Genomic DNA, 144,179 nt, shown 5'->3' with positions numbered 1-144,179 from the left:
TATACTTCTTTTATTCAGAATTACTCTTTTTAGAAATGACCTAGGACCTGATAATAGAGCAGGTCAGTGGCAGGGAGATCAATTTCCCCATCACTGCCCTGCAACACAGCAATATATAGCTACCGTGTTTCCCCGATAGTAAGACACCCCCGATTGTAAGACGTATCGGGGGTTTCAGGGGGGTCAGCTAATATAAGCCGTACCCCGAAAGTAAGACATATGTCTTACTTTCGGGGAAACACGGGGGTATTGCCGCCTCCTGCCCACTTCCGCGCCGCCCCCCTCTCCATACGTCACCGCGCCGTCCTGTGATGGCGCGGGTACTGAGACTGTACCCACGCGATCAGCGGCAGGAGCACGGCTGTTATACACAGCCTGGCTCCTGCTGCAACTGCCGGAATCGAAGCGCGCGCCGATTCCGGCAGTTTAACCCATTAAATGCCGCTGTCAATAGTGACAGCGGCATTTAATGTGTTTGACAGAGGGGGGAGCTCCCTCTGTCACCCGATCGGCGCCCCCGCAAACAAATCGCGGGTCGCCGTCGGGTTTCCATGACAGCCGGGGGTCTAACAAAGACCCCCAGGTCTGCCTTCAGCATCTGCCTGTTAGGCGATGCCGGAGGCATGACCTAATAGGTTGCCTGTCAGTTTTACACTGACAGGCAATAATGCTTCGGTATACTAAGTATACCAAAGCATTATATATGCGATCGGCACATCGCATAGTGAAGTCCCCTGGTGGGACTAAAAAAAAAAATGTAAAACAGTTAAATAAAGTTTGTGAAAAAAAATAAAATAATAATTCGACAATTTTTTTCCAATATAAGACATACCCCGAAAGTAAGACATAGTGGGGCTTTTGGGGATAAAAAGAAAGTAAGACACTGTCTTACTTTCGGGGAAACACGGTAGCTGTTTATGGCATCCTGTATCCTGCTTATTGCACAGAACAAAGCTTTTGCTTTGGGGCCCAAGGGCTTCAAGTTAGGTCTCTAAGAATCATTATAACAGAATTATATTAGAGAACTGCAATTCCCTCATATACATGTAATTTTTCACTTTAAAATCAGAAAACTACTGCAGCAAAAAAAAAAAAAAAAATAACTGACCAAGGGAGATAGAATATTATATGAGAGTAATAAAAAATGCTCTTGAAAAGCTTGACAGTATAGCCCTAGTCATCATACGATTTTGCTTTATACATATTTCATGTTAGGCCTTATTCTGTTATTTTACTGTTTCTTTTATCTCGCTTTCCAATATTCTCCCTTTCACTGTCCAAGATCTGCTTTTAAGAATCCAACTAAAGCGAGTTGAAATAAAGAAATGTATCCAGATATTCATAGTATGGCTACTAAATCATTACAATGTGACTTATATAACCCTGTTTTCCTATACCTCATAGTTCTTTCATGTTCTGCTCGTGTCCTCACAATCAGGAAATCGATCTTCTGTTATATTATATAATGTACAATCCACATTGATCATGTACATTCAATCGGTAGACTAGGACTGTTTTGTCCAGATATCCGTCACACATATAGCATATCCACTAGAGTATACATTGTACATTCCTCAGTCTCACATTAACCCACATGGTGTACATAGTATTTAACTTACGATTCATCTCCACATCAATCTAGCAGGCGTCTTGTGAGTCTGGAGGTCACCGGACGTCTTGGGTTTTTTGTAGGTTTTTCTCCAATTTGCTTTAGGACTTCGCTTTCAGCCATAAATGGTAGATCACATTCTGGTTAATCCATAACCTGAAATATTGACCCAATGTCCTGTCGCTCTCTGTGCAAACAAAATGCTGAATTCCAAAATAGTGCAAGCCTGCGTAGGAGAGAATTAAGCCAGGCAATGTATGCTGTATTTATAAAAAACAAAAACAAAGCTTTAACATTACATGTATATAGCAAAATAGATGTAAAAGTGAGGCCGAGAGGGAAACCTGAAATATAAATCCCGCAAATTCGCTCTTTTTAATAGTTGTGCAAAATGATTCCTGACTTGTTGTTTGTCTGTATTACTTATTACATGTCATTTCTCTGTATTGTGCAGCACTGTATTTGCTACATTTAACCCCTTCCCGTCGCAGCCCTTTTTCAGATTTTCATTTTAGTTTTTTCCTCCCCACATTCCAGAAGCCATAACGTCTTTATTTTTCCGTCGATATAGTACTATGAGGGCTTGATTTTTTTTTGGAACGAGTTGTAGTTTTTCATAGCACCATTTATTTTGCCATATAATGTACTAGGAAACTAGCAAAAAATTATTTGTGGGGTAGAAAATGAAAAAAACAGCGATTCCTCCATGTTTTTTTGCGCGCCGTTTTTACGGCATTCACTGTGCAATTAAAACAACATGTTAACTTTATTCTGTGGGTCAATACGATTATGGCGATACCAAATATATATTGTTTTTTCTATATTTTACTACTTTTACAAGTAAAAACCTGTGCGGGTTAAATAATGATATTTTGTAATAGTTCAGACTTTTACGGATACGGTGATACCAATTATGTTTACTTATTTATTTTTTTACTATGCTCTAGGGGGAAAATGGGAAAAGGTTTTTTTTTTTACACAAATTAATTTTTTTTATTAGTCCCCCTAGGGGTCTTCAACCAGCGATCGTTAGATCGCTTGCACGATATACTGCAATACTAATGTATTGCAGTATATCGTGATTCTGACAGGCAACTATTAAGCCCAGGTAGTCATAGCAACCATCACACCCCCCCCCCCGCACGCGATTGCGTTGCGTGGTGTGCGATGAGCTGTTAGAGGGGGGTCATCCCCCTTCTTTCTTTTTCTAATGATTTAAATGCTGCGGTCGCTTTTGACCGCAGCATTTAACAAGTTAAAAGAGCGGGATCGCGCTAGAGCGCAATGCCGCTCGTTACTCTGAAGTGTCGGCTGCAACAAACAACCGACACCCGCATCGTATGGAGCGGGTTCACTCGTAAGCCCGCTCCATACTTCCCCTACCCGACTTTAGCGTATGGATACGTCAAATGTCGGGAAGGGGTCAAAGTTGATTAACCATACCTCCCAACTTTTGAATTTGGAAAAAAGAGGGCCATTTTAGGCCACGCCCCCTAACCACACCCAATATCCCGCATCAACACATCAACTCACGGCCAGATCCTTCTGCAAATAACACGCACAAATACTCACTGCGGATCTCTAGACTGTCTGGATATCACAGATATTATGGATCCGGTTATGTCGTCTTCATGTTACTTTTATTATCTTGGGTATAACATTTGCTCATCACGACGGCAGCAGCTGCAGGACAAACCAAAAGGCTGAGAACAATGAAAGTCAAGAGGGAGACCCTGTGGTTGATGACTTTTCAATTGACAGGTAGCAGAGTTACATGATGGGGATTTTTTTTTTTCAGTTGTGTAACTCTGCCACCGGTCAATGGAAAAATCATCCACCATAGCCCCCCTGTAGATTGCTCCACACACAGCCCCCCTATAGATAGCTCCAGATACAGCCCCCCTGTACATAGCGCCAGACACAGCCCCCTGTACATAGCTCCAGATACAGCCCCCCTGTAGATAGCTCCAGACACAGCCCCCCTGTAGATAGCTCCAGACACAGCCCCCCTATAGATAGCTCCACACACAACCCTCCTGTAGATAGCTCCAGATACAGCCCCCCTGTAGATAGCTCCAGATACAGCCCCCCTGTAGCTAGCGACAGATACAGCCCCCTGTAGATAGCTCCAGATACAGCCCCCTGTAGATAGCTCCACACACAACCCTCCTGTAGGTAGCTCCACACACAACCCCCCTGTAGATAGCTCCAGATACAGCCCCCTGTAGATAGCTCCAGATACAGCCCCCTGTAGATAGAGCCACACAGAGCCCCCTGTAGATAGCTCCAGACACAGCCCCCCTGTAGATAGCTCCAGACACAGCCCCTCTATACATAGCGCCAGATACAGCCCCCTGTAGATAGCTCCAGACACAGCCCCGCTGTAGATAGCTCCAGACACAGCCCCCCTGTAGATAGCTCCACACACAGGCCTCCCCCTGTAGATAGCTCCACACACAGCCCCCCTGTAGATAGCTCCACACACAGCCCCCCTGTAGATAGCTCCAGACACAGCCCCCTGTAGATAGCTCCACACACAGCCCCCCTGTAGATAGCGCCAGATACAGCCCCATTGTAAATAGCTCCACACACAGTCCCCCTGTATATAGCTCCACACACAGCCCCCCTGTAGGTGCCACATTGCCGCCAGAGCGGAGAGCGGTAGAGGTAGCCGGCCCTACTGCTGCCACTCTCCGCTCCGCTTTTGACGTCACTCACCGTTAGAAGTCAGGAGTCTTGCAGCGGTGTTCTCACTGGTGTCGATGCCGGCCCGGGAGTGGACCAGTCCAGTCACGTGACCGGTGAGGTCAGATGACAGGTCAGGTGACTGTACTGGTCCACTCCCGTGCCAGCATCGATCGCAGTGAGAACACCGCCGCAAGACTCCTGCCTTCTTCTGATCGCTGCTGCAGTCAGCAGCGATCAGCTGTTTGGATGCAGCGACCAGCGGGACATTTTGCAGACCGCCGGGACGGTGGGACAGCGGTGAGAAACCGGGACGATCCCGCCGGATCCGGGACGGTTGGGAGGTATAGATTAACCCCATAGTGACCAGCCTATTTTAGGCCTTAATGACAAAGCAATGGGACGAAGGCATCCGCCGAAACGCGCGTCGGGTCTAGCGTCTCCTGCATGTGGGATCACTTATGAATTTGGGTATGTACTTCATTACTCTACCCTGTTGGTACATAGTTTTGGAGGGTTGATAGCATTCTCCTCTTACAAGAACGAGGCCTCTATTACACTATTGTACTGGTTATCATTGCATGCCCTGCCTTGCATCCATTTATTTCTAAAAAGTGCTTTGCATTCATATATTTCCTAGAGCACAGTATAGCTTTAATAGCATACCATTACCTGCACACTGCACTTTATTACATATTTTCTTGCTTGCATATCAGGCATAACCAGTATATCTCATGCTGTCATCCTATTTTCTTGTACTTTGTCATTCATACCCTGTATGTATTACTCTGTGTCCTATATTCGGTTGACGCCATTTTTTAACATTGTATGACTCATAATTTTTAATCTTGTTTGTATCTGTCTGTTAATAAAACTAACTTCTATTCATTTGCTACATTTGTATCAGTTTTTTGACTATTCTCTCTATAGGTTCTCTGATCGCTGCTGCAGTCAGCAGCGATCAGCTGTTTGGATGCAGCGACCAGCGGGACATTTTGCAGACCGCCGGGACGGCGGGACAGCGGTGAGAAACCGGGACGATTCCGCCGGATCCGGGACGGTTGGGAGGTATGGATTAACCCCTTAATGACCAGCCTATTTTAGGCCTTAATGACAAAGCAATGTTTTTCGTTCTTCCATCGGCACATTCAGAGCTATAACTTTTTGTATTTTTCATAGCTGCAGAAGGACTTGTTTGGTTGCAGAATGAGTTGTATTTTTTCATGCCACCATTTTGTGGTACATAAAATTTTTCTTATTAACTTTTTTTGGGGGGGTTACAAAAAACCACAGCAATTCCGCCTATGTTCTACGCTGTTTATCGTGCATCGTAAATAACATGTTACCTTTATTCTATGGGTTGATACGATTACGGTGATACTACATATGTATAGGTTAAATGCCAGAATAGCTGTTTTTTTTGTCATATTCGCTCTAAAATTTTATTTAAAAAGTGATCAAAGACTCGTGTTGTACCAATAACAACTACAGTCTGTCCCGCAAAAAATAAGCCCTCACACCACTCAATCTACAAAAAAATAAAAAAGTTATGGCTTTCAGAATATGGCAGAACAATTTTTTTTTTTTAACAAATTGTTTTTTCATTGTAAAAGTGGTAAAACATAGAAAACAAGGATATTAATTTGGTATCACCGTAATTGTATCGACCAGCAGAATAAAGTAAGGTTGTAATTTTTACCGCAATGAGAAAGTCGTAAAAATGAAACCCAAAAAACTATAAAGGAATAGCAGTTTTTTTCCAATTCGCCCCACAAAATAATTATTTTGCAGTTGCCCAGTACATTATCTGGTACTTTAAATAGTGCCAATAGAAAAAAATAACTCCTCTCACAAAACAATAAGTCCCCACACCACTCCATTGATGGAAAAGTAGAAAAGTTATGACTCTTGGAAGGCAGGAGTGAAAAAAAAAAAAAATGGCTTGAACTTTAAGGGATTAAAAACTTTGCTGATTGGTGGGTTCTTTTAACCCCTTCCTGACATTTGTCGTAAGTATACGTCATGGAAAGCCAGTGCTTCCCGCAAAATGTCGTATACTTATGACAACTGCATGGCACCAGCTCAGAAGCGGAGTCGGTGCTAATCATCCCCAGATGTCAGCTGTATCTTACAGCTGACATCCTGCTGTAATGGCGGGGACCGAAGTTAGCTTCGATCCCCGCCATTAACCCCTTAAAAGCAGCGGTCAAAAGCAATCACTGCATTTAAGGTGTTTGCAGCTCATCGGAACCCCTGCAATGAAATTGCAGGGTTTCCGGTGGCTGCAATGGCAACCGGAGGCCTAATACTGGCCTACCGGTATGCCTAGCATGGAAGCCTTCCAGGACCCGCCCGGAGGCGAAGCCTAATTGTCTTGCTGTCAGTGAATGACTGACAGATCTAATACATTGCACTAAATAGGTAGTGCAATGTATTAGAAAAAAATCTGACAGTAGGACCTTCAAGTCCCCTGGTGGGACTAAAGTGAGACTAAAGAAAAGTGGGAAAAAAAGTGGAAAAAAAAGTTGTCAAAAAATATAATAAACGTTTCAAGTAATAAAATAACATATGAAAAAGAAAGACCCCAGCGGTTGGTAGGAATCAAATGACAATATATTTACAAAAAACTTCTACCAGCAGTATAATTCCTTTTATACTAACTGCCAATATTAGATAAATAGATAAATAAATAAATTTTATTGTGCTTCTTAGAGCAAAAGACTGACTATACCAATTATTTAAAATGAATAACATCACCTCCGTTTGGATTTGAATTGACTGTGCACATTGAACCACATGTGTATATACTGTGTACAGTGCTGCTCCTGGCTGCAGTCCAGCGAGTCAGACACTCAACATGTGTGGAAAACAACGGAGGTACGTATTTGAATTCAAATGTATGTATTAGAGCCCCCCCGACATGTTTCGCTGTGCTATACAGCGTCCTCAGGGGTTCAGGGGCTTAATGAGCCCCTGAACCCCTGAGGACGCTGTATAGCACAGAGAAACATGTCGGCTCTAATACATACATTTGAATTCAAATACGTACCTCCGTTGTTTTCCACACATGTTGAGTGTCTGACTCGCTGGACTGCAGCCAGGAGCAGCACTGTACACAGTATATACACATGTGGTTCAATGTGCACAGTCAATTCAAATCCAAACGGAGGTGATGTTATTCATTTTAAATAATTGGTATAGTCAGTCTTTTGCTCTAAGAAGCACAATAAAATTTATTTATTTATCTATTTATCTAATATTGGCAGTTGGTATAAAAGGAATTATACTGCTGGTAGCAGTTTTTTGTAAATATAAAGTAATAAAATAAAATACAAGTCCTTTATTATTTAAAATAAATAAATAAACCATACATATTTGGTATCGCCGCGACGTATCGGCCTAATCTATAAAAATATTAGGTTATTTATTCCACGCGGTGAACGGCGTAAAAAAAAAACGTAAAAACAATGCCAGAAGTTTTTTGGTCACTTTGTCCTACAAAAATTGAAATAAAAAGTGATAAAAAAGTCGCAAGTATCCAAAAATGGTACCTATAAAAACTATTACTCGTCTCGCAAAAAACAAGCCCTCATACAGCTCCGTCGATTAAAAAATTAAAAAGTAATTGTTCTCACAACATGGCGACAGAAAAAATACATTCTTTTTACAGAAGTAATTTTATTGTGCAAAAAGTTGTAAAACATAAAAAAGTGCTATAAATTAGGTATCACCGGAATAGTACTGGCGCGCAGAATAAAGTTAACATGTAATTTAGAACGCATGGTGAACGCTGTATAAAGAAGAAAAAAACTATGCCAGAATTTCTGTTTTTTGGTCACCTTGGCTCTCAAAAAATAGGATAAAAAGTGATCAAAAAGTCGCATGTACCCCAAAATGGTACGAATAAAAACTACAGCTCGTCCCGCAAAAAAACAGCCCTCATACCACTACATCTATCAAAAAAATAAAATTAGTTAAGGCTCCAATAAGTCAGCAAAAAAAAATAAAAAATGCTGTTGTGCAGATCAGAGGGGAACATTTCGTCTGTTTCAAGAGGCGATTTATCGGGGCCCTAAAATTAGGGAACCAGGAAGGGGAGGGCCCAAACATATATGCTGGAAGCGAGGGTGCCCGTATTATACCAGGACAACACTTCCCAGCAAAATTCCCCAAACTACAAAGGTGCAGAGTGTGGACAAGGGGGATAAGAAAGGACCATTTATCAGTGCGACACCGGCCTGTGCAGAAAGGATTGTGTCACAGCGTAACACACAGCTATGGATTATTTTAATGTTTATCCCATTATTATACCCCCTGACTATGCCCCTGATGTACTCTGCCCAGCTTACATGTACCCCCACATTATAAACTGAAGTACCAGTAAAACTCTAAACAAAACTACTACCAAGCAAAATCTACGCTTCAAAAGCCAAATGACACTCCCAATCATCTGAGACCTACAGCGTGCCCAAACAGCTGTTTACTTCCACATATTATTCAACTTATTTATTAATGATATAGAAGATGGGATTAACCCCTTAGTGACCACCAATACGCCTTTTCACGTGATTCACTAATGGGCTTTAGGCTAGGCTGACGCCTTTTCACGTCAGCCTAGTCTAAGTCCTGCACGGGTCTCCCGTGCAGGCAGGAGCCGGGGCTCTGCTGTCTGATGACAGCTGAGCTCCTGCTCCAACGCCCGCGATCGAAGTTTACTTCGATCGCGGCCGTTTAACCCGTTAAATGCCGCCGTCAATAGCGACCGCGGCATTTAACTTTGTTTACAGAGGGAGTGCGCTCCCTCTGTCACCTATGCGGCCCGCGAATGAAATCGCGGGTCTCCGATGGGGTGTCATGGCAGCCGGGGGCTTGATAAAAGCCCCCAGGTCTGCCCTGGACATATTCCTGTTAGGACGCACGTCCTAACAGATTGCCTGTCAGATTTACACTGACAGGCAATAATGCTCTGGTATACGAAGTATACCAGAGCATTATAGCAGCGATCGGAATATCGCACAGTAAAGTCCCCTAGTGGGACTAATAAAATCAGTCATCAAAGTGAAATAAATATTATTAATAAAAAGTACAGTAAAAAAATAAATAAAACCATTTTTTTCCATAAACCCCGTTCCAATGCCGGACTGGACAATCCCTGGTCTTTTTCTTGCGGGCCTCTCAGCGTCCGAATGGGGATAGACCACCGAACCTTCCCAGACAAGTGGATATGATTCATCTGGCAGAACGTGCATTGGAGGGGGCCCCCCAGGATGGGCACCCGATTACGCCTCCCACGGCCTGACCTTGTCCCCCCCCCCTGAGTTTGACGGGAATTTGTGAGTACTCTGTGGTCCCCTCCCTGGACTGTATTCTTGTTTTTTCTCCAATAGCGTTCTCTAAATGGTGGGAGGATGGGGATTTTGTGCTCAGGACATACCTGGATTTACACGTTTCTACATGCTCTGTTTATTTCAACTCGTTTACTGTGTGACATGTAGGGGTTTGTAGAATCTTATCTTACAGGGTTTCATTAGATATTTCTCTTGGCCACTTGGAGCCTCGTTGTTCAATATGACAGGGCTTGGGCTTATATACTAATGTGTATTCATGGCACTGGCTTTTCCACTGTACTGTGTCTGCCGCCTTGTCTACCGGGAGATTCCATCCTCTCTCCCCCTTATTCCCGCAATTTCCTTCCCCTCTCTGTCCCCTCCCCCATCCTTCCTTTCCATCCTTCGCCCCTCCTCCTCTTTCCCCTCCCATTTCCCTCTTTCCCGGACTGGTATTTGGGTCCCTAGATGGATCGTGTTTTCTCAGTCATTCCTGTGTCTCCCATTCCCCCCCCCCCCTTTTGGTATGCGCAATGTATATTCCTTGTTTATTATGTCTCTTTTATGCAGTATACTTCTTACGCCGCTGTGCCTTAGTCTCCTGCTGGAGCGCCTTGCTTTGCTTTTTCCTTCTACGTTCCCCTGCAATTGTGTTCGGACACTGCCCAGCCGCTTGATTGCTGCTGGACAGTCTCTGTCCTGACGGTTTTTCCATTAAGTCCTTATAGGACTACTTTAGGTTCTTTTTCTCTTTCTTTTTTCCCTTCGCTTTTTCTCTCCTCTTCGTTCTCTCCTCCCCCCCCCCCCTCTTGTAGGTACATGGATCTACACAACATAGTATCCCTGAATGTCCAGGGCCTTAATCTTCCTGAGAAGCGGTCCTCTCTGCGTCATCTTCTGTGGAAGAAGTGAGCTTCTGTAGTCTTCTTGCAAGAAACTCATTTTCGAAAAGACCAGATCCCAAGACTCTCGGACAGGAGGTTCCCGGATGTCTTTCACAGCTGCTCCCCAGACTCTAAAACTAAAGGAGTTTCCATTCTTATTGCACGTTCTGCACCTTGGACGTATGTGGATTGTCGCTGTGATGAAGCAGGACGATATCTGTTTGTCAAAGTTAAGATGGCAGAATCAACTTTTACGTTTGGTGCGGCGTATCTTCCCAACACTGGACAGTCTCGTTTTTTGGATAGCATGCTCAGGGATGTAGAGGATTTTCTGGAGGGGGTGGTTGTTGTCGGAGGGGACCTCAACATGGCATTAGACCCCATATTGGATACCTCGACTGGATCCTCTCATTTGCCCTATATCTCCCTTAGAAAAGCAAAAGCTTCCTTGCAACATTTTCAATTAATTGACACATGGCGCTTGCTCCATCCCTCCGACCGTGATTACTCCCATTTTTCTCACTTACATGACTCCTACTCACACATTGACTACTTGTTCCTATCTCATACTCACCTTTCCTTGATGCAGTCGGCGCATATTGATTCGATCTCTTTTTCGGATCACGCTCTCATATCCATATCTCTTTCCCTCCCGTCCTCTCAACCTCGTACTTGGAGATGGCGTCTGAATGACAGCTTTCTACTAGATCAAACCGTGGTCGAAGGTATTTGTTCAGATCTTCAAGAGTTCTTTACGAATAACGCAACGGGAGAGGTATTGTCTCCTGTGGTATGGGAAAATGTTTTATCCAAGGCACTTTCATTAAACATGGTGCCCGGCTCAAGCGCTCGAGGAATGCTCATTTCACAGACATACTATCCAAGATCGGCGCTCTGGAGAAAGCTCATAAAAGATCCCTTGCGCGGGGGGCGTGGCTGGACGAGCTGGAGAGCAGATGTGTGTGAGTGAGCTCTCCAGCAGCCTGAGCAAATAAGGGACAGACCGGGCAGAATAATGGGGAAAACTCGCTCCAAAAAGACCCCAAGGGGTACCCAGACGCAAGGGGGTAAAGATACCCCGATTTCTAACTTCTTCCAGCCGCTGGCAGCCGGAGACTCGAGCTCCAAAGGAGCTGAGACACCGCCCCTGAGAGATCCGCCGGCGGGAAGAGAGGTGAGCAACCCCACGCAGCTAGCTCGGAGTCTGAAGGCGCTGATTGCACAGGAGACGGAGAGGACAGAGGAAGGGGTCCCCGATCCCCTGACTGAGGGAGACGGACAGGAGAGAGGAGGAGTGCAGACGCCCTTGGCCGATGTGTCCCGGATCTCGAGGGGGCTCCAAGATGGCGACGCCCAGGACCGAGGTGAGCCACTGCCAGCGATGGCGGATGTCGGGGCCTCCCTGGGAAGAGGACAGGCCCAATATGTGGAGCAGCCGAGGCAGAGGAGGGAGGAGGAGACGGTGGAGTGGTGCACGGGAGAGAGCAGAGGCAGCCACTTACCTGTATCCGCCGACGCCTCGTGGTGGGCCCAAGATGGTGGCCGGCACCGGAGCGTAACAGCAGCACTCGAGACACACACTGAGGAGGGGTGAGGCAGTGTGTCGGCAGATAGCCTGATGCAGGTCACCGGGAGGGACCTGGCAGAAGTGACCCCAAAGACGAGCCAGGCGAGGAGGCAAGAGAAGGAGCCAGGTCAGGCTAAGGCAACGCCTGGGGAAGAGGAGGGGAAGGATTACTCCTCAGAAGAGTGGGGGAGAACCCCCGGAGACTTGCAAGAGACGGGGACATAGGGGAAGAGTGGGAGAGAATGACTCCCCACTCTCCTCTGGAGGAAGCAGTCTGTGGGGGGATTTACCGCCGCCGGACTGGGCAGCCCAGACACTCAGGGGTCACCCGGAATTACAAGCCCTCTTGGCACTTCTTCCCTCTAAGAGGGACATGGAGGAGATGGCAGCCGACCTGAAAGTAGCGTGGCGTAGGGATCTACATGTGGTTCAAACTGAAGTAACGACCTTACGTGCTCAGGTGGGGGCACTGGAAGCTTGGAAAGACTCGGTGTCGGACACTATTCAACAGATCACGGAGGTGCAGAGAGTCTCAGGCTCCCAACAGCGTCAGCTACAAGGGCAGCTAGATGATCTAGAAAATAGGAACTGGAGAAACAATATACGGCTGAGAGGCCTGCCAGAAGCAACTAAAATGGCTGACCTACTGCCGACGCTGACGGGGATCTTCAATACCCTACTGAATCGCCCAGTGGACACTTATATCGAGATAGACAGAGCTCACAGGGCCTTGCGACCACAGAGTGCGGATGCGACGAGACCACGCAATGTCATCTGCCGTATACACTACTATGGTCTAAAAGAAAAGATTCTGCAAAAGGCGAGATTGAAGGTGGAGATTGACTTCGACGGGGCCAAGATACTCCTGTTTACGGATCTGGCTAGACGCACCTTGAGGCAGCGTGGGATGATGCGTCCTTTGCTTTCTGTGTTGCAGCAGCGGGGGATTGCGTATAGATGGGGATTCCCCTTTGCCCTGCATGTGAGAGTGGAGGAAAGAACGGTCTCGTTGCATACACATGCGGAACTTCCGGGATTTCTGAAGGTCCTGAGATTGCCTGATATCCCCTTACCGGATTGGGAGACCTTCCAACTAGAGGCGGTACAAAGAACAGGGGCGCCGGGACCTGGACGGGCCACGCCCGGGAGGCGAGAGAGAGATGGATCGCCGTTGCCGCAGAGACCGCACAGGCGTCCGAGAGGGTCCCCGCCCAGATTTCGGGAGCGGTGATGTGAGGTCTCTGATGTGTCTTTAATCCCGTTGCTTTGCAGGTGTTCAATGAGGCGGGGAGGCCCGAACCCGTTAAGTTTGTTTGTTTGGGTACTGTAATGCTATGCTTTTCTGACGAGGGGGTATAGAACCCGGGTATAGACATCATTTGTGGAGTTAGGGTCAGGAGTGATTAGCCAATGCCCGGAGCGGGATTATGCTAGGCAGTTAGAGTTCCCATAGGTTTTTCATGTTAACAAACAAAGAGTCTGACCCTTTATGTAAATACTTCAGCAGGGGTGGATATTAAAGGCTGTGGAAGTGAGCGAGGTCTTTATATTTGCTGTTACCAAGTATTAGGGTACTGTTCTTCGGTAGTCCTCTGTAACCCCCACATAGTTTTATCGCTGTGACTGGACTAGTTCTAACCAGTGATATAAGTGCCGAGGGGCACAACTTAGTATAGTGCTGTGACAGGATGTTTTACTTGTCATTTGTTTACTGTTTTTTCTTTTCTCTTACCATCCATTTTCTATTTTTTAGGCAATGCTGTAGTAATGCAATGTATACATGGACGGAGTGCGATGTACTTGGTGTCTTGGACGGGGCGGTGGGCATGGCGGCAGTTTCTGGCGAATGCAGGTACTTTGTGATCAGATGCATCTGGAGATCCTTTGACTTCAGGGATAATGGCTGATTTCACCATCTCATCCCTGAACGTGAAGGGATTTAATGTTCCGGAGAAGAGGTTGTAGATCTTGTATGCTTCACACAAGCAGAGGACCCAAGTGCTTTGTGTGCAGGAAACCGACTTCCGGTCGGATCAGGTTCCAACCATCTGTAATAAGTATTACGCGGTGGGATACCACTGTAGTAATCCACAGGGCAAGACTAGGGGGGTTTCTATCTTTCTACATAAGTCATTCCAGGGAAAGGTGATAGACACATGTGTTGATGCAGAGGCACGTTTTCTTTTTCTGAAGTGTGAGGTAGGGGTCCGCACGGTCACGATAGCCAATGTTTACGCCCCCAACACTAACCAGGTTCCTTTCTTCCTAAAAATGTTGGCAGCACTGAGCGAGTTCTCGTCAGGAGCGCCTATCCTGTGTGGGGACTTTAATCTAGCTATTAATCCGTTACTGGACACGTCCTCTGGGCGGACTTCCCTGGCATACAATAAATTGAACCAACTGAGGAAGAGGCTTAGGGATATGCGGCTTTGCGATGTATGGAGGCTGACCCACCCGGACGACAGGGACTTCACTTTTTATTCGTTCGCCCATAACTCCTATAGTAGGATAGATTACGTAATGATTCACCATAGCCTACTGTCCTTTGTGACAGCGTCCTCTATCGGCAGTATACTTCTATCTGACCACGCTCCGGTGTCTTGTGCATTGCGCTTTCACGGCAGCGTCGCAGTGACTGTACTTGGCGGTTAAACGAGTCTTTGCTGCAGGACACAGTGTGTAAAGCAGAATTGAAGCAGACGATGGATAATTTTAGGGGAGATCACGCTGGGGATGGCACAGCTCCAGCGATGAAGTGGGAAGTTCTGAAATGCGTGCTTAGGGGTGTTCTCATCAAACATGGAGCTCGCCTTAAGAGGGAGAGGGGAACGAAGCTTCAGGCACTGTTAGTAAGAGTACAGTCCCTAGAATCCCAGCATAAGCAGACGCTACAGGAGAACACACTTAGGGAGTTGACCAAAACTCGGCATGAGGTCCAACTGTTGCTGGACAAACAATGTGCTCGGCTCCGTCAGGTGGGTTCCCGCTATTACTACGAGTGGGGCAATAAGGCGGGGAGAGCGTTGTCAAGGGCATTGTGCGAGAGGGGGGCGGCTTCCTTCATCCCATCGATTCGAAACCCAGCAGGGGATTTGGCATTTAAAACGGAGGATATAGCGTCGGCCTTCTGCGAGTACTATGCCTCGCTGCATAACCTGCCCTCCCCCACTCGGGGTACGGCCCCGCCCGACACACCGCCCTCGTTATCGGAATACCTATGGGACACAGCGTTGCCACAGTTGTCTACAGAAGAGGCGGTGGGCCTAGATTCGCCATTCACCAGAGAGGAGATACTACAGGTGATTAGAGCATTGCCGACAGGGAAGAGCCCGGGGCCTGATGGGTACACAGCGGGATTTTACAAATCCCTGGCAGAGGACCTGGTGTCGCCGCTGCAGGATTCGTTTAACTCTATCTCAGATCAAGTGCAGTTCCCCGAGTCCTTTTTACAGGTTCATATCACGGTCATACCGAAGGGGGGTAGAGATACGCAACATTGTGCGAACTATAGGCCAATCTCTCTCATTAACACGGCCGCTAAGATGTACGCTAAGTTGATAGCGAATAGACTAGCTGGACAATACGCTAAAGACCTTCTCTTTGCTGCATCATGTGACGAAGAATAGAGTGCCCTGCATGCTTCTGTCGCTGGACGCAGAGAAGGCCTTTGACCGGGTGGATTGGTGGTTTCTGGAGGCGGCTCTCAGATGGGAGTAGGTCGCCTAATGTTGACACGTATTATGGCCCTTTATAATCATCCCCAGGCGCGGGTTCGAGTTAACGGTTCGCTGTCTGCGCCGTTTAGGATAGGTAATGGGACTAGGGGCTGCCCACTCTCGCCCCTGCTGTTTGCAGTGGTGATGGAACATCTTTTGGTAGCAGTGTAACGTAACGCAGACATTCGAGGGGTGCAAGTTGGGAAGATGCATTTTAAGGTGTCAGCATTTGCTGACGATTTATTGTTTTATATTACAAGCCTGCACATCACATTGCCGTCCCCGATGAAAGCCATTCAAATGTATAGCTATTATAGTAACTATAAGATGAATATGTCTAAGAGCGAGGTTATGAATATATCTCTGACGGGGGAGGTCGTCCAGCAGGTGAGTAGCAATTATCCCTTTTCATGGCAGACGGGCTCGTTGAAATATCTTGGGGTAAGGATACCTGTGGTTCATGCGGACTCCTACCCTCTTCATTTTATGCCTATCCTCCAAACATTCAGAGCCGATTTAGACAAATGGGAGCCCAAGGAGTTTTCGTGGTTAGGCAGGATAAGCGTGATAAAGATGAACATCTTGCCACGCTTAATGTATATTTTCCAGACGGTCCCGTGTGTCTTGCTCAGGGTTTTTTTTCTGCAGTTAAACAAAGCACTGGCCAGGTTTGTGTGGCGGGGCAGACCACCGCGAATAGCGAGAACTACTCTGTTCAAGAGAAAGCAGAAAGGGGGGTTGGGATTGCCTGACTGTTTGGCCTACTACTTTGCGGCAGTAAGTGCTAGGATCCTGGATTGGTTCCACCATGCGGACTCTAAATTTTGGGTGGGGTTGGAGAACCTGCTGGCGCCGGTTCCTCTCACAGTCCTCCCATGGCTCCGGGGGCGGTACTTTAAGGGGAGGGAGATTGCTGGGCTCCCTCCGGTGGCGGGACAAGTGGTACTCGCGTATAAACGCTAACGTAATCTGGCCATAGGGATTCCTCCGGATGGCCCGTTAGTGGCGATATCCCATAATGCGGACTTCCCGCCGGGTAGGCTGCCTAACTTCCTGCCCTTCTCGTCCAGGCCTTCACCACTGACGTTTCATCATGTTCTGGCGGACTAGGGGTTGAAGTCCTTTGAGGCGCTTGTCCCGGAGCCAGAGAGATAATCGGTGGGGCGCTGGGACTTTCTGCGTCTCCAGCACTTTTACAACACTAACAGAGAGCGGCTATCTTTGCATAGAGATCTAACAGCGATAGAACAGCTATGTGTTGCTGATTCTCCCCCGCCACGGGCTATTTCCCTTCTATATAAATGTTTTCAGGAACTACATAATGAGGCTCCACTGTCCTTTGTGAAGGGGTGGGAGAGAGAACTTAAGTCGTCACCTTCGCCGGCGGACTGGGCCAAAGCCTTTAAGTTGTGCCATAGTTTCTTCATCTCATGCAAGGCCCAAGAAACGAACTATAAGATTTTGTCACGCTGGTATAGGGTCCCAGCAGTGCTTCATTCCTTCTATCCGGCGGTTCCGGATGAATGTTGGCGGTGTGGCAGAGTAGGGGGAACTATGCTGCACATCTGGTGGGAGTGTCCGGTAATTCAACCATTCTGGGTAGCGGTGGTGGACCTTATACAAAAAATCACGAGTCAAGTAATTCCTAACACCCCGGAGGTGTTGCTTCTTTCCATGTTCCCTGGAGCGATTAAAAAATACTCAAAAACTCTGATTAGCTTCCTGGTGATCGCAGCCCGCACAGTGATTCCACGGTTATGGAAAACTAGTAGTGCACCAACGATCACGGAGTGGTTTCAAGAGATTTTATTACTCCAGAGAATGGAGGAGACAACACAGGCCCATCGAGAAGCACCGAGAGCGGGACGATTGGTCTGGCTGGAGTGGCAAGAGTTTTGTGAGTCGAATGAGTATCTGCTGTACGCATAGGCCATATAGGACATTGCAGTGGGGAGTGTTGACCTGATCCGCCGTGGAGTTGATAGTGGGAGGTTGGGTCCGCTGGTTGTGTATGCTCTTTCTCCTCTATCCGATGTTGAGTTGATGATGCTTCGTCACAGACTAAAGTATCTTCCCGCCTGCCGTGATGCCCGCTGTCCTGGATGCATTTTCAAAGTCGAGGGTAATACAACCATGTGTTCTTGATGCCTAGGTACTGTGTCCAGTGTGCTAAGTTAATCTCTGCTGGTACAGAGGTCAATTTTATATCATTCTGAAGAGTTGTATGCATACTACGGCTTGTTTATTGTTACATACCTATTATGTATGTATGCATTTTGTAAGATGGATGTATATGTACGTGTGTTTATACATTTTTGTGTACTTTGTTTTCTTTGAATGGAAAAATACCCAAAAATAAAGAATGTTAAAAAAAAAAAGATCCCTTGCGCTTCAAACTAAAGTTGAACTTTGCACACTACGGGAACAACTTAAAAGCTTATCCCTTTCTCACGCGAATGCTTCCCTGGCCAGATGTTGCCGCCATCTCTTCGAGTTCGGAAACTAACAGGGGAAAACTTTGGCGCGGGCTCTGTGCGTACAGAGCACGCTCGTTTATTCCTCTCATCTCGGATGAACGGGGTCACAAACACGCCTTTTCCTCACGTATTGCAGAAACATTCCAGGCTTATTATGCTAAGCTTTATAAGATTACTCAGCCCCTTCAATCACAGGCCCTTGAAGAGCGCAAACTCTCCATAGATAATTATCTGCAACGGGCCGGCCTTCCCACCCTTCCCCAGGACGCGGTTTCAATTTTGGAAGATCCTATCACACTTCCCGAGCTCGAACTCGCCGTTAAAGATTCTCGAACGGGTAGCACCCCAGGCCCAGACGGACTCACATTAGCCTACTACAAAACATTTATGCCAGAAATTCAGACTCACTTTCTCTCTGCTTATAAGTCGCTTGCCTCACATGATACTCTACCTCCCGACACGCTCAGGGCCCACATTTCGGTTATCCCCAAAGAGGGTAAGGATCTCTCCCAGTGTTCGAAATATAGACCCATTTCTCTGTTGAACATCGACCTTAAATTGTTTGCAAAAATACTGTCAACCCGCCTTACTCCCTTATTGCAGCATATCATCCATCGTGACCAGGTTGGATTCATGCCCACCGGAGAAGCTAAAGATAACACCACCAGGACTATTAGTATCCTACACTATCTCTCCTCCACTTCTATCCCGGCTGTTCTTCTCTCGACTGATGCCGAGAAGGCCTTTGACCGAGTGGATTGGGGGTTCCTTACCCAGACCTTGAAACACATAGGACTTGAATCCAACATGCTCCGATGGATTGGTAGTTTGTACTCAAGGCCCTCTGCGGCAGTCAATATTACCGGAGTCCTCTCGGACTATTTCCCTATTCTCAATGGTACCAGTCAGGGCTGTCCCCTCTTATTTTCATTCTCACACTGGAACCTCTCCTTTGATTCATTCGTCAGAATGTGGATATTACAGGAGTTCAGGTCGGGGACAATACCCATAAAATTGCCGCCTATGCCAATGACCTCTCATTTTTTCTTTCATAACAGTTAATCTCACTTCCCAATCTTCTCGCCGAACTCTTCCGATACGCGACCCTATCAAATGACGAGATCAATTTGAAATCGGAAGCCCTCACTATTTCTTTGCCCCAGACAGCTCTTGCTTCCTTAGCAGCTTCCTTCCCGTTCAAGTGGTCCTCGTCTACCTTACCATATCTGGGAGTTCACCTCACCCCGCGTACGTCGGGACTCTATCAGGCCAACTTCCCTCGCCTACTGTCCTCTGTTAAAAAAGATCTGGATAGATGGTCTATGGGCACCTTTACATGGTTTGGTCGCTGCTCAAAACTAAAGATGAATGTTCTCCCTAGGATTCTTTACCTACTACAGGCCCTGCCCATTTATATCCCACGGTTCTTCTTCAGTGCGCTTGCCTCCCTCTCCAAATTTGTGTGGAATAATAAAACAGCCAGAATCTCAAAGTTGTTGCTCTATAGACCCAAACGACAGGGGGGAATTGGATTACCTGATATCTATGCATACTATAAGGCTACCCACCTCACTAGGCTAGTGGATTGGCATTGTAATGCTGATACCAAATTTTGGGTTCCATTGGAATCACACTTCTGCTCCTCGCCTCTTCACATATTGCCCTGGCTTCCCAATTCTTCTTTGCCCTCTCCGTCTCACCCTACTGTTTCCCCTACCTTGACAATAATCAGAAACTCTACTGTGTCCCAACTTCTACCCCGTCCATCCCCGTTACTCCCGATATTGGGCCATCCTTCCTTCACACCGAGCCTGTCGGACCCTGTTTTTCAGAGATGGGCGTCTTTTGGCCGATATCGGGCCATCCATTTTTTGATAGGGGAGTCTTGGCCGACCTTGGAATCTCTCGCTTCCACTCTAGATCCTTGTCCTTTGGGATTCTGGAAGGCAAACCAACTCCATCATTTCCTTGTCTCCCTCCCAACACCTGCCGCCCTTTCCTGCTCCGTCACCCCATTGGAAACCCTTTGCTCGGGAACGGGCCCGGTGCGACATGCCCTTTCCGCTATCTATGCCATGTTGGGCTCCCCTTTGACGCAGCCGCCGCCTCCTTTTGTGGACAAGTGGGAGCGGGATTTGAATTTATCTCTTTCGGACTCCCAATTGACCAGAATTTATGATTTAACACATGGATCGTCTAGTCGTATCCAAGAGGCAGGATATAAACTTTTATCTCGATGGTACTATGTTCAGTCTAGACTCCATGTTATGTTCCCCAATGTCTCTTCTCTATGCTGGCGCTGCGGGTCTACTGAAGGGACCCTTCTCCATACCTTCTGGGATTGTTCAGTGTTGTCTCATTTCTGTCAGGAAGTCTGGAGAATAACCTCCTCTTTCACTGACCACACCATACCTTTTACTCCGGCCTTTTTTCTGCTTCATCTCAGCGACATTCCTTTTCCAATATACAAAAAGTCGATTCTTCGACACTTGGTTAACAGTGCTCGAGCTTGTATACCTGTCCTGTGGAAGAGTATGGAAACTCCTTCTCTCAGACTCTGGTTTCATAAAATAGAGAAAATTAAGTGCATGGAAGACCTTACATCTCAGTTGACTAACAGACCTGGCAGCTTCTCCTAGACTTGGTTCCATTGGATTGTCTATCGGGACTCTCCAGAATATCGGACTATCATGGCTAGCTGAAATTTCAGACATTTTTGAATTGTATTCTGGATCATGTACCTATGTGTTCCCCCCTCCTCCATTCCCCCCTTTTCTTTTTCTCCCCTGTCCTTATCCCTCCTCTGTCCCTAATGTCGCATGTACGATTTTGTAAGCTGTTTGATGCAATATCTTGGGCCTGTGTGCCCTTGTCCCTTCCCTCCGTTTTTCTTTTTTGTTCCCTTGCCTGATATGTTCCTTGTTTGAAAAAGCAAATAAATAAAGAATTTACAAAAAAAACATATACATATATATATATTTTTTTATAATTATATATTTTTATTTTCATTTGCATCAACATAGAAAGAAAAAACAGTAGCAAATACAGACGTGCAGGCACAAAGTGGATGAACAAAAGAAAAATTTGTACAATACATTGATCGTCCATACATAGGTCAACACAATATTACCACAATGTAGTACAAGGACTCAATGGGCGGACTATCCAAGATCTATCTATACATTATGAAAACATTGATGAGGCTACTGTCCGCTCGGAATATACAGTAAGAAATACGAAGCTTAGCTTTATGCTATTTCACGTCAGCATCCACCGCCTACACAAGATAAGAAAAGATTCCAACAATAATAACATGACAATAGACAGATACACTAGGGTAGGAAGAAGGTAAGGTAAAGATGGATCCCAGGAGCTGTCATATTCTATCCATTAGGCCTAAGTGTACTTTGAGAGCAATGGTCCCTGTCATGGTGGTCTAGAGGAGTCATACATGTCCCAGAGCCTCAACACACTTGTAAAGCGATCTACGCAATTATTCAATGAGGCCGTCAGGGATTCCATTCTCTTGACTTCCCTAATTCTATTATGAAGGGTATTCAACGTAGGAGGAGTATTGCGTTTCCAATTGGCCGCAATAAGACACTTCGCAGCTGTAAGTATATGAAGAAGCAACCGGGACTGGACCTTCCCCCATCCCTTCGGTGGCACATTTAGAAGATAGGTCAAAACTTGCCTTGGGGGTCTAACCCCCAAAACCCCCTGAATAAGGTCTCCAACTTCCCTCCAGAAGGGCCTTATTAGTTGACAGTCCCAAAAGATATGAGGAAGTGACCCCACGTCGCTGTGACATCTCCAACACCTATCCGATACCAAAGGGAAAATGCGATGGAGGAATTCCGGAGTACGATACCAATGCATCAAAATTTTATATTGGTTTTCTTTATAAGCCGCACATAGAGATGATTTCGCTGCCTGGGACCAGATGATTTGCCACAGCGACATGGGGAGCTCTCTGCCCAGGTACCCCTCCCACCTGGCCATATAGCCATGTCTGGTAGTCTCCTGAAGAGGCGAATCAGCAAGAATAGCATATATCCCTGATATTAACCCCCTAGTTGAGACAGTCGTTTTAGAGGGCATTGCAAAGGCTGTGGGTTTAGAAAAACACGGTTCCGCTCGCATAGAGTTAGCAAAATGTGTGATTTGAATATAACTGAAGTAGGAGTTTTTTGGTAAGTTATATTTAGCTTACAACGTCGAGAACGGTAAAATCGTTCGTTGACAGGGGTCTACTATGTCAGCAAAGTCAAATAAACCGGCTCTCGACCATGGCTGGGACATTTTTGTAGTAAGGCTCACAGGTAAGGAAGGATTATATAGGAAGGGTGTCATTAGGGATTTTGAGGAAGACAGTGCATACTTCGCTTTAGATATCCTCCAAATATTCCTAGTGAACGTCATTGAGTGTAGGAGGGGGGTCGTCAGGGTGTCCGCCGTTCCAGACCACAACAAAGAATTCGGGTGTGTAGGTGCGATCCATAATTTCTCAATCTCAGTCCATTTATTATATGCCCTTAGTGAGGTCCAGCATGGGATCCTTCTCAAATGTACCGCCAGGTAGTACCGGTAAACGTCTGGGACAGCTAAGCCACCTGCCATAACAGACGAGAGCATGACTGAGCTTGGGATTCTATGTCGTCTACCCGCCCAAATGTATTTCAAAAGAGTCGTTTTAAATTTGCACAGGTCTTTTCGTGGTATAGGAACCGGAAGGGTTTCCAAAAGGTATAGATACTTTGGTAGGATAGTCATTTTAACCGCCGATACTCTGCCGAAAAAAGACAAGGGCAGGACAGACCATCTAGATATGAGTTTGTTTATGTCTTGAAAGAAGGGGGCATAATTATGTTTATACAGGGAGGCATATGAACTAGAAATCTGAGTGCCTAAGTATTTTATTGTGTCCGTCTTCCAAGTATATTTAAAGGAAGACTGCAGGGTCGCTATAAGTGACGGGGCCAGATTAATCGGTAAGGCTTCTGTCTTAGAGTTGTTGATCTTATAACCCGAATGTCGACTATATTCCTTTAGGACCGAATGTAGATTGGGCAAGGAGATTTGTGGATTACGCAGAGTCAGGAGGACATCATCGGCGAAGAGGGATATTTTAAATTCCCTATCTCTTACCATGATACCTTGAATATCCGGATTTCTCCTGATATAGGAAGCCAGTGGCTCTACGCAAAGCACAAAAGGAGGGGAGAGAGCGGGCGCCCTTGACGGTTACCATTGAACATAGAAAGGCTTTGAGATGTAGCATGTGGAGTAGAGGAGTATAGTGCACGTATCGCGTGAAGAAAAGGGCCAGAGATGCCAATCGTCGCTAGGGTGGCGAAGAGGAAGGACCAGCCTAATCGATCAAATGCTTTCTCAGCATCCAGACTCAAGAGTAGGCCCGATGTTTCTGATTTATTGATAACATCTATCAGATCTATAGTTCTTCTAGTGTTATCCCCCGCCTGTCTATGCATGACAAATCCCACTTGATCTTTTTGGATCAACCCGGGCAAAAGGGAGCCCAGCCTATTGGCCAAAATCTTGGTGAATATTTTAAAATCTGCATTCAGCAGCGATATCGGTCTATAGTTAGAACAATCAGAGTGGTCCTTCCCCGGTTTAGGAATAACCGTGATAAAAGAATGAAGCATTGAGGGGGGTATCTGCTCCCCCGACAGGAAGGAATTAAAGAGGTCTATCATGTGTGGAGTTAGAGAATCCTGAAAGACTTTGTAATAGAGATAAGAGAAGCCATCAGGACCCGGTGATTTACCATTAGGGAGTTCTTTGATCGTGTCCTGTAATTCATCTAATAAGATGGGTGCATTGAGCATATCAATGTCCGATGTTGTAAGAGTGGGGAGAGAGCAAGATTTTAGATATTCCGAGAGGCACTGGGTTCGGGGAGTGGGGTCGGTAGGGAGTTGAGACGGGAGGGAATATAGCTTTGTATAATATTGGTGGAATAGATCGGCCTGTTGCTTAGGGTCAAAGAGGAACTGACCTTGTGAGTCTTTAAGCGCCGATGGGGTCTAATGTAGTTGGTTGTTACGTAATTGCGCTGCCAGTAGTGAGTGTGCCTTATTTCCCCGCTCGTAGTACTTCTGTTTAGTATATAATAATAATCGTTCCACCTTGGCTATAGAGAGATCCTTCAATTTACTCCGCGCCTCAATGCGACGGAGAGTGGATGTAGAGGGAGACATGGCCATTCTACGTTCTAGGGCGGTAAGAGTCGCTGTCAAGTCTACCTGTTGTTGTTTCGTGTCTCGCTTGAGGCGAGAAGAAATGGAGATACAATGCCCCCGGAGAACTGCTTTATGGGCTTCCCATATTGTAGATAACGTAGGGACTGAGTTCTTGTTAAGGGTTATATAAATATATTAATGGCACATACAAAAAATATCAAAACAAAAAAGAAAGAGACAAGATCCGGAAACATTCAAGGCACTCCTTAGGTATAGAAAAAAAATATTTATATTTTATTTATTTTCATTTTCTGAATTCGTTTAATTTCTATGTGTATAAAAAAAGTAATTTTTTCATAAAAAACCCTAGTAATACTTTTACCAACAGTTTACAATAAGAAGCAATACAAGTTACCTGGCCAGGTTCTACAATAATTTCCATATAAATACATAAAGCGATACATCAATCAGAGTTATCGTGAATTATATATATAGAGGTATGCATTTATATATGAGTAAGGACAAAGGACTGGTACAAAACAATAAGATTAAATTTGTTAACTTCAGTGCCAAGAAATCATTGCACCCCTCACAAATTTTCAAGGTAAATTCTTTGGATCATAGGTCGAACAAAAAATCAGTCCCGACTCTATATAGAGTTATAGCATCAAGTGTTAGATTTCATTCACACTCATGATTGAATTTTGCATTTGCTAAGATCTCAGTATAGAATTAAGTATTGCACAGAAACAAAGGACCTTTTGGACCAAGCACAGGTATATGGTGCAGTGAGATTATGGAAAGTAACCAAGTGTACTCATCTGATCTTGGAGTTGCGAGGTACGTTTCCTCTGATACGTCCGAACAGTGCTTTTCTTTTTCAACTGTTGTCAGGACCGTAGATAATCCGGAGGTAAACGATTTTTCTCCTCCAATCTCTCTGGACCGGGCCCGGTCTAAGGTGTCTCTCCAAGAGGTTTTTCGATAAAAGTGTTCCAACGGAGAGGCCTCCAACTTAAAAGGTAAGCAGGGACCTGGATCAGAGTGAACTCAGGTTCTTTCCAAGTATCGTGTCTACCACATCGTGGTTGCTCAGGCAGAATTGACGTCACTACCTGCTCTGAGCCTCTAATTAGCAATTCATGTGACGCGTTTCTTCCCGGATAGGGATTTCTTCAGAGCTATTCCAATCTCTAGAAAGAAGTATGGCATCTTTATAATGCCTGACTTAAAGGGAAAGTATCCCCAATTATTTTATATATACAATAACATACATATATATATTTAAGCAATACATACATATATATAGCCAAATAGACTGCAATCAGTCCCTTAAATAGATAAGTCCTTACACACATATATATATATATATATATATATATGTTTCTTTTTATTCCACCTTAATTTTTCTCCCTCAAGTACCTTTTGAATAGAGGTCTTGAGCCATTTTAAAACAGATGTTCTTCCAAGAAACATATATTAAGTGGTAAAACTTTGAATATAGTTTGCATTGAATCAATAGTTCGAGATGTCCCTCGTCAGAACAAAAAAAACTTTCTATTAAATAAATATAAAAAGAAAAGAAAAAAAGGAAATAATATAATATAAAAAAACATTACAAAAAACTAAAAAAAGGTTGGAGGCTTGCCCAGGGATGGCAAGGAAAGTGTCCAGGGCCCGACTTGGACCGGGAACCGGGTCCCCACCCGCCCAGGGCAAATCCTAAAACCGCACAAAAAAACACCTTCATCTGAATGGATACTATATACTTGGAGTTGTCCATATATCCTTATGTGGAGTAAGAAAGTAGATATACTAACAGATGACAGTAGATACACAGAGATGACTCGAGACACTGGTAACCCTAGGTGGTTACGCAGACGCATCATAACCAGCCACACATCTAAAAAGCAGTCATTTTTTACAAAAATGGGATGATGAATGTTTGAAGCATTTGAAAAAATAAATTGATTTAATTATTGAAGAGGAGAAGGCTCTTTTGGAGTCTTTGACTATGGACATTGAAATTAGTGTCCAAAAATTAGATGATTTTAGTATCCATCCCGATTTTGAAAAATTAAATAGCAACCTTAAAAAGGAAGTAGAGCATGAGCTAAAAGAGATCTCTGTCAGGAAAAGAAATTCCAGAGGGATGTCTTTGATTTCGAACAAAACCAGGTTTTCTCTCTCTCATCTAGAAAGGAGGGATTGGTTAAACGAAAAAGAACAATAAGGCGAAATATGTATAATTCAACAGATGGGGAAACAACCAGTGATGTATCAAGTGATAATGAAACAGGAAACTACAGCCAATTTGAGAAAACACAAAATAAAGTCTCTTTTTTAGAGGAGAGAAACAGAGAAAAATACGGAGAGGAAAAAATAGTGGGGAAAAAAGGAGGACCAAATACAAGACTACGCAGGGGCAGATAGAGGATAATGTATAAACTGGGGAGGGAGACCTCCAGCTCACCTTAACACTCCAGTGTGATGTGGATTTGTATGTAGCGCTCGGGTCCTCGTGTCGGCACAACGATAGGATAAACAGGCAAGGAGAAGGTAGGATCCAGCGCTGAGTGTAGTTAAAAATGGATTGTCATTTCCAAGTTTAATGGAACAAATTAAAAAGAGAAGAAGTCCAGTTGTATTTAGGTCCTGGGCGTGTGGAAATGTGGAGGTGCGTGTCCTCAGGGGCCCCTGAGGACACGCACCTCCACATTTCCACACGCCCAGGACCTAAATACAACTGGACTTCTTCTCTTTTTAATTTGTTCCATTAAACTTGGAAATGACAATCCATTTTTAACTACACTCAGCGCTGGATCCTACCTTCTCCTTGCCAGAGGATAATGTAAATAATGTTAGCAACTTAACTGATTATATCTTATCCCCGGAGCATATCTCTCTATTGAATCGAGGTTTGGGATTTTCACCTGTTACCTCGGGGAATGAATTCGAGATCTATAAGGATTTACATCTGTTTTTGAGGAAAATTATTTTAAGATTATGGCATCAGGAAAAAAAAGGGGAAAAAAATAAAGATAAAGAGCTTGAAATCTTATGTACTAATGTTCAAATTGAATCAACTGATTTGAATGCCTTAGCAGACCTTTAATGAACTTTTGAATGAAAATTTTGCCCTAGATGGTAGGGATGGAGTAGAAGTAGCTCAGAGTAACATTATCCCAGAGTTTACAGAATTGCGTAAAAAAAAGCACCATAATGCCTAGTATTTATTCTAATAGATATACAGATGCCTTCATTGAAGCTATGCAAAGAGATATTGGCCTCATCGACAGGTCTTCCTTCCTGAGTGAGGACAACCTAACTAAAAAAGAAAGAAAAGCACTAATTGATTTGCAGAAATTAGATAAAATTGTGATTAAACCAAGTGATAAGGGTGGGAATGTTGTCCTACTCAGGGAGGAATACTATGTCGGTGAGATCAAAAAACAGTTGGATACAGAATTTTATATTCTTTTAAGTAGTAATCCTACTGCTGATATCACAAATACCTTAAATAGAAAACTCATGGTTGCACTTGATAAAGGCTTAATAAATAAACAGGAATTTCAATATCTAGAGGTTAAAGAACCCCGCATGCCCACTATATATATACTCCCTAAATTACACAAAAATAAAATTAACCCTCCGGGCAGACCAATCATTTCTGGCTGTGATGGTCCAACTGACCATTTAGGAAAATATATAGATGAAAAACTTAAACCATTCATCCGTATGCTTCCCTCTTTTGTTCTGGATACTGGAGACTTGTTGGGGAAAATTGAGAGATTAACGATTGAAGGAGACTTTTTATTAGCTGGTTTGGATGTGGAATCATTGTACACCTCAATCCCCCATAATGTTGGTCTTAGAGCAACCGCGCACTTTCTGGAGATAAGAGGAGGAAATTGGGCCCATCAAAACAAATTTATTGTAGAAATGCTTGAATTTTTATTAAATTATAATTGCTTCTCATTTGATGGAAAATACTATAGGCAAATACAAAGAACAGCCATGGGGTCATCTTGTGCACCATCATATGCATGCCTACATTTGGGGTGGTGGGAGGAGTTCAAGGTATATCCTCACCCTCTCTTCAGAGTTTGCGGCTTGTTGGTTTAGATACATGGATGATATCCTGTTATGCTGGAAGGGAACTGTTGAATCACTGCAGACTTTTATCCAGGACTTGAATGGAAATGATCTGAATATTTTTCTTACTCTTACCTATGATAAATCTGCTATTAGTTTCCTGGATCTGAACATAAATAGGGAAGCAGATGGACTAAAGACTACTACGTTTCGTAAACCCATGGCCGGTAACACTTTATTAGCAGCCAGTAGTCATCATCCCCCCTCTCAAATTAAGGGAATACCCACAAGTCAATTTCTTACACTCAAGCGAAATTGTTCAAATTTGAGGATTTCAAGAATGAGGCTCAGGATCTAACGATGCGATTTGCAAATAGAGGGTACTCTAAAAAGGTTATAGAAAAGGGTTATAATAGGGCCATGAAAAGTAATAGAAAGGATATCCTGGAAAGATCAAAAAAAGAGAGTGATGATAATAGGGTACGATTTATTTCTAGCTGAATTGCTAATTAGAGGCTCAGAGCAGGTAGTGACGTCAAGCCTGCCTGAGCAACCACGATGTGGTAGACACGATACTTGGAAAGAACCTGAGTTCGCTCTGATCCAGGTCCCTGCTTACCTTTTAAGTTGGAGGCCTCTCCGTTGGAACACTTTTATTGAAAAACCTCTTGGAGAGACATCTTAGACCGGACCCGGTCCAGAGATATTGGAGGAGAAAAATAGTTTACCTCCGGATTATCTACGGTCCTGACAACAGTTGAAAAAGAAAAGCACTGTTCGGACGTATCAGAGGAGACGTATCTCGCAAATCCAAGATCAGATGAGTACACCTGGTTACTTTCCATAATCTCACTGCACCATATACCTGTGCTTGGTCCAAAAGGTCCTTTGATTCTGTGGTTCTGTGCAATACTTAATTCTATACTGAGATCTTAGCAAATGCAAAATCCAATCACGAGTGTGAATGAAATCTAACACTTGATGCTATAACTCTATATAGAGTCGGGACTGATTTTTTGTTCGACCTATGATCCAAAGAATTTACCTTGAAAATTTGTGAGGGGTGCAATGATTTCTTGGCACTGAAGTTAACAAATTGTTTTGTACCAGTCCTTTGTCCTTACTCATATATAAATGCATACCTCTATATATATATAATTCACGATAACTCTGATTGATGTATTGCTTTATGTATTTATATGGAAATTATTGTAGAACCTGGCCAGGTAACTTGTATTGCTTCTTATTGTAAACTGTTGGTAAAAGTATTACTAGGGTTTTTTATGAAAAAATTCATTTTTTATACACATAGAAATTAAACTAATTCAGAGAAAATTAAAATAAATAAAATATAAATATTTTTTTCTATACCTAAGGAGTGCCTTGAATATTTCCGGATCTTGTCTCTTTATTTTTTGTTTTGTTATTTCTCTGGAAATGGCACCGTGCAATCTGTATTGCATTTTTTAGGAAATCTTATTGGATAAAATTCTTCTATATTCTTACATACAAAAAATATGGTGAAATCCTGTCCCATGTAAAACCCCCTCAAAAAACAAGGGGGCACTCCCTCCGACTGGAAAAAAAAAGGTTCAACCTGCATAGGCGACAAGCTTTCATTACTGTGAGAACTGTGAATCTATGGAATAGTCTACCGCAGGAGCTTGTCACAGTAGACGGCTTTAAAAAAAGGCTTAGATAATTTCCTAGAACCAAAAAATATAAGCTCCTATGTGTAAACATTTTTTACTTCCCTTTTCCCATCTCTTGGTTGAACTTGATGGACATGTGTCTTTTTTCAACCGTACGAACTATGTAACTATGTATGGCACCGCCAAACAGGGTAGAACCCTTTTAACAATTTTTGGGGTGTGAATTAGCATATCTGGGGAAAAATTTAAAATTTTTACTTTGCACCATCTGCAGCGCATTTAATTATGATTTTTTTTTTTAAAGTTAAACAGTTAGTATATACATGATTACACATTGTTCTAATTTTTTCACAAGTCAGGAAATATTATAAATTAGATTCTAATTTATAACATTTCCATGTGCTGGTCACTAAAGGGAGCAATTCCCAAAATTGCAGCATTGGCATGTGGTAAAGCAACCTCATTGCTTTATGCTGCAAAATTGGAGAAGACACACTCGCTCTAGTGAGCTCAAACAATCCCCCTCCTTTATCCTGGCTAGTGCCAGAAGAAAGGAGGGGGTTGAATGTTCAAACCTCCTACACTGTGTGCCGCCATTTTTTGAGCGAATGCACAGTGTAGGAGGATTAGATAAAGTGGTAATCACAAAATATAACACGAACATACACAAACATAACTTACCTGCTCCTGCCGCCGGCGCGGCCTCCGCTCCTAGTCCTTGCTTCTGAACACATGTCCGGAAGCCGCGACCGGAAGTAGTCATCTTACTGTCCGGCCGCGGCTTCCGGTCCACATGAAAATGGCGCCGGATGTCGCTCGGCCGAAGACCTTCCTTTTGGCCGTTCCCACACAGACGGCGTACGCTATAGTGAATGGAAAGGCTCCCGTTCGCATTCACTATGGGGATGTATGTGCCGTATTCCATCTCTGTATGTGTCGTTAATCGACACATACAGAGATGAAAAAAAAATGGCAGCCCCCATAGAGAAGTAAAAGTTAGAAAAAAGAAAAAAGTACAACACAAAAACACAAATAAATAAAATTTATTTTAATAACATACTAAAATCAAAAACATATAAAAAAATTTTTTTTCGTGACACCTTCCCTTTGATAAATGCTTTGAGGTGTGTAGTTTCCAAAATGGGGGTCACTTATCAGAGGTTTCTTTTATTACCTCACATCAGAGCCCTGCAATTGTGAACAAATACTTTGTAAATCGCCAAATTAGGCCTCAATTTCGCATGGTACTCTTTCACTCTTGAGCCCTGTCGAATGTCCAGGCAAAAGATTAGTGCCCCATGTAGGGTGATTCTAAAGCCGGGAAACACAGCATAATAATTAGAGAGCTGTCTTGTTAGGGTGGCACAAGCTGGGCACCACATATTTGCATATCTATAGAAAAAATCCCATTTTCACTCGGCAACATCGAGTGCACACCAATTTCTGCAAAACACCTGCGGTGTAAACATGCTCACTACACCCCTAAGTGAATACCTTGAGGGGTGTAGTTTCCAAAATGGGGTCACTTCTGGGGGCTTTCCACTGTTTTGGTCCCACATGGGTTTTGCAAATGCTACATAGCGACCAGAAACCAATCCAGCAAAATCTGCAATCCAAAAGCGAAATGGCGCTCCATCCCTTCTGAGCTCTGCCAGGTGCCCAAAAAGCAGTTTATGACAACATATGGGGTATTGCTGTACTCAATAGAAATTGCTGTACAAATGTTGGGGTTCTTTTTGTAAGAAAATGAAAAATTTTGTGCTAAAGCTACGTCTCATTGGAAAAAAACGTAATTTTTATTTTCACTGTCCAATTTAAATAAAATCTATGAAACACCTTTGGGGTCAAAATGCACACTAAACCCCCAAATTAATTCCTCAAGGGGTGCAGTATCCCAAATGGAGTCCCTTTTGGGTAGTTTCCACTGTACTGGTACCTTAGGGGATTTTCAAAAGTGACATGGTGTCAAGAAACCAATCTAGCAAAATCTGTGCTCCAAAAGCCAAATGGCGCTCCTTCTCTTCTGATCCTTGCCGTGTGCCCAAACAGCAGTTTATGACCACATATGGGGTATTTCCGTACTCGGTAGAAATTGCTTTACAAATGTTGTGGTTCTTTTTTTCCTTTATTTGTTGAGAAAATGAAAATTTTTTAGCTAAATCTACGTCTTATTGTTTTTATTTTCACTGCCCAATTCTAATAAATTCTATGAAACCCCTGTAGGGTCAAAATGCTCACTACACCCCTACATTAATTCCTCAAGGGGTGTAGTTTCCAAAATGGGTCCACTTGTGGGGGGTTACCACTGTTTTGGTCCCTCAGGGGCTTTGTAAATGTACATGGCCTCCGCAAACCATTCCTGCTAAATTTGAGCTCCAAAAGCCAAATGGCGCTCTTTCCCTTCTAAGCCCTGCCGTGTGTCCAATCAGCTGTTTATGATCACATGTGGGATATTGTTTTACTCGGGAGAAATTACTTTACAAATATGGTGGTGCTTTTTCTCCTTTAGTCCTTGTGGAAATGAGAAAAAATTAGCTAAGCCTACATTTTCTTTGAAAGAATCTAGATATTCATTTTCACGGCCTACTTCCAATAATTTCTGCAAATAAACTGCGGGGTCAAAATGCTCACTATACCCCTAGATAATTTCGTCAAGGGGTGTAGTTTCCAAAATGGTTCCACTTGTGGGGGGTTACCACTGTTTTGGTCCCTCAGGGGCTTTGCAAATGCGACATAGCCTCTGCAAAACATTCCTGCTAAATTTGAGCTCCATAAGCCTAATGCCGCTCTTTCCCTCTTGAGCCCTGCGAATAAACCTGTAGGGTCAAAATGCTAACTATACACCCAGATAATTTCCTTAAGGGGTGGTTTCCCAAATGGGGTCCTTTTTGGGGGATTTCCACTGTTTTGGCACCACAAGAGCCGTTCAAACCTAACATGGTGCCTAAAATAAATTCTAATAAAAAGGAGGCCCAAAATCCTCTAGGTGCTCCTTTGCTTCTGAGGCCTGTGCTTCAGTCCAGTAGCACACAAGGGGGACACATGTGGGACATTTCCTAAAACTGCAGAACCTGGGCAATAAATATTGAGTTGTGTTTCTCTGGTAAAACATTGTGTTACAAAAAAAATGGATTAAAAATGAATTTCTGCCCAAAAAAAAAAAAAAGACATTTGTAAATTTCCCCTCTACTTTGGTTTAATTCCTTTGAAAAGTCTAAAGGGTTAAGAAACTTTCTGAATGCTGTTTTGAATACAATGAGGGGTGCAGTTTTTAAAATGGAGTGACTTATTGGGGGTTTCTAATATATAAGGCCCTAAAAGCCACAACTGAACTGGTCCCTGAAAAAATAGCCTTTTGAAATTTTCTTGAAAATGTGAGAAATTGCTGCTAATGTTCGAAGCCTTGTAAAATTCTAGAAAAATAAAAGGATTTTCAAAAAACGATGTCAATCTAAAGTAGACATATGGGGGATGTTAATTAACAACAATTTTGTGTGGTATAACTGCCTAACTTACAAGCAGATACATTTAAATTTAGAAAAATGCACATTTTTGCAATTTTTCACAAACTTTTGGTGTTTTTCACAATAAAATACTAAATGTACCGAGCTAATCTTAACAGTAACATAAAGTCCAATGTGTGACAAGAAAACAATCTCAGAATCGCTTGGATAGGTAAAAGCATTCCGAAGTTATTACCACATAAAGTGAAACATGTCAGATTTGAAAAATGAGGCTCTGTCAGGAAGGTCAAAAGTTGCCAAAGCGGGAAGGGGTTAATATGAACACGATTGGCTGTGATATAATTGAAGTCAGTAATTTGTGCCATGTACCACAATAAAATGGTGGTTAGTATTTTTGGCAGTTAATGGCAGGCCAAGCATGCTAGTCTATATACATTTATAGATTTTATATAAGATGTTTAGATTAGGCGTTATGGCATTTGTATATCTTAAGCACTGATGTGATGAGATTGTCGTGAAAATACACAATGTCCTTGGCTTTTTGTTTTTATGGATGTTTTTAAATAATGTGAAAAACTGCTTTCTATATTATATGTATTTGATACATGGTGTTATATATTGACCATTTCTTGCTTTACCTTGTGGGATACAACATAGGTTTATTATATATAAATTCAAAAAAAGAGACGATGACCAAGGCAAATATCATTAAGAGATCTTTTACTGGTAGAACCAAGCAATTTTTACAATACTGCTATTTACATGCATTAACATCACTTTGGAAAAAAGCTAGGACTGCAATAAGGCACGGGACAATAAATACGCACGGGAGGGGACAGCCAGGCTTCGTCTGAGGGATCTAAAGCTTTCATTTGTCCCTCATAGTTTTAAGAAGCAAAAAACAGGGGACCTGCCCAGGTGTAAGAATTGTAAGGGGCTGAACAGAACGGCATGGATGTGGACCACTCAAATCACAACCCAGACGCATCATCAGCAAACAGTACTTCAATGTAATTCACACTGACGGAGCGGCTTCTTGTGCTCCCCGGGGGAAAACATATTACAGGGTAGAGGTTGCTTCCTGCTTTATAAATGTACCTATAGAAATGTAAACAATTGTTTGATCCTAGACCGTAGTGGGAAGTTGCAATGGTCTCACCTCGCAGCTGGATTATTACAAACAGTCCAATAAAACCACCAATTACAACAGGTCTATGCTACATCAAGTATACTTTATCCACAACTAACAATTTACATACTGAGCCTGAGAAAATAGCGTTCATATTAACACAAAGTACAAAACTCCACAGTCATCTGACATGTACAGGTAGAGGCCCAAATCAATTCCCACGGTCTTAAAGTCTTTAGGCAAAGGACAGATGAGCCTTGTTGAAGATATTTAGACTAGGGCTACAGGGCAACTTGTGGCCGCGCGACATACGATTGTAGTGGTGGGCTGCTACATTGCAACTAATTATAGTGAATGTGGTCGCGGTGCGACCTGCAACACAACAGTCAGCAGAAATCCAAACCTGCTGGATTTCAGCGTGACCCTATTCACTGTCAATGGTTGCAATTTTAGCAGCGTGCCATTGCGTAGCCCTAGCCCAAGTCGCCGTGCAGCCCTAGCCTAACTGCTCACAGTCTGGTAGCATAATGCCTGTCACAATCCACACGAGGTAGCACATCAATGAGAAGGACTGCTACAGTCACAATTGGCTTTTGCAGCATCTAGAAAAACATCAGGCTTTAAAAGTATCCAGTAAGAAGAAAATTAAAGCCCTTGGCTCATTCGAGACATGGATATATCTGGTCTCTGACTGGCAGCAGTAATTCCCAGGGCTCATTTATGATTGGCTGATTGCGATACATAACTGGTGGCAGGGATAACAATGGTCTATGGATCAAAGGTGGTCATGATGGTTAGAAGACTTCTGAGATCAGCTGCTGTTATAAAGCACTGTGCTGCAGTAACACTAGAGCTGGCCTGTGCTTTAAGGGAGCAAAATGTTCAAAAGTCATCCAGACTGGGCCACACAAGCAGTGAAGACAGATCCTAGTCCGCACTGACAGGAGGGGGGTTCAGCTCTCGGATGGCATGGAGGATTCTCTTCATGTGACCTACTTTTGTCACTCCCAACTCCTGAAGAAAAAAAATCGAAAAGGTATTAACTCAATATCACGATTACAATATTGGGAGATGTCCTAATGCAGAAAACCATAAAAAACGTAAGCATATAGAAACGCGTCTTTCAACTAGCTGCAAAGCATGGTAACCATTTTCTTACTTTTTTAGTTATGCGAGTGATAATTTAGTTATGAATTTGTCAATTGTATCCATTTCATTGGACTAAATCTTTCTATCAATTTAATAATATTTCACGTTTTAGATGTTTAGCATTCCATATAGTAAGGAGGAGTGCACAAACTATTATCATGCACTTGCGCCCCAAATATGCCTTATTTCACTGCATCTACAATTAATGCTACAGGCCGTATTAGCAATATGGCGTACACCGAACATATTAATAGTGTAAAATGTACTAACTAAAGCTAAAATAAGCAACGATGATAATCCAAGTGACAACTATAGTTTACATTAGATAACTACGGGGACATATAACATTGTGGCTTGTCTGCATCCTGCAGGGATCTGGTATTTTAACCTGCCCTTGTCTTAGTATGGCTATCTTCAATGACACAAAGTAATTTTTAACCCACTTACAGTGATCTCGTAAGGCCCTGTTCACACAGAGTTTTTTGGGCGCTGATTTTGAAGCACCAAAAAACGCCCGACAACGCCTCCTATTGATTTCAATGGGAGGCGGAGGCGTTTCTTCCTGTTCGCAGTTTTAGTCGCTCGTGGGGGAAAAAAAGCGACATGCTCTTTTTTTCCTGTGGTTCCGTCTCTGACCTCCCATTGAAATCAATGGGAGGCAGAGAAAGCATTTTTTGCGCCGTTTTTTTGGCCGCAGCACACAATGGCCGCGGCCGAAAAAACGCAGCGAAAACCATGGCAAGAAGGTGCAGGCAGGTCAAAATCTGCTCAAAATTCCTGAAGGAATTTTGAGGCACATTTTGTCTGCCTGCAAAATACTCTGTGTGAACAGGACCTAAGACGATGAGGACCCTTGATGCGGGTTGTGAGTTTGCATATTATGGCCATGATAACATCTTATACCATTTAATTCATGATTATGTAGGATGCAAACCAGCCTTGTTGTGAAGTTGGGGGAAATGGGGGATCAGTACTTTATGTTGTATACTTATAAGGTGCTGGGTAGACTGCGTGACCTCATAGTAACATGCGGTTTTACCGTTAATCAGTTCGTTTTTCAAATGCTTGATAATATCCTTGCAGTTTTTGCAGGTAACCCACCGCATGGACATTAAGAAGCATTTGTTGGGCCACAAAGTAGTTTGATGATACTCTACCTCCTGAACATGGCAGCCAAGACCATTGCAAACAGATCTAACTTAAACGTAATGCTTTTGCAACAAATTGAGGAAGACAAGAACATAGACATGTTGGCAGATAACAGGGCTCACTGGCATTAACACAGAGCACATCAACATTCAGGTGTATGGTAGAATAGCAATAACATGCTGTGATTGTATGCATGCAAGCAGAGCACAGAACAAGAGGGTGCTGAAAACAGGTAACATACTGTCATTGGTCACAAGACTTAGAAATGTGGATGGAATAATAATGTTAGACATGCCATAAATGGTTGTATATTGTAGAGACAGGGAGACATGTTAACAGTTGATATCATGCACTGACTGAAGAGCAATGACTTGTAGGGATCACAAAGTGGTCAAGGTCACGGAGGTCTAGTAGTAATAGTGTTGGCAGTATACGATAACATGTAAAAACATTGGATCAGTGCAATTCTGGTACTATAGAGTGGTATAGTATTTGGGTGAATGGTGCAAGGGTTATGTTGATAGGCTGGGACATTCTATCCTTTTATATGGTGTAGGGTGCTGGTAATATACTGTACTCAGGAACCCTGGCAGACATACGGTGCTACTTACATGTCACAGTATGTGTTGCTAATGGATCAAGAGCACTGCTTGTAGTATAGGGGAAGTGTCTGGCTGCAAAACGACATCAAATTTTTTGGTGTAAAAGCCAGTGAAAAGTCAAGGGCTGGTATTACAAAGCTGTACTAAGATGGTGTGTATAATACACAAATACTATATAGTAGTGCTGGCAGCAATAGAGGAAATTCATGACTGTATCATGGAGAGAAGTGTTAGTTGAACAGGTGGTGCAGTTGATGGTGAGATACAGAAAATGCAGAATTGAGGCAGAACATGCAGCGTTTGGTTGCAGAGAATGCATTAGACATAGACCAAGAGCAGAGGAGGTCCGGACTCCAATTTTGGTCTAACATCTGTTAGAGATACCTTGAGGTCTCGGCGCTCCAGATGTAGGAGCTCACAGCCTCGGATGTCATGGCGAATAAAGACCTCCTTGTACTCAGACAGACTGAGACGCTCCAACCAAAGAGACACCTCCTCCGTCCCCCAAAGGTGAGCTGTCAGAAAGAGTCCCTCAGTAAGAAACCACATCCCAAAGCAAAGAAAAACCACATCCCAAGATAAGGATTACCCACAGTCCAGAGCAGAGGAATCTAATTGCAAGATACTGTGATCATGGGAAGACACACATCACACAATAGCTTGTTACATAATTACAAATATTCCAGTATTTTTATATTCAGGTGTAATTCCAGAATTCTAGATGTGTAACTCATTACACTACAGGCGCCCCCCAACGTCAGCTTCATACATGGTCTACATAGTTGTAGTCTCTTATTAGTAATACAACGCCTGTAAATCTATATGAGCTTGTCAGAACGATTCATTTTGAATTAAAATATCACTAGATCTATTGCTGTCTAATATGAAGATACTAATACACACTATTATACGAATTCACACGTATACAGGTAAAGCTAGCAGTGTATATAGCTACATTTCAAGATTGGGAGGAACACCAAGTAAAATAATTATTGCCCAATAAGGCCACACTATCGCGTGTATAGTTACCAGTACTTAAAAGCTACGTAAACCTTTGAACACATTTTAAAAAAAATATAAAAAATTAATCATGGTGTTTTAAGCAACTTTTTAATTGTTTTTTACTAAAATATATTTTTTTAACTTTTTGAGATACAGCTTCTATGTATCCTCTATAGAGAACAGATGTATCTTGCACTCAAACCCGAATCAGTCAGGTCAGCGGAACTGATGGCTTCAGTGACAGCAGGTCCTGTGTGTCTCAGACACACAGGATCCAGCTATTATCGATTGCATCAAAGTTATGAACCTAAATGTGATCAATAACAGGACGCAGGACCCACAGTATGTACCCCGGATACATAGAAGCTATATCTCAAAAAGTTAAAAAATGTTTAATTAAAACCAATTCAAAAAGTTGCGTAAAAACACCATAATACATTGTTTTATTAAAAAAAAAAAAGTTCAAAGGTTTACATAGCCATAAAAGCTAAAAGGTGTAAAATACAGTATATTCTCCAGTGATCACAAAATTATCTCAGATCACATATGATTAACATATGAAGCTTTTACTTGCTAACTTGTATAAAACAGCTCTTTTTTTCTGGGTTAAGAGGATTTTTATTCACAAGCTTAAATGCATTTTTAACACACAAACCATCTTTTTAGCACAATTATTTTCCTATGGGTTTCCCCCTATGTAAGTAAGAACACATTAATAGTTTGTAATATAATTTTCTGATAAATATCAGAATATTCATTTATATTTAGTGAAGGTTACCAACCTCCGTTCACATTCCTGCACAATGTTCACTTAGGTGTTGTGTGACAGAAGACCTTCTTGAAATTACTTATTTAAAGCCATAATTCTCATCTACATTTCTGCTGTCTCTAAAGAATGTCTATATGGTTCAGCAATTGTGATCATTATGAATTCAGAAAAGAGTAAAAAATATTGTAGTCAGGCATCATAGTTTGATGATCTGCCACACCCCAAACTTAGAGGAGAAACCACAAAATAAGACTGTAAGGGTCAGTTCACACGTTGCGTAAATACTGCGGTTTTTCCGTAACGGAATTAGTTGCGGAAAATCCGCAGCAAATACAGTAGCAGCAAAGTGGATGAGATAAAACAAATCTCATCCACACGCTGCGTAAATACTGAGCGGAAAAAACACTAAGAAATCGATCTGCGGTGCAGAATTTTATTCCGCCGCATGTCAATTGTATTTGCATAAACGCTGCTTATTTGTTGCGTGATTTCCCCATTGAATTCAATTGGGAGGTAAAGCTAAATGCTATTTGTTGCGTTTTTTGCAGCGGGTTCGCAGCAAATCTGCCGCAAAAACCGCAACTCAGGAAAAAAACAACAACTCATACTTACCCAGAAGTCCTCACTCCAGCGCGGCCTCCTGGGGTGACATTTCATGCCATGTGACGGCTGCAGCCAATCATAGGCTGTAGCGGCGGTTAAATGGGATGAAACATCATCCTAGGAGGCCGGCCTAGATGACGTAAGAGGGTCGGCCTCCTGGGATGATGCTTCATCCCATGTGACCGCCACTGCAGCCAATAACAGGCTGCAGCGCTCTCGTGGGATGAAACGTCATCCTAGGAGGCCGGCCTGCTAGCAGTTTTCAGCGGCGGACATTCCGGGTGAAAGACCGCACCACAGTTTAATGTGGTTTTTCGCCCGGAATTCCCTGCGGCGCACAGGGTGGACATGCTGCGTGCTTTTACGTAGCATATCCACCCGTGTGAACTCAGCCTAATTGTGAGGAGTTATCAAATATTAAAAAAAATATACATCTTTTTTTTTTTCCCCTCTGCAAAAATACAAAAGAGTAGAACCTCTTTTTCTTTTCTTGAATATATGCATTAAGGCTATAGGCTGCTAAAAAGATACTAAACACAAAGCCCCCTACATTTTTTTTTTTTGCGGAGATCCTTTCCTGTAATTGGCAAAAAATATGCAAAAATAAAATACAGCAGTTTCGCTCGGCCCTATAATTTTATAATTTCTTTATAATAATAATAATAATAATAACAATAATTAAAAAAAAAGGTTTAACTACAAGACAAAAGTCTGACCAATTTATAAGATATACTAGTTTTCATAAAAGTCTTCTTCAGCCTCATATTATATCAGTGTGGCATCCTCTACTGTGAATGAAACTTGCTGTAAGTATCAATTTCCCACGCAGCTGACGCTGAACTACACATTTACCAGATGGTCCCGTGCTGCTCCGGGTCTCCTTGTTCTTAGTATTTTTCTCTTTTTTAAACTTGTTCACCAATCTGAAGCGACTGCTACGTCTTAATTTGGAGTAATCAAGAGGACCCTAAAGAGAAATCACAACCATCAGCTGCAAGCAAAACATAAAAGTAATACACTGCGGACTAAAAAACGAAATACAATTAGGAACACGTGTATGAATAAATGTTTGTCCGCTGTTAAACAGGGTAGATTGAGACTATGCTAAAGGAACACTAAACCTAGAAATAAATGTATAAAGTGAACATAATATAAAGTTGTCCGCACTCTTTGTTTCTTTCAGGAACATGCAGAAGATCCTGCAGACTGGCAGTCTTGTAGAAATATTGCAGGGAGCACAGGGGTTAATGTTCTGCTGATCTGTTCAATTTCAGCCTTCGACTGGGGGCAGACTTTGCAAAGGGATAGGGCATAATGATGTAGCAGGCTCCTGCTACAGCCAGTTGTCTTACTGCCAGACACAGGATTGTGTGGAGGAGTGGGAAATGGCTGATCATCTGGTACACATGGAGAATAATTATTTTTATATCTCTCAGTATTAATTGTAATATGAGACAAAATATGAACGAAGGAAAGCAGGAGATAAAGAGAGGAATGTTTGCGATTTTTTTTTTTTTTTAGCTTTATTGTGCATTTTGTATGTTTAGTGCTTCATTAAGTTATCAAGCATGGGTAACTGATTATGTTGTACTATGTATTTTGATGGGATGCTGCCTGCTCACGGACTACAATGAGAGTTCCCTATTAAATACAAATTAGCTCTCCACCGGAAGATGCAAAATCATATCTCTAGCACCACCTATTAGAAATAGATTCCTTGTAAGTCAATGTCCAACCGATAGGAGAGCCTTGAAACATGACTAGGGATTTTAGCCAAGCCAGAATCCCCTCCAAAATGAAGAAAACCCAATCTGTAGACAGTTGATTTGGGGCTTTTGACCATCGTTAATACAGAGGGATAGGCCTTCGACGTAGCGCTCGGGGGTGCTGGTTCTCATTGAAAACACGCAGCTGGTATAGAGTTACACAGGCAATGCTCCATGGTAAAAAGTATACAAATTAGCTCTTCACCAGTAGAAAGAAAAGCATCTCTCTAGTGACACCTATTGTGGGTTAAAATCCTCAGACATGTTTCTTCCATGGGTCATACATTGACTTACAGGGAAGCTATCTCCAATAGGTGGCACTAGAGAAATGGTTGGGGGTCCTGAGGTGGTGGTCTCCAGTGGTGTTTTGGAACTTAGTAGTTTATTTGGCAATACTTTGGGTCTGTGCATGAATTGCTAGTGTGGTCACACTAATTTATTTAGATTTGTTGTGTGTTTAACACATTACATTGTTGGGTACATACTTGCTTCTTGCTTGTGTGATTTCTTGTGCCTTATTTAAGATTGAGCATCGACCTATATATTGTCCCATTGGCACTTTATTGGTATTTTTGTCTTGCAGCATATGTACCTATGACTTGTTGATTGCACTTTAGAACTATTGACTTTGTATTGTATACTATTACCTGTGACTACCACCTCAGTCTGTTTTTTGTGATTTTGACTGATTTTTATTGAGACAGCTGTTATATATATTTTTTTGTTGCCTGATCTAATAAATTATGTGTTGGATCACTATAAGGTATCGTGGTATTAATTTGCATGCTTGTTCCCATGGAGCATTGTCTGTAAGACTTTTTACCAGCTGTGTCTCTTTAAAGAGGCTCTGTGACCAGATTATCTGTGCCCTATCTCCTACATAATCTGATCGGCGCTGTAATATAGATAACAGTGGTTTTTGTTTTGAAAAACAATATATTTTTTTTAGCATATTATATCCAATTTTAGATTTATACTAATTAGTTTCTTAATGCCCAACTGGGCGTTTTTTAACTTTTGACCAAGTGGGCGTTGTAAAGAGGAGTGTATGACGCAGACTTCTCTCCATTCATGTCCATCTGTATTACACACTTACTGAAGTGTCTTGAGAGTGAATAGACATTGCCTCCAGCCAGGACGCAATGTCTATTCACACTCCCGACACTTCGGTAAAGTTTCTGTGGGACTTACTCACAGCACAGCGTGATCTCGCGCTGGTGACAGAGCCTATTTAATAAGAATCAGCACCTCTCGAACGCTTTCCTAATGAAAGAACGTGCAGAAGAATCTAAAATACTTACTTCTTCTTCTCCATGCTCTGTGTTCTGGAACAGCCATGGGATGTCAGCAAGTTTCCTCAGCTCCTGCTCTGTGTTGCTGAGGGATGTTATCAGCTGTTCTTTCTGAGGGGGATCCAACAACTTCAGGAGACAAAGGTTAGGGAAAATGTTCCTTAAACGGTTATCTAGCCTTGTGTGTCAGTTTCGCATCTTTCTGGCTTTATCAAAAGTACAACCAAAATGACACTTCCTACTTGTTAAAGGATTTATATTATGTTGGGTACCAGAACTGTGATGTCACATCAGCCAGATCCATAAGGAGAAAAATGTGGGAATTTCAGGCTCTACTCACCAACGCCATCTTTCCAGTAAGCAGAAGCTCTGTCTCGTTCAGTAAAGCTCGAACATTAGTCACCATTTCCATAACATGAGTGCAGCTTAGACCCTGAAACAACATAGTACTGGGAACCATTAGGAAACAGATAAATATTACTACTACTAATTATTATTATTTTTTTATATTTATTATTATATTTTTATGATTGATACAATATCTGGAAAAAGGAAAGGGGAACTTATTTCATTTTTTTTTGTTCTTTTAAATGAAACATTTACATTAACTTATACCCATTGAAGTCTTTAAGTCTTGTATTTCCGAGATCTACGACATTATCCTGCCAGGCGCCCCTGGTTCCTGACAAATGAGCTACATTGTTATGAGCCACTTGTGATTCTGCATAGGATATACCCCCCTGCTAGATAGCAAATGATCCAGCAGAGCTAGGTTGTCCTATGAAAGCTTTTGAGTTGCCCAAACAATACCGTTCAAAAGTTTAGGGTCACTTAGAAATTTCCTTATTTTTGCAAGAAAAGCACAGTTTTTTTCAATGAAGATAACATTAAATTAATTAGAAATACACTCTATACATTGTTAATGTGCTAAATGACTATTCTAGCGGCAATATATCTCTTTTTTAATGCAATATCTACATATGTGTATAAAGGCCCATTTCCAGCAACCATCACTCCAGTGTTCTAATGGTACATTGTGTTTGCTAACTGTGTTAGAAGGCTAATGGATGATTAGAAAACACTTGAAAACCCTTGTGCAATTATCTTAGCACCGCTGTAAACAGTTTTGCTATAAAACTGACCTTCCTTTGAGCTAGTTGAGAATCTGGAGCATTCCATTTGTGGGTTCGATGAAACTCTCAAAATGGCTAGAAAAAGAGAGCTTTCATGTGAAACTCGACAGTCTATTCTTGTTCTTAGAAATGAAGGCTATTCCATGCGAGAAATTGCCAAGAAACGGAAGATTTCCTACAACGGTGTGTACTATTCCCTTCAGAGGACAGCACAAACAGGCTCTAACCAGAGTAGAAAGAGAAGTGGGAGGCCCCGCTGCACAACTGAACAACAAGACAAGTACATTAGAGTCTCTAGTTTGAGAAATAGACGCCTCACAGGTCCTCAACTGGCTTCATTAAATAGTACCCGCAAAACGCCAGTGTCAACGTCTACAGTGAAGAGGCGACTCCGGGATGCTGGCCTTCAGGGCAGAGTGGCAAAGAAAAAGCCATATCTGAGACTGGCTAATAAAAGGAAAAGATTAATATGGGCAAAAGCACACAGACATTGGACAGAGGAAGATTGGAAAAAAGTGTTATGGACAGACGAATCGAAGTTTGAGGTGTTTGGATCACACAGAAGAACATTTGTGAGACGCAGAACAACTGAAAAGATGCTGGAAGAGTGCCTGACGTCATCTGTCAAGCATGGTGGAGGTAATGTGATGGTCTGGGGTTGCTTTGATGCTGGTAAAGTGGGAGATTTGTACAAGGTAAAAGGGATTTTGAATAAGGAAGGCTATCACTCCATTTTGCAACGCCATGCCATACCCTGTGGACAGTGCTTGATTGGAGCCAATTTCATCCTACAACAGGACAATGACCCAAAGCACACCTCCAAATTATGCAAGAACTATTTAGGGAAGAAGCAGGCAGCTGGTATTCTATCTGTAATGGAGTGGCCAGCGCAGTCACCGGATCTTAACCCCATAGAGCTGTTGTGGGAGCAGCTTGACCGTATGGTACGCAAGAAGTGCCCATCAAGCCAATCCAACTTGTGGGAGGGCCTACTGGAAGCATGGGGTGAAATTTCTCCCGATTACCTCAGCAAATTAACAGCTAGAATGTCAAAGGTCTGCAATGCTGTAATTGCTGCAAACGGAGCATTCTTTGACGAAAGCAAAGTTTGAAGGAGAAAATTATTATTTCAAATAAAAATCATTATTTCTAACCTTGTCAATGTCTTGACTATATTTTCTAGTCATTTTGCAACTCATTTGATAAATATAAGTGTGAGTTTTCATGGAAAACACAAAATTGTCTGGGTGACCCCAAACTTTTGAACGGTAGTGTATATATATATCTGTCCTTTTACTTTACCCAGTTCTTCAGTTGAAGGCCCGCGATGACCCTGAATGGGTTAGGTAAACACTGGAGAGCGGTGGTCTACTCGACAAAGATGGTGGTGGAGGACACAAGATGGTGGTGGTGGTCACAAGATGGTGGTGGTGGTGGTCACAAGATGGTGGTGGTGGTCACGTGATTTACCCACATGACCGCTTTCTCAGTTTAGCCTGTCTGCACCCATTTGTGCACAGGCCCTGAAAAGTAACTAAAAGCGTTCAGCGCATGCACAGATACAGGCAGCAAAATCTCCGGTATCTGCGCATGCGCTGAATTTTTCAGTCACTGTTCAGCGCCTGCATAAAAGAAGATGCAGCCAGGTATGGCCGAGGAAGCGGTCATAAGGGTAAATCACGTGACTGCCGCTGCTATGGAGGTGGAGACTGTGTTTACCTAACCCATACATGGTCATCAGGGGCCCTTCAACTGAAGAGCTGGGATTAAGTATAAGGAACATACAGTTTTATGTGCCACATATTAACAGTTTATGGCTGTTTAGGAAATTTTCCTATAAAAGGGCCAACCCCTTTAACAAATGATTGTGCTTAACGTTTGCCATGAACAAGACAGTGTTAAAGAAAACACTCTTAGGCTTTGTTCACATCTGCGTCGGAACACCGTTCATGGGTTCCGTCTGACCTTTCCGTCAGGGGAACCCATGAATGGAACCCTGACTGAAACAAACGGAAACCATAGGTTTCCGTTTGCATCATCATTGATTTCAATGGTGACATTGTTTTGATGGAATCAATACCGTAGTCGACTGCACTATTCATTCCATCAAAACAACGGAACCATTACACAACGGTGACAAAAAGAAACCATTTACATCGGATCCGTCACCATTGAAATCAATGGTGATGCAAACGGAAACCTATGGTTTCCATTTGTTTCAGTTTGGATTCCGTTCATGGGTTCCCCTGATGGAAAAGTCAGACGGAACCCATGAACGGAGTCCCGACGCAGATGTGACCGAAGCCTAACTTCCAATGCCAGAGGTGTTCACAAAGAGACAGCAACAGTAGTAAGACAAGCCAAGAGCCCGAGTATAATTGAACATTTCAGAGCTCAAAAATGTATGTAGGAATGCATTAAACATTACAATCGGGCTATTTCTTTTGTCTTCTAAAAACGGTTCATAACCTGCTAGCAATCTGGGGTAACTTGGCAGAAAGTGAAATATATATCTTCTGGAATGATATCTTAAAGGGGCCGTCCGAGATAAAATGACTATGTGTTAATGCTTGTAATTTATTAATGTAAATACATTTGTAATATACTTACATTTTCCAAAGTGGCCCCGTTTCCAGATCCTGCCGTGGGGTACTTGACGGGTGACGTCACTCTCTTGTCGCTGTGTTGATCTTTTATTTTTTTCCATGTATATGACACGTCACTTGTGACGTGCCGTGTATGGGCGGTTCTGCTGTACAGCCCGTAACGCGAATGCGGGGACCCTGCTGTTCTTGTGGAACCTGCTGTTCTCGAGATAATAGCAGGGACCGCACATGCGCGTTACAAGTCACGTGTCGTATACCCGGAAAAGAATTGAAGATCAACATAGCGGCCAGAGAGTGACGTCACCTGTCAAGTACCCCACGGTAGGATCTGGAAACGGGGCCACTTTGAAAAATGTAAGTATATTACAAATGTATTTACATTAATAAATTACAAGCATTAACACATAGTCATTTTATCTCGGACAACCCCTTTAATGATAAGCATAATAGGATAAATCCGGATTCTGTTTTGGTCAATTTTTTTGGGCGTTTTGCATTCGCTTTGCATCCGTTCTTCCGTTTTTAACGGCTGATTTTGACCCGTTTTGTATCAGTTTTTTTCACTGTCCGTTTTAAAAATGGATGAATTTCATTTGTCAATTTTTTTGCCACACACTTCCCTCTGTAGATAATGCCACACAGTCCCCTGTAGATACTGCCACAGCCCCCTGTAGATACTGCCACAGCCCCCTGTAGATAATGCCACACAGTCCCCTGTAGATACTGCCACAGCCCCCTGTAGATACTGCCACAGCCCCCTGTAGATAATGCCACACACTGCCCTCTGTAGATAATGCCACACAGCCCCCTGTAGATATTTCCACAGCCCCCTGTAGATAATGCCACACACTGCCCTCTGTAGATAATGCCACACAGCCCCCTGTAGAAACTGCCAGAGCCCCCTGTAGATAGTGCCACACAGCCCCCCTCTAGGTAGTGCCAGACAGCCCCCCTCTAGGTAGTGCCACACTACCCCTTGTACGTAGTGCCACACAGCCCCCTGTACGTAGTGCCACACAGCCCCCTGTACGCAGTGCCACACAGCACCCTGTACGTAGTGCCACACAGCACCCTGTACGTAGTGCCACACAGCACCCTGTACGTAGTGCCACACAGCACCCTGTACGTAGTGCCACACAGCCCCCTGTACGTAGTGCCACACAGCCCCTGTACGTAGTGCCACACGGCCCCCTGTACGTAGTGCCACACGGCCCCCTGTACGTAGTGCCACACGGCCCCCTGTACGTAGTGCCACACAGACCCTGTACGTAGTGCCACACAGCCCCCTTGTATATATCACCCCCGTAGATGGCACCCCCCCCACCTTCCTGTAGATAGCGCCACTGTACGGGACCACTCCAGGAGAAGTCCCTGACATATATAGACAGACACATCATGGACTTCTCCTGGAACGGTCCTTGCTCCTGAAGCAGAATCCCCGGCTACAGCAGCCCGTCGGCCGGTCATTCCCCTCCAGGGGGTGTCCCTGACTTCACTGTCCATATATGGTCAGTGACTTCTCCTGGAGCGGAATCACTGGCCACAGCTGCGTCAGGGACGGCTGTGACCAGGGATTCTGCTTCAGGAGAATTCCCTGACGTCACTGTCCATATATGGACAGTGACGTCAGGGACTTCTCCTGGAGCGGAATTCCTGGCCACAGCTTCGGCAACGCTGTGGCCGGGGATTAGGAATTCCGCTCCTACAGGGAGCAAAAAAAATCTCCTCCTCCTCACATGCACTTTGCTCTCTGAGGAGAAGAGAGCGAGTGTCAGAAAGCACGGCCGTCACTCGGATCACATCTACACGGCCCCATAGATTTCTATTGAAGCCGTGCGGACGGGAGAACGGCCCAAAATAGGGCATGTTCCATTTTTTGAGGGCCCGGGTCTATTGTTCCTACGACGGCCGTGTGACAGCCATTCAAAGAATGGCCGTCACACGGCCGAGAATCCCTGTCATATGAATAGGGCCTAACCCGGCTGATTCGATCGGAGCACATAAGGCCTATGATTCTAGAAACAAGTACTGGGCTGAAAGTAAGAACACAAAGTAAATGAACCGTTTACCTCAGAGTTCTTGCTGTAGACCTTTTCCATGGACTTTGAGCTTGCATTTACAGAATGGGCCAGCTCCTGCTCCATACTTTCATGAGAAACTGCTATTACTTTGATGCTGCAAACATAGAGGAAAGCATATTTCTTCCACTTGCTTTAACATTATTTATTTACAAGATAAAGTACTTTGTAAACCAGGGGTAAAGGATAATAGAAGTTCTGATACAACGTAAACTTTTTAGATGAAACAGTTTATACTCCAGTTAAAAGGCTATTTCATGTAATAATGGTAACATTTACTCTCCTTGAATGAAAAAGTTTGAGATGTCCTCATAGCTCTTCCCTATACAGGTCAACTTTACCTAAAACATTCGATGGCCTTAAAATGTGACATCCCTGCAAAAGGAATGTACCAGAACTGAGGAGAGTTATAGCGGATACAATTTTATTACTTTGCTATATCTACCCAATGTCAGCCAAACACTATTCTTTCTATTTTTTTGGAGAGATATTCTGTAAGAGGAGGCATTGAAACCCCAAGTATGTCCTTTATCACAAAAATAGGTATTTTTGGGTTTACATTACACTTTTCTGCACGAATATGTTTTTGTGTCATGGGGACATTTACCTGTGAATTAGGGCACCAGCAGCCTGGCCAAACCGTGAGACCTGTGCTGCCTCTTCTTCAGACAGAGCTTCAGGGTGTAAAGAGATTGGAGACAGAGAAGTGGAAGTCTGTCGGGAAAGTTCACACCTCTGCTTATCTTCCCAAGATTTTAATGTACTTTCAAAGGCCTGGCAAGAAAAAGATATTGTGAGAGACATGAATGAACCAGCTGGCAGGATGCATTAGGCCTCATGCCCACTTTGCAGTCCGTGTGTGACGGAACCGTTGCCTAGCAACGGCCGGGCGGGCAGAGGTACACAGAGACAAATATTGCACTGCACTAATCGGCAGCCCCTTCTCTCTATCCAGCACTGATAGAGAGAAGAGGCTGCTGATCAGTGCTGGAATGCAGCGATAGAAAGAAAAATAAGTTCATACCCCGGCCGTTGTCTTGGTGACGCGTCCCTCTATTGACATCCAGTCCGACCTCCCTGGATGACGCGGCAGTCCATGTGACCGCTGCAGCCTGTGATTGGCTGCAGCGGTCACATGGTCTGAAACGTCATCTCAAGAGGCCGAACTGAAGGAAGAAGCAGGGAGTTCTGGGTAAGTAGTACATTTTTTTTTTTATATTGTGAGCGCCGCGCATGGTACTCACTGTCCAGCGGTAGTCTCTGTCCAGGGTGCTGCACTGATCGGCAGTAACTCTTTCAGCACCCTGGACAGTGACTACTGCTGGACAGTGAGTACCATGCGCGGTGCTCACAATATCGTGTACACAGTCTGAATGGGAACAGTTTCCTCTCGGAAACTGAAACACGGAAGTGTACACGGAGTACACACGGGAAGCACACAGATCCAATCACGGACAAACAGATCCGTGAAAAACGGCCGTGAAAACGGTGATGGAAGTGTGCATGAGGCCTTACACGAGGTAAAATGTATGCATTGTATGGTAATGATATAATCACATAATTATACATGTTCCTGGAAACTTTACCCTATCTCTGGTAAGGGTCTGTGTTCTGTTCTTATGAACTATACGGATATAACCAGGTGACTGGATCCAAGCCTCTCCATCCACTTGCACAGGTATGCCTTCATCTCCGAGCACTGTGATCTTTACTGTTCGACACTAGTAGAAAACATGACCAAAATAAGTCTCCAGGGTAATGTAAACACAACTTTTTTTAATATTAATAATTATAATAGTCCAAAAAAATCTTTCTAAGCAGAGAAATGGGAATAACAATAATATGACATAGGAGAAATAATCTTCTGGCACATTTGTAAACCCATTTCAGTCTGGATCATCTCCATACTATAATCTACCAATAAAGAAAAGCTCTCAAACAACTAAATATGCGAAATTCAGCATATCTAGCATTCTGATTATTCAGCACCAGTGACCCTTTTGTGCACCTATTTGCAAAAATATTTAAAAAAAAGAAGTTCAACCTCTGCTTAAAAAATGGGCTGGGCAATATTAACCCCTTAACGCTCCAGGACATACTATTATGTCATGGTAAGTGCATCGTTCGCGCTCCATGACATAATAGTATGTCATGGAGTAAACGCGGCGCCGTTCGCGCGGGGCGCGTGCATGAGCTGTGATAGCTGCTGTTTCCGACAGCAGACTATCACTGCTCAATGTGCCGGGACCGATCGCGGTGGTCCCCGCAGATTTAACCCCTCAGAAGCCGCGTTCAATAGCGATCGCGGCTTCTTAGGGGTTAATCCGCCATCGCCGGCCTGCTACACGATAGCGGCCGGCGATGGTGACTATGGCAACCGGACACCAAAAAATGGCGTCCGGCTATGCCATAGACGGAAGCCTAGTGGGTCCTGACAGAGTCAGGACCCACTATGCTTGCTGTCAGTGAGTAGCTGACAGTTCTAATACACTGCACTACGCATGTAGTGCAGTGTATTAGAATAGCGATCAGGGGCTCCTGCCCTCAAGTCCCCTAATGGGACAAAGTAAAAAAGTAAAAAAAAAGTTAAAAAAAGTTGTGTAAAAATAAGAAAATAAAAGTTTTAAAAGTAATAAAAGTAAAAATCCCCCCTTTTCCCTTGTCAGTCTTTATTATTAAAATAAATAAATAAATAAACAAATAAACTATACATAATTGGTATCGCCGCGTCCGTAACGGCCTGAACTACAAAATTATTTCGTTATTTATCCCGCGCGGTGAACGCCGTAAAAAAAAATAATAATAAACCGCACCACAATCACAATTGTTTGGTCACTTCACCTCCCAAAAAATGGAATAAAAAGAGATCAAAAAGTCGCATGTACCGAAAAATGGTACTGATCGAAACTACAGTTCGTTACGCAAAAAATAAGTCCTCGCACGGCTTTTTTGAAGGAAAAATAAAAACGTTCTGGCTCTTAGAATAAGGTAACACAAAAAGTGAATGATTGTTTACAAAACGTATTTTATTGTGCAAACGCCATAAGACATAAAAAAACTATAGACATCTGGTATCGCCGTAATCGTATCGCCCCGCAGAATGAAGTGAATGTGTCATTTATAGCGCACGGTGAACGCTGTGAAAAAAATAGAACAAAAAAACAATAGTAGAATTGCGGTTTTTTAGTCACCGCGCCACATAAAAATAGAATAAAGACTGATCAAAAAGTCGCATGCATGACATGAAAACTGCAATGGATTCCTCAAGGTCTCTAGTTTCCAAATTGGGGTCACTTTTGGGGGTTTTCCACTGTTTTGGCACCACAAGACCTCTTCAAACCGGACATGGTGCCTAATAAAAAAGAGGGCTCAAAATCCACTAGGTGTACTTTTGCTTCGGAGGCCGGCGCTTCAGTCCATTACCGGCCCGAGGGCCACGTGTGGGATATTTCTCTAAACTGCAGAATCTGGGCAATACGTATTAAGTTGCGTTTCTCTGATAAATCCTTTTGTGTTATAAAAAAAATGGTATAAAGAGGATTTTCTGACAAAAAAAAAAAAAGTAAATGTCACCTCTACTTTGCTCTAAATTTCTGTGAAACACCTAAAGGGTTCATAAACTTTCTAAATGCTGTTGTGAATACTTTGAGGGGTCTAGTTTCTAAAATGGGGTGTTTGATAGGGGTTTCTAATATATGGGCCCCTCAAAGCAACTTCAGAACTGAACTGGAACCTAAAAAAATAAATAAATCAGGCAATACTTCGCTTCTCACATTATACTGATAATGAGTCGTGCCCACCCCGAGATGACCCCATTTTGACCGTTTGTATAAACGGAGACCCCTATTAGACCGTTTCAGTGCCCGGTTTTCCCAAGCATACACCCCCGAGAAGTGTATTTCTATTGATGAGTCCCTGGTACATTTTAAAGCGAGGGTTCAATTCCGTCAGTACCTGCCGGGTAAGAGGGCAAGGTATGGCATGAAGATGTATAAGCTGTGCGAGAGTGCATCAGGGTATACCTACAGGTTTAGGATATATGAAGGAAAGGCCACCCCCAAACCAGACTGCATCCTGGACTACAATAGGTACATGGGAGGGAAGGACTTGTCAAATCAAGTCCTGAAGCCCTACAGCGCCATGCGGTGTGGTATAAGAAGCTGGCCGGGCACATCATACAGATGGCTTTGTACAATGCGTACGTGCTACGTCGATGTGCAGGCCAGAGGGTAATTTTCCTGGAATTTCAAGATCTAATCTTTAGGGACCAGGAAGGGGGGGCACCCAGTACTTCTGGAAGCGAGGCCACACGCATCGTACCAGGGCAACACTTTCCAAGAGAAGTTCCCCAAACCGGTGGAAAGGGAAAGAGTCAAAAGAGGTGCAGAGTCTGCTATAAGAGGGGGATAAGGAAGAACACAATATACCAATGTGACACGTGTCCCGAAAAACCAGAGCTCTGTATGAAAGAGTGTTTTAAAATGTATCATACATCCCTTGATTTTTAATTTACCCTGATGCACTCCGCACAGCTTACCCCCCTCATCTTTCCCTTCTGAGCCCTGCTGTGTGCCCAGGCAGCTGATAACAGCCACATGTAGGGTATTGCCGTACCCAGGAGAACCCACATTACAATTTAAGGGGTGTATACCTACGGTGGCGCATGCTGGGCACACTATATCGGACACTGACATGCCATATATATATATATAAAATTGCAAATCTCACTCTGCACCATCTGCTGCGCATTATCTTTTACACAGTACCTGTGGGGTCAAAATGCTCACTACACCTCTAGATGAATGTCTTAAGAGGTGTAGTTTTTAAAATGGGGTCACTTCTCGGGGGTTTCAACTCTACTGGTACCTCAGGGGCTTCTGCATACATGACTTAGCACCAGAAAAGCTCCAGTAGGCCAAATGGTGGTCCTTTCCTTCTGAGCCCTCCCATGGGCCCAAACGGCAGTTTATCACCACAAATGGGGTATTGCCGCACTAAGGACAAATTGGGCAACAAAATGGGGTATGTTGTTCCTTGTGAAAATAAGAAATTTTGATCAAAAATGACATCTTATTGGAAAAAATATCATTTTTTTCATTTCACAGCCCAATTCAAATAGGTGCTGTAAAAAAACTGTGCGGTCAAAATGATAACAAAAACCATAAATGAATTCCTTGAGGGGTGTAGTTTCCAAAATGGGGTCACTTCTGGTGGGTTTCCATTGCTTGGATACCTCTGGGGCTCTGCAAATGCGACATGGCACCCGAAAACCAATCCAGCAAAATCTGGACTCCAACAAACACATAGCGCTCCTTTCCTTCTGAGCCCTCCCATGGGCCCAAACGGCAGTTTATCACCACAAATGGGGTATTGCCGCACTAAGGACAAATTGGGCAACAAAATGGGGTATGTTGTTCCCTGTGAAAATAAGAAATTTTGATCAAAAATTACATCTTATTGGAAAAAATATCTTTTTTTTCATTTCACAGCCCAATTCAAATAGGTGCTGTGAAAAAACTGTGCGGTCAAAATGATAACAAAAACCATAAATGAATTCCTTGAGGGGTGTAGTTTCCAAAATGGGGTCACTTCTGGTGGGTTTCCATTGCTTTGATACCTCTGGGGCTCTGCAAATGCGACATGGCACCCGAAAACCAATCCAGCAAAATCTGGACTCCAACAAACACATAGCGCTCCTTTCCTTCTGAGCCCTCCCATGGGCCCAAACGGCAGTTTATCACCACAAATGGGGTATTGCCGCACTAAGGACAAATTGGGCAACAAAATGGGGTATGTTGTTCCCTGTGAAAATAAGAAATTTTCATCAAAAATTACATCTTATTGGAAAAAATATCATTTTTTTCATTTCACAGCCCAATTCAAATAGGTGCTGTGAAAAAACTGTGCGGTCAAAATGATAACAAAAACCATAAATGAATTCCTTGAGGGGTGTAATTTCCAAAATGGGGTCACTTCTGGTGGGTTTCCATTGTTTTGATACCTCAACACCTCTTCAAACCTGGCATGCTGCCTAAAATATATTCTAATAAAAAAGAGGCCTTAAAATGCACTAGGTGCTTCTTTGCTTCTAGGGCTTGTGTTTTAGTCCACGAGCGCAGTAGGGCCACATGTGGGACATTTATAAAAACTGCAGAATTTGGACAATACATATTTAGTAGTATTTCTCTGGTAAAACCTTCTGTGTTACAGAAAAAAATTTAATAAATTTGAAATTCAGAAAGAAAAAATGAAATTTGCAAATTTCATTTCCACTTTGCTTTAATTCCTGTGAAATGCCTGAAGGGTTAAAAAACTTTCTATATGCTGTTTTGAATACTTTGAGGGGTCTAGTTTTTAAAATGGGGTGTTTTATGGGGGTTTCTAATACATAGGCCCCTCAAATCCACTTCAGAACTGAACCGGTACCTTCAAAAAAAGGCTTTTGAAATTTTCTTAAGAATATGAGAAATTGCTGTTTATGTTCTAAGCCTTGCAACGTCCAAGAAAAATAAAATAATGTTCAAAAAACGATGCCAATCTTAAGTAGACATATGGGAAATGTGAACTAGTAACTATTTTGGGTGGTATAACCGTCTGTTTTTCAAGCAGATGCATTTAAATTCTGAAAAATGCTATTTTTTGTAAATTTTCTCTAAATTTTGCAATTTTTCACAAATAAAGACTGAATATATCGACCAAATTTTACCACGAACATGAAGCCCAAAGTGTCACGAGAAAACAATCTCAGAATCGCTTGGATAGGTTTAAGCATTCCCACGTTATTACCACATAAAGTGAAATATGTCAGATTTGAAAAATGGGCTCTGAGCCTTAAGGCCCAAACTAGGCTGCGTCCTTAAGGGGTTAAGGAAAGAAAATGATTCCTCACAACTCTGCTTTAGTTTTTCCATTTGAATGGCATTTAACAGATGTAATGGCATTAATGCACAAAAGTATAACGGACTAGCAGGTCCAAGTACAATTGCATAGTTTTCTCTAACCATTCACGGTTCGAGGGGGTTCTTCCAGTGCAGCAGGATGACCAGTTTTGCTGCTGGTAGCAACCAGGTCGCAAGGTCATGTTTGGTGGGCCTAAAATGGGGTGTTAGGGTCCACAGTAGTATCCGTTCTGGAGATAGAGGGATGTCTATGGAGCAGAAGAGCTTCCTCATTTTTGCATACCGAAGCAGTTTTAAATTTAACCTAGTAATCTCCGCTGTAAATGTAATTCCAATATAAATAAAAGAATCCTGCCATATGCCTGACAACATCATAAGGGATGCTAAAAACCTCCAATAGTCCCATCAGGGGAAAACAGTTCAAGAACATAATAACTGCTACTGGCAAAACAGCTGAATAATGGTGATATGTTGCAACTGTAATGACTCATACATTAATAGCTTAAAAGAACCAACTACTGTTCCCACCAGTGATGGATTCACAGCACAATATACATGTGAACCCCAACAATCCGATAATATATCAATCAATGGCTTTAACAAACTAACCTTTACTACATCAAGTAAATACTATAATATGGCACCTTATGGACACAATTCTATTTAAAGGGAATTCTACTTAAAATATAAAGACAAGTCTTTAAGATGAAACCCCTACTGCTTCCTAAAACGAAAACACTTCAGGACTGTGAAGAGTGCCCAACCTATTCCGTGCTACTGATGCAACCTTTCACAGGAATGATACTGTCAGAATAACATTAGGTAGAATTCTCCTTTAGCCGCTTCCCGACCGCCCACAGTAAATTTACGTCGGCACTTGCTGGGCTTTGTGCAGCGCCAATGTGAATTCACGGTGGGTGTTAAAAGCGCGATCCGGGTGTCTCAGAGTAGCGCTGACACCCTGATCGCGCTGTTAACCCCTGCCTCTGGTCCCAGAGACATAATCGGGACCTAATTGGTTCAGGTCCCGATCATGTGATCGCAGGGGAAAGTTTGTTGTAACAACGAACTGGAAAGTTTGTTGCTACAACAAACTTTCCCGGGGACCGATTGCGGGTGCTGCAGTCGGTTGCATGGCAAAACCGGAGGCCATACAACGGCCCCCGGGTCTGCCATGCACGGCAGCCTATGAGTACCAGCCGAAGGCCGGTCCTCATAAGCTTCCTGTCAGTCTGAGTCTCAGCGTCACACTGACAGTTTATAATACGTTACTGTATTATAGGAGCGATCAATGCTGCAGGTCTTCAAGTAAAACAAGTAAAAAAGAAAAAAAACAGTATTAAAAATGTTTTATAAAAGTGTAAAAACAAGTTAGAAGTTACAAAAACAAAAAATGCTTTTTTTTCCTATAATAAGTCTTTTATTATAGGAAAAAAATGAAAATATTAAAAAAAAGTACACATATTTGGTATCACCGCATTCGTAACGACCTAAACTATAAAACTATAATATTATTTTTCCCGCACGGTGAATGCCGCAAAAAAATTATTGAAAAACAAATGTCAGAATCACTATTTTTTTGGTCATCACCCCTCCCAAAATATAGAATAAAAAGTGATTAAAAAGTCACATGTACCCCAAAATAGTACCAATAAAAACTACAACCCGTCCCGCAAAAAAACAAGCCCTTACACCGCTTTTTTGACTGAAAAATAAAAAGGTTATGGCTCTCAGAAAATGGTGACACAAAAAATAAATAATTTTATCGAAAAGTGATTTTATTGTGCACCCGCTCAACATTGTATGAGGTATTTGTCTTCAGTGGTACAAATTGGGCACAACATATTGTGCATTAAAATGGCATATCAGTGGAAAATGTAAATTTTCACTTTGCACCATCCACTGTGCATTAACGCCTTCGCGCACTACGACTTAATAGCATGTCGTGATGCGGGGGGTTATATATATTACAGCTGACACCCGGGACTAACGGACAGGAACAGCGATCGCGCTGTTACAGGAGCCTGTAAAAATGACATTATACTGCAATACATTAGTATTGCAGTGTATTGTACCAGCGATCTAATGATTAGCCTCGTGTACCCCTGAGGACGCTACGAGTTAGCGAAACATGTCGGGGGGGGGGGCTCTAAGTGTTTTTAATTCCTGCCTAGCCGAATCCATTGCCTTACTTTAAGTGTGGCTTGCTGCCTCCTGACTGACTGTCAGCCGGCATTTACTTTTGGCTGTCTAATACCTTGCTGGATTCTTCCAGCTGGTTGCCTCTATTGTAACTTCGGTATCTGGCAGTGACAATTTTAAACTGTTATATGTGGTCTGTTCTTTGCTACACGTAGATTACTAAAATTCGAAAATAAAAATTTATTCTTTATTAACTTTTGGGTGGTCAGGAAAAAGGGTTCTGTCTGCCTGCAGGCATTCCTTCTATTGACTATAAGCGATCTAATGATCACTCGTTCCAGTCCCCTACGGGGATTAATAAAATGTGTAAAAGAAAAAAAAATAGTAAAAAAACTTATTATTAGTGAAAAAAATATATAATATATTCAAAGTCCAAAAAAAAAGCTTTCCCATGTTTCCTCTAAAGTAATGTAAGAAATAAACAAAATTGGTATTGCTGCATCCGTAAAAGTCCAAACTATTACAATATAGCATTATTTAACTCCGTAAAAAATAAAGAATGTAATACGCCACAATCTCTGTTTTTTGGTCACCTTAGCTTTTAAAAAAAAATTACAAAAAGTAATCAAAAAGTTGTATGTAAAAAAAAAATGGTACCAATAAAAACTACAGCTCGCCCCACAAAAAAAATAAGCCCTCACACCGCTCTATCGACCAAAAAATAAAAAAAACTGATGCCTCCCAGAATGTGGTAAAACAAAATGTTTTGTTTTTTTAACAAACAGTTTTTACTTTGTAAAAGTAGTTAAATATAAAAAAACTGAATTAATTTGGTATCACCGTAATCGTATTAAGTCTCAGAAAAAATTTTGTTGTTTTTACTGCACGGTCAAAGCAGTAAAAACGAAACCCAAAAAACAATGGAGGAATCGCAGCTTTTTCCAATTTCAATTTTATTTTCCGTTACCCAGTACATTAAACGGTACATTAAATGGTGTCACTAGAAACTACAACTCCTCCCGCAAAAAATAAGCCCTCACGCCACTCTACTGATGGAAAAATAAAAAAAGTTATAGCTCTTTGAAAGCGGGGAGGGAAAAACTAAAATGTAAAAGCAAAAAATGGATCAGTCCTGAAAGGGTTTATTAATTTCTACTGAAAAATCCTTTATGACCACGTGGGGTATTGTCGTACTTGGGAGAAATTGCTTTACAAATTTTGGGGTGCTTTTTCTCCTTTATCCTTTGTGAAAATGAAAAAATGCAACATTTTTATGGAAAAAATGTTGATATTAATTTTCACGGGCTAATTCTAATAAATTCTGCAAAAGACCTGTGGGGTCCTAAATGCTCACTATACCCCTAGATAGATTCCTTAAGTGGTATAGTTTCCCAAATGGGGTTAGATTTTGGGGTGTTTCCACTGTTTTGGTACCTCAGGGGCTTTGCAAATGCAACATGACACCCAAAAACTATTCCAGCCAAATTTGAGCTCCAAAAGCCAAATATTGTTCCTTCCCTTCTCAGTCCTGCCGTGGGTCCAAACAGCAGTTTATTAGCATATATGGCGTATTGCTGTAATCAGCACAAATTGCTTTATACATTTTGGGGTGCTTTTTCTCCTTTATTCATTGTAAAAATTAAACATTTCTATGTTTTTTCAGAAAAAGGTAGATTTTCATTTTCACAGTCTAATTCCATTAAATTCAGCAAAAAAACTGAAAGGTCAAAATGCTAACTATACCCCTAGAAAAATTCCTTGAGGGGTATAGTCTCCAAAATGGGGTCACTTTTGGGGGGTTTGCACTGTTTTGGTCCCTCCAGAGTGTTGCAGACGCGACATGGCACTGAAAACTATTCCAGCAAAATCTGCGCTCCAAAATCCAAATGGCGCTCCTTCCCTTCTGAGCTCTGATGTGGTTCCAAACAGCAGTTTAGTACCACATATAGGGTATTGCCGTAATCGGAAGAAGTAGCTTTACAATTTTTGGGGTGCTTTTTATTCTTTATTCCTTGCAAATACAATATGCCACGAGAAAACAATCTCAGAATCACTTGGATAGGCAAAAGCATTCCAGAGTTATTACCACATAAATTGACACGTCAGATTTGAAAAAATGGGGCTGGTCCTGAAGCCCAAAATGAGCTCGGTCCTGAAAGGGTTAAAGAGGATCAGTCGCCAGATTTCACAATACAAACTGCATACATTAATAAATAGATCTCTTAGACCTGATGAGACTGATGTACTTACTTAAAAAATCTGTGTAAGAGTGGCTGTATAAACCTTTTTCAAAGTTTTGACGGCTAATATTAAAATGAGCACTCTATGAGACCAAGTATATGCGAGATGTAATCTCAATCTCCTCCTACCTAGAGCTGACAAGTGCCCCACCTCCCTTGCACCATGCTGAAATCACGCACAAAAGAAAGCAGCAGATGGAGCCAAGAGGGTTTTACACAAGACGATTATCGGGCATACGAGCGTTCATATAACGCTCGTTGACGATAATTGCCCAGTGTAGACAGGGGAACGATCAGGAGATAAATGAGCAAACGCTCGATCATCTGCTGGTCTAATAGTTTTTAAAAAAAGTAAAAGATTATCATTGTCGGCAGTACATCTCCCTGTGTAAACAGGGAGACGCGCTGCCGGCATGATAATAATGTATGAGGACGAGCGATCAGAGTAATGACCGCTCGTCCCCATTCATAGCTCCGTGTGGCAGGAGCAAAATCAACGATGTCTCGTAGATCGGCACTCGCTGCATCGGCCGCTTATTGGCTGGTGTAAAAGGGCCTTTAGAAACTGTAATTCCACACTAAAACCGATGCTAGAAGACAAGCTCTGTCACTGCAGAGCCAGGGAGACTGCAGCCTATACTGAGCATGTGCGAGATGTTAGAGGTGGGAGGAGATTGAGATTACATCACGCATATACTTGGTATCACGCATATACTTGGTCATAAAATGCTTATTTTAAGATCAGGCAGGAAAACTTCTAAAAAGGATTAAAACCGCTATTCTGGCATGGATTTTCAAAGTAAGTACATCAGTCTTATCAGGTCTAAGAGATCGATTTAATAATGTATGCAGTTTGCATTGTGAAACCTTGTGACAGATCCGCTTTAATGTATTCTGTTTCTTATAATAGCAATTTTTCATGCTGTGTTACCTGTGCAATCCGATGATGCTGCAATTTGATAACCCTGGACACAGCCATCTGCATACTACCAAACACAGCAACAACTTCCAGGATTTTGTCATCAAAAGAAGGAGCAGCAAATGTCTAAAACCAAGAAGAAAACATAATGTAAGATGGGAATTATAGCCCTGAATGATCCTGAATGGTCCGAATTCACACGTGAAACTTACATCATCTTCCTTGTTGCCTCCCCAGAAGTTGGTGCCTCCAGCGTAACTGGGAATGTTCAGTACAGCGATGCCTTGCAAGCTGGGCAGGGGAATGGGCACCCCATCACACTGCGGGGGACATTGGGGTAAGTGGAGGTAGACACGCACATCCACTGAGAAAGAAAGAGACAGACATCTAAAAGAAGAGAGACAGACACAACCAGTGTTAGGGACAGACACAGAGACATGCAAGATGAAGATATACATTGCTAACAAGGAAGCCAAACAACATAAATAAAGGTGCAAACAGAGACATGCAGCGTATACACAAGAGATGTAGAAGGAGGACAAACCCGTCCTGTGAAAAGTGGTCTGAGGATTGAATCATGGGGTGGAAAATCTTAACAGAACTAGAGATGTCTGACACAGTAGGTGCATTTGCCATTTGGATTAATGCAATTTTAAAATAAACTAGAACGTAGTTAACAATTTTGTAAAGTTTTGAGACTTCTACTTTTTAGGGGTTGGGGGATTCTCCATAGAAAATACTTTAGTACTCGTAAAGTGCATCACTAGCAACCAGACTATTAAGGTATGACTGATATTTTGCCCATATTCGGATTGGTGATGTACGAACAGTAGAGAAGGGAAAAATAAATGTATCAGCACTCACGCCATTCCTCATCTGAGGCTGCCTTACGAATCAGACTGTCAGGTAGACGCGAGAATCTCTTTAAGATGTGCGATACACAATAATGTAGTCTTAGACTATGTTCACACTGTGTTTACAGTGCACGTTCAGTGTATACGCTGGGAAATGCTGCCAATGTATACGTCGAATGTATTCATAGACTTTAATGGACCGGCCAAAAGATTGTCCTTTTTTTTTTTTTTTTAACTGTATTGACTGTATTTTAACCCCTTCCCCCTGCTTGCATTCTGGGCCCTAATGACCAAGCCATTTTTTATGTTTTTCCATCGTCACATTCGAAGAGCTGTAACTTTTTTATTTTTGCATCTACATAGCTGTATAAGGTCTTGTTTTTTGCAGGACAAGTTGTACTTTTTATTAGCACCATTTTGGGGTACAAATAATTTATTGATTAACTTTTATTAACTTTTTTTGAGGGAAGGATAGAAGAAAACCTGAAATTTCTCCACACTTTTTTGCGTCCTAAATCTACGCCGTTCACCGTGTGGTATAAATAACATAATAACTTTATTCAGTGGGTTGTTACGATTGCAAAGATACCAAATTTGTATAGATTTTGTATGTTTTACTACTTACACAGTAAAAACAATTTTTTTTTCAAAATTATTTATTTGTTTTTGTGCCTCCATATTTCAAGAGCCATAACTTTTTTATTGTTCCGCCGATGCGGTTGTATGAGGGCTTTTTTTTGCGGGACGACTTGTAGTTTTTATTGGTACCATTTTGGAGTAGATGCGACTTTTTTATCACTTTTTATCACATTTTTTTAAGTCAGGATTCACAGAAAACAGCAATTTTTCCATTGTTTTTTATTTTATTTTTTACGGCGTCCATCGTGTGGGTTAAATAATAGTAAAGCATTTTGTAAGGGTAAAAAGTGGGTTTTTCATTTATTTTTTTACTAGTCCCACTAGGGGACTTTACTATGCGATCATCCAATCGTTTTTATAATACACTGCAATACTTTTGTGTTGCAGTGTATTACTGCCTGTCCGTTTAAAATGGACAGGCATCTGCTAGGCCATGCCTCTGGCATAGCCTAGCAGGCATTCACTAATAGTAGACCTGGGGGCCTTTATTAGGCCCCCGGCTGCCATCGGAGACACAGACTCGGCGAGATTATCGCCGGGTGTCGGTGGGATGAGAGGGAGCTCCCTCCCTCTCTCCAAAAGCACTCAGATGCGGCGCTCGCTATTGCGCGGCGCATCTGAGGGGTTAAACGGGTGAGATCGATACTTGCCCCCAGCCCTCAGCTACCTCTGGTAGCGGAGAGCAGGGAGACTTGACAGATCCCTGCTCTGTTTATTTATTCTGATGCAGCGCTGTGAAAAGCATTGCATCAGAATAAAGCCCACTATTGACCGCCGTGAAAAGGCTTATCGGCGGTCATTAAGGGGTTAACTGTATTGGAAAGTCGACTACACTTTTCAAAACAAAGACATGGCACTAAAAATAGGATACATGGTATACATTTTTGTACGATGGCCTTTTCCTAGCATATACACCAAATGTGCAGTGTGAAAAGAGCACTACACAGCTGGAATGATCTATGGGATTTGTAGGGTGAGCGTTTTGAATTTACAGTGGACTTATCACTTAAAGGGGATGCCCATGCTTGCCATTCCCCTTTTGTTAGAAGGCTCCTCCAATGATAAGCTAAAATCACTGGCGGAAACCTGTCAGCAATTGTTGATATGCCTGCATCGCCACCATATGGGAAATAACGCATTATAAAGTTCCCATTGAATCAATTGGGTGTCCATGTGATGCACAGACATGCTTGGACCTCCAGAGTGACAGATACTCTTTATAGCTGCCCCTCACTCTGGCTAATAGGTGAGGGTCCTTAACAGAAGACGACCCTCTGCTTATGGGTTTTCTAAATCAGACTACCCCTTTAATGCCAGTTTTGCCTAACAAATTTTAAAAAAAACACAGCTTCATCTCCAACATTAAAATAATAGGTGTATATGAGATTTTACGTAAACACCACTAATATCATAAGAGGTGGGAAGGGGAGGTTAGAGGGCTTTGGAAGGGGTAGAGAGTGGGAGCTTGTGCAATAAAGGGGGGGTTTGTTTGGGGAGGTTACGGGGGTTTGAGACATGATCATGCTGTAATTTTATTTTTTTTGTGTGACTGATAACACAATAATTTGTACTGTAATACTTTGTACAGTTGTAATTAATTTTATTTTTTTGTACTGTCTCAATAAACTTGAGTTGATTTAAACAAAAATACCACCAATATCTGACTCTTTCTTCTTAGGTGTTGCCCATAAATAAAACTGAACACACAATGAGGATTACACAAATGTGATTTCTCTCCAGTGTACAACAAGCATAGGGAATCATACTTGTGAGTATTATAGAATATTAATATTGTGTTCACAAAATTAGGTTTGAAAAAGCAAAGCAGACAATATATTGTTGGGCATTTGTGGTATAAAGGTAAGGGCTAGTTTATGTTTTTTGGTCATGCCTAGTCATACACAAACAACCCTATAATGCAAAGGTCACAGAATAAGAAAGACAATAGGAACAGACACAAGAGGAGACAGACAGGTTAGGAAGTATTCCACATACAAACCTCTAGAAGAACTCTCTGCTCCAGGTTCTTGTACGTCCTCTGTAGAAGCTCCTTGGTCCCCAGCACTCCATACCACATCATATTCTTGGTGCGGCTTCTGTTATTACACAAGAACAGCTTAAAGAGGCTCTGTCACCAGATTTTGCAACCCCTATCTGCTATTGCAGCAGATCGGCGCTGCAATGTAGATTACAGTAACGTTTTTATTTAAAAAAAACGAGCATTTTTGGCCAAGTTATGACCATTTTTGTAGTTATGCAAATGAGGCTTGCAAAAGTCCAAGTGGGTGTGTTTAAAAGTAAAAGTCCAAGTGGGCGTGTATTATGTGCGTACATCGGGGCGTTTTTAATACTTTTACTAGCTGGGCGCTCTGACGAGAAGTATCATCCACTTCTCTTCAGAACGCCCAGCTTCTGGCAGTGCAGATCTGTGACGTCACTCACAGGTCCTGCATCGTATCGGCACCAGAGGCTACAGTTGATTCTGCAGCAGCATCAGCGTTTGCAGGTAAGTAGCTACATCGACTTACCTGCTAACGCCGATGCTGCTGCAGAATCAACTGAAGCCTCTGGTGGCCGATGTGGCCGACACGATGCAGGACCTGTGAGTGACGTCACAGATCTGCACTGCCAGAAGCTGGGCGTTCTGAAGAGAAGTGGATGATACTTCTCTTCAGAGCGCCCAGCTAGTAAAAGTATTAAAAACGCCCCGATGTACGCACATAATACACGCCCACTTGGACTTTTACTTTTAAACACACCCACTTGGACTTTTGCAAGCCTCATTTGCATAACTACAAAAATGGTCATAACTTGGCCAAAAATGCTCGTTTTTTAAAAATAAAAACGTTACTGTAATCTACATTGCAGCGCCGATCTGCTGCAATAGCAGATAGGGGTTGCAAAATCTGGTGACAGAGCCTCTTTAAATCAATATAACACATAACCCATCTCAGGAGTCTCCTTTGGAGGGCTGTTTTACGTTATATCGATTTCTCACCTGCACTTCTTTGGGTGTTCGTCCCTTTTATTGTTAAAATCCAGGGAGATTTTTGCATCCAGCCCAATCCCAAAGTAATTATTCATCACACATTTTTCTGTGTAACAATCCCTGAGGGACAGAATAAAAGCATGGAACATATTCTAATATAGAGGAGTCATTGACCCCTATCATTTATTTTATTTATATATTTACTGTTGCTTTCATAGCATTAACTTAAAAGGGACAGTGTCATGATTTATTTTTTTTTCATTCATTTTTGTGTTTTTATACAATATTATATTGACTTTATTTTTTCACAGACAATGTTTTTCTTTATTAATACTTCCTTACTGTACTGGGGGCTGCCATGTTTTATTTCATCTGTGTATGTGTCTCTTAACGACACATACACAGATGGAATACGACAGCACAGTGCATAGGACACAATGAACGTGAGCCGTTCATTGCATCTGCCATCTGGCTCTGTACTGTGCAAGCGCAGTTCAGAGCGATCCAGAATAGAAGCTGGTTTGTAGGGGGGATAGCAGGCACCATTTTGAAGACCGGCTGCACTGCAGGTAACGGGTGTGTGTCTGTGTGTGTGTGTGTGTGTGTGTGTGTGTGTAGCCGCTTATCAGCTGTTTTGAAGAATCAGCGGCAGGCACACCTCCCACACACAAATCCCCCCTAAACATGCAACTGCTCCACACACAACACCCCCTCGCGCCCACGTCCCTCACACCTGATGTAACTGCGTGTGTGCGCTCGGGCAGCGTGTGTGTGCTCGGGCAGCGGGGCTGCGTGTGCGCTCGGGCAGCGTGTGTGTGTGCTCGGGCAGCGGCAAACATGCAACTGCGCCACACACAACCCCACCCCACTGTTTTTTAAAACCGCTTGCATAAAAAACTAAGAGCTCGCATTCCCATCGATGTAAATGGGAAGCTTGATCAAGTGTTTGACGTTTTTTTCGCGTGTTTTTTTACGCATTTTGTGTGCGCTTTTTGACGCATAATTAGGACTCCCATTGATTATGGGAACATTTGGCATGTTTTACGTGCAAAGGAATTGACTCGATACCCCTTTACTTACACAACTCGTTTAAAAACGCGTGTACAAAAGCGCATGGTATGTACTAACAGCGCACTTTACCAATTATTTAAATGAAAAGTGTAATTAAGCAGTTTTTTATGCGGTTTTTGGCACGTAAAATGCACAAAAAAAACGTGTCAAATACACGCCGTGTGAACCCGTCAACTGAAAAGTCATTCACTTCACTTTCATCATTCTTAGGGTATGTACACACACAAAATCAAAAACGTCTGAAAATACGGAGCTGTTTTCAAGGGAAAACCGCTCCTGATTTTCAAAAGTTTTTTCCGAAAAACGGTAAAAAATAAGCTGTGTGAACATACCATTAGGTACGTCTGAAAGTTCGGAAGCAGAATGCCTACAAACATCTGCCAATTGATTTCAATGGGAAATACGGCGTTCTGTTCCGACGGGGCGTTTTTTTTACACCTCATTTTCACGTAATAAGACGCCCACGGAAAAGAAGTGCATGTCACATCTTGGGACGTTTTTGGAGCCGTTTTTCATACACTCTATAGAAAAACAAGTCCAAAAACGGCCGTAAAAAACGCAGCGAAAAACACGAGTTTGATTAATAAACGGCTGAAAATCAGGAGCTGTTTTCCCTTGAAAACAACTCCGTATTTTCAGACGTTTTTTTAGTAAGCGTGTGAACATACCCTTAGCCTTTTGGTGTGTCCTATAGCTTCTGCCAGCTGCCATTTGTACAATCACTCCCAAAATGGCAGCCGGAGCAATGCTTAGCAATTTGAAGACCCCTTTTCCTGGGTTGTAGCCAAAAATAGGGAGGGGAGGTGAGATTCCCTCCCACATTTATGGAAGCTGTGAGTCGGGTTGCTTTGCCTTATTCACCTTGCTGTAATTCTGGGAAGTGCTCCCTCTGGTGGCCAACATAGGAAAACATGTCAAATTATTATTTAATTTTTAATACTTTCCACAACATGGAAGAAAAAAATAAATACAGCAAAATACGTAAAAATAATAATAGAAATAAGTAAAAAAAGGTTTAATTTGCGACACATTCCCTTTAAGGGGGTTTTACACTGGCCGATTATCGCGCAGACGAGCGTTCATATAACGCTCGTTGCAGATAATTGCCCTGTGTAAACAGGGCAGAGATCAGCAGGTGAATGAGCAAACACTCGAACATCTTCTGATTATATCCTTTTAAAAAAAGAGTAATATTATGGTTGTCGGCAGAGCGTCCCCCTGTGTAAGGGGGAAGATAATGTATGGGGACGAGCGATCGGAGTAACGACCGCTGGTCCCCATCCATAGCTCCATGTGACAGGAGAAAACGAGCGTCGATCAATGATGTCTCGTTGCTCGGTGTTCGCTGCATTGGCCGATTGTCAGCCGGTGAAAAAGGCCCTTAAGTCTGCAGTACTGTACAAAGATTGTCACCATTCAAATTAGATTCTGTCCCAAATAGGGCTCACAATCGAATTTCCCTATTTCAGGCATACATAGGGTTAATTTCATAGAAAGCCAATTAACCTAATTACTTCTGTCACCGGGCCTGGCCTCAGAGGCTGTGCACAGTTTTGAGGTCGGGGATTGGGGATTCCGACTCCTACAGGGAGCAAAAAAAGACCCTCCTCCTCCTCACATGCACTCTGCACTGTGAGGAGGAGGAGGAGAGACTTCCCATAGACTTCTATGGGAGCCGGGCGGCCGGGTAAACGGCCGAAAATAGGGCATGTCCTATTTTTTGACGGCCAGGTTTCCCGGGCCGTCAAAAAATCGGTCGTGTGAATAGCCCCATTAGGGGTCTATTGTTCCTACTGCAGCCGGGTGACGGCCGATTTATGAACGGCCGTCACCCGGCCGGGAAACCCTGTCGTGTGAATAAGGGCTAATTGTTTCTGTCTAACATAACAGGAAAATAGATCAGAGAGGTTGGATCTCCCTCCTTTGGTTCTTTTGTGTCTCCAGTCAAGTGCCTAGCAGCTGCTTATCAATTCTTGCTCCATAAAGTTAAAGGGGTCATCCGATTTCAACAAATTCATTTACATTTTGTTTGTATAATTAACAGTTATATATTTCAAAATATACTTTCTGTATTAATTCCTCGCAGTTTTCAAGATCACTGCTTGCTGTTATACAGTAGGAACCTACATTGTTTACTTCCAGTGGATACAATTCTGTCCATGGACATATGATGGACACACAGGTGCACGGCTCGTTACAGTTACACTATGTGTATCAGAGATGTGTCTGATGACTCCAGCACCTGTGTGTTCATCACATGACCATTATTTATTATATTACAAAAAAACAACATTAATTAACACCTTCCCGACATTTGACGTATACATACGCCAAAGTCGGGTAGGGTCACCCACTCAGGGTGGCGATGGTTGCTATGGCTGCCTGGGGGCCTAATGAAGGACCCCAGGTCCGCCATCTTTGTGCTTCTATTAGAAGCCTGTCAGAATCATGATATACTGAAATACATTAGTATTGCAGTATATAGTGCAAGCGATCTAACGATCGCTGGTTGAAGTCCCCTAGGGGGACTAATAAAAAAAGTACAAATTTGTAAAATAAAGGTTGTTTTTTTTATGTAAAAAAAAAAAATAGAAAATTAAAAGTTCAAAAAACCCACCTTTACCCATTTTTCCCCTAAATAAATAAACAAACAAACATAATTGGTATCGCCGCATCCGTAAAAGTCTGAACTATTACAATATATCATTATTTAAAGAGGCTCTGTCTCCACATTATAAGTGCCCTATCTCCTACATAAGGAGATCGGCGCTATAATGTAGCTGACATTAATGCTTTTTATTTAGAAAAACGATCTATTTTAAACCACTTTATGAGCGATTTTTAGCTTTATGCTAATGAGTTTCTTAATGCCCAAGTGGGCGTGTTTTTACTTTAGACCAAGTGGGCGTTGTACAGAGGAGTGTATGACGCTGACCAATCAGCGTCATGCACTTCTCTCCATTCATTTACACTGCACTAGCGATATAGTTATATCGCTATGTGCAGCTTCATACACACACTATAACGTTACTACAGTGTCCTGATAATGAATACACATGACCTCCAGCCTGGACGTCATGTGTATTCAGAATCCTGACACTTCTGAATCTTTTCTGTGAGATTCCAGCAAGGCAAGCGTAATCTCGCAAGATTACGATGTAACCTGTCATTTCAAACGAGATTACGCTTTCCTTGCTGGAATCTCACAGAAAAGATTCAGAAGTGTCAGGATTCTGAATACACATCTCGTCCTGGCTAGTAGTCATTATCAGGACACTATAGTAATGTTATAGTGTGTGCATGAAGCTGCACATAGCGATATAACTATATCACTAGTGCAGTGTAAGTAAATGGGGAGCAGTGTATGACGCTGATTGGTCAGCGTCATACACTCCTCTGTACAACGCCCACTTGGTCTAAAGTAAAACACGCCCACTTGGGCATTAAGAAACTCATTAGCATAAAGCTAAAAATCGCTCATAAAGTGGTTTAAAATAGATAGTTTTTCTAAATAAAAAGCATTACTGTCACCTACATTATAGCGCCGATCTCCTTATATAGGAGATAGGGCACTTATAATGTGGTGACAAAGCCTCTTTAACCCGCAGGGTGAACACCGTAAAAAATTGTAAATGCCAAAAATCTCTATTTTTTGGTCACCTTATCTCCCACAAAAAATGAAATAAAAAGTGATGAAAACGTCGCATGTACCCCAAAATGGTATCATTAAAAACTACAGCTTATCCCGCAAAAAAATAAGCCCTCATGCCACTTAAGCGACGGAAAAATAAAAAAAGTTATGGCTCTCGGAATTTGGCGACACAAAATAAAAATTTTTACACTTCGGTTTTTACTTGTAAAAGTAGTAAAATATAGAAAAAACTATATATATTTGTTATCGCCGTAATTGTATTGACCCGCAGAATAAAGTTAACATGTTGTTTTAATTGCACAGTGAATTCCGTAAGAACAATGCGCAAAAACCAATGGAGCAATCGCTGTTTTTTTTATTTGCTACCCCACAAATAATTTTTTTCCCGTTTCCTAGTACATTATATGGTACAATAAATAGTGCTACGAAAAACTAAAACTCGTCCCGCAAAAATCAAGCCCTCATAGGACTATATCGACGGAAAAATAAAGACGTTATGGCTTTTGGAAGGTGGGGAGGAAAAAACTAAAATGAAAATCTGAAAAAGGGCTGCGGCGGGAAGGGGTTAATAGCTTAAAGCGGACAACCCCTTTAACATGCAGTAACGTTAGCACTTCAGTAACGTTAATGTCTCAGTATGTGACTGCACATCATGATCTAGAAACATCACTATATGCTGTGTAAATGAATGGGGAGAAGTGCATGACGCTGATTGGTCACTGATTGGTCAGCGTCATACCCTCCTCTGTACAACGCCCACTTGGTCAAAAGTAAAAACACACCCAGTTGGGCATTAAGAAACTCATTAGCATAAAGATAAAATAGGTCATAACTTGCTCAAAATTGATCGTTTTTCGAAATAAAAACCACTGTCACCTACATTACAGCGCCAATCACATTATGTAGAATATAGGGCACTTATAATGTGGTGACAGAGCCTCTTTAACCAGACATGCAATGTAACAGTGGATATTCCAGCTAAAACATCTTTCAGCCAATTATCTTGTGTCTTCGGCCATCTGTAGTTAGCTACCGTTATAAAGTGAGTAGTTATCAAATATGAAAGATAAAGAGACAGAATAAATAAAACATGACTTGCTATCTGCTGCTCAATGTCTATATTTATCTGGAAACTGCAGATAATTTATCTAATCTACTGCGGCTGAGACTCATGACATAGCTAAAGACTGATACTGTGGCAAGAGCTTGTGAAGATCAAAACCCACATTGATCCGGACAATGAACTCTGATCATCATTATGATATTCTTATCAGCCCCACTTACAAATTATCCGGTTCAGAGCTGAAGGAATCAGCGTTAATTAAAAGGCGGTTCATGAGAGAGTTCACTGGTAAAGATGCAGTCATTCCCGGTCTCATGCCTACAAGTAACAAAAGACGTTGTGTTACTGTTATACTATTTGGCCTTTTCAGACTCTTAATAAAAGTCTATGAATATCTCACTTGGGTACATGTGGTCCCCTTGAGAGTTGGCATTAGGAAGCGATGCAGTGGCTCCTGCGGAGAGGCTGACTTTGCTGGGAGTTTTTTCTGGCTTGGAACCTGCAATTGCAGCCAAAATAAAGCATTCACATGTAACAGAAGAACTGGTAGCATCAATATTACTATCCTCTGTTCATATAGCCCCAAAGGCTATGTTCACCTTTGAAATTTGTATTTTTTTTAAAATAAAAATGTGTATCGGTGCAACTTAGTAATTACTTTTTATTAAAGAGGATCTGTCACCAGTTTATTAATTCCCTATCTCCTAACTAATCTAATAGGCGCTTTGCTGCTGATAACTAGTGTGGTTTGTTTTAAAAAAAAACTTATTATTTAATGTGGCTCTAAGGCTATGTTCACACGGAGTATTTTGGGGGAGGAATATCTGCCTCAAAATTCCGTTTGGAACTTTGAGGCAGATATTCCTCTCCCTGCACGCCGATTTTCGCGGCGATTATCGCGCCGTTTTTCGCCCACGGCCATTGAGCGCTGCGGGCATAAAACAGCGAGAAATACGCTTTCTCCTGCCTCCCATTGAAGTCAATGGGAGGTCAGAGGCGGAAGCGCCCGAAGATAGGGCATGTCGCTTCTTTTTCCCGCGAGGCAGTTTTACTGCTCGCGGGAAAAAGACGCCGACGCCTCCCATTGAAATCAATGGGAGGCGTTCTCGGGCCGTTTTTGCCGAGATTTGCGACGCGGTTTCTGCGTCAAAAAACTCGGCAAAATACCCCGTGTGAACATAGCCTTATAGCCAAATAGGAGGTGACTCTTTCTCCTCACTCTGGGCGGTGTAATGTTTTCTGTATGACGCTGTCCAATCAGCATACAGCTTCTCCCCCTCCCTGCCCAGCAACACAGAGTGATCATATAGTATACAGCTTCCATTCCCGACTGTGTATTCAACTGGCAATATCTCCGGTTGTGTCACAGCTGCGATCCTGGTGTCATATGAAAGATTAGAATCACCTCTTTCATATGCCACCGCTGTTCTAGGTGGTCCACAGCCGCAGATATGGCTATTTGAAGTGATCCCCCTTCCCTCCAGCCTCAGTCTCTCACACTGTGTGAAGCAGCTTCATGCTGATAGGACAGCGTCAGAGGCTGTGAGGAGGCTCCGCCTCAGGAGAATCTCTGGTGTTAACTCCCAGTTGTTTAATAAAGGCTCATTTACATATTTAGAATAAAGATCATAACTTTAAAAATAATAAACGTTTTGGGACACAATTTTCAGTAGAATTATCAGTGTGACAGCGCCTATTAGATTAGCTAGGAGATTGGGCATTACTAAACTAGTGACAGATCCTCTTCAAAGATGTACATAGCCTTTAACATTATCCACAGCACAGTGCAATCTGGGGAAATCAGTAAACATACAAACAATTCACATGTCAGCTGAACTTACCCTAAGCTTCATTCAAATTATCGGTTATTAAATTATTATTACATTCTAGAGCAGAACGAGATGCCCATCCAAAATCCTAAACATCTCCTTTTTTTAAAAATTATTATTATTATGCATTATTGTATTTCATATAGAAATCAGTCGCTTGTAATTCTCCCAAAAGACAAGTACAAACACATCAACCATAAAGTAAGGAGAATTACCTCTACTTGATCCTCTTATCCTTGGCAATGCATTCCCACTCTGCACATTCACAGTACTTATAATGTTGAGTTCCTTGCCATCCTCAGTAGTAAAGGGCAAGAAAAAATCTTCACTACTCGGAGTCTGTGCATTCTGTTCATCAACAGCTGCAAGGAAAGTAACCAGCACGAAGAATGTGACAAACTCCAAAAAGAAACAGCACAATGGATCTGACTGTACGACGACATAAGAGAAGAGTGAATCTCTGAAAACATTATTCGCAAACTTCCTGGCATAGAGCTCTATTTCAAGCATATAAAACTAGGGAGGCTGAAATGGTGAAGTACGGATCCATATTTCAGCCTCCAAAATGCAGATGAAGCTAATTTTAACGGATACGTTTGTCTGTAATCATGATCAAAATAAAAAATGTACTTAAAGGGGTTGTCTACGCACAGACAACTGATGACCTATCCACAGGACAGGTCATCAGAATATGATCGGTGGGAGTCAGGCATCCGGATTTCGCAGCGATCAGCTGCTACGGCTGCCTCCCGCATGCGGGAATCAGAATAGCGGACGAGCTGCAGTACGGCCCTATGCAGTAGTCGGAGCCATCTCCTTCCGGCTCCGAATACTGTATACCCTTCGTAACATCCGGCACCCGGAACATCGGATCGGTGTGGGGTCCGGTTGTCGGACCCCCACCGATCATATACTGATGACCTATCCTGTAGATAGGTCATCAGTTGACTGTGCGTGGACAAGCCATTTAATTAAAGTTTGAGCATATGTTCTGCCCTGTAAATAAGACCGTATTTACCTGGCAATGAAGATATATGTATGTATGTGAGCATGAGAAAAAAGATCAAGTGAAATCATAAGAAAAGCGCACTTTACATTGGGGAATTTACAGGATGTCAGAGAGCACATACAGTACTAGTCCCCCACCCGGGAGTTTGGGGTTTCGGTGTTCCACTTCCACCTTCCTGCTGAGTTGGGCAGCTAGGCTGACCAGCAGGAGGAGAGTCCTGTCTGTCACACAATGTCCTATAATCCGTGTTACAAAGAGCAGCAATGCATATGACACCTCCCAAGTCCACGTCTGAGGGCTGTGCAGAAGCGATCAAAACCCACTGATTTAACTCTTCAGGCATGAGGTAGGTAAGAGGTACGTGTTGTTACCCCTCAAAAAAATAAACAATAACAATTACAACCCCTTTTGACTTGGAATCTTTTGGGCTATCTGTGGCTTCTCACCTCTCTCCCAAAATCACCTGTTTGACGAGCAAAGTTTTCGTCCACTATAATGTAGTATTGCATGACGGACATTCAAATGAATGGCCGCTCAGCAGGGACACCAGAGCCTGTCTGTTATTAGCTCTCCGCTCTGGCTCATAGAGGGGGGTCCAAAGCAGGGGACCACCTCCTGTAAAAATGATATGCCGTAATGGGGCACATGGACAGGGCTGGTCTTTGTGATACAACCCTTTTAAGCAGCTGTAGATGTACAGGGTAGCTCAAAAGATTCCATAGAAACAGCGGTCATGGAAAGCAGGAGAGAGCGATATTGTAGCATCCTATTCCACCCGGTTTATTATTTACTGTATTTGCTGGGGAATGAGGAGGTTTGGGAGTATTTATACAGGGGAAGGGGATCTACAGGTTGCTGGAAAGTGAAGAAGATGAGCTCTCCTCTAAGAAGATACATTGCAAAGTTTCATGTTCATATTCACATGCTACTGAAATTATTGATAGGTTCACTTTAACCCTTTCACAGTAAAAGACATATGTAATACATCATGACTTTAAATGCTTGCAGCGACTACAATATAAGTGCTATATAATTTAAAGCCCAGAATCTTGGCTTTCAAATGATTCGGAGGGGAATGCTGCAAGTGATGGCAAGAAGAAGAACACAGCTTTTCCTTATGTTATCTATCACTTTACTATACAGAGAGGTTATGTGCTTATACAGCTGTCACATGAAGGGAGTCTTTTTTAGGTTTCTTTCTACTAAAAGGGTGAGAGTATAAGCATTTGCACCCCCTTGGGCATAATCAGATCATTTGTTGACTCCGATTTCAATGTTTACTAATACATGGAAATTTTATGGTCTTAAAGTTTTAATGATTTTGTAAAAATATGTGCTTGTTGACATGCGCATAAGGGGCATGTATGAACTCTGTACATCTTGAACTTTTATTTTGTGTGTCTAAGGCTCTGCTAGGGTCAGACATTTAGCTACAAACAGGAATTTTTATGATTTTTTTGTTTTTGTTTTAGAAAATGTTATGATTTTATACAAAATTGCATGAAGGCATCCATGAGTGTAAAGTGCTGGGTGGAATGTTTACAACAAGCCATGTGTCTACTTTCAAAAATGATATGGTTAAAGGGAGTTCAATGTTTGTTTGTTTTTTATAATTCAGGTTTTTATTTGTACTTGTCAAAAACGTGAAATTTGCCCCCGCAGCAAAATGGCTATGTAGTCCTTTTTGCACATATGGAGTCATAGAGGGGGTCCTCTGTTTGGGACCTCCTTCTATGAGCCAGAGCGGAAAGATGCTCACAAAGAGTGGTTCTCGATCTGCAGGACTTGGCCCATCCATGTATTATAAAGTTAACCATTTATTTGAAAGGCAGAAACGTAATACTAAATTTTTACTGCAGTGGCCACTGCAGGGGAAACACAGGGATAACAGATCGCTGGGGATTAGAGAATGAGGACCCGTGGCAATCAGCGGATCGCCACAATATCCAGACTTTTCTTAGCAAACTGCATTTTAGCCTTTACTTTCAGATTGTCTACACTAGAGGTAACAATATCCATGGGACCAAGTTTGATCATAAATGACTTTTTAAAGGAAAACTCTGACCAGGTACCAACCCATTGTGGTTTTGGATATTTCTTACTTACCTTTCTCTGCCTGCTCTATTATCTGTCTGATCGCTTTCTTAAGGCTGTTAGCCCTGAGCATAAGCTGCTCCCGTGGCCGAAAACTCGGTTGTCGACCCGAAGAAGGAGAGATTGCTGCTGGACATGCCACGGTATCAGAGGACTCCTCTCCCTCTTCACTAATAGTAGGTGGGGGCTGAGAAAGAACTGAAGTAGCCTGAGACTCTTCATTTAAGGTGTTCAAGAGAGAGTCTAGCTTCTCCCTCAGAAGATTACACTGTAGAAATAAGAAAAAACACTTTTAAAAGAGACGTCTTAAGCAAGAGAATCATATACAGTACTTCCTTTTGCATGTCTGTCAATTCTTTATCAATAGTCAACACATTTCACTGTTTAAGTTAATAAAACTGTTGCTCAGCAGACGTGGTCAGATGCACACGATCATGACAGATGACACGCTGCACCAGTGTCACTGCTGTGACCCGTCCACGAATATAAAAATAATGGGTGAGAAGAAAGCAGTTAGGGAAAATCCAGATGATGGACTGATGGCTGTGTTCCAATTACATTCACTGAGGGAAGACCGAAAAAAATGAGCTCATGTGTTCATCACCATATTTTCCAGTCAGTAACAATTAATAACAGTAAAGGATGGCTAGAGGTTGTGGTGGAACCCAAAAAAAAAAAAAAAATACCTTTCCTGTCATTGTTTCAGATTCTTCACAACTCTCGGTCATTCTCTCGTATGCTTTTCCAACACGTGCAACAAAATCTTTTACCGTTTCGCAAAGGACTCTAAGAAAAAAGTAAATTAAAAAGCCTGTTTGTAAATACCAATGCAATCATTTATATTAGTCAATTAGGAAATGTTTTATTGTGTACCTAAAAAAATGTCAGTAAACTCTATACCAAACAAACACCTGAGCCCGTGTACTCTAACCATAAATACAAAAATACATGTTAAAATGTATTTTACAATTTACATTAGACAATTCTGATGCTTAAATGTCTGAGATAAACATTAGGATTTCTCCCGGCTTCATTACGGAGGATGAAAGATGGTGGAACCTACATCCTAACATCAGCTGCTACCTTTTAACCAGGTAAATACCAACCTAGTGGTGCCAGTGGGACCTCACGGATTATAGGCGTCCATGAGATATCTCCCTGTGGAATGGCCAGCTATAAAGAAGTTCTAAACTAATGGGAAGTTTATTTATATAGTGTAAAACAAAAAGACAACTTCGGTATTCCTATAATTACAGTTTTATTTTTAAAATTGTATTGAAACAAAAATATAATTTTAGAGGAGTGCCCTTTAAAAGGGATTGTCCTATCAGGAACCCACTGTTATGTCGTTCAAGCCTCCCACACAGGGATCCCCCCTGGATTAACCGGAGCAGAGAACTGATTGATAGAGGGGCTCCTATTTGGAGGACTCTGTGACACTATGTATTACATGTTCAAATGAACGGGTGCCGTATAATAGAGCAGCTGGACATTGGATAAAAATTTGCGACGCTGTAGGTTTCAGCAGCTGGATATTGGCTAGAAATGTGCCATAAAATGTTCAACTGAATTTCTGTCTGTCAATGCTACAAACGTTTCAGGAAAACTGTACGTTACCAGCCTTATGGTAAGACAAGTATAAAAGCAAGCTCCATTATAACATTTGATCCGTTGGCAATCAGCTCTTTGTGCTATAAACCTTAATTCATTGGCCAAAAACTTCCAACACAGATGACATTTTTAACATCTTATTGGGGAGTAATCGCTCTCTTGTATAAAAGAACATAATCAATAAATGTCCAGCAGTTTGACAAATTAGTTTATATCTTGTTTTGGCTGACATATACCTTGTGACAATTAGCCAACTTCAAAGCCCAAAGATTCACAAAACCTTCACTCACTATGTTAATTTTAGCCACACTCAAAATAATTTCTTATCAGTGTTTAATTTTAATAATCCCTTGTTTTTCTATTATTGTTGCTTAACGGTCAAACATATGGTAGTCATAAGGTCCAACTTGGTTATGAACCTGCCGGCTCTTAAAGGAAATAGACACCATTGACATGGAACATAATATTTACATGTCAGTGGTTACAGGTTGCAATCTTCATTTATTTTCAGACCCCCTGATATTCAGTTTGCAACTTGGTTCCTAGTTTCAGACTTTTTTCATGTGGACATGTCCCTGGATTAGTTCTGTGTGTCCAGGATGCTGTTACCTTCACTAGCTCTCATTTATCAGCACAGCTTAATTCCTGTACTGCTTTCTCCTTCTACAGCCCATTAGGGATCTCTAATCCATTGTGCTCAAAGATACTGATGCTGAGGAGTTTGTGATCCCCCCTCCTCCGCCTGCATAGTCTGCCATAGGTGCTACACAGACTGTGTAATCTCCTCCCCACCCCGTCCCCTAAAGACTGTGCTTTTCCCCCTATCTTGACTGATACAGTTCAGCCTGTGTGATCTGCCCTCCCTGAAGACTTGGATGCCCTCCTTCCTCTCCACACTTTAATCTGACAAATACCCCATTCTCTAACACTGAGAGAAGGGAGGGGGAGCAGATAGAGACAACACAGCCAGGAGCCCTGTGTTTAGGGATCTATGTCAGAATTAGCAGCACCTCCAGCCATGTACATGACACAGACTCCTCAATAAAAATGTTCTACCATTTTTCTTCTGTAGACTATTTAGAAAGTTGCTTTTAATTTTGCATTTAGGATGCAAATGAAAAATATAACAAATTTCAGTGCCAAGGTTCACACGGCCTTTAAATAAAACATAATATGTTATTATAGTTATTTAGAGTGGTGCTTACTTGGCTGATGAAATAACCACCGAGTGCTGGTCTGAGCTGAGAATCTGCGATAAGTGAGCAGCTACAGAGTCTTCATAGCCCAGAATTTTCTGCACCTGGATTAAGTAAATGAAACAAGCCTCTAGTAATCCAGGCTATACAGAAGGAAGGATTCGAGAGGAGCACAGTGATCTCATACCTCATATTCCTCATTTGGCTCTGTAGATGTACAAATATCTGGGACCCGAGCTGGAAGCTTTGTCTCATATACCATGATGCTCCACCTACAAAGTTTAAAACCATGAATGTGTTACAATTGGAAACTGGTCAGGAAAAAAAATAAAACACTTTTCTTAATCTCACCTATCCAGCATTTTAGTGCCAGCTCTCTCAAATTTTTCCAGAATCTGGGGAAGCTGAGTGTCATCATCACACGCAGAGCCCCAGCCAAGGACACGGGCCAAGTCATTTCCAGTGCCCAAGGGCAACACTCCCAACTGGCACTAAAAATGTGCAAAAAGCATGTTAACACTGAATTAATAACTCATGATTGGTGATTAATATTAATAGGATGAAAATATATGCATTTAAATTGAAGAAATAAAGGAATTTAATGTGTCTGAAATGAACCATTATAATGCCTACATACCTGTTTGTGTAGATTAAGGGTGTCTATTTCAGAAAGGACCCAGCCCACGCTACCATCACCGCCACACACCAATATTCTGAAGGTGTCAAACTTTTGAAACAAGCGTAAACTAGAGAGAGAAAAAAATCAGTGCATTAATTAACGTTACTGTACGCCAAGAATAGAAGTATGAAAAAAGTGTGGAAAAGCCGCATGGTCTTACCCCAGATGAGGTCCTCCATTCATCAAGTCAAACACTTGAGCGGGGTTAAGCAGCTGTTTGAAACGTCGCAGGAATTTCACTCCTTGGTTATCTCCACTCTTTGAATTTACAAAAACAAGCAGCGGACTAGTGCAGGAGGGGGGGCAAGTGGCCTTCCAGAACCCTGGAGAAGTCAATATGAAAGAGGTTACGCTATGCTGTACCATGTTCGATATAAACTCTAATCCGATACTCAAAGTGTAGCACACACATACCGTCAGAATCGATGCTGTTGAGGGCAGTTGGTGGAATTACTGACACTTTGCACTGTCCAAGAGGACACTTTTTTGGCAGAAGTTCTTTACACGAGGAGTGTACCTACAGTACAAAAACAAAAATACCAGTTATATACAGTAAGTCAAAATATCATGGAGAAAACAACTGGAAAATCGTACCAAACACTTCCTATGCAGGGGCACCCGACCACTGCAAACAATGGGGCAGATTCACTACTCATAGTGTGCCAGAGTTCTGGCTGAAATTGAGCCATATAACAGGTGCACATGCCGTGTGCCACATTTATGAAGTGCTTTAGAAACTTTTTGTCCCTCAATAGACAAGTGGGTGTGGCTTAGAGAGAAGGGGTGTGCCTTAACACGCAACACATTGCATTAAAATTATGTGCCACAAAAAAATGGTCTAAAGTAAGCCAACCAAGAGTTAGCATAAAGTTGGACAAAAGTGTCTGACATGTCTAAGAAGATGCACCAGATTTATCATACAGCGTGAGCCACTGTGATAAATGTGGTGCATTTTCTGCCAGCCTGGGCTAGTTTTAAGCCACCTAATTTTGACAGTACTGATAAAATCGACCCCAATGGATCTAATTTTTCTTCAATTAATTCCAGGTTATCGTAACACAATTACTGGAACATGATAAATGTAGTTTCCTTAAAATGACCATGAGATGGGAGGGGAAAGTTTTTTTTCTATTGTAGGTTCTTGGTTGTAAAGGTTAAAATTTTCAATAAGAAAAGTCACCAATCGGTGGGCCGCGAATACGACTGGAGGTCGCTGATGGGTTGCCCACAGGCCTGCCATGGCTGTAAGTCTATTCGGCCGCACTAGAGGCACGTCCTAATAGTCTGACTGTCAGTTCTACACTGAAAGGCAGCAATTTTTAGGTATACGAAGTATACCAAAGCATTATATAAGCGATCAAAGCATCGCATACTGAAGTCCACTAGTGGGACTAAAATAATAATAAAATGTCAAACAAAACTAAGTAAAAAAAACAAAAAAATTTTTTTCCATAAAAACTGTTTTAGGCTTTGTTCACATGTGCGTTGGGGTCCCGTTCTGACGGAGGTTTCCGTCAGAACGGGACCCTGAGCAGACACAAACTGACACCGACAAAAAAAAAAGAGGTTTCCGTCTCCATCACCATTGTTTTCAATGGTGACTGAGCCGATGCCCGTGGTTTCCGTTTGCCTCTTTTGTGCACCGGACCCGTCGTTTTGCAGGAAGCGATAGCGTAGTCGACTACGGTGTGTTTGTGTCTGCTCAGAACGGGACCCCAACGCAGATGTGAACAGAACCTTATTTTGTCAGTGTTTAAAAGAAAACAAAAAACACACGTTATTGCCGCGATCATACTGACCCGAACAATAAAGTTAATACGTTATTTAAACCTACCAGTGATTGATGGCTGCCATGTATCCATGCAGATACATGGTGGCTTTCAGTCACTGATGAGAGGGGCAGGTGGAGGTTGGAGCAAACGCTCCCCTCATAAATACAGGCGTCTAACTATGAGTCCGCTGTATTCTTTATTAGGATTTATTGGCCAAACTGCTCAACATTTTTTAAAACATGGCAGCACAGGGCACACAGATCTGCTTTATCATAAATACTTGAATTACAATTACTTAAAACTATTTTGCAATACTGGTAAATTATGTACAGACCAGGACTAATGCCAAATGCCAAGTTGCTTTTCTTAACTTGTTGAACTGTTGGCAGGGGCCACATCCTAAGTTGACTTACAATAAAAATAATATGGTTATTACACTACTTTTCAAAAGAACAACCTCACATTTCCAAACAACTACATCCAAAAGTTGTTATACTCTTAAAGGAACACTAAAAGTATAACACCACTAGCACCACTATTACGCAGATTAGCCGCACGCATTTCCTGTGACAAATACAGTACAATAAAGTACCAGCATAGTAAAGGCGATTTCAAGTTCTCTCATCTACACGATGCAGAATTTTTCCGCTCATACACTCCTCAACATTGAAATTGCAACACCAAGATGGAAAAGTTTTGGAATTGTGGAAATCACAAGATCGATAGACATGTTAATGTAAGGCCTTATTCACACAAACGTGTTATACGTCCGTGCTACGCGCGTCGCACGGACCTATGTTACGCGCGTCGCACGGACCTGTTAGTGAATGGGGCCGTTCAGACTGTCAGTGAATTTCACGCAGTGTATGTGCGCTGCGTAAAACTCATGACATGTCCTATACTTGCCCGTGTTTCACGCAGCACACACCCATTATTGAAGTCAATGGGTGCGTGCAAATCGCGCACGGCACACGGAAGCACTTTCGGGTGCCGCGCGTGATTTGTGCAACAGTAGTAAAAAGAATGAATGAAAACAGAAAAGCACCACGTGCTTTTCTGTTTGTAAACATACATACAGAGTGTCATAATGATGCCGGCTGCGCGAAAATCACGCAGTCACACACCATATGCTGATGCCACACAGACCTTTTGCGCGCGGAAAATGCAGCGTTTTTTGTGCGCGCAAAACGGACACGTCTGTGTGAATAAGGCCTTATGCAAATGATAAAAAAATTAAAACAAAATATTCCAAACATCTTGATTTATACAAGAACATATGAGAAAATAGACTCATCGCTGAAGAGGATAGACCTCCATTCCAGCCTCCACTGCAATCTTGCTATGCACCATGTAAGCCTTTGAGAGCGGTGGCGTGTGGTCAATGGAACAACTGTAGCTGGGTGTCTGGCTCATAGCCCAATGTCGTGCAAACGCCTTCTCATGGTCTGTGTCGACATTGTTGCTGCCCTAGGCTTGGGATGTGATGACCAATTTCACTTGCAGTACAGAATGGATCACTACACGTGATTATTCTAATCAGATGATCTTTCCATGTAGAGGTTCGTCTCTGTGCACCTTTTGTGGTCATTCCCATTTGTTGTAGTTCTCCAAACCTCCAGGACACGCAACGTTAAACAGTATTGACATCTCGGCCATGGTACGTATCGATCTGCTGGAGTGATAAACTAAAGTCTCCCAGTTCAAGGATTCTATCCCTCTCAGTTTGCGACAAGTGGCGATAACTGGTTCGTCTACGAACAGGAGGCATCGCACAATCATCCCACACCACTTGATCTGATTTTTGAGGCTTCATGTGGCTAAAAAACGTTACTTTTAATCTGGCGTTTATGCCCCCCACATGCCACAGATTGGAGCTCGGTGTTTGAAAATGTGATCATTTGCAGATCTTAGCAGCTACTTCCTCGATTTGCATAACCTTATGGCTTGCCCTTCTTGGTGATGCAATTCAATGTCGAGGAGTGGAAATTGACCTGTGGTGCGTTTTTCAAAATCCACAGCATGTCAATTAATCTTGCGTTTCTGGCTCAGATCTGTATGCGACAAATTTAGAAAAAGAATCCCAATCCTGTATCCACATCAAAATGTAAAAACCGCACCAAAAAAAACAAAACACGCATAAAGGAACGCACTATTAAGTGTCGATTTTATCTGCGGTCTTGATACTTATTTTCCGCATAAAATTCTGCAACATGTGCATGTAGCCTAAAGGCCTCATGCACATGACCGTAAAGATTTTTACTGTCCGCAAATATGGATTCGACGGCTACACATCCGTAGCCATCCGCAATTATGGAAGCGCCCATAGACTTCTATGGGTGAATCCGTGCCGCAATCCCGGACAAGAATAGGACATGTTCTTTAATTTGCGGATCATTTCTACGGCCTGGACACACATACGTAAATATACGAAAAGGTGTCCGTGGCCAATAGAAATGAATGGGTCCGCAATTCCATCCATAATTACGGATTCCGTAATTACGGATGAAAACTACAGTCGTGTGCACGGGGCCTAAGTAAACATAAAGGAAATAATAGCAACATATATCCTACAGACTACAGCAAACCACATAAAATAAGCACCTCAGCAATAACAAAAATATGGGTGTTAGCGTATTACACTACTAAGAGGTGATTTGGAAAACACAGAAATATTGAGTTATATCTAGATACCCTAATAAAAACCTACAACTTATATATAAAGGCAATGTATTTAAGTGGATCATGTATAAATATATCTATACAATTTATAATCACAGCTAAAATAGGACAATGAAAAACACCCAATAAAATAAACTCTGTTGAACAATGTAAAGGGCAGAATCAGATGTCATTTAACAATACATAACCACAAGATCAACAATCAATAAAGTGGAGGTAAATAAATAAAACAAGTAGCAAAGAAACAAACCATAGATCTATACCAATCCAGATTGTGTCATCAGAGGGAAGGCCATATCCAATACCAAACCAGATAAAGATTACCCACCTTACCCACCACACACCAGAGTATATTTCTGCACCACACTGTCTAGCCCAGGGGTTTCAAGCACACGGCCCGCATGCGGCCCCTGAGGCTGTCATCTGCGGCCTGCGGGACACAGAGCCACTAGTATCGGCTCTGCCCCGAGACTCTGGAATTCCCTGACATCGCTGTCCACATATGAACAGCGATGTCTGGGGCTTCCCCAGAGCCGGAGTCCAGTGCAGAGCGCTAGTATCGGCTCTGCTCCGGAACTCTGTGGAATTCCCTGACATCGCTGTCCATATATGGACAGTGTGTCAGGGTCTTCCCCAGAGCGGAGTCCCGAGCAGAGCGCTAGTTCAGGATCTGCTCCGGGACTCTGTGGAATTCCCTGACATCGCTGTCCATATATGGACAGTGTGTCAGGGTCTTCCCCAGAGTGGAGTCCCGAGCAGAGATCTAGTACAGGCTCTGCTCCGGGACTCTGTGGAATTCCCTGACATCGCTGTCCATATATGGACAGTGTGTCAGGGTCTTCCCCAGAGCGGAGTCCCGAGTATAGGCATCTACGGAGGGCACTGTGGCAGCATCTACGGAGGGCGCTGTGGCAGCATCTACGGAGGGCGCTGGGGCAGCATCCACGCAGGGCGCTGGGGAAGCACCCACGCAGGGCGCTGCGGCAGCACCCACGCAGGGCGCTGCGGCAGCACCCACGCAGGGCGCTGCGGCAGCACCCACGCAGGGCGCTGCGGCAGCACCCACGCAGGGCGCTGCGGCAGCACCCACGCAGGGCGCTGCGGCAGCACCCACGCAGGGCGCTGCGGCAGCACCCACGCAGGGCGCTGCGGCAGCACCCACGCAGGGCGCTGCGGCAGCACCCACGCAGGGCGCTGCGGCAGCATCTACGCAGGGCTCTGCGGCAGCATCCACGGAGGGCACTGCGGCAGCATCCACGGAGGGCTCTGCGAAAGCATCCACAGAAGGCACTGCGGCAGCATCCACAGAGGGCACTGCGGCAGCATCCACAGAGGGCACTGCGGCAGCATCCACAGAGGGCAATGCGGCAGCATCTACAGACGGCACTGCGGCACTATCTAAAAAGGGGCTGCCAAATCTTGACACGTGTGTCTGCCAAACACTGCCAACTGAGCCGCCGGACTGCATTTAGCGACACTTAAACTGGAAAACTGGATTGTTGAAATAAGCACGTGGAGAAATATCTCAAATTTTAAACCTAGCGGTATTATTATAGTAATGTAGTATTAATTTTATAGTAATGTAGTATTATTATTATAGTAGTTCAAATAAGTAATTTATTAACAATTTTGTGTTGTATCAAATTTCAAAGTAATGCGGCCCGTCAACTTCCCATTTTTTCTATATGCAGCCCACCTACCCTGCCGATTTTGAGACCACTGGTCTAGCCAGTTCATCAATATCACAAACCAAAGGGTATAAGAAAAAAGGAAAAAAAACAAGTCTTCTATATGTTTCTCAGGAGGCATTCTCGCTCCTGTGGTAATCTGTGTAACATAATAATTTTGAGAAAGTGAATATGTCGGTTTAGTGTTTTTTTCCTACATTTTTTCCAGGTTTGAGGTCTCTTTAAAAGGTGCTGTCCGGTTTTCTAATATACTTTCTGTTTGCAGTAGGACCCCCAATGATCATTTAGTCACCAGGGGACCTGGAAAGACAAAGCTTCTGATGCAGAAAAAAAAAAGAATATTTCCAACAATTTTTCAAATAATTTTTATTTTTTATTTTTTTTTAAATCTTGATTTACTTTGTTGCTCAAAAACCAATGAATATGACAATTCCATTTTTTTTTTTTTTGTTAAATATCACCTCTATTAACCCCTTCCCGCCGCAGCCCTTTTTCAGATTTTCGTTTTCGGTTTTTCCTCCCCACCTTCCAAAAGGCATAACTAGGAAACGGGAAAAAAATTATTTGTGGGGTAGAAAATGAAAAAAACAGCGATTCCTCCATTGCTTTTTGCGCATCGTTTTTACGGAATTCACTGTGCAATTAAAATAACAAGTTAACTTTATTCTGTGGGTCAATACGATTACGGCGATATCAAATATATATAGTTTTTCTATATTTTACTACTTTTACAAGTAAAAACCGAAGTGTAAAAAAAATAAAATTATTTTGTGTCGCCAAATTCCGAGAGCCATAACTTTTTTATTTTTCCGTCGAAGGCAGGGCTTAATAGGAACACAAAGATGGCGGACCTGGGGGCCTTCATTAGTTAAATTCCGCAGCATTTCGGCATCAACTAGTAGACAATCTGTTGCGGAAAATCCACATCATTTCATGTGTTTTTTACTGCGGAAAATAGTGCAGATTTTTGCTGCCTTTTTCAAGGGTTGTGTAAAGGGGATCTTTTCTTCCTGTGATGTAATTTCCACCACCTATAAGAAATTCTGCAGAGTTTCCGCAGAACATTATGCAGTACATTGTAGTTTGCTGCGGAATTGTTGTTTCTCATTGATTTATATGGGGGAAAAAAAACCACAGGAAATCAGTCCACTTTCCGCAGCAATAATTGACATGCTGCGGAAATAAAATTACGCACCGCAGGTTAATTTCAAAACAGAATTTTTCCGCAGCAAGTGGATGACATTTGTTAAATCACACCCACTTTGCTTTAACTGTATTCCGCTGCGTATTTTCCGTCCGCCATTCCGGATGGAATATACGCAGCAATTCCGTTACGTGTGGACAAGCCCTAACAAGTGAAGAGGAGCAGGTCCTAGAGAGGTGTGCAAATAAAGCTGCTTTACATGATACAAATATGAAAATGAATCCAGCCACTTGATGTATACGAGCCGACTGTGAAATATTTATTTTTAATTTGCATGTGTCAAAAAACAAAAAAGCAAACAAGCTACACAAAGAAATTATATTATAAATAGGACTCATAATCCAACAGTCCAGATGCAAAGGGGAAAATACTATACTCAATGTGTATACTAAAGACATTCAGGCAAAAATAACATGAAAAACCCCTCTAGCATTGTCATTGCAATTTTCTTCCCCATGTTGGAAGTAAACTCTGATATAAATAAAATACTAATGTAACAAATATTAATGGGGCTTACTTAAAGGAATAGTGTCGCCCAAAAAAATAATTTTATATCAGTTTGAGGTTAGGCCTCATGCACACGACCGTGTTCGGTCCGTGATATACGGTCCGCATGTCGGCCGCTTGTCCCGGACCGTACAAAGTACAGGGAGCCGGGCTCCTAGCATCATACTTATCTATGACGCTAGGTGTCACTGCCTATCCACGTAACTACTGTCACACACTAAAACATGATTACAGTACGGGACAGTAGTTCCGCGGACAGGCAGTGACCCCTATCGTCATAGATAAGTGTGATGCTAGGAGCCCGACTCCCTGCACTGTGTTCGGTCCGGGACATGCAGCCGACATGCGGACCGTATATCACGGACCGAACACGGTCGTGTGCATGGGGCCTTAGTGTTTTATAAAAAACTTTTGTATTTATTTGTGTGTTTGTGTGTTACTTTTTTTTTATTTTTTTACTTTTTCTTACCTATGGGGGCTGCCATTTTTTTTCCATTTCTGTATGTGTCGATTAACGACACATACAGACATGGAATACGGCAGCTACAGTCCCATAGTGAATGCGAACGGAGCCCGTTCCATCCACTATGGTGTACGCCGTCTGTGTGGGAACGGCGCATGCGCCGCTCCCACACAGTCCCAGTTGAACTGAGCGCCGTCCGGCGCCATTTTCCTGTAGACCAGAAGTCGCGGCCGGACAGTAAGATTACTACTTCCGGTCGCGGCTTCCGGACTTGTGCACTTGGAGCAGCGGCAGCAGACGGAGCGGACGGACCGGAGGGAGCGGCGGCGGCAGGAGAAGGTAAACCTTCTACACTGTGTGTTAGCTCAAAAAATGGCGACACACAGTGTAGGAGGTTAGACCGTTCAATCCCCTCGTTTCTCCCGGCACTAGAGCGAGGGATTTTTTCCCAATTTTGCAGCATAAAGCAATGTGGTTGCTTTACCACATGCAATGCTGCAATTTTGGGAATTGCTCCATCTAGTGACCAGTGCTGGGAAATATTATAAATTAGAATCTAATTTATAATATTTCCTGACTCGTGAAAAAAATAAAATAAATTCGAAAAATGTTTAATCACCTACACACTAATTGTTTAACTAAAAAAAAAAATAAATTTTTTGCTAGCAACACATTCCCTTTAATAACTTAGCAAATGCTGTTCTTGTAAAGGCAATGTCTGAATAAGTCTGAGCAGTTACCTAGCAACTAAGAGTATGTTCACACGCTGTGTTTTCAGGCGTATCTCGGGGGGCGTAATCGCCCCGGAATACACTGAAAAAACAGTAGCTGAACGCCTACAAACATCTGCCCATTGAATTCAATGGGAAAAACAGTGTTTCGCACAGACAGGACGTTTTTTATGCTGCCGTTTTAAAAAAACGTGCGTAAAAATACACCCCGTAAAAATAAGTAGCATGTCACTTCTTGAGACGTTTTTGGAGCTGTTTTTCATTGTGTCAATAGAGTGTGATCATAAAAATGTCCTCGACAACCCCCCGAACTACGTCATCAGCTGTGATGTCACCAAAGTAGACGTTGGCCTCCATGGCGCCATAACTCACAATGGAGCTTTAAAGATGATGGACCACAAGTTCAGCATGGGCCACCCCTGTTGGGAGCAGCAGCATTCACTTCTCGGCTGCTGCAAAACTGAGAACTCAATTTATGGGGCAGGCGCTCTTTGTGACCACACATCAGCCACAGCAGCACACACGAACATTAAAAGGGACACTAAACATAGAAAATGCACAAAAAATATATCCCTGCAATTCCCATCTTAATCTCCTCTTTCCCTCTGATCCTAGTTTGTCTCATATGGCAATTAAAAATGAGAAGTAAATAAATGTTCTCTATGTGTCACGCACGGGAGAGAAGACATGTACCTCCCCCCTCCCCCCGCACAACTCCTTACAATCTTCTGTCTGGCTGTAAGACAACTTGCTGCAACAGGAGCGTCCCTCCTCACCCTGTCTTCAGTAGGACGAAAAGATAGTTAAAGAGCACTGGTCACCTCTCCGGACATGTCTATTTTAGTACATACTTGAATTCCCCATAAAATCACAAGTCTGGAGAATCTTTTCTTAGAACTCTGCATTGTACTGTTATTCATCCTAGAAATGTATAAATAAACTGACATCTGAGTTACCATTCCACTTGTCAAAGGGGTGTGTCCCTACACAGTCTTACTCTGCCGGCACTGATTAGATTTTGTCAAACTGTGTAAAGACACCGCCCCCCCCCCCCTTCAACTGGTAACACCCATTGCCAATTTATTTATAAATTAGTAGGAGTAAAAACAGAGGAATTGGACATTGCAGAGTTCTAAGAAAAGATGTTCCAGAATCGTGATTTTATGGGGAATACAAGTATTTACTAAAACAGACATATCAGGGGAGGTGACAGCACCTCTTTAAGCCTCACCCCTTCAGCAGGTCCCCAGATGAAAATGGAACAGATCAGCCTCAGACTAAATGCAGTGCTCTCTGCAAAATTTCTACACGATTGTTTCAGGAATATGTAGGAAATCCTGTAGACTGACAAAAAGTGTGGGCAAGATTATCTCCTGTTTCTTTGCATCATTAATTTATAGTTTTATTGTTCCTTTAACACTCAGCAGCATTTTCAAATACTCCCCCCAGAGGCAATTTTTTCATTTACCCCGCCCTTCCCCAACAGCACATACGCCCCCACTCCCCCATCCTGCAACAGCACTTGAGCTCTTCTCCTCTCCTAACATGCCTGAACCTTTTCATCTCAACATCTGCAGTCGAGGGAGAGTAAGGACGCCGCCATACACATCAGATAGTCAGGTGGTCCCACTGAAATCGTTGGGATTCGGCCGACATACATCTAATGTGTATGGCCAACTTCTCGACACAGCTCGTTGATCGGCGCTCATTTGCTCCTTTCACAAGGAGCTAAGTATGGTGACGAGCGCTCGTTAGGTATGTTCACACGGAGTGTTTTCAGACGTTTTGTGGGCCGTAAACGTCCAGAAAAACGGCAGAAAAGTCGGAAGCAGAACGCCTCCAAACATCTGCCCATTGATTTCAACGGGAAAAACGGCGTTCTGTTCCGACGGGCCGTTTTTTTCGCGGCCGTTTTTAAAAAACGGTCGCGGAAAAAAACGTCCGCTAAAAAGAAGTGCAGGTAACTTCTTCAGCCGTTTTTGGAGCCGTTTTTGGTAGACTATTGAAAACAGCTCCAAAAACGGTCGTAAAAAACGCAGCGAACAAAATGCTTAAAAAACGTCTGACAATCAGGAGCGGTTTACCCTTGAAAACAACTCCGTATTTTCAGACGTTTTTGAGTTTGCGTGTGAACATACCCTTACTCCGATCGCTCGTGCCCAAACATTTGTATCATGTCGGCAGCGCGTCTACATAGTGCTGCCGACAACTATATTTTCGGCTGCATAAATAATACAATCAGCCGATGAATGAGCGTTTGCTCATTCATCGGCTGATCATTGCCCTGTTTCATCATTGTTTCATCATTGCCCATGGCAATGATCGGGGGAGAGTGTTCAGTGAAGGGCCTTAAGTGTTGGCACTCAGCATTGGACAGGGTTTACCCTCAGGCTACAGAGAACAATGTGGAACAATCCTTCCCTGTATTATAGGTTTATTTAATTTAAACTCGGAACTGAAGTGAATAAAAAGTTTTGGGTAGGTGGTTAACCCTTTCATGCCCAAGGGTCATTGATGCCCCTTTGTCCAGGTCAAATTTTAAATTTTTAAATGAGAATATCTTTGGAACGGCTTTGAATATCACAACTATTTTTAAAGGACTTGGGAGGCTTTCATTTTCTAGATTAGTTTAATTAATTCAGTGTTTTTAATTTTTATTATCAGCAGACAAATTACTAAAAATGAAAAAAACAACACTTTTTTGTAATTTTTCAATCTATCTATCTATCTATCTATCTATCTATCTTACTAGGAAAAGGAAGAGCAGCACATATAAATGCAAAATATGCGTAGTTGTGTGTGCACAAGCCTTAGGACCTCAGACTCCAGTCCCACATAAATATTTCCAAACGAATAGGCAATTGGAGTCCTGTGTAGTGCTACCTATTCGTTTGGAAATACCTATCTATCTATATATACACTACCGTTCAAAAGTTTGGGGTCACCCAGACAATTTTGTGTTTTCCATGAAAACTCACACTTATTTATCAAATGAGTTGCAAAATGACTAGAAAATATAGTCAAGACATTGACAAGGTTAGAAATAATGATTTTTATTTGAAATAATAATTTTCTCCTTCAAACTTTGCTTTCGTCCAAGAATGCTCCATTTGCAGCAATTACAGCATTGCAGACCTTTGGCATTCTAGCTGTTAATTTGCTGAGGTAATCAGGAGAAATTTCACCCCATGCTTCCAGAAGCCCCTCCCACAAGTTGGATTGGCTTGATGGCCACTTCTTGCGTACCATACGGTCAAGCTGCTCCCACAACAGCTCTATGGGGTTGAGATCTGGTGACTGCGCTGGCCACTCCATTACAGATAGAATACCAGCTGCCTGCTTCTTCCCTAAATAGTTCTTGCATAATTTGGAGGTGTGCTTTGGGTCATTGTCCTGTTGTAGGATGAAATTGGCTCCAATCAAGCGCTGTCCACATGGTATGGCATGGCATTGCAAAATGGAGTGATAGCCTTCCTTATTCAAAATCCCTTTTACCTTGTACAAATCTCCCACTTTACCAGCACCAAAGCAACCCCAGACCATCACATTACCTCCACCATGCTTGACAAATGGCGTCAGGCACTCTTCCAGCATCTTTTCAGTTGTTCTGCGTCTCACAAATGTTCTTCTGTGTGATCCAAACACCTCAAACTTCGATTCGTCTGTCCATAACACTTTTTTCCAATCTTCCTCTGTCCAATGTCTGTGTGCTTTTGCCCATATTAATATTTTCCTTTTATTAGCCAGTCTCAGATATGGCTTTTTCTTTGCCACTCTGCCCTGAAGGCCAGCATCCCGGAGTCGCCTCTTCACTGTAGACGTTGACACTGGCGTTTTGCGGGTACTATTTAATGAAGCTGCCAGTTGGGGACCTGTGAGGCGTCTATTTCTCAAACTAGAGACTCTAATGTACTTGTCTTGTTGCTCAGTTGTGCAGCGGGGCCTCCCACTTCTCTTTCTACTCTGGTTAGAGCCTGTGTGTGCTGTCCTCTGAAGGGAGTAGTATACACCGTTGTAGGAAATCTTCAGTTTTTTGGCAATTTCTCGCATGGAATAGCCTTCATTTCTAAGAACAAGAATAGACTGTCGAGTTTCACATGAAAGCTCTCTTTTTCTAGCCATTTTGAGAGTTTAATCGAACCCACAAATGTAATGCTCCAGATTCTCAACTAGCTCAAAGGAAGGTCAGTTTTATAGCTCCTCTAAACAGCAAAACTGTTTACAGCGGTGCTAACATAATTGCACAAGGGTTTTCAAGTGTTTTCTAATCATCCATTAGCCTTCTAACACAGTTAGCAAATACAATGTACCATTAGAACACTGGAGTGATGGTTGCTGGAAATGGGCCTCTATACACCTATGTAGATATTGCATTAAAAACCAGACGTTTGCAGCTAGAATAGTCATTTAGCACATTAACAATGTATGGAGTGTATTTCTGATTAATTTAACGTTATCTTCATTGAAAAAAACTGTGCTTTTCTTGCAAAAATAAGGAAATTTCTAAGTGACCCTAAACTTTTGAACGGTAGTGTATATATATATATATATATATATATATATATATATATATATATACTTACATACACTGTAGAGCTCTATAACAATTAGTCCTCTTCTCTCACCGTCACCCCGGAATCGCTGGGAGGGGAGAGTGAAGACGGCTATATAAACACGACTGTGAAAAAAATGGCAGTTAACAACAAATCAACTGTCAGTTTTTTATGGCTGTTTTGCATCAATGTGTCTTAAAATTGGAATCCATTTCCCGGCCGTCTGACCGTTTTTAACTGGCATTTGCCATCCGTTTTTCATGGACGTTAAAAAAAATGATGAATTTTATTCGTAAGGGTTTTTTGCCCCAACCCCCTGAAAACACCACAGTGCCCATGTAGATAGTGACGCAATACCACGGTAGATAGTGCCACATTGCCCACATAGATAGTGCCAGTGCCCACATAGATAGTGCCCACTGTGCCACAGTGCCCACGTAGTGCCAGTTCTCCCTGTAATGCCCATATAGTGCCACACACAGTGCCCATGTAGATAGCGCCAGTGTCCCCTGTAGATAGTGCCAAAATAATGGCACAATACCAATGTAGATAGTGCCACACCCCCTGTATATAGCACCCCCCTGTAGATAGCACCACACCCCCTGTAAATTGCGCCATCCCCCCTGTAGATAGCAAAATGCCCCCTGTAGATAGCAACATCCCTGCTGCAGATAGCAACATCCCCACTGCAGATAGCGCCACCTCCCCCGTAAATGGCACCCCCTTCCTGTAAATAGCACCACTGTAGCTCCCTGTAGGAGCGTAATCCCTCTGGCCGAAGATTCCGCTCCTACAAGAAGCCCCTGATTTCTCTGTCCATATATGGACAGTGACGTCAGGGGTTAACTCCAAAAGCGGAATCCCCTGCCTGTGCGGCGATTCCACTCCAGGAGTAGCCCCTGACGTCACTATCCATATATGGACAGTTACATCAGAGGCTTCTTGTAGGAGTGGAATCCCCGGCACAGAGCGATCTGACACCAGGGATTCCGCTCCAAGTGAGCTGCTGACGTCATTGTCCATATATGGATAGTGACACCAGGGTCTTCTCCAGTACCGGAATCCCTGGCCACAGTGTCTGCCATGGATTCCGCTTCTAGAGAGAGACACTAACGTCACTGTCTAAATGAACAGTGACGTCAGGGTCTCTCTCTAGAAGCAGAATCCCCGGCCAGTGCGATCTGACACCAGTGATTTCACTCCTAGAGTCAGTTCAGGTGGCGCTATCTACAGTGGGAAGTTCGATGCTATCTACAGCAGGGGGGGTTGCTATCTGCAGGGGGGTGGCACTATCTACTGCGGGGATGGAGAGACGGCGGGGGCTCCATCTAGGGGGTGAATCCTCGGACAAAGCACTGGCCGGAGATTCCGATGCTGGAGGGAGCTTAGGAGGTTCTATCTACAGAGGGTTTTGCACTGCCTACAGGGGGTTGTAGGTGGCACTATCTACATTGGGGGGGGGGGGGTGTATTCCGGTGCACTCAGAGCTTCGGCCAACATGAGAGTGCAGTGCTGCTCACACTGAAGCAGCACTGCAGTCATTAAACCCGTTCCAGGCTGTCAACGTTTATACACGTGCTAACTGCACGGAGCATCGGCAGTTAGAACGTATATAGCCGTATGGCAGTCGTGAGGGGTTTAAAAAAGCCCAGGGTAAAGCAGGGTCCTGGAGCAGGAGAACTATCAGCACCAAAGATGATCTCATATTGTGTTAAAAAAAAATAACTTACCGCGGCCTTACACCACAGGCATTGCCAGTCTTGCAGGCGGAGCACACTGCCACATGTCTTCTCGCATACAGTGCATTTTGCACTAACAGGTAAATTGCCCTCTAGCCATTGATGTGGCATTGATACCTACAGGAATGATAGCAGAAGGATTAGTCTTTAATACTGTACCAGGATGCAGCTCCTTGCCCCATTTAAATAGTTGCAAGAGTCTACTTGGTCCACTATCTGAGAACAGGGTACAGAATAATTTTGGCAACTGTGGCCATAATGTATTAAGAAAATAAAAGAAATCTGAAGATGTAGATTTAGCTCTGTAGTTTTCTATTTACTTGTTTTAGGTTCTTGCTTGGTATTACAAGGTATAACTGTGTACAGAGCTGACCATTTATTAGATTTACTAGTGTTCCTCTACACGCTAATCTCTTAATCCCTCCCAAAGTCCTTCCGTCAGCCTTTAAGACGTGAATGAGAAATAAAACCTTTCAGGGTGAGTCTTAAGGTCCATTTACACGAGCAGTTTTTCGCATTAGCCATCTTTGATACGATTGCTGTAAGCGATTGCTTAGCGATTCCAGACAAATATTTGCACACGTTAATGTCTCAATCGTTAAAAATGTATTATTTGCTCACACATTTAACAATGTCGCATATCTGCTATCAAATGATTCAAGTTTACAAACCACAAATGTCAGAATGACCAACGATTATTTATACGATCAACGGGGCGTTTTACTACTAGTCGCTCAGTCACTACGCCTATTCACATTAAGCGTTTATTGTGCACGATCGCTCATTAGCGTTAGAATCTGACCCGTTATCTGCTTATGTAAATGGGCCTTTAGTGGTAAGTGCCACCATAAGGGTAAATTCACATGTGCCAGATTTGTTTCTGCGACTGTCCCCTTCATCTGAATGCAAATGCTGCAGAAACAACCCCATTCATATGTATGGAAGGGATTTTGAGTCACAGAACTTTCTGGAACAAATCTGCCGCATGTGGAAAAACCCTAAGGGGTTGCTTATTATCTGCGCTAAGGGTTGTTAGAAAACTACATTACAACTTACATTTACAAGTCAAGAATATGAGGCAAATATTACTATTGTATTCAAAAGGCCCTACTTGTTTCCTGTTCAGGGACTCACAGCAACTTGCTCATAAAAATCATACTAACCCCATCCTCATCCTCGATAATGTCCTTTCCAATAGAAGCCAAGGTGGTCCATTTGCAATTATTTGTGGCCCTCACTGCACAGCGTCGGTGGGACTTGAACTTGCAGACTGTTTACATTCAAGAAAGACAAAGAAAACCCATAATAAACAAGAACGAAGCAGTAATAAAACGACAGTAAAACCATTAGTTAAGGGTATGTTCACACAGAAAAAATCTGCCTCAAACTTTCCTTCAGGAATTTTGAGGTCGATTTTGAAATGCACGTTTTTAGACGCCACTTTCTTTAGCAAATGTAAATACTGTGGACTTATTCTTTTTATCAAAAACCGCTCCAAACGAACAGCGCATTCTTTTTCCACCTCCCATTGATTTCAATGGAGGTTCAGAAACGGAAACCAATTGAAGATATGGCACGACGTTTTGTTTTTTTCTGCCAGCGGACAAAGGCCACCGGTAAAAAAATTAAAACACCTCAACTTCCCAGTAAAATTTATGGAGGGAGATTTAGGGGTGTTCTTTGCCGTTGATTCCGACACAGCGTTCGAATCAAAATCAGTGCAAAAAAACGCTGTGTGAACTGGGCCTTACAGTTCAGCAACACTGGCACATATAAATATGCATAATCTGCTCTTTGTGTCACGTCTAATAATTTTTGGGATATTTTGTTTTAGAGTAAAAGAAACGAACGTCTCTATACATTAGATATTGTCAGCAGGACCTAGTGACATTCTGTGTCTAAGGGGGCTGCCTGATCCACCCCCGATGTCTGGGAAACATAAATTGGATGTGTTGATGGTTGTATAAAAAGAAATCAGATGAAAAAAATAAAAAAATAAAACAACATGGCTGATTTGTGAGGATGCCCAGGAAAATCTGGCAGAAGCCATACACATAGATTGCCAGTGGCCATTAGAGATTTGCCAACATCAATCTGATGTGTGTCGGTAATTTTAGGCGAAGTCTGTAGAGCTCTTGGACTAGCGCCCCAGACATCTTTGTTAACAGTCCGTTGTGGTCTTCTTTAGTTAGACCCACAATCAGTTAACTCTTCATATACCATGTACATATATTTAAAAAAGATATATACACAATGATATTTCATACTCCTTATATCCACAAAGCAGGAACTTAGGTCGCACTGCACAAGGTCATTGACTGTAAGCACATAGTCCTTAATGACAGACACACCTCAAATAGCTGTGAAGACCTTAGCAACACCAGGCCCGCAACATCCCTATTGATACAGATCAGTGTAGCTGCTATTACCATAGGGATTTTTTTTAACAATACAACTCGATAACAAACAGTCTCAAGATATGTATGACTGACGAATAAAGCTGGCTATATACATAAGGGCCAATTCACATTAGCGTTGCACTTCAGTTGAGGGGTTCAGTCTGAGGTTTCCGTCGGGTTAACCCCGCAACAGAGGGGCAAACTGAAACCTTAGCTTCCGTTTCCCTCCCCATTGATCTCAATGGTGACGGAAACGTTGCTAAAGGTTTCCGTTGTTCTTGACGGAATAGCGCAGTCGACTGCGCTATTGCTTCCGTCAAGAACAACGGAACCCTGTCACAACGGTGACAAACGGAAACTATTATTAGGAACGTTTCCCTCACCACTAAGACCAATGGTGAGGGAAAATGAAGCTAAGGTTTCAGTTTGCCTTTTCGTTGAGGGGTTAACCCGACGGAAACCTCAGACGGTACCCCTCAATGGAAAGGCAACACTGATGTGAACAGGCCCTTAGATAACTGTCCACCCATAAGCTAATGGATGGCTGTTATTGGGGGAAGCAAGAATTGTGCACGTTGGATTTTATCAATCATGATCCTCTGGCGATAGATAAGCATGCACTTTGTTCAGATTCGAGCATGCATATTAACGTGGAAGTTGTTGGAGATATCCATGTTGTAAATGAAGCAGCAGAAGCATAAAGTGGGCCATACACATTAAGCGCTCATCCACATGACCGTTGCCGTTTTGCGGACCGCAAAATACAGATCCTAGTGGTGACTTCGATGTGCTGTTCGTTTGTTTTGCGGACCCAAATACTAGAATGGGTGAGACACACCACAAATACGGACAAGAATAGGACATGTTCTGTAATTTGCAGTGCAGACTCACGGATCCGAAAAAAAAAAAAGGGTGTGTGTGGCCCTATAGAAACGAATGGCTCAGTATTTTACCCGCAAAATGTTGGATAGGACACTGAAGAAAACAAGGGTCGTGTGCATGATCCCTCAGATTGTCTACTAGAAAACAACCAAAGAATGACAAGTATGTTGTGCTTCATCTTATCATGCATGGATAAAATAATGTATCATTTCTACAAAGAACCTTATTTCTGGACAGGTCGGTAGCCATCAAGTAAGATTTTTACTAAGAGGACTGTCATTTTTTGCTTGTTCTATGCATGAAATGTTCATGTTTTCACGCATGCGAATTTACTGCATTGGACACAATTTGCAAAGTATTTTACGCAATTTTGGTCCCCAAGAGGAGATTTCCATCTTATGCCGCTCCTGTAATTGCTTACATGGCATATGCTCATACACACATAACATAGGGCTCTCTGTACCCACTTCTGGTGTATGTGAACAAAGGAGAACCCGTAGATGGGTCCATTAGATTGCTACATAGAATATATATAGTGTAAGCATTTAGTGTGCAATAAATCCAATTTGTTAGTCCCGTGAACCCATTTTATGGAAATAGTAGTGAACAGAGCTGCACATTGAACATTTTACAAACGATAAAAAGAGACTTCCTTAACCTTTACTAGGAAAAAAATCTATTATTGGAATCTCTCACCTTATGAAAGTGGGAGAGAGATCTGATAACAGATCAAGTAAATCCTCAGGGAAATGAACTACCACGCCATTGACCTGCAGGCCTATGAACACAGTTAAAGAGGCTCTGTCACCAGATTATAAATGCCCTATATCCTACATAATCTGATCGGCGCTGGAATGTAGATAACAACAGTGGTTTTTATTTTGAAAAACGATCATTTTTGAGCAAGTTATGAGCAATTTTAGATTTCGTTTCTTAATGCCCAACTGGGCGTGTTTTTACTTTTGACCAAGTGGGTGTTGTAAAGAAGTGTATGAGGCTGACCAATCAGTGACCAATCAGTGTCCTGCACTTCTCATTGTTCCAGCCCAGCTTCTTTCACTGTACAATCTCACTGTGCTGTGGATCATGCTGGGCTGGAACAATGAGAAGTGTATGACGCTGATTGGTCACTGATTGGTCAGCCTCATACACTTCTTTACAACACCCACTTGGTCAAAAGTAAAAACACGCCCAGTTGGGCATTAAGAAACTAAATCTAAAATTGCTCATAACTTGCTCAAAAATGATCGTTTTTCAAAATAAAAACCACTGCTGTTATCTACATTACAGCGCCGATCAGATTATGTAGGAGATAGGGCACTTATAATGTGGTGACAGAGCCTCTTGAAGTCTAACTTTTATAGGTAGAACCTGTGGTTCTACCTATAGAACTGCAGACACAGATCAGGGATTTCCAAATGCTCCCTCTAATATCAGACCACTCACAATTAAAGCCAGTCATTCCGGTAACTGTAATATAATAGACTATTGTTGTACATACAATACCCTACTATACAAAGGCAAATAAACAAATCTAGGATAGCACTCTGATAAGATTAGCAACTGAATGAAACCCAATATATAATTATTTCTGTATTAACTCCTCACGGTTTTCAAGATCTGTTTGCAGTTATGCAGTAGGAACCTTCATTATTTACTTGCAGTGGGTCCAATTCTGTCCATGGTCATGTGATTGCCACAGGTGCTGGAATTGTTACAATTACAGTATGTGTATCAGAACTGTGTCTTCTAACGATCCCAGCACCTGTGTGTCCATGACGTGACCATGGACAGAATTGTGTCCACTGGAAGTAAACAATGAAGGTTCCTACTGAATAACAGCAAACAGAGATCTTGAAAACGGTGAGGAATTAATACAGAAAAGTATGTCGGAAACTTTTAATTATACAAAAAAAAAAAACATTAATTTGCCGAAACTGGACTACACCTTTAAGAAGTCAAATTTAGAACTTCCAAATTCAGGCTATTAATGAGTTGTAACTCTGCGGCATGTTGTCACAATTATTATGGCGCGTCCCTAATCTATATTTAACACATTGTTCCAGCAGTTATTTCAGCAGTCTCTGTAATGTCACATAGCTGCCTGTGTAGTCCCATCCCCGGCCTGAGGATGTGCAAGTTATTAAGGTGACTATACCAGTTACAAACACAGTAATCCCAGCGAATGAAACGGTACTTAATAACCCGAGCAGGTTATATTTATACCGGCATAATCACCTTCAGTAATTACTAAGAAAACCATTTCATAAAGTTGATATGCTGGAGGCATAACAGCCTGTGACACCTGCCAGCCAACACGGAAGATCGGAAACCTCCTAGTAACTAAGAGTAGTCTACATTACAGATGGAATGGAGTAAGGATATTCGCTAACATACCTTCACAGGATAGTCCATGAGAAGTAACCCCAGAGAGGGCTTCACGGCACACGTTGCAGTATGTGGGTCGGGCGTGGGAACACGCGTACCAGTTGTGCATTCCGGAGAAATGGTCCATACTGTACTGGGCAGACTGGAAGCATGAAACACAGAGAGCTGTTGATCCTGCAGGCAGGCAGTGTGCACACGCAGGCACGGCAGGTCAGATCGCTGCTGCCTGGGGCAGTCCTGCCTATCGGGATTGTTATGCAAATTACAAGACAAGTAAAACTACCTAACCTAGTAGGAAAGCCATTTCCTGATTTTTGCAGAAGAAAAATATAGTAAGACAACAGAGACCTGCATTGTTCTCAACAAAGTCACCAGTAAATATAAATCCTTGAGCTTTATTCTTTTACCAACGTGTTACATTTCCCCTATTTTTTAATTACATAAACTATATGGACAAAAGTATTGGCACCCACCTCTTAATCATAGAATTTAGGTGTTAATTTGGTCCCATTGCCACAGGTGTAAAAAATCCAGCACTAGCCATGCAGTCGCTTTTACAAACATTTGTGAAAGAATGGGTCGTTCTAAAGAGCTCACTAAATTCCAGCATGGTACTGTCATACTGTACGAATGCCACCATTGTAACCAGTCAGTTTGTGAAATTTCTTCCCTCCTAGATATTTCACAATCAACAGTGAGTGATATTACAGCAAAGTGGAAGTGTTTAGGAACCACGGCAACTCAACCACGAAGTGGCAGACCACGTAAGAGCAGGGTTACCAAGTGCTGAGACACATAGTGCATAAAAGTCGCCATTGCTATGTTGACTCAATAACTGCAGAGCTCCAAACCTCCTCTGGTATTAACATCCGCACAAAAACTGTCCCCCGGGAGCTTCATGGCATGTGTTTCCATGGCCAAGCAGCTGCATGCAAGTCTTACATCACCAAGAACAATGCCTAGCGTCAGATGGACTGATGTAAAGCTGCCGCCACTGGAGCAGTGGAAACGTGTTCTGTGGAATCACATTCTCTATCTGGCAGTCTGATGGCTGAGTCTGGGAAATACCAGGAGAATGTTACCTGCCTGACTGCATTGGGCCAACTGTAAAGTTTGGTGGAGGAAGGATAATACTATGGGGTCGTTTTTCAGGGCTTGGTCTAGGCCCCTTAGTTCCAGTGAAGGGAAATCTTAATGATGCAGCATAACAAGACATTTTGGACAATTGTAGCTTCCAACTTTGTGGGAACAGTTTGGTGTTCGGCCCTTTTCTGTTCCCGCATGACTGCGCCCCAGTAACAAAGCAAGGTTCATAAAGACATGGTTGGGTGAGTTTGGTGTGTAAGAACTTGACTGGCCTCACAGAGCCCTGACCTCAACCCCATCCAACACCTATGGGATGAACTAGAACAGAGATTGCGAGCCAGGACCTCTCATCCAACATCAGTGTCTGACCTCACAAATGCTCTTCTGAATGAATGGACAATTCCCACAGACACACTCCAAAATCTGTTTTAGCTGCAAAGGGGGGACCAACTCCATATTACTGCCTGTGGATTTAGAATGGGATGTCATAAAAGCTCCTGTAGGTGTAATGTGTACGTGTCCCAATACTTCTGTCCATATAGTGTATGTTTCTGGGAAAGCTGAGTGACAATCAATGTCTACCATTACCGGTCTCACACACTTTCGTACCCAGCTTTCTCCTGAATCAGCCTAGTTATATAGAGATATAAAGAAGGATGTATAAATAAAAAAACTATACAAATGGGTCATTCAGGAATCTGGCAACAGTAAACAGATAAGGGGATAATCACATTGAAATATCCAAACCATCAAGGCTCTGGCCACTCCAGAAATACAATAATGAATACATTGTGCACTTGTCCTACCAGGTAAATGACCCAGCTTCACCTGCAATCTTACAGCAATACTAGTGCCGACCTCTCACAATAGCTGCGGACATGTCACTACCTCAAAGAGCTCACGGTTCTGCACAGACTTCAGAGCCGCCATCCATTCCTCCATGTCTTTTCTGTTGTCCGCACTCAGGATCAGTTTGCGAAAGGGAGTGAATACCTAAAAAATAGAAAAGGAGGATAAAGTGTAAAAAACTGACGGCTGAATGCAAATGCCTCAGATGCAATGCGAGGGGGGGGGGGGAGCAAAAAGAGATTTCATTTGAAGCAGTTATTTGCTAAAGGCATGGAAGCCCAATGTGCATAGTGCCGCTGGAAATACAAACAAGGGCTTGTCTATAAACTTCAGATGACTGTGCATGTGTATATGTGTGTATATATGTACACATGTGCTGATCTACTGCTACAACTTGAAGACTGGGGGTATGTTCATACAGGACAGATACGCTGCGTAAAAATACACAGCGTATCCCCCCTGGTCCCCGCAGTAAACTCCGGCCAAAAAAACGCACCAAATCGCGGTGCCGTTTTTTGGCCCGAAAGTCTCTACGTAAAAAAAAATAAAAGTCTATACTTACCCGTAGCCATGGTGACGCGTCCCTCTGTTGTCCTGCAGCACGGTCTCCTGGGATGACATTTTGTTCCATTTGATCGCTGCAGCCTGTGATTGGCTACAGCGGTCACATGGGATGAAACGTCATCCCTGGAGGCAGTGCGGGATGCAGAAGCAGAGAGTTTTGGGTACATATAATCTTTTTCTTTTTTTCAAAGTTGCGATTTTTGCGGAGGAATCGTAGCTATTCCGCTGCAAAAACTGGAACATCTGCTATTTGTTGCGTGTTTTACCTCCCATTGAGTTCAATGGGGAAAATACGCACCAGAAAAGCAATGCACCACAGGTCAATTTATGAAAGTTTGTTCCAATCTCATCCACTCTGCTGCTGTTGTATTATGCTGCAGATTTTCCCGCAATGAAATACGTTGCGTAAAATCCGCAGTATTTACACTACGTGTGAACCCGGCCTAGGAGTGCAACTTTTTTGTCACATGAAAATTGCCAGTCATATAAAAACAGTAACTCTAGTGAAAATTGTAAATGACCACCTTATTGCTTCGTGCACATTCACACTATTATTAGCATGTATCGGCCACGTACAGCTCTCCCTATAATGAGACATGTTTAAGTCATATCCACAGATCTGGATGTCTCTAATATTCAAGCTTATTATACTGAATGCGGATAAAAATTATTCTATTGAAGGATTAAAAATAAAAAGAATTGTTAATATAAAAAAAAAGCTAAAAAAATAATAATGACCTATTAACAGTAAGATACACAAACGGTAATTTGCTATAAACATTACACACTGCTGATAAAATGAGGTGGAACAAAAAGATATAAAAAAAATTTTTTTACATTTTTTTACCTAATCTCTTCCTCAGGCGAAATTCACACGAACGTGTGCGTTTTGCGTGCGCAAAAAAACGCTGCGTTTGTTTTTAGCGCGTTGCAGTTCCGTGTGTCATAAGTGTTTGGTGGATGGCTGCGTGATTTTCACGCATATGCCATCGTTAGGACACACTTTTTTGAGGTTTAGACACAGAAATGAAGGAGGTGCTTTTATTTTTGCCTTCATTTCTTGAACAACTGTTGCGCGAATCACGCGCAGCACACAGAAGTGCGTCCGTGTGCCGCGCGTGATTTTCACGCACCCATTGACTTCAATGGGTGCGTGATGTGCGAAAACCGCTCACGTATAGGACACGTCGTGAGTTTTACGCAGCGGACACGCTGCGTGAAAATCACGGACTGTCTGAACGGCCCCATTGAGTTACATAGGTCCGTGCGACGTGCGTGATTTTTACGCGCGTATCACGGACGTGAACTACGCTCGTGTAAATAAGGCCTCAAATGGTGAAAATTAAACCTATAAAATATTTTTTTTTTTTATTGCAGCTCATCTCCATTCATCTAGACACACACATAGACAGACGTGGCGCTGTTTCTGATAAAGAAGCAGAACTTTTTCTAATTCTGGACAAGCTCTTTAAGGAATGAGGCTGGCCCGACGATGAAGTTGTGGCCAGCCATACATTTTCCATTCAAGTAAATGGCGATCCATGCAACATAAGGACGGACTGGGTCTGCCAGAATATGAGTCACTGGTACTTAGTGTCTCTCTGCTCTGGCTTATAGAGGGGGAAAGCCCAGGCGGATGACCCCCCCACCCCCATGACATCCATGTATTTTAATAGGGAATACGGAAAGGGGTTGCCTTTAAAGTCATAATATGTCTGACCTGGCATATTATCTACAATACATCATATTAAACTGATATTGCCAACCTATCTATGGACATAAAGTTGTCCACACACATGGGGAGTAACACTCAGAATAGAGCACAAGATGGCAATTCTCTGAAAAAATATTCTATAACAAAGATGCCTTAAAAAGAGATAATAGTTGTAAGATAATGATGAGAAACTGGTCCTTTAACCCTCATCTACACTAACGGTCGGAGCAGAAGGTATACACATTTATCATACAGTTAAAAACTTTCCTTACCTCAATGGGACAATGATTTTCTGTACAAAAATCACATTTCTGCCTGCAGGATGACACGACTGCACATCCCCCATACATGAACAGTAGAGAAAGTTTCTTCAGAGAGAGATGGCTTCTCCTTTAATCTCTAAATATAGACCTGATACACTTCATGGGGCCCGAACAAGGCACAAAGAGGATCGAATATGCTTCACCTCTCCTCCATTCACACAAGCACCTGTGTGGCCTATTTAGAGGAGAACTGTCCATTCCCCATATAGGTCACAAGATGAATCATCTCTGCTGGGTTTTGTGAGTTTGGTCATTATGTGACCTCACACACATATATGTCGCCCTGCAACCACAATTACTAACATACCTAAATATGATGCCATCTTTTTGTAATTTGCAAATATACTGAATTTATGGTCAGCGTTGTGACAGGAATGTCTTTGTGGGCATGTGGGGGGGCAGTGAAAACTTTGGCACAAAGCGCAGGCCCTCTTAATCTCTTTTCACAGTGGAGTCCTTACTCGCTGCAGTATCCATTTAGAAACACCTCATGTCTTGACTGCAATGATCATTTTGTACCGTGGAAAGGCGGCATTACAGTTTCCGCAAGGTTTGTCGCTCAGCTTTATGTTGCCCAGAGCATCTTTGGCCATTTATATAGATATATCTACATCACTCATCCTAATCAACCATCATTTGTAGATTACGGAAAAATGTAACACAGAGATCCCCTTTAATATGAGAGCCGTCGAGACCCCCATTAAACAGATTATTTTGCTGGGAAAAGTTGTGCAACCAGCTGTTTATTTCTCCTGAGGTGAAATGTAGAACATAGATGTCAGCCATAGGAATGGTGATCCTTGTAATACATTGATGGCCAAAATGCACCTTAGCGACTGTCTATTGGAAGCCAGTTTCAATCTAAGGCCTTATTCACATGAATGTGTCCGTTTTGCGCATGCAAAAAACGCTGCGTTTTGCGCACGCAAACGTTCAGTGTGACATGTGTATATGGTGCGTGGCTGCGTAATTTAATGTTTCCCTTCTCTTCTTTACCAGCTGTAGCGCGAATCACGTGCGTCACCCGGAAGTGCTTCCGTGTGCCGTGCGCGATTTGCAAGGACCCATTGACTTCAATGGGTGCGTGCAGCGCGAAACACGGGCAAGTATAGGACATGTCGTGAGTTGCACGAAGCGCACATACGCTGCGTGAAAATCACTGACAGTCTGAACGGCCCCATTCACTTACATAGGTCGTGCGACGCGCGTGAAAATAACGTGCGTATCACGGACGTAAAACACGTTCATGTGAATAAGGCCTTAAAAGGGGGTATTCTCATCTCAAACAATTATAGCATGTACACAGGATATGCCATTAATGTCCAATAGATGCAGGTCCCACTTCTGGGAACCGCACCAATCCCTAGAACAGGGCCCCGTCCTGCCGCTGAGCTACACTGTTTCTATAACTCCCATAGAAGTGAGTGAACGGGAGTTAAAGAAAATGTAGGACAGGGAGCTACACTTTTTCCATAATTCCCGAATTCCAAAAACAGCGTAGCTAGCTGTGCTATGCTATTTCCGTACATATACTCCTATTCAATTCTATGGGAGTCACAGAAACAGCGTAGCTCAGCTATATCCGTACTCCCAGCCACCTCCTATCTTAGTGGCCAGAGAGCAGCAACAGCCGAACAAGGTAGGACGGGGGTCAGCGGGCCCTGTTCTAGAAATACGTGTGTGTCCCAGAGGTTAGATCCACATCCATGAGGATATGCCATAAATGCCCGAGATGAGAATACCCTTTAAGTAAACAAGATATTTTTTTATTTCTTTGAAGCAAAAATGTAGTGAGAAAACATAAAAAATACATGAAAATGACAATGGGCGCAACATATGAAAGGGTTTCTGGTAAGTAGACCCTATGTGAAGAGACAAGAATGAGAAGGACCAGATTTCACTATAGCAGTGTATTTAAATAGTATTTATGCAAAAGGGAAGGAGAACAAAATAATTTTAGTTAAAACAAAGAAATCTTAACTTCCCCAACTCTAAATATAGCCGAGAACACCCAGGGTTTACAAGAAGTATTTACTTATGTATTATTACACAAATAAGACACCGTGCCCAGTGGGAACCTTTCCCAGCAATTGTCACATTCAAGAATATAAAAGGCAGCAGAACTTTGTGTCTGCAGCATGTACAGGGTGAACACTTGCAAAACAACGTTGGTACTGCTATAGATCATATGGATCAGTTATTAATGGGACAATGCAGGTTAAGGCCTCATGCACACGACCGTAGATTTCGTCCGTAATTGGGGACCCATTAATTTCGATTGACCACAAACACCTTCCCATTTATGTGCGTCAGGTGTCTGGCCGTAGAAAGCCTCCCCAAAAGATAGGACATATTCTATCTTTTGCTTTTTTACGGACCGTGCTTCCATACTTTATATGGGAGTACGGACCGAAAATGCGGGTGGCGGTCCGCGGCCATGCCTGTAATCGCGAACCATGGTTACGGGCACGGCTGTGTGCATGAGGCCTAACTGCTCTTGTGCTATTGTAAGGCTATGTTCACATCTGCACTAGGGCAGTCCATTGGGGTCTCCCTTATTTTTGAGCGCAAACATAAAACTCGACGGTACCTCAACAAACCCGATTATAAGTCAATTGCATAATGTGATTGCTGTTTGGATCTGTTTACGAAGGTTTTACACTAGGAGGTACCATAAGCTGTCTGTAATATAACTGAGAGGCAAATAGTAGAACAGAGCTCTAATGCAGGGCCCCAGTGTATTCATTCTAGCCGCACCTGTATTCCAGCATGCCTATCGCTGATCAATGTAGTGTATACAAACAGGGCATAGAGAATGTACCACTCTATCAATGACTGGTCCCCTTATTTGTACCTGCGGGTGGATGGACTGGTCACCAGACATTACAGTATTTTACTGTATTCAACTAGATACCAGTGCTTCTCTAATGTGAGCCACTGGTGCAACAGGAGTAAGGGTCGAATCCCACACAGCAATTCTAGGAAAAACACTAAGTTTTTAGTGGTGTTTTTCCAGGCGTTTTCTTTTAATAAAACAGCGTTTTATTTATTTTAAAGAGACTCTGTCACCAGATTCTCAAATCCCTATCTCCTATTGCATGCGATCGGCGCTGCAATGTAGATAACAGTAAAGTTTTTTGTTTTTTTTTAAAACTTTCATTTTTGGCCAAGTTATGAGCTATTTTATATATATGCAAATGAGCTTTCAAATGGACAACTGGGCGTGTTTTTTTTTGTATGTCCAACTGGGCGTGTATAGTGTTTTTAACTGGGCGTGTTTACTATTTTTACTAACTGGGCGTTGTGAATAGAAGTGTATGATGCTGACGAATCAGTGACCAATCAGCATCATGCACTCCTCTCCATTTATTTACACAGCAGCATCACGTTCTTACTAGAACGATGTGCAGCCACATACACAAGTGTCCTGATAATGCATACACATGACCTCCAGCCTGGACGTCATGTGTATTCAGAATCCTGACACTTCTGAATCTTTTCTGTGAGATTCCAGCAAGCCACGCGTAATCTCGCGAGATTACGAGGTAAACGACATTGTGTTTCCCTTGCTGGAAATCTCACAGAAAAGATTCAGAAGTGTCAGGATTCTGAATACACATGACGTCCAGGCTGGAGGTCATGTGTATTCATTATCAGGACACTTGTGTATGTGGCTGCACATCGTTCTAGTAAGAACACTATGTGCTGTGTAAATGAATGGAGAGGAGTGCATGATGCTGATTGGTCACTGATTCGTCAGCATCATACACTTCTATTCACAATGCCCAGTTAGTAAAACAAGTAAACACGCCCAGTTAAAAACATAATACACGCCCAGTTGGACATACGAAAAAAAACACGCCCAGTTGTAAATTTCAAAGCTCATTTGCATATATATAAAATTGCTCATAACTTGGCCAAAAATGAACGTTTTTCAAAAAAAACAAACGTTACTGTTATCTACATTGCAGCGCCGATCCCATGCAATAGGAGATAGGGATTTGAGAATCTGGTGAAAGAGCCTCTTTAACTTGCTTTTTTTGGGTCAGTGGTATTTTGTGCAAAATCACAGCAAGCCTGGCTTTGGTGTTTTTTGCATCAGTTAGCGGCGTTTTTCTCCCATAGACCTCTATATTATTTTTTTTTGTCTTGTTTTTTTTTTTTAAAAAAACACAAGTGTCAATTTGTGTTGCGTTATTATATTGCGTTTTTGGTGGAAGTTTTTTTTTGTTTTTTTTTAGATTATGTGTTGCAAAGAGGAACGATCTTTGAATCACAACAATGTGAAAAATACAACATAAAATAAACGCCGGTAGTAAAACACAGTTTTGAAAAAGCACCATCAAAGTCGCCTTAAAAGAAACCATTTTCCAAATAAACATTTGGCCCATAAAATGGCACACAAAAAGTGTGGGTGTGAAGGAGGCCTAAAAGTGTTTAGCAGTGCACTGCAGAGAAACAGCAATATGAACCCATTTATATCAAATCGCATCATTGTCCTAATCCCAACACGGATAACGCTGCTAATGAGGTTGCCTACGGCCCACTTACAAGGGCCTTTATACATAGTCGAGTCGCGTTATTATGACCACCTCCTACTTTTGACTTCTGCAGAGCGTAGCCCATGAAGGAAGTGATGTGTCGTGGGCTGGCTTGGTGGGTATATAAGGTGTGCGATAGGCTGTCTGATCACATATCACTCGTTGTTGCCATGGGTAAGTGGCGATTTAGAAGAGTTGCAAAAGGGGATGATTATTGGCTTTCGGCCAAGGGTGGCAATATTTCTCAAAAAGTGCAGTCTGTGAACTGTTCGCGTGCTGCTGTGGTGAAAAGTGTATAGTGAGTGGACAAATGGCACCATTGGGAATAACAGACGTGAAAACTGCAGAGCACCACGTAGGCTACGAAGGTGCGCGAGGGCCGAATGACCTGCTACAGTGGAGCAGCTCACTGTGAAAATCAACCAGGGGGCGACCAGACGTGTGTCTAAAACAGTTCAGCGAGCCCTACTGCGTATGGGGCACTGAAGCAGACGGATGGTCACTGCTCCTATGCGAACAAAGGTGCATTGGAAAAAAAGGCTTCAATTTGCATGGCAGTATCGGAATTGGACCACCGATGATTGGCAAAAGGTTGCCCTCTCCGATGAGTCACATTTTCTGCTTCATTGAACAGATAGACATTGGCGTGTCAGGCAGGAAACATCAGAGAACAAACAACCTGCAACCATTGCTGGAAGAACACAAGCTGGTGGCGGCAGCGTTGTGTTCTGGGGAATTTTTTCATGGCATTTCTGGGACCACTCATCCACCCATGTGGAAGGCACTCTGAACTGATTTGGTTATGAATCCATCGATGCAGATCACGTCCACCATACATGCTGTTTGTCTTCCCTGGGGCAGATGGAATCTTCCAGTAAGACAATGCGACATGTCACACGGCTAGAAATGTCCGACAGTGGTCGGAAGAGTACGACCAAGACCTCTAAGTACTTCCCTGACCCCCTAATTCACCAGACTTGAACCCAATTGAGCATCTGTGGGACCAACTCTATCGTCTTGTTGGCTCTATGGATCCTCCCCCACGCACCCTGCGGCAAATGTGGGATGCACTGCAGTCAGCACGGCTCCAGATACCTGAGACAACCGACCCGCACCTTATTGAGTCACTCCCAGCCCGTCCAGCTACTGTCCGTGCTGCACACGGCGGTTACTCTGGATATTAGCTGGTGGTCATAATAATGTGACTCGACTGAGTACAAAACACAGATCTGGAAAAAAATTAAAAAATGTCAAAAGCCTACAAATACAGTATATATTAAATTGCGGTCTCATAGTTTATAAAAAAAAGATCTGCTATTAACCTATTTTTTATCACAAGATTGGCCAGCTATATAATCTGGTTACAACTCCGCTATTAACCCACATCCTGCCCTCTAGTACATTGCTCTGTTAACCACACGCCGAGTAATATGCAGAAGGTGTGTACTGAGATGTCTTAAAAATAGCAATAAAACCGCTCCCTTATTGTTAAGTTGCTTAACCATTAGTAATACAGAAAATGTTCTTACATTTTCATTATATAATGTAACTAGAGGTTCTATTTTTGGATATATATATATCTGACTGGCCACAGACGACATGTTTAAAAGTTGTTTGGCTGGCATTTTTCATCCCCAATTGGTATATTGGCCATGTTATTTCTATTGAGGGAGGGGATTGAGAGAGGCTGCCCGTCATCTCTGGTGCTGCTGATCTCTGGGGGGAAATAGTAATGAAACTGTCTGAAAAAATCCAAAATGGTCAGTGTACATCCACATAAGGCAACTGGAGGGCAGTGCCAACCAAATAAACTAATATATTTGGCCATCTTAATCATTCAATGTGGTCCAGTTAAACACACAGTTCTTCTGTAAGTAAGCAGACACACAAACTGGTGCTTCTCTTTGACCTCATGCACACGACCGTGGTATTTTGTCTGTGTGGATTTGAATTCTGCGGATAGCACAGACCATTTCATTTCTATGGCCCCATGAACATGACTGTGATAATCACGGATCTGTGTGGGGTCCACGAATCTGGGCTGCAAAAACTCAGGACATGTCATTTTACTGAACGTATTTGCGGCTCGGACTCGTCCATCGTTCATGACCATCTGTGAATTATTATTTTTTTGCGGATCCGTGAATACTGATGTTGCATGGATGCACTATGGAAGTTTTTAGCGGACAGATGGACCGCAACGGATCAGTGGTTTTGTGGGCCGCAAAACCACTACGGTCGTGTGCTTTACAGTCATGTATGTAACCCCCAAGCTATGGGCCATAGGGATTACTCACCTCCTGACGGCCGCAGCCATGGATCTGTGAGCGCTGGCCTGCATCTCCTCCTCATTCTGCGGTGTCCCGTAGGCTGTGCGCGCACGCTCGAGCCCGGCCTTAAAGGGCCAGCGCACGCACATGAATTTAATATGTAATTAGCCTATACTCACCCTGGACTATAAGAAGGGCCCTGCCCCTTCCCTCATTGCCTGAGTGTTGTTGTGCTTACCCGTGTTAGTCTTTGTAAATGTCCCCTAGGTGTTTTCCAGTTCCCAGTGTTCCCGTACCTGCTACCTGTATCCCATGCTACGTTGTTCCTGTGCCATAGAGTTGGAGTCGTGTTGTGCCCTATACTACGCCTGCTGTGTTACACCGCGCCTGATGTCTGCCTACTGCTAAGGTCCCGTCCGAGCCTACCCATCGCTACGGTCTGAATTACCACAGGTACCCTATTCGAACTATAGACATTGACTTGTTATCCTGTTGGCCAGCTGCTATCCCGCTATGGCCCTTTGGGTCCACATACCCACAGATCGTGAAAATGTATGCATACATTCAAGTGCAAAGTTGACCATCTAAACACCTATATAATTTCTGTAGGGGGTTTGCTCAGAAGCCTGCATCATATACACTGAAACAGATGAACAGTCAAAATTTCTGTGGAACATGCCACTTATCTTTGAGGAAAAAATGGAATCAGATGGGAAAAATCCAACCTTTGTAATCTATTTTTATCCGTAACGCAAGCTGTCAGGGGAAGGTCTGACAGCCACCATAGACATGACATGGTCAGCAGCAAGTTCAAGAGAGATAGAAAAACTACATGCAGTAAAAGAGAAAAGTGAATACATTTTTAAATAACATTGGACCCTAAGGATATGTGAACACAGCGTTTTAAGCCAAGCAGAGAAATATCTCCCTCAAAATTAATTCTGGATTTTTTAAGCAGATTTTGAAATGCAAATAATTTGTTTCCACTTTTTTGGGTGTTTTTTTTTTACTTTTACACCGCTTCAAACGAACAGTGCATTTTTTTTCCGCCTCCCATTGATTTCAACGGAGATTCAAATGCTCCAAGATAGGGCATGACGCTTTTTTTTCGCGAATGAACAAAAAAAAACATCCGGGAAGAAAAACACATCTACCTGCCGTTGAAATTTGCATATGAATGCTGGTATCCGGTCACTGTCCTGTGTAAACATGGCAACGATCAGCTGATGAACTAACAAACGCCATAGATCACTCCACCTTATACATAACCAATCATTGCTCTTTGTGAAGGAAGAAAACGAGCGACTATCAACGAGCTGTATGTCCTTTTCATGGTCCATATCAAGCCATGTAAAAGGACAGTTAGTCTCTTACACCTGGATTAGTGGTGAAGTGCTTAGTAGCACCCTCATGCCATCATACCCCAGTCCCCTTATAATCTATGGTCCTATGTGACCTCAGTCTTAACACACCATTTCATGGCTGTTGCACTGTTACGCTACTCTTATTTTTCTTTATATGTCAGTGGATCAGAGTCGGGCACTGGCCCAGAATGATAATAATCTCTCTGTACCCCCTCTAATGGCATACCCCCCCTTTAGATAGTTTATTCCGGATTTTAACTTAAAAACTGTCAGGGATCCAGCATCGGAATATATGTGCGTTATATTCTCTCCCTCTGTCTCTACCGACCTCCTCCCCTCTTCCCATTCCCTTTATTAATTTTCTTGAAAAATATGGTACAATAGCAATAGGCTTATGGTTACTGTGTTACCTCAACTATCATGCCTTTGATAGAGTTGATTTCCAATAACGTAATGGGTTTAAACTCACCTAAAAACCGTATTCAAAAGGAGGGAAGATTCCCAAATTGCCTACTAGTTATTTTTCCATGTGGATCCACAGTTCTTGTCCCAGCTCTGCTTCCCGAGGCGTCAAGGTGGTCATGCTGGTTCAACACAACACTGAAGACGGTAGAACGCTGTTCCTTAAAGGTAAGATAGTCAACTAACTAATCTATATGCCCACAACCATCATCACAGACTGCTTGGATTACAAAGACTATCGACAATCAGAAGGCCCTTTGATTGTCAGAGGTGACATTAATGAGACTCTGGTTCCTTTGTTAGATTCAGCCACAAAACACTCTGCTACGTCTTTTGTGGCCCTGGGGAGAGTCAAGAGAAAATTGCAAGAACTCTGAGTAGTAAATGTGTGGTGAACATGCGACCCATCCTCGTGTCACTTCACATTTTTCTCCATATAACACAGATTGAACCAATGACTGGGCTACATATTTATGCACGACATATTGCACTACATACAGTCGAGATTGGCCCTTAAACCCTCTCAGATCATTCGCCAGTGAAGGTTACAGTGCCCCTCTCCGAATTGCCCAGAAAAGAATGGACATGGTGCATTAACCCCTTACAGCACCAAGACACACCGGTACGTCCTGTATTGCAGTGCTTTAAGGCACTGGGACGTACCGGTGTGTCCTGGCTAAAAACTGTCACCCTGTCAAAGGACAGGGTGACAGAACTGTGCCGTCAACTGTTTAGGACAGTTGATCGGCACAGTAAGACGGAAGGGGACCAATCACAGTGGTCCCCGGCTGGCGATTGCTTTGATTGGTCAGTCACAGTAGACTGACCAATCACAGCTCCATGAGGTGTATGCGATGGCCGCTAGGCTCCGATCCGGCCGATTTACCCCTTAGATGCAGCTATCTCCGCATCTAGGTGATTAGATCGCACCCTATGGTTGCTAATGGCAACCATCGGCACCCACGGGGGTTCCAATGGTTGCTATGGCAACCGTAGGCTAATAATCGCTTCCAAATACAGAAGCCTATTAGGCCCCGCCGGGAGGCGAAGCCTAATAAGCTTGCTGTCAGTGAATAGTATTAGAATAGCGATCAGGGCTTCATGCCAGTCCCCTAGTGGGACAAAAAAAAAGTTAAAACAAGTTAATAAAAATGTTGTAAAAAAGTTAAAAAAAATAAAAGTTTCATGTTAAAAACACTATAACAGCCTTTTTTCCAATAATAAGCCTATTATATGAAAAAACGGAAAACATTTAAAAAAGTACACATATGTGGTATCACCGCGTCCATAACGACCCGAACTATAAAAATATCACGCTACTTTACCTATTCGCTGTTTGTTAGTCACTACCCCTCCCAAAACAGAATAAAAAAAGGGATCTAAAAGTTGCATGTACCCCAAAATTATATCATTAAAAACTACAGCCCGTCCCACAGCTTTTTTGACGGAAAAATAAAAAAAGTAATGGCTCTCAGAATATGGTGACACAAAAAAATAAATAATTTGAAACAAAAGTAATTTTATTGTGCAGACGCTGCAAAACATAAAAAATCTATATACATACGGTATCACCGTAATCGTACTGACACGCAGAATAAAGTAAAATTGTCATTCATAGCACATAGCGAACGCCGTAAAAAAAAAAGAATAAAAAACATCAGAGTTGATGGTTTTTGGTCACCTTGCTTGCCAAAAAATGAAATAAAAAGTGATCAAAAAAAATCGCATGTACGCCAAAATGGTAACAACGAAACCTACAGATTGTTTCGCAACAAATAAGCCCTCACACAGCTCTGGTGGAGTAAAAATAAAAAAGTTCTGGCTCTCAGACTATGGCGATGCAAAATGTGCAGAGCGTTCCAAAAGCGGATAAGATTGAGTACCGTTTATCAGTGTGACATTGGCCACATATCTATGAATTATTTATTTACCGCATTATTATACCCTCTTATTATGCATTGATGTACCCCCACATTATAAACTGAAATACCAGCAAAACCCCAAACAAAACTACTACCGGTACTAAGCAAAATCTGCAGCCCAAATGCCAAATGTCACTCCCACCTTTCTGAGCCCTGCAGCGTGCCCTAACAGCAGTTTACATTCACATATATGGCATCACCATACCCAGGAGAACCCGCTTAACATTTTGAGGTATTTTTCTTCAGTGGCACGAACTGGGCACAACATATTGTGCACTAAAATGGCATATCACTTTGCACCATCCAATGAGCATTCATTTCTAAAAAAACAAAAACGCCTGTGTGGTCAAAATGCTCACTACAGCCCTTAAAAAATGCCTTGAGGGGTGCAGTTTCCATAATGGGGGGTCACTACTTGGGGGTTTGTTTTATTATTTGACCCTAGAGCCCTGCCATTGTGGGCCAATGCTGCGAAAATCACCAAAATAGGCCTCACATGCAACCTTTCACTCCTAAGCCCTGTCATATGTCCAGGCAAATGATAAATGGCTTGAGGGGTGTAGTTTACAAAATGGGGTCACTTCTCAGGGTTTTACACTCTACTCTGGTACCTAAGGGAGCTCTGCAAATGCGACATGGCGCCCATACACCAGTCCAGCAAAATCTGCGCTCTAAAAGCCAAATGGCGCTCCTTCCATTTTGAGCTCTGCCATGTGCCCAAACAGCAGTTTAGGGCCACACATGGGGTATTGCCGTACTCGGGAGAAATTGGGTAACAAATTGTGTGTTGTTTTTTCTCCTATTACCCCTTGTGGGGAAAAAACTTGGGTGCAAAACTAAATTTTTTGAGGAAAAAATAATTTTTCATGTTCACTGCCTCATTCTAATACAATCTATGAAACACCTGTGGGATCAAAATGCTTAGTACACCCCTGGATGATTACGCTGAGGGGTATAGTTTCCAAAATGGATTCACTTCTCAGGGGTTTCTACTGTACTGGTATCTCAGGGGCTCTGCAAATGCGACATGGCGCCCAAAAAACAATCAACCAAAATCTACATGCCAAGTAGCACTACTGCAATTCTGAGCCCTGCCGTGTGTCCAAACAGCAGTTTATGACCACATATCGGGTATTGCCGTACTCGGGAGAAATTGCTTTACAATTGTTGGGGCGCTTTTTTTCCTTTATTCCTTGTGAAAATGAAAAAATATATACATTTTAGTGGAGAAAATGTAGATTTTTATTTTCACTGCCTAATTCCAATAAATTCAGCAAAAAAACAGTGGCGTCAAAATGCTCACAATACCGCTAGATAAATTACACGAGGGTTGTAGTTTCCCAAATGAGGTCACTTTTGCGAGGTTTGCACTATTTTGGCCCCTCGGTGGCTTTGCAAACCATTCCAGCAAAACTTGAGCTCCAAAAGTCAAATGGCGCTCTGTCCTTTCTAAGCCCTGCCGTGTGTCCAAACAGCAGTTTATTACCACATATGGGGTATTGCTGTGCTCATAAGAGTTTGCTTTACAAATGTTGGGGTGCTTTTTCTCCTTTATTGTAAAAATGAAAAAATCTGAGCTAAAACTACATTTTATTAGAAAAAATATAGATTTTCAATTTCACTGCATAATTCCCATAAATTCAGCAAAAACCATGTGGGGTCAAAATGCTAACTATACCTTTTGGGGGTTTTCCGCTGTTTTGGTCCCTCCTATTCCAGCAAAATCTGCCCTCCAAAATCGAAATGGTGCTCCTTCCCTTGTGAGCCTTGCCGTGGGTCCAAACTTCAGTTTATTACCACATATGGGGCATTGCCGTAATCGGGAGAAGATGCTTTACAAACGTTGGGGTACTTTTTCTCATTTATTCTTTGTAAAAATGTATACTTTTTTTTTTAGAAAAAAGTATATTTTCATTTTTACAGACTAATTCCAATAAGTTTAGTAAATAAACTGTGGGCTCAAAATGCTAATTATACCCCTAGATAAATTTCTTGAGGGGATAGTTTCCAAAATGGGGACACTTTTGGGGGGTTTCCATTCTTTTGGCACCACTTGACCTCGTCAAACCTGACATGGTGCCTAAAATATATTCTAAAAATAGGCGGCCCCAAAATCCACTAGGTGCTCCTTTGCTTCTGAGGCCTGTGTTTCAGTCCATTAGGGCACTAGGGCCACATGTGGGATATTTCTAAAAACTGCAGAATCTGGGCAATAAATATTGAGTTGCGTTTCTCTGGTAAAACTTTCTGTGTTAAAGATTTTTTTTTATTACCAATGAATTTTGGCAACAAAAAATTTAAATTGTAAATTTCCCCTCTACTTTGCTTTAATTCCTGTGAAACGCCTAAAGGGTTATAACACTTTCTGAATGCTGTTTTGAATGCTTTGAGGGGTCTAGTTTTTAAAATGGGTTGATTTATGGGGACTTTCTAATATAGAAGGCCCTCAAAGCCACTTCAGAACTGAACTGGTCTCTGAAAAAATGTCCTTTTGACATTTTCTTGAAAATGTGAGAAATTGCTGCTAAAGTTTAAGCCTTGAAATGTCCTAGAAAAATAAAAATACTTTTAAAAAACAATGCAAACATAAAGTAGACATACAGGAAATGTTAACTAGTAACTATTTTGTGTGGTATTACTATTTGTCTAACAAGCAAATACATTTAAATTTAGAAAAATGCAAATTGTGGTTAGACACAAATAAACGCTAAATATAAATCGACCAAATTTTACCACTAACATAAAGTACATTGTGTCACGAGAAAACAATCTCAGTGCTTGGATACATAAAAGCATTCCAGAGTTATTACCACATAAAGTGACTTCATATTTGAAAAAATTGGCTGTGAACTTAAAAAGGCTCTGTCACCAGATTTTGCAACCCCTATCTGCTATTGCAGCAGATCGACACTGCAATGTAGATTACAGTAACGTTTTTATTTTTTAAAAACGAGCATTTTTGGCCAAGTTATGACCATTTTTGTATTTATGCAAATGAGGCTTGCAAAAGTCCAAGTAGGCGTGTTTTAAAGAAAGTCCAACTGGGCGTGTATTATGTGTGTTACATCGGGGCGTTTTTACTACTTTTACTAGCTGGGCGTTCTGACGAGAAGTATCATCCACTTCTCTTCAGAACGCCCAGCTTCTGGCAGTGCACAGACAGTGTTCTCGAGAGATCACGCTGTGTCGTCACTCACTTCCTGCCCCAGGTCCTGCATCGTGTCGGACACATCGGCACCAGAGGCTACAGTTGATTCTGCAGCAGCATCAGCGTTTGCAGGTAAGTAGCTACATCGACTTACCTGCAAACGCCGATGCTGCTGCAGAATCAACTGTAGCCTCTGGTGCTGATGTGTCCTCGCTCGTCCGACACTATGCAGGACCTGGCGCAGGAAGTGAGTGACGTCACAGCGTGATCTCTCGAGAACACGCTGTGTGTCTGCACTGCCAGAAGCTGGGCGTTCTGAAGAGAAGTGGATGATACTTCTCGTCAGAACGCCCAGCTAGTAAAAGTAGTAAAAACGCCCCGATGTACGCACATAAAACACGCCCACTTGGACTTTTGCAAGCCTCATTTGCATAAATACAAAAATGGTCATAACTTGGCCAAAAATGCTCGTTTTTTTAAAATAAAAACGTTACTGTAATCTACATTGCAGCGCCGATCTGCTGCAATAGCAGATAGGGGATGCAAAATCTGGTGACAGAGCATCTTTAAAGAGGCTCTGTCACCACATTATAATTTGCCTATCTCCTACATAAGAAGATGGGCGCTATAATGTAGGTGACAGCAATGCTTTTTATTTTAAAAAACGATCTATTTTCACCACTTTATTAGCGATTTTAGATTTATGTTAATGAGTTGCTTAATGCCCAAGTGGGCGTATTTTTACTTTATACCTATCACGAAATGTGAGGACATATAGTATATCCACAACTGGATGAATGACACACAGCACACAATTTGTACAATGAAAATATAAAACAGACTTTATTGAAATACACATAACAGCATATTGGCCATCAAAAGATAAAATCCACGCTATCCTTTTATTGCTTGTATCATTGATTTTATCTTTTGATGGCCAATATGCTGTTATGTGTATTTCAATAAAGTCTGTTTTATATTTTCATGGTACAAATTGTGTGCTGTGTGTCATTCATCCAGTTGTGGATATACTATATGTCCTCACATTTCGTGATATGTATTGAGTTTTGGTCTTGGGTTTTGTGTGGACACAATCTTTTGGCGTAAGCCTATGGTCTATACTTGAATAGGTATTTAGTATTTTTACTTTAGACCAAGTGGGCGTTGTACAGGGGAGTGTATGATGCTGACCAATCAGCCTCATGCACTCTTCTCCATTCATTTACTCAGCGCATAGGGATCCTGCTAGATCCTTATGTGCTGTCTTATAATAACACATTAACAATACTGAAGTGTTTAGACAGTGAATAGACATTCCACGGGATGTCTATTCACAATCTCTGCACTTCGTTACTGTTTCTATGGTAGTTACAGCAGAGGAAGCGTGATCTCGTTGTAACCTGTCATTTACAGCGAGATCTCGCGAGATCACGCTTCCTCTGCTGTAACTACCACAGACAGAGTATATTTCTCTTAAACATTAATTTAAAAATCTGGGCCAAGTTTCTCTCCACCAGAAATAGTAAACTACTACCCAAGCTTATTCACCCAGATCAAATGGGGTTTGTGTGTGGGGAGGAGACACAACGCCATTATACTAATGAATTCCATTAAGTATGAACGCTCCACTAACGCTCCCTTGATCCTTCTCGGCACAGATGCTGAGAAGGCATTCGACAGAGACTTGGGATTTTATGAAACTCTCCTGAAATGTAAATGCTATATTTATATTATATTAGAGTCAATGGCGTTCCATCAAACTCCTTCTCAATCTGCAATGGGACAAAACAGTAATGCTCACTCTCCATTTTTCCCTAAGACACTCCTGAAATTGAGGCGTGATGAAGTTATTAAAGGACTGCAGGTTGGTTCTCATACTCATCTGACAGCAGCATTCGCAGATGATTTGCTACTGATAACAAATCCTCAGCCTGCTCTTCCCTGCATCCAAAATGCCTTCTCGGAATTCGGTGTGCTCTCCAACTTCTAGATAAACTATAGCAAATCTAAATTACTAAAAATATCCCTTCCTCTTCACATTGTCAGAAACATACAGCACACTCCCTTTTAATGGTCTTTGGATTCCATCCAGTATATAGGCATACAACTTCCCAGAGATCTCACTGATCTCTATACTCTCAACTAGAATCCTTTGTTGGAAACGGTATCTACTCAACTTTCCCATTATCAACTCCCATTTGACTCATGGATAGGTAGTGAAAATCTAATGCAGACTTACATACTGCCGATCATATATTATACTATGCATATAATCCCAATGCGCCTACCAAAGAGCTTTTTGAACCGAGTGGGAGGACTTTTCTCTTTTTATGGAAACAGAGCCGTTCGAGATTATCCTACAAATTGCTCTCACACAAAAACACAAGTGGTGGTCTATGTCTAGTATTACCTGTTTTTGAGGTGTACTACAAAGTCATTAATCTCTAGAGATAGCTGGAGATCGTCTCCCCGGTGTGATGACTTGGTGCGTGCCATTGAAGTCTGCTCAATTAGTTAATTTGACATTGAAAAAACTTTGGCTCACTAACAAGGGTGTGATCAGACTTTTGGCAAACCCTCTCTTTAAAGAAACTTTTAAGACATGGTCCTCACATAAATCCTCTCTACCACATCCCACATTACCTTCCCCTGTAACACCAACTTCTCTGTTACCCTGTCTAGACCCTTCTATCAAACACCCTCCACACGATTTAGGGGTCTTGCAACATTGGCCAACTTAATGGACCACAATGTAGCTCCAGATCATGACACAGTCCAGTCTACGGCAGCACCTCACCAACTTAGCTTTCTCCAACTTCCTCATATTCAGCAACTAGTCAGATTTACTTGCACTCTTCTTTTGAGAAATTAGAGTTTATTTGATTTGAGAAATTATACCTCTCTAACACAGTAAGGGTCCTCTCTTACCTGGCCGTGGAAACGATCGCCAATCAACGAGACATTTTGTTGATCATCGCTGGTTTTCTCTTCTCACGGGGAGCCATTATCAGTAACGTATGGGGACGAGCAATCGTTACTACGATCACTCATCACCATATATTTCCATCATGTCGGCAGCAAATCTCGAGGGTTCATATGACAATTTTAATGGCAGGTAGAGGAGTTATCTTTCCCCGTATCTATTTTTGGCAGGGATATGTGCTGCCGACAACAATAATATTTAATGCTGCATGAATAATACGATCAGCCGATGAACGAGCGTCGTTCATCGACTGATCGTTGCCCTCTTTACACAGTGCAATGATCGGGAACGAGCGTTTATATGAACGCTCGTTTGCCCGATAATTGGCCCGTGTAAAAAGGCCTTGATGAAACAGACTATCCAAAATATACTCCCAACTAATTCTAGACAGAGCCTCTGCTGTGCCATCTTTTATGTGGTCTTGGGAAGCGGAGCTGGGACGACGACTTACAGAGCAGGAGAAGTCTTTCGCACTCAATCACTCTTATCGTTTTTCAAGGTGCGTTAAAATTCAAGAAAACCATTACAAATTGCTTACTAGATAGTATTAGACACTGGAAATGCTGTACCATTTTGGTCTATCTAGTACCAAACTTTGTTAGAATACACAAGGACTTTGTCCCAAATCCGGGGGCTGTACCAAGTTGTCAGACCCTTCTGGGACGTAGTCAAATCATGCATAAATATAGTTAGCTTGTCAAAGAAACAATTATCCATGGAACTAATAGCTTTGGCTATTATAGCCACATATCTCATAGCAGCGGTGAAGTGTCTAATCCCGCTACTTTGGTTGCAAAAATCTCCACAGAAAACTAAAGGATTAAGAAGGTCAACCAGGCTAGAGGAGCTGACCATTTGGCAAGACCGCCGACATGATGAGTTTCGGAAAACCTGGAACCTGTTGCTCACACATATAATACAGTGAAATAAATATATACTTACCCTGTGGTTGTCTTTTTGTTTTTAGAGACATAGTCTCAACCATTTCCTATGATTAAGGAACATCCTGTTTGCTGTCTGAAGAACACAGTAGATCCTCATACCTCACATTATTTTTTTTAAAGTCTTGCAGAATATAACTTCGAGTCTTAAAGGCTATGTAAATCTTTGGGGGCATTTTTTTTTTAATAAATAGATTAGTCAGTGTGTTTAGTGTAACTTTGTAATTAGTCTTTATAAAAAAATAAAAAATTACCTAATGATTGAGCCTTTCGCCTGACTATAAGTGACTCGTGCATCTTCCTCTCCCTCGTTGTCAATATCCACCTTAATGACTCACAGATCTAATTTCTAGGTTGCATATGTTGAACGCATCTACATATATTTCAGATAAACTATTGTACAGCTTATATTTGGACCTTACGAATCTGCTGATCTTACTGCATGTGATGTCCGACTATGTATTGATGTATTGGATATGTAGATGTACAATACCAATGTTGATTTGTATCTTCCCTCTTTCTCTGTTCCCCTTCCCTCCTCTTGTTATACTTAAAATTTGTTGAAACCAAATAAAAACATTTACAAAAAAAAAAATAATTTTGGGAGATACAGCTGTTCTGTATTCTCTATACAGAGCAGCTGTTTCGCTTGTTTTACACTGAATCCGTCAGATGTAATCGTTTACAGGTGGATCCTGCGTGTAACTGACACGTAGGACCCGCCAACACTGAACCCGTCAGGTCCGCCAGACTGACGGAATCAGTGTAATGCAAACGATACAGCTGCTCTGCATAGAGAATTCAGAACAGCTGTATCTCAAAAAGTAAAAGATTTTTATTTTATTTTAAACATCTGTTTTATTGGGTTCAAATAGTAACGCATACTGTTAGCAAGAAAATAGTTGCATTGGTATAGTAATTGACCCAATGTAAAAGGATAACAAAATAAAAAAGATTTTTTAATAAAGACTAATAACAAAGTTACACTAAACACAAGGACTAATCTATTTATTAAAAATAAATAAATGCCCTCAAAAGGTGTACATAGCCTTTAGGCTTACAGGTTTAATACTTCGCTCTACCTTTCATACTTTCTCCCCTACTGACCAATTTTCATCTTTTCCTTTCTTTATTAAACAGTAATTGCACTTATCCCATATCCTGTATGTTCGGGTCGGGTGGTCATTTCATTGAACGTTATCGCCACAAACCTATAGCTGACCAATGGAAAAGTACCTTTGTCTGTATCAGTGATCCGTTCCTTGTTACACATTGCATGCCATTTTGTTTCAATAGAATGGACATGTATTATGCTTGTATTAATAAAGATAGATTTAACAAAAGAAAGAAATTAAATAATTCTGTGCACTTTTCACTACACGTGCATTGTTGTTTTTTTTTTTGTTTTTGTTTTTTTTAAAACCCCATCCACATGTATGGATAGCTGCGGATTTGCAGTGTGAAATCTGCACAACAAAACGGCAACAATTACGCAGCGTGTGAATTCACTAGTTCTTTGTGGTACCAAGAAAAGAGATTTAACCTTAGGACAGATATTAAAAAAAAATAAAAATCCTAAAATCCTAGAACAAGTCTTATATGCGATTATAATCCACCTGAATGAAGAGGTACCTACTACAGACTGATAAAAGTTTGCGCTTTACAGACTGGGACACTTACTGTGAAACTGTTGTTGAGATTTTTGGTGCTTGACTCTGCAACACTGGCATCCGTTATATCAATCTCCTCAAATATGATTGACTGTAGAAGAGCAGAAGAGTTCATTTAGTAATTGCTTGGTGGTGAACATAGCACAAAATGCATACAGATCCAGGGTTCGGACTTGAACAGAGAACATGTAACTACTTAGGCTTCGTTCACATCTGTGTCAGGGCTCCGTTCATGGGTTCCATCGGAGCGTTCCATCGGAGCTTTCCATCAGGGAAACCCATGAATGGGAATCCAAACTGAAACAAACGGAAACCATAGGTTTCCGTTTGCATCACCATTGATTTCAATGGTGACAGATCCGGTGAAATTGGTTTCCGTTTGTCACCGTTGTTTAAGGGTCCTGTCGTTTTGACGGAATCAATACCGTAGTCGACTGCACTATTCATTCCATCAAAACAACGAAACCCTTAAACAACGGTGACAAATGGAAACCATTTGTACGGGATCCGTCACCATTAAAATCAATGGTGATGCATCAGGAACCTATGAGGCCTAAGCGACTATTGATCTAGAGTAATTAGGCAAATCCAGAGAAAAGTAGTAAAGGACGCTGTTGCGAAGGGAAGCAGCTACGTCTATGGCCGGCTTCAAGACTTACACTGGCACCCTGCCGGAACCTATAATACAATCACACAATAAACAGGAAAAGCCAGCATGATATATATTTTTTTAATTAAATCATGTTATTATGTAAACAATTTAAAAAAAATATTTTTACTGCTAACACCTGCACATTAACGAGTGTTGACAATCTCTGTACAGTGCTGCGGAATATAATGGCGCTATATAAGAAACAGAATTAAACGGGGGAAAAATAAAGCAACATCCTTCCATGTGACCTTGTGCACATAGCTATAAAGACAGCTATCAACCCTGTGGAAACAAAAATAGCTCTTCTTTAAAATGGAAAAACCTTGACCCAAAAGTCCTTACATCTCCACATGAAAATGGTGCATTTAGCAAGTGCCATAGAAAGAGAATACTGCCATTTTTAGATGGGAAAATACAGGATTTCCAGAAAATATGCAAAGCATTAAGGATACACACCGCCTTCACCCATCCATCACCCAGAACAAAGAAATTGTTGCTTTGCAAATTATACCACCCACGCACAGTGGCGTAAAACACAGCCCAGCGGGTACGTGAACTTGCTCCAGACTCTACAATAGGGAAACTCTTTTACCTCCTGCAACACTGTTCATCTCCCCATATTAGATTGCTTTCTGTGCACGATGCTTTAATTGTGATCACTGTAAAATATTATTTTTTGCCTTCCTCATTTGCTCTTTGATCTGGGGAGTATTTCCCATGTCCCTGATGACCTTTCTGTTAAATGCACTTTGCTTCTTTGATGTGCTGAACATTATGCCACTTTTACTGTGCGTTTTGCACTTATTTATTACTGCTATTGCCCAGATAATGTTCCCCCATACACCACTGCATTTTCTGTGCACTTTATGTTTATATCATGTACTATAGTCTATAAATAAAATGATGGGCGATTTAATTCTTCTTTGGTCTCAACAAGCTGGGTGCCTTTTGGCAGCTTTGAGAGATCACAATTGTCCACAGTATGACATTTAGCGTGTAAAGGGCAGTATCCCTTTAATGTCCTTGTTATAAAAGACGGCAGATGGAATTAATAACTTATTGGAATTTTCTTTGTAATCCTACTGTGTTTTACGGTTTGTGTACTTCGTCTTGGTTATTTCAGATCTTTTCTCCATTTATTCTGTTAGTTGCCCTTGGAAATAGTCAGTGATTTATCCTAACTTCGTTGGCAGACAAGTGACGTAAGTGTGTATTCTCGGAGCTTCCAATTATCATGCATGTTTGAGGAGTGTCACTAAACGTATGCAACTGTACAGTATACGCCGATCAGCCATAACAATAAAAGCACCGACAGGTGAAGTGAATAACATGGATTATCTTGTTACAATAGCAGATGTCAAGGAGTGGGAAATATTAGGCAGTAAGTGAACTGTCAGTTCTTAAAGTTGATGTGTTGGTAGCAGGAAAAATGGACAAATTTAACGATCTCAGCAACTTTGACAAGGGCCAAATTGTGATAGACGACTGGGTTAGAGCTTCTCCAAAATGGCAGGTCTTGTGTTTCCAGGTATGCAGTGGTTAGTACCTACCAAAAGTGGTCCAAGGAAGGCTAACCGGTAAACAAGCGACAGGATCATTAGTGCCTAAGGCTCATTGATGCTCGTAAGGAAAATTCTTGTCCGAAATGGTCCGATCTCAAAGGAGAGCTACTGTAGGACAAATTGCCGAAAAAGTTCATGCTGGCTCTGATATAAAGGTTTCAGAAGACATAGTGCATTGTAGCTTGCTGCATAGCCACAGACCGGTCAGAGTGCCCATGCTGAACCCTCTCCACCTCCGAAAGGGACAACAATTGGCACATGAGCATTAGAACTAGACCACGGAGCAATGGAAGAATGTGGCCTGGTCTGATGAATCACGTTTTCTTTTACATCATGTGGATGGGCAGGTGCGAAAGCGTCGCTTACCTGGGGAAAAGAGTGCATCCTGGTGCCATATGAGAAGAAGACAAGTCGACAGAGGCAGTGTGATGCTCTCGGCAATGTTCTGCTGGGAAATCTTGGTTCTGGTCATTCATGTGGATGTTTCATTGTCACGTACCACCTACTTAAACATTATTGCAGACCTAGTACACCCCTTCATGGCAACGGTATTCCCTAATGGCAATCGCCTCTTTCAGCAGGATAATGAACCCTGCTAACTTCAAAAATTGTTCAGGAATGGTTTGAGGACATGGCAAAGAGTTCAAGGTGTTGTCTTGGCCTCCTAATTCCACAGATTTCAATGCAGTCAAGCATCTGTGGATGTGCTGGAAAACGAGTCTGATCCATGGAGGCCTCACCTCACAACTTACAGGATTTAATGTTAGTCTTGGTGCCAGATACTAAAGGACACCTTCTGAGGTCTTGTGAGGCCGATGCCTCACTGGGTCAGAGATGTTTTGGTGGCACAAGGGGGATCTACACAACATTAGGCTAGTGGATTTAATGTTTTGGGGGTCAATGTATGTTTTTTCGGAATCCTCTTGTATTTTATACATGGGTAGTCGACTATGCTTTCAATACAGTAAAAACAAAAAGAGGTACAGCTCCCAAATTTATGATAAATAGAAATCTTCAGCATTGTTGCTATATATGTCTGGAAGTGCTCCCAACATATGTGTGATGTCACCAGAGCCTTAGCTCGAACAGTGACATCTTAGCTTCCACAATGCACTGCTCTCTGGTAACAAGAAACCGGCAGAACTCTGAAGCTAGGTTTAGACATAACCAGAGAAGAAACACAACTTACCTCAACATTAGCACAAAATAAGTGAAGCAAAGTATTTGCAGAATTACACACATTTGATCTGTGGAATTTTGTAAATTCAGGTTTCTGAACAGGTACAGCTAGAACGACCAATTACTACTATGTAGGAAAAAGGTATTACCAGGGGCCAGGCAACTCCTGTACCACTCATCTCAACAGCTATTATCCAACCTGCTCTATTTATTGCACCCAATAATTTAGGGGCAGGTTCCAGACATGTCCCCCTTTCAGGGGCAGTAGCCTTGTGGTTAGTTGACAGGAACTCAGTCTAGTTTCTGGTTCAGGGTTTAATAGGAACAGAAGACACGTTAATACCTTTGTAGCTCCATTATCACGATTGATTGGGTAAGATTGAACCATTTTTACCTTCCATTGTCTTTATTCATAATGTATCAAATGAACATCTACAACACTACTGTGAACTCTGTCACTTCTTATTAGCTTTCCAATTAATACTTTTGCATTGTGGCATGTTTTATGTGTCGTACACAATTATTATATGGTTTTCAATAAGGTTTTACTGAAGTATTATTAAAAGTTAGGTTATATTTGTTTCACCATGCTGCTGGTTGATCATTGATGACTACAGTTAGGGTTGCAATATTGATACTATTTCGATGCTGAGCCCCATCGAACGGTTTAATACCATGAATTTCTGTATTTCAATACCAAGCTTTGCGGTTGTACAGCTTATTATTATAATACATGAATTGAATCAGTAGCATGATGTGATGCGGCCGACGCTGCATTAATGAGCAGCGGCACTTGCTTTGAAGGCAGAGAACATGACGGGTGCACTGCAAAGCGCCCCCATGTTCACGGTCTTTAGTGCCTGCGGCTCATTAGTGCAGCGCCGGCCGCATCACATGCTGCTCGTGAGGGCACTGCATCGGTGAACGCGTGATTAGGAGTAGGAAAGTGGATTTAATACATAGCTGCAGCCCTGGTCTAATGGCGGAGATCAGAGAAAACTCTGATCTCCCCAGTTATCCCATTGAATGCAGTGATCAAAGCTGACCGCGGCATTCAAATGGAAAGTGAGAAGGGGGACCCCATTTGAGCGCATCAGGGAATCCATGTGACGTGATCGGGGGACATACCACATATGGGCAGACAGCCCAGGGTCTATTGAAGGACCCCAGGGCTGTCGGACCATATTTCCTGTTGTTAGGGCATACTTCGGTATGTCCTAACAACTGCCTGGGTACAATCAGTACACAGGCTAATGTACTGGCATATAGACATATGCCAGTACATTAAAGTTAAAAAAGAAACAAGTTTAAAATAAATAATGTTAAGTCAAATAAATCTGTAGAAAAAACAACACAGAAAGTAATTTTTTTTTACAATAAAAACTATTAAAATGTTGCTAAATCTCATTAAAGTGTCATTATTATGTCACTGTCCATATATGGACAGAGACGTCAGGGGCTCCCTCTAGCAGCGGAATCCCTGGCTAGAGCGCTCTGACCATGGATTCCGCTCCTATCTGGGGGGGTGATTTATTCAGGGGGTGTGGCACTATCTACAAGGGCACTGTGGCGCTATCTACATGGGCACTGTGTGTGGAACTATCTACATTGGGAACTGGGGCACTATGTGGGCACTGTGGCACTATCTACAGTGGGCACTATGTGGGCACTGGCACTATCTACATGGGCACTGTGGTGTTTTCAGGGGTTTGGGACAAAAAAAAAACCCTAACAAATAAAACTCCATTCTTTTAACGGCCATAAAAAACGACTGGCAAACGGCGGTTAAAAACGGTCAGATGGCCGGAAAATAGATTAAAATTTTGAGACACACTGATGCAAAACAGCCATGAAAATCTGACAGTGGATCCGTTGTTAACTGCCCAATTTTCACGTCGTGTAAATATAGCCTTATAGCCATCTTCACTCTCCGCTCATAGCGATCCAGGCTGATGGAGAGAAGACGACTAATTGTTAGAGCTGCAACAACGTATATAAATATCTATATTCATATAATATAGATAAATATATATTTTAAAAAAAAGACAAAAAGTGTTGTTTTTTTCACATTTTTAGTGATTTGTCTGCTCATAATAAAAATTTAAAACATGGAATTAATAAAGGGGTTTCCCCACGAGGGACATTTATGACATATCCACAGGATATGTCATAAATGTCAGATAGATGCGGGTCCCACCACTGGGACCCGCATCTATCTCTAGAACAGGGCCCCTAAACCCTGTTCTAACGCTGTGTGTGTCGGCTGATTTCCGACCATGAAGGTTTCCGTAAGCCTCATAGAACTGAATGGTAGTTACGGAAACAGCCTAGCTCGCATGCTACGCTACTTCCGTAACTGCTATTCACTACTATGGTAGTTACAGAAAAAGCGTAGCTCAGCGGGCTACACTGTTTTCGTAACCCCTGACCATAAAGTCAGGAAGTGGCCGAAAGTCAGTGATAGTAGACAAAGCTAGAACGGGGTTTAGGGGGCCCCGTTCTAGAGATAGGTGCGGGTCCCAGAGGTGGGACCCGCATCTATCTGACATTTGACATGCCCTGTGGATATGTCATAAACGTATAAAGTAATAGTGATATTCAAAGCGGTTGCAAAGATATTATCGTTTAAAGAAGTGCATGTCAGAAATAGAAAATTTGACCTGGACACAGGGGCATCATGAAAGGTATCTTTATCAGAAAAAGTTGGTGACAACCTACATGGCTACCATTACAACCAATACAGCTCCTACAGGAGTTTCATCTTTCACAACTATCCCAGAATACTGTTCGGTAATTCCGCATAGATACGCCGTGATACATTCTCTGCCCTTGTACCGTTACGGGCAGGTTTGACTGGGAAGACTAGGTGACAACCACTGTGGAAACTGCAATGGCAGCCAGATGGGTTGTCACCAAGTGATGTATTCTCCACTTACCAGAACTAACTACAAACTGAATAGACTTAGAACAGAATTTTAGACTTAAAGAGAACCTTTCACCTGCCCATTCATGTGCAGCTGAGTGCAGCATGTAATGGGCAGGGCTGCACAAACCCTGGGGCACTTTACATTTTTTTTCTACCCTTCTCCATTATTTAGATATCGGTGCCGTTTTATTTGGCACCCGATATTTAAATAACCCACTTAACTGTCAAAGGGGCGCCTACTATGGCTGTGACACTGTTCAATCAGATATGGACAGTGTTAAAGCAAGACCTAGGGAGAGGAGAGCATGTGCGCGCGCTTACGCTCCCATTCTTCAACTGTCAAGATCAGTCTTCTGCCGAACTGGCAAGGGGGCGTCACTGCTACGGACAGTGTAAGAGCTAGAGCTGCGCGCTCTCCTCTCTCCAGCTCTTAAACTGTCCATAGCTGAGACACGCCCCCTTGCCAGTTCGGCAAACAAAGTACAAGACTGATCTCTCGCAAGAGCTGAACAGAGGAGAGCGCGAACGCGCGCTCTCCTCTCCCCACCTCTTACACTGTCCGTAGCAGTGACATGCCCCCTTGCCAGTTCGGCAGAAGACTGATCTTGACAGCTGCGAAGTGAGAGCGTGCGCGCACACATACTCTCTCCTCTATCCTCGTGCTTGCTGTAGCACTGTCGGTAGCTGATTGGACAGTGTCACAGCCATAGTAACATGCCCCCTTGCCATTACACCCCCCATTGACAGTTCAGGGAGTTATTTAAATATTGCGAGCCAAATATAACGGCACCGATATCTAAATAATGGAGGAGGGTAGAAAAAAATACAAAGTTTGTGCAGCCCTGCCCATTACATGCTGCACTCAGCTACACATGTATGGGCAAGTGAAAGGTTCTCTTTAAATGGTCTTTATGACAACAAATGTAGATAGGTTTTGAACAATGTACATGTTCTTCTCTTCCTACCACTTCCTCATATTTCACCTTTGCGGTCTTGGCATAGTAGAGAGTTCGGCCTCGCAGTTTGAAGTAGCGTCTCCTCCATCGTTGGAAGGAACTTGTCTGCTTTTGTAGGTGACCTTCTTTCACAATAGCCTAAAAAGTCAAGGAGACATGGTAAGAACTCTACACTGTATACCTGCACACTTTTTTCAAAAATGTTTTAATACATGACCCCTCCCTCCTTAAAGAGGCTCTGTCCCCACATTATAAGTGGCCTATATTATACATGATGTGATCGGCGCTGTAACGTAGATTACAGCAGTTTTTTATTTAGAAAAACTATCATTTTTGACAAAGTTATGACCTATTTTAGCTTTATGCTAATGAGTTTCTTAATGAACAACAGGGCGTGTTTTACTTTTTGGCCAAGTGGGCGTTGTGGAGAGACGTGTATGACACTGACCAATCAGCGTCATACACTTCTCTCCATTCATTTACACAGCAGATAGCGATACAGCTATATCGCTATGTGCAGCCACATAAACACACTATAACGTTACTGCAGTGTCCCGACAATGAATATACATTACCTCCAGCCAGGACGTGATTTGTATTCAGAATCCTGTCACTTCTGTAGCGTCTGTGCGATATTTACAGCAAGGCAAGCATAATCTCGCGAGATTACGATGTAACCTGTCATTTCAAACGAGATTACGCTTGCCTTGCTGTAAATATCACAGAGACGCTACAGAAGTGACAGGATTCTGAATACAAATCACGTCCTGGCTGGAGGTAATGTATATTCATTGTCAGGACACTTGGTTAACATTAATGTGTGTGTAAGTAGCTGCAAATCGTGTTCTAGTAAGAACACGATGCTGCTGTGTAAATGAATGGGGAGAAGTGTATGACGCCGATTGGTCACTGATTGGTCAGCGTCATACACTTCTCTCCACAACACCCACTTGGCCAAAAAGTAAAACACGCCCAGTTGTTCATTAAGAAACTGATTAGCATAAAACTAATATATGTCAGAACTCCGTCAAGAATGATCGTTTTTCTAAATAAAATACACTGCTGTAATCTACATTACAGCGCCGATCACATCATGTACAATATAGGCCACTTATAATGTGGTGACAGAGCCTCTTTAAACTTCCTCTTCCCCATATCTGTCTATAACAAGCCATCTACTGTAGACAGATATAAGTAGACGCTTCGCCTGGCTGTCCAAGGCAACAGCTTTAGTTAAGTGTCCCCAACATTAAACACTGTCATCTGTCCGGCTATAACAACAAACATGGTCGCCTGGATGACTATGACAGCAAACAATCTTATCCTTACTGCCCCAACAACAAAAATCCTTCGCATGACTACACCCACTCACTGCCTGTTCCTGACAACACATTCTCCCAAGCTTTCCTATCAGAACTCATTCACGGTCTGTTCCTGACACCACCCCCTCACTGTCTGCCGCTACCAGTCCCCTCACAATGTTCATCGTAGTCCCATCCGCCTGGCTCATGACAGCAGCTTCTGTCACAGATCCATCTCAAGTCTCTTGCTGTTTTTGCAGGTCCTTTACTCGCGTTTTCGGTTGAGTTTTTCAATGCGTTTGTTTGCGCAACCCCCCCCCCAAAAAAAAAAGGCTGCAGCCAGATGTTGCGTTAAAGTCTATAGTAAAATATGAGAAAGCGTACATACACAGCATTAAGGTTTGTGTAATTTTTGTAGGGGTTTTGAGGTCAATGGTGTGTTTTTTTGGTTTCTTTTTTCAAAACGCAGTTCTTAAAAAAAAAAAAAAATAAATACAACACATCAAAAACGCATTTAAAAATGCATGTTACATTTAAAAAAAAAAATGCTGGCTTTTTTACATGCTGTTTAAAACACCAGACAAGAGATTTTGGACGGCTGAAAGGCAGATTTAGACAATTACTGACGACTGTCGGCACCTTTCTATGACACGAACGAGCGTCGCTGAAGACAGATATCTGTGGAAAAGTTGATTTGCCGTGTTTTTGTCATCGTTGTCAGGTGGAGTCCCATAAAGTTGTTCATACCAAACGACAGATCTGCATCCCATCAATAGATCAAGGCAGAAGATGGTCAGTGATTTGTCATTTTAAGGGCTTATTCAGACGAACGTGATATACGTCCGTGCAACGCGAGTGATTTTCACGCGCCTCGCACGGACCTATGTTAGTCTATTGGGACGTGCAGACTGTCCTTGAGTTTCACGCAGCGTGTGTCCGCTGCGTAAAACTCACGACATGTCTGATATTTGTGCGTTGTTCGCGCATTACGCACCCATTGAAGTCAATGGGTGCGTGAAAATCACGCGCAGCACACGGAAGCACTTCCGTGTGACGCGCGTCATTCGCGCAACAGCAATAAAAAGTATGAATGAAAACAGAAAAGCACCACGTGCTTTTCTGTTTACAAACATACAAACAGAGTGTCATAATGATGGCAGCTGCGCGAAAATCACGCAGCCACGCATCATACGCGGCTGACACACGGTGCTGTTAAGTACCTTTGGCGCGCAAAATGCACACGCTCGTGTAAATCCGGCCTAACTTCTGGTTGTGGTAGATTGTAGAAATGACTAATTATTGTTGTCCAGAACGGCAACCCGAAAAGAACAACTACCGTGTTTCCCCGATAGTAAGACACCCCCGATTGTAAGACGTATCGGGGGTTTCAGGGGGGTCGGCTAATATAAGCCGTACCCCGAAAGTAAGACATATGTCTTACTTTCGGGGAAACACGGGGGTATTGCCGCCTCCTGCCCACTTCCGCGCCGCCCCCCTCTCCATACGTCTCCATCAGCGGCAGGAGCACGGCTGTTATACACAGCCTGGCTCCTGCTGCAACTGCCGGAATCGAAGCGCGCGCCGATTCCGGCAGTTTAACCCATTAAATGCCGCTGTCAATAGTGACAGCGGCATTTAATGTGTTTGACAGAGGGGGGAGCTCCCTCTGTCACCCGATCGGCGCCCCCGCAAACAAATCGCGGGTCGCCGTCGGGTTTCCATGACAGCCGGGGGTCTAACAAAGACCCCCAGGTCTGCCTTCAGCATCTGCCTGTTAGGCGATGCCGGAGGCATGACCTAATAGGTTGCCTGTCAGTTTTACACTGACAGGCAATAATGCTTCGGTATACTAAGTATACCAAAGCATTATATATGCGATCGGCACATCGCATAGTGAAGTCCCCTGGTGGGACTAAAAAAAAAAATGTAAAACAGTTAAATAAAGTTTGTGAAAAAAAAAGAAATAATAATTCGACAATTTTTTCCCAATATAAGACATACCCCGAAAGTAAGACATAGTGGGGCTTTTGGGGATAAAAAGAAAGTAAGACACTGTCTTACTTTCGGGGAAACACAGTAGTCGTTTAGATAATGGCCGTCTAACATCACTAACGTATGGCCATCTTTACAAGTGTTTCCATATTCATGCCTCTCTTCCCATATCACACGTCCCGGTCAGGTCCTCCCTACCCCCGCACGCCTCTATATTCCAAAAGGATATGACACAAACCATTCTTGAACGAGTAATGCACATCCCGCAGCACGTTTCCCAGGACATTATGTAAACAAATGACATTGACTGCTGCCTGTGGTCTCCTCGCATGTTCCTTCCTCTATTTAGAGAAGTGTTCTGAGGTCACGCATAAGGGGACGTTCACATATGTCCGTTGCTCCTGTCAGTTTCCCTCCGGCATGTTGCAGAACAGCCGGAGGGAAACTGATGCTAGAACAGATCCCATAGCTTTCTATGGGATCTGTTCTGAACAGGCAACATCAGTTGTGGCTCCGTACGGCATTGGACCTGTGCAGGAGTCGGATCCAAAAACGTTACCTGCAGCGTTTTTGGGTCCGGCTCCCAATTAGATACAGCGCTGTATCCTATCTATTTTAACTGTGGCCGGACGAAACGCTGGGTGCTGCCGCATCTACCTTCCGGCAGCACACTGCGAGAAGGCGGCCGGGGGTATATCCCACTGTCAACTGTATGTGCGTTCTCAGGATGCACATACAGTTGAGCCCAATTCTGAAGCAGGGAACCATCAGTTCCCTGCTTCAGAATTAGTTCAGAGTGGAGAAGCAGAGGGAACTCCTCTGCTCCCCGAGGACTCCCCGGGCACAGCACTACTTTAAGCGCAGTGCTCGGGGAAGGCCTTGGCGTCACTGTCCATATATGTGTTTTTGACACGTTTAGACGTCGTTTTTTTCTAGCGCCATGTGAACAAGGCCTAATAGCACATTTGGCTATAAGATACATTGCACAAAAATTGCGCTTTGTGTGAACATACACGTATGAGCCCCATAATGACCATTTAAGTTTTAGCTAAATGACAGATCTGCTTTATAATGTAGTGACATGAGGTTGGCGATATAACACAGTAGAGCCACCCCTGTGAAGTAACTGCATTTTTGGTAATCACTTAGCTTTCACACTAACTACAGGCAGATTTTACACATTTTGTGTGTGCTTTATTAGGTCCCCTAATGACTATGTGAATGATACGCATTTTCCACAGCAAAGAACGGCTCGCTTTCCCATTTAAGTTGAAATCATGTTTTGTGACGCGTTTTACCCGCTGAAAAAATACACGCCATGTGGACTGGGCCTTGTAGTGAATATCCCATTCACACAATGTGCATTATGTAAAAAGATCGGCACTGCTTTGGCTCTTGAAGCACTATGAGTCCCAGTAATAGGCCTCCCAAAGTGTGGGCACCTTGGCAAAGCGTGGGCGACACGCGAAACGGCCGTAGGCTTGAGCTCCACACTGCTTTTACCTGTCTTGCCGCAACAACAAATGAATAATTAGACTGAATGGTGAGTGTCGTGGATTTACTCTGCCAATATTATAATAATAGAGCAGGAGAATTAGACCCTGTTCACACTGTATTTGACGTGTTTTTCGGCGTGTAAAAACCCGCCACTAGATTCAAGCTTCCCATTGACATCAATGCATACTACGCATTTTTTACCTCATAGAGGTCGCCTTGTCGTGACGGGTGGGCTCACACAATTTGATCAAAATGTGTGCTAAGAACCTCACTATTGTAAGTAGATTCAGCAGCAATGCATATTATTGATTTATTTGTAGTGTTTAGGTGGCATTGGTGTTCGCAGAGTGCTGTCGTCATTTTCTTGTGTTCTGCATTAATTTACATATTTTGCATACAAGTTAGTTTCATTTTGCTGGAATGTGCTGATGAAACTTTCTTGGAAGATAGATAGATAGATAGATAGATAGATAGATAGATAGATAGATAGATAGATAGATAGATAGATAGATAGATAGATAGATAGATAGATAGATAGATAGATACTCTCATGATTTTAATTTGTGAAACAGATTGGAAATAAGAGAATAACTCCAGATGAGCGTCAACCTTCTCAACTCAAAAGAGTGTGAACCATTTGCTGCAAAAATCTTTTATCTTGAGCTGATAAAACAAGAAACTTTTACCCATCTGCTGTGTATTTATATTCAGAGAATAAGAACATACGCGGCACAAAGGGCAATGTATAACACAATATTTCACTATGGCTTAGAACATTTTCACGATTGTGTTTTACATCCGTGTCACATATTTATAGTTTTGTATTGCTGAGCCATGAGGGGTTTACATGGTTGTATAATATATAATATATATGTGTGTGCATTTGAAAAAAAAACACCCTGTCGGAACAGAACGCCGTTTTTCCCATTGAAATCAATTGGCAGATGTTTGGCTTCTGATTTTCCAGCTGTTTTTCGGCCCGAAAAACTTCAGAAAATAAGCTGTGTGAACATACCCTTACCAGGAAGCTGCAGCATCTCGGTCTTGTCTTTCTCACGGTGTTCATACACCCCCCCCCCCTCTCTCCACTCAGGTGTATTGGCAGGCAGTGAAGGGACACACCCCCACGTTTGTCACTCGTCTGTAACTAGGGATAGAGTTTGCTTGACAACAGGGGGTGGACAGAAGATTACAGGAAGGGAGACACCTAGTGGCACACAGAATTTTCATGCCTAAAACTACATTTTAACAGTAAAATGAATTACAGAGTATTTCTAGATCAGGTATACTATTAGACCAGCATAAGTTGTTTGAAAAGTTAGTGTCCATTAAAGTACTTTTGTGTCAAAAGAGACACCATTGTGTCCTGGCTAAACGGAAAGATTAGAATTGCAAGTGTTTGGGCCATCATTAGGCAATAAAAAAGTATTTAATATCACAGACTTTGGCAGCTAACACGGTTGCACACTATTGAATTAGAAGGACAATTAGAGGTCACCTTGGAGTTACATGTACTGTAGAAGTCAGCTTTGCCTGTCGCTTGGTGCCTTTATATGGTCACAGAACTTGTTGACTTCTAATATTATTTTCATTTACATTGTTGGGGTAATTAAGCATTTAAATTGAAGGATTTGCAATTCTCCAACATAATGCATTAATAACGTTCCCGCCACCCCCAAGAGGGATCATTCTCAAAAGTATATGGGGCTGCACTCAGCTGTCTCCGTCAGTCCTATAGACTTTGAATGGAGTGACACCGTGCATGCTCGACCACCGCTCCATTCCAACTCCTCCCCTGGGGTCCCCAGTGATCATACATGGATAGGTGATAAATGGCAGTACAGTATATCCTATTAAAAGAGCAGATTACAGACGAGCGAGCTGGAGCCACAGGTTGTACATCTGTGCTGCAAAGAAATAAATCCTGTATGGTAGATGATAAGTGACTGATGAGATGTCACCAGACAAAGAAACAATGCAAATTACTTAACAGTATAAAAGCTATGGAAGTGTGAATCGGGAGCGAATATATATATAAAAAAACCGTAGGATGGATCAGTGTAGGTCCCTGTGCAGTATAGAACAGTAAATGACGTGTTGCAATCTCTCATACAAGCTTGCTGACATTATATTATAAGGATACCTGGCCTAATGTACAGGCTGCTTCCCGGGGTTGTCCTATTAGGGCATACAAACGTCAGAGTGGGCACCGGCCCTCGAGAACTCTGCACGACCATGTATTATATAGTCACACATTAATTTGAATGGGCACCATGTAATACCACATTTCTTCTGCAGCGGCTACTGGAAAAGAAATATGTAGACTCTCGCCGCTGCCTTCCCTGATGAGGGGTTTCAGCTGCCAGACCTGCAGTGATCAGCTGATTGTTGAAAAAAGGGTTGTCCAGATCATACTTGGCCTATAGGGTTGTTCTCACCTGCGATTTTGGATACGCTGCATAAAACGACGCAGCGTATCCGACCTAGAACCCGCAGCACATTCCGTCCAAAAAACCTTACCACATTGTGGTGCGGTATTCAGGCAGAATTTCCACTGCGGTAAGCAGCGCTAGAAATAAAGAAAGAAAACAAAAAACATTCATACTTCATCCCTGGAGGCCAAGCTGAACACAAAAGCAGAGAGTTCTGGGTAAGTATGAGATTTTTGTGGCGGAACCGAATTCAATAGGGGAAAACATGCAACAGAAAACCAGCGATTCCGCAACATAAATGGACATGGTCAATGAACCGCAGGTCAATTTATGAACGTTTTTTCGGTGGGTTTTTTACACCGCTTGTAGATGAGATTTGTTCAAATCTCATCCACTTTGCTGAAATACTCTACGGATTTTCCACAATGAAATCCGTTACGGAAAATCCACAGTATTCACGCTATGTGTGAGCCCGGCCTTGACGCTGTTTTTAGCATGCATTTTTTTGTTTTGGTAGATAAAGTCCCATGTCCCTCAATGGGAGTTCATCAACAGAAACAAAAAAACGCATGCTAAAAATGCAACAAAAACACACCATGTGAACCCAGGCTAATACCAGGATCTCACACACAGTTTTCAGCTCAGTTTTGTTAAAGAGAACCTTTCGCCTCCCCATACATGTGCAGGCGAGTGCAGCATGTAACAGGCAGGGCTGCACAAACCCTGGGGAATTGTTATTAGATATTGGTGCCGCTATATTTGGCGCCCTATATTTAAATAACCCCCTGGACGGTGAATGGGGCGTGTAATTGGCAAGGGGGCGTATAACATCGCTGTGACACTGTCCAATCAGCTATGGACAGTGTCACAGCAAGAGCTGGAGAGGAGAGCGTGTGCGTGCGCTCTAACTCTTCAGCTCTCGGCAAACAAGGACGACAAGACTTTGTGATCTGTCGTGAGAGATCACACGGTCTTGTCTACCGAAAGCTTAAGAACGAGTGAGAGCGTGTGCACGCGCGTGCGCGCCCGCATGCGCTCACAGCTCCGATGTTGCTGCCGAAGATACTCCCACCGCTATGGAACAGAAGAATTCACAATCTTCTTCTCTTCTGTTCCGTGGTGGCAGCGAAGGTGCGCACGCACACGCTCTCCAGCTCTTGCGGAGACACTGTCCGTAGCTGATTGGACAGTGTCACAGCGATGTTACACGCCCCCTTGCCAATTACACGCCCCATTGACAGTTCAGGGGGGTTATTTAAATATCGGGTGACAAATATAACAGCACCGATATGTAAATAACCGAGAAAGATAGGAACATTTTTTTAGAGTGAGACAGGGCTTGTACAGCTCTGCCTATTGCATGCTGCACATGTATGGGCAGGAGAAAGGTTCTCGTTAAGCAAAAGACAGAGGTATTTTCAAAAGGAATTACAGGTGACTACATGTGTGCACCCGTAATTACGGGAGCGTTGCTAGGCGACGTCAGTAAATAGTCACTGTCCAGGGTGCTGAAAGTGTTAAACGATCGGCAGTAACTCTTTCAGCACCCTGGACAGTGACTTCCGATCACAATATACAGCTGTAGATCAACCTGTAAAAAAAAAAAAAAAAGAAGTTCCTACTTACCGAGAACTCCCTACTTCTTCCTCCAGTCCGGCCTCCTGGGATGACGTTACAGCCCATGTGACCGCTGCAGCCAATAACAGGCTGCAGCGGTCACATAGACTGACGTGTCATCCAGGGAGGTCAGGCTGGATGTCGAAAGAGGGACGCGTCACCAAGACAACGGCCAGGTAAGTATGAATTTATTTTATTTTAACTGCGGAAAGGACTGCCCCTTCTCTCTATCCTGCACTGATAGAGAGAAGGGCTGCCGATTAGTACAGTGCAATTTTGCAGTGAAAACGTGCCCGTAAATACTGGTGCATACGGGTCGAATACGTGTGACCAAGGACCCGTATTTACGCCAGTATTTACGGACAGGAAAAAATTTGTTTTGGGTCCACTTCTGTGTTTGTCTCAAAAACGGAGCCAAAAACTGCATCAAAACTGTGTGTGTGATCCTGACCTTAAAGTGGCCACCGACAGTACAGTTCACACTTGATCAACCGACGAACAACATATCTAAGGAAATTAGTTTACTGACATGTGACATTGAGAATTGTCCTCTGTCCGCTTATACAATGTGGTTATAGTAATTTTTATAGGTGTTTTTTTCCATAAATATTTATTTTCCTGTTATTTAAAAAAAACAAGCAACAAAACGCCACATGTGAACATAACCTTTTACGGCATGTGGATATGTAAGAAGAGGGTGATCGGTGGGGGGCCCAGGGCTCGTTCTCAGAGAAGAAGCGGCAGCTCATGCTCACTGAAACTCCACTGAAATGAATAAGGGCTTGTACAGAAGAGAACAATAAATGAGCGGACATCTCTCCACCACGAATGATGTACTCATGGCATATAACCCGGCATTACTGTGCAGAATATAAATCTATCCCTTTATCTAATCATCTGCCTATGTAAGGCCACATTCAGACGTGGAGGAATTGCTGTTGAATTCCGCTGCGGACAGTCCGCAGTGGAATTCTGCAGCCGCCGTTTGTTACATTTCTTTCTATACATTTTTAGGAAAGTTAGTTCAGACGTTGCAGAAAATAACTGTGCGGAAATCAGACTGCGGTGCAGAATTTTCCCTCCGCAGCATGCTCATTCCATTGCGGAGAAGCAGCGGAATGTCACTGCGGATTTCAGCCTTTGCAATGAAAAACTGAACTCTGTGGCAAGTCCGCTGTGATATCTGCAACGTCTGAATTACCTGTCAAATATGCAAATGTTGCTGCAGATTCGTTGCGTAATTGCCCCAAATCTGCACCAATATGTGCAGCAGAAAAATTCTGCCACGTCTGAACATGGCCTAAGGCTACATTCACACGAGCGTGTCAGATTCACGTGCATGAAAAACTCACGTAAATCTGGTCCGTGTGCTTTGCGAGTGGCATGCGTTTATCACGCACTCGCAAAGCACTTTTTGATTTTTTTATGGAATTGATGCGCAAATTACGTACCGCCCACGGATGTGCATCTGTGTGCAGTGCGTGATTTTCACGCACCCATTGATTTGAATGGGCGCGCAGGTGCGTGAAAACACACCAATATAGGACATGAAGTAAGTTTCACGCAGCGGACTCTCGCTGTGTGAAAACTCACGCATGTGTGCGAGCGGCCCTATTGAAATCAATGGGTCCGTGTGCTGTGCGTGATTTCCATGCGCAGCACACGGACGGGGTTCACGCTCGTGTGAATGGGCCCTTATTGTGAGGCTGGATTCACACGAGCATGTTAGTCCCGGACCGAACACACTGCAGGGAGCCGGGCTCCTAGCATCATAGTTATGTACGACGCTAGGAGTCCCTGAAAAATGTATGAATACTTATTGTAAAATAAAACATGATCATCATCAGTAGCAACGCTGCGGCCATGGCTGTAATCTACGAGGCGACTGCTTTGCTCTGGGAAAATCAGTTCAATTGTAGAAAAGGGTCATTTTGTGGTAACATTTGTATCACAAACAGAAAATTCTGGGGAGAATGTTGTTAAGTATTTTTGCCCTTTGAGTGTACAGCGCCAGATGATGGTGCTAGAAGATATACAATAGTAATAACAAATCGTGACCAAGTTACATTTTAAGCAGGTTGAAAAATGGTTCTTTTTTTGGTGCACCAATTATCAATTGGTGTCTACAGTCCCCTTTATAGTGGGCATGCATTTGTCATTGGCATATCAGCTGTCAGTGGCATTAGCTGCACTTGAATTACAACACACAAGTTGTCACTGGGAGCAGGACAGTGGTCTGCAACCTGTGGTGTCCAGCTGTTGTGAAACTACAACTCCCAGCATGCCAAGATAAGATATGTCAGTCAGGGCATGCTGGGAGCTGTAGTTTCAGGATAGTTGGGCTCCCACAGGTTGCAGACCACAGTGCAGTGTCCCACACTGACCTCTCTATATACGGAGCCAGCACAGCTCTGCGTCTCTGAGCTCTCTCTCTGTCACCTATGGATGTCTCGTGGAGTCCCCAGCTGTCTCTTGCTCATTGCAATGTTGTCCTCTAGAGTTCTTCTTGTAAGAACTGAGGTGCTTGCGGCACGGTCCTGCTCTTTGCCTCCCCCGCCCCTCTCTCTCCATGGCCTTTCTGCTAACTGTGTCCCCACTAATCTAGAGGATGTCTCCAGCCAGTGACTGCTGTCTCTCCTCCCGTCACCTCTGCCGCCGCTTCTTACCTTCCTCCTGATCTGGCCCGATGTAGACACTTTTCTGCGCAGTTTCTGTGGCTCAGGCTCCGGCTCACTATCCGATGAATCCTCGGCCAGGACCCCGGGAGCCGTCGCAGCCAGGGAGGCCGCCATCACTACCAAAAGCCGGGGACATGGACACAGGGCCAGCTACAGGGGACCGGGATCATCTGTGGGAAGTAGCGACATCTGGTGGCAGCTGCAACTCCGCAGCAGCGCCCGCTGCTGGTCACTTGGTGTAAGCGTTGTGAAAAAGAATTAAAGCTCCCATGATCCTTTGCCTGCCTATGGCATCTTCTGTCAGCAAAGCTGTGTTCTCGACAAATGTAAGCGGAGTTCTGTCTTTTATAAATAAAGTTCATTGAAATGAACTCCGTGTATTCCATACATCCTCCGAGAGCAGACCCTGAAACCGCGGCTTCCTCATCAGTCTATGAACATGCCGGATCTGATCTTCCGTGTCAGGGCAGGCAGGAGTTATATAGAGGTCACTTACCTGAGGAAACAATTGTACTAGGGAGCAACACCACTGCTGCAATACATCACTCAGCCCCTATGGGGAAAAACCTGCCCAGCCGCCCTGTAACTACTGCAGACTTTAACCGGTTCAGGTCCAGGCACACATTAGCCATTTTTAGCATGCGTTTGTTAAATGTCTATAACTTTTTTTGCGTGTTGGCCTTTTTTTCTTTCGTAAGC

The 144,179-nt window shown here is 42.6% G+C and overlaps 2 protein-coding genes across 3 annotated transcripts in view; both read right to left on the bottom strand.

Moving 5' to 3' along the window:
* The window catches only part of PROC (protein C, inactivator of coagulation factors Va and VIIIa), a 77,810-nt gene extending 76,034 nt beyond the window's left edge, over positions 1–1,776 (bottom strand). The window contains exon 1 of the mRNA XM_075861396.1: positions 1,620–1,776. Coding sequence (XP_075717511.1) covers positions 1,620–1,626 — 7 coding nt within the window. The 5' untranslated portion in view covers positions 1,627–1,776. The remainder of the gene's footprint in view (positions 1–1,619) is intronic.
* Positions 1,777–34,395: 32,619 nt separating this feature from the next.
* Positions 34,396–143,842, bottom strand: DGKD (diacylglycerol kinase delta). 2 transcript variants are annotated; one of them, XM_075861394.1, is made up of 30 exons: positions 143,469–143,841; positions 131,991–132,101; positions 124,699–124,779; positions 102,826–102,930; positions 100,861–100,993; positions 96,346–96,452; positions 95,174–95,299; positions 80,261–80,363; positions 80,007–80,169; positions 79,805–79,913; positions 79,519–79,658; positions 79,355–79,439; positions 79,177–79,271; positions 77,047–77,146; positions 76,373–76,628; positions 73,473–73,619; positions 71,829–71,927; positions 71,650–71,746; positions 65,652–65,762; positions 64,653–64,749; positions 61,373–61,480; positions 61,173–61,286; positions 50,547–50,681; positions 49,568–49,734; positions 48,952–49,057; positions 43,484–43,576; positions 43,153–43,272; positions 40,938–41,052; positions 38,096–38,226; positions 34,396–35,825 (listed from the first exon to the last, which is right to left on the bottom strand). In XM_075861394.1, exons 1-30 carry the CDS (start codon positions 143,592–143,594, stop codon positions 35,739–35,741), a joined length of 3,567 nt encoding a protein of 1,188 aa, XP_075717509.1. In that variant the 5' UTR covers positions 143,595–143,841; the 3' UTR covers positions 34,396–35,738. The 2 variants fall into 2 exon arrangements, with proteins under 2 accessions (XP_075717509.1, XP_075717510.1); XM_075861395.1 differs by lacking the exon at positions 38,096–38,226 and having other exon boundaries at positions 143,469–143,842.
* Between the last annotated feature and the right edge of the window lie 337 nt (positions 143,843–144,179).

Source organism: Rhinoderma darwinii, chromosome 4 (genome assembly GCF_050947455.1).
Source record: "Rhinoderma darwinii isolate aRhiDar2 chromosome 4, aRhiDar2.hap1, whole genome shotgun sequence".
Lineage (NCBI taxonomy): Eukaryota > Metazoa > Chordata > Amphibia > Anura > Rhinodermatidae > Rhinoderma > Rhinoderma darwinii.
This window is presented reverse-complemented; position numbering and strand designations above follow the sequence as displayed.

Excerpts from the sequence above, each read along its gene's own strand:
- DGKD (XM_075861394.1), bottom strand. The coding sequence starts at position 143,594 with ATGGCGGCCTCCCTGGCTGCGACGGCTCCCGGGGTCCTGGCCGAGGAT. Across the intron at positions 79,272-79,354 it reads AGCCAAATGAGGAATATGAG|GTGCAGAAAATTCTGGGCTA; the intron begins GTATGAGATCAC and ends TACTTAATCCAG. Across the intron at positions 49,735-50,546 it reads AGACCCTTACCAGAGATAGG|GCCTTTGAAAGTACATTAAA; the intron begins GTAAAGTTTCCA and ends TTTTCTTGCCAG.